General features: G+C 50.6%; 5 protein-coding genes and 4 non-coding genes across 20 annotated transcripts; 6 read left to right on the top strand and 3 right to left on the bottom strand.

The window, feature by feature from the left end:
* The first annotated feature begins 14601 nt into the window (after positions 1–14601).
* LOC115930956 (small nucleolar RNA SNORA11) lies at positions 14602–14729 on the top strand. Its single transcript, XR_004067538.1, has one exon. It is a non-coding gene; the product is annotated as a small nucleolar RNA SNORA11 (small nucleolar RNA).
* A 13775-nt stretch (positions 14730–28504) lies between these two features.
* Positions 28505–28576, bottom strand: TRNAH-GUG (transfer RNA histidin (anticodon GUG)). Its single transcript has one exon. It is a non-coding gene; the product is annotated as a tRNA-His (tRNA).
* Positions 28577–29241: 665 nt separating this feature from the next.
* TRNAH-GUG (transfer RNA histidin (anticodon GUG)) lies at positions 29242–29313 on the top strand. Its single transcript has one exon. It is a non-coding gene; the product is annotated as a tRNA-His (tRNA).
* A 197-nt stretch (positions 29314–29510) lies between these two features.
* SHF (Src homology 2 domain containing F) lies at positions 29511–63395 on the top strand. Of its 10 annotated transcripts, none has more exons than XM_055363601.2 (7): positions 29511–29641; positions 30591–30939; positions 51397–51538; positions 54287–54493; positions 57393–57562; positions 57709–57828; positions 61566–61695. In XM_055363601.2, the coding sequence occupies exons 2-6, from the start codon at positions 30637–30639 to the stop codon at positions 57793–57795; spliced, it is 909 nt and encodes a 302-aa protein (XP_055219576.2). In that variant the 5' UTR covers positions 29511–29641; positions 30591–30636; the 3' UTR covers positions 57796–57828; positions 61566–61695. The 10 variants fall into 10 exon arrangements, with proteins under 10 accessions (XP_055219576.2, XP_055219578.2, XP_055219575.2 ...); XM_019011066.3 differs by lacking the exon at positions 29511–29641 and adding an exon at positions 55995–56135 and having other exon boundaries at positions 30590–30939; positions 57393–57564; positions 61566–63395; XM_055363596.2 differs by lacking the exons at positions 29511–29641; positions 30591–30939 and adding exons at positions 41726–42248; positions 55995–56135 and having other exon boundaries at positions 57393–57564; positions 61566–63395.
* TRNAH-GUG (transfer RNA histidin (anticodon GUG)) lies at positions 31034–31105 on the top strand. Its single transcript has one exon. It is a non-coding gene; the product is annotated as a tRNA-His (tRNA).
* A 720-nt stretch (positions 63396–64115) lies between the features above and the next one.
* DUOX1 (dual oxidase 1) lies at positions 64116–100058 on the bottom strand. Of its 2 annotated transcripts, XM_019011064.4 has the most exons (34): positions 99954–100058; positions 98028–98134; positions 96105–96188; positions 95743–95907; positions 94762–94949; positions 94378–94579; positions 94105–94271; positions 93644–93704; positions 93429–93525; positions 92015–92105; positions 90819–90921; positions 90388–90560; positions 88917–89092; positions 88577–88695; positions 87883–88020; positions 86685–86798; positions 85754–85953; positions 84905–85090; positions 82318–82543; positions 81979–82072; positions 81529–81704; positions 78978–79047; positions 78431–78556; positions 77627–77805; positions 77129–77359; positions 76176–76275; positions 75657–75706; positions 73728–73855; positions 68687–68840; positions 67713–67945; positions 67306–67464; positions 65996–66151; positions 65765–65893; positions 64119–64914 (listed from the first exon to the last, which is right to left on the bottom strand). In XM_019011064.4, exons 2-34 carry the CDS (start codon positions 98083–98085, stop codon positions 64792–64794), a joined length of 4656 nt encoding a protein of 1551 aa, XP_018866609.3. In that variant the 5' UTR covers positions 98086–98134; positions 99954–100058; the 3' UTR covers positions 64119–64791. The 2 variants fall into 2 exon arrangements, with proteins under 2 accessions (XP_055219570.2, XP_018866609.3); XM_055363595.2 differs by lacking the exons at positions 98028–98134; positions 99954–100058 and having other exon boundaries at positions 64116–64914; positions 96105–96440.
* A 394-nt stretch (positions 100059–100452) lies between these two features.
* On the top strand, positions 100453–112664 carry DUOXA1 (dual oxidase maturation factor 1). 2 transcript variants are annotated; one of them, XM_055363609.2, is made up of 9 exons: positions 100530–100592; positions 100713–100820; positions 100918–101034; positions 106991–107166; positions 107795–107852; positions 108815–108949; positions 109230–109443; positions 109715–109932; positions 110670–112664. In XM_055363609.2, the coding sequence occupies exons 4-9, from the start codon at positions 107020–107022 to the stop codon at positions 110927–110929; spliced, it is 1032 nt and encodes a 343-aa protein (XP_055219584.1). In that variant the 5' UTR covers positions 100530–100592; positions 100713–100820; positions 100918–101034; positions 106991–107019; the 3' UTR covers positions 110930–112664. The 2 variants fall into 2 exon arrangements, with proteins under 2 accessions (XP_018866664.1, XP_055219584.1); XM_019011119.3 differs by lacking the exon at positions 100713–100820 and having other exon boundaries at positions 100453–100592.
* DUOXA2 (dual oxidase maturation factor 2) lies at positions 111616–115716 on the bottom strand. The gene is made up of 6 exons (XM_004056118.5): positions 115290–115716; positions 114185–114242; positions 113783–113917; positions 113313–113526; positions 112737–112951; positions 111616–112319 (listed from the first exon to the last, which is right to left on the bottom strand). Exons 1-6 carry the CDS (start codon positions 115434–115436, stop codon positions 112126–112128), a joined length of 963 nt encoding a protein of 320 aa, XP_004056166.1. The 5' UTR covers positions 115437–115716; the 3' UTR covers positions 111616–112125.
* Positions 115717–116613: 897 nt separating this feature from the next.
* DUOX2 (dual oxidase 2) lies at positions 116614–137039 on the top strand. The gene is made up of 33 exons (XM_019011117.3): positions 116614–116694; positions 116961–117046; positions 117315–117479; positions 118079–118266; positions 118449–118650; positions 118757–118923; positions 119324–119384; positions 119510–119606; positions 120055–120145; positions 120409–120511; positions 121083–121246; positions 121813–121988; positions 122572–122690; positions 123065–123202; positions 123393–123506; positions 123707–123909; positions 124206–124391; positions 125664–125889; positions 125976–126069; positions 128043–128239; positions 128757–128826; positions 129193–129276; positions 129803–129981; positions 130139–130369; positions 130549–130648; positions 131676–131725; positions 131993–132120; positions 132343–132496; positions 133673–133905; positions 134138–134296; positions 134641–134796; positions 135041–135169; positions 135460–137039. The coding sequence occupies exons 1-33, from the start codon at positions 116621–116623 to the stop codon at positions 135580–135582; spliced, it is 4647 nt and encodes a 1548-aa protein (XP_018866662.3). The 5' UTR covers positions 116614–116620; the 3' UTR covers positions 135583–137039.
* The last annotated feature ends 1351 nt before the right edge of the window (positions 137040–138390 follow it).

Genomic DNA, 138390 nt, shown 5'->3' with positions numbered 1-138390 from the left:
CTACTATGCCTGGCCTCAGTTTTTATTAATAATATCAGTTAACCTTTATTGAGAGTTTACTAAGTGCCAATCTCTGAGCCAAGGGCCTTCCATGCATTATCTCACTGAATCCTCTCAAACCTCTATGAAGTAGTTACTGCTTTTTAAAAATCCTATTTACAAAAATGGGGCCTTAGAGAGATAGAGCAACTTGCCCAACTGCTGTTGAGTAGAAATCTTAGATGTGAATCCAGACAGTTAGGTATTTTCTCAATTAGGGTCACAATAAAGTAGGTAGGTTCTAGACTTGCCCCAGGCACTCCTAAAACCCCAGAGGACACTGATAGAGGCATTGCAACTGCGGGACTGAGTCAGTCCCAAAGTCACATCTCAAGAGGCTGTTCCAGTTCCTGAAAATGTCTTCCATTAACAGTGCTGCAATGAAGATAAGTGTATTGTAATTCGAAGTTCTCCTGAAATAAGATAACTCTAATAGCAGGGAAGGGCCGCCAGGCTGGCACCAGCTTTGAAGTTACCAAATCCGCCCATGATTCAGTCCACAGGCTGAGTTCTCAAGAACCTTTCCAAGTGGCGGATCTGCTGACTGTGGCATTAAAAACTGGAAGGCGGCCTGCGAGAAGATAGAATGCAATAGTACAGTCACCTCCTTGCTTCACTCTTTTCCCCTCCACCTCAGCAAGCAGTTCCAACCCAATCCTTTCTACGAGAAATCACTGTCCAGAGTGAAGGAGGGAATGGGGCCCAACCTGGTGAAATGGGGGCATGGGAAGGTGGGGCCGTGATAGAGGCAGGCTCTGTCCTGAGGGAGAACAGCACAGATGAATAGGAAGCCAGCAGAGAGCGTCTTCAGAGCCAAATCCCCACCTCTTTTCCCTTGGCTCTCTCCTCCAGTTTTCCTCTCTCCAGCCTGATCAAAACCTATCCTTAAGAAATCTAATTCAAGCCTCACCTGGAGCACCAAAAAATAAAAAAATAAGAATTGAATCGGCTGCCTCACTGTAAACCAAAGTCAGAAAGTAGCCCACGTCGGGGCCAGATGCAGTGGCTCACACCTGTAATCCCAGTACTTTGGGAGGCCAAGGCAGGCGAATCGCCTGAGGTCAGGAGTTCGAGACCAGCCTGGCCAACGTGGTGAAATCCCGTCTCTACTAAAAATACAAAAATTAGCCGGGCATAGTGGTGCGCACCTATAGTCTCAGCTACTCAGGAGGCTGAGATAGGAGAATTGCTTGAACCTGGGAGGCAGAGGTTGCAGTGAGCAGAGATCGTGCCACTGCACTCCAGACTGGACAACAGAGCAAGACTCCTCCATTTAAAAAACAAACAAAAAACAAGAAAAACAAAAAAAAAAACCAGAAAGTAGCCCATGTGGGTCCTGTACTCTGTTAAAAGCAGCAGTCCCCAACCTTTTTGGCACCAGGGATTGGTTTTGTGGAAGACAATTTTTTCCATGGTTTTGGGATGATTCAAGCACATTATATTTATTGTGCACTTTATTTCTATTATTACATTGTCATATATAATGAAATAATTACACAATTCACCATAATGTGGAATCACTGGGGAGCCCTGAGCTTGTTTTCCTGCAACTAAACAATCCCATCTAGGGGTGATGGGAGACAGTGACAGATCATCAGGCATCAGATTCTCATGAGGAGCGCGCGATCTAGATCCCTCTCATGTGCGGTTCACAATAGGATTCATGCTCCTGAGAAAATCTAATGCTGCTGCTGATCTGACCAGAGGCTCAGCTCAGGCGGTAAAGCAAGCAAAAAGGGGTGGCTGTAAATACAGATGTAGCTTCACTCACTCGCCTGCCACTCACCACCTGCTGTGTGGCCAGTTCCTAACCAGTACTGGTCCATGGCCTGGGATTTGGGGACCCCTGTGTTAAAGAACTTTTAAGAATCAGTGAGCAAGTGAAGGGAAATAGAGCATCTTGTTTAGAATTGTTTCCTGACTCCTTAAAATGTGTAAAATAAATAAATTTTGGAGGCCGGCAAGTCAGCCTCAGGACTCTAAAATTGCACCCTCTGTTGGCCCAGACTGTGGGCCAATGGGCCACAGTGAGTTAGACAGAACTTCTGAGCAAAGGGTCTTCATGCGCTGAAAGATTTCAGGCCTGGCCTAGCATGGTGGCTCATACCTATAATCCCAGCACTTTGGGAGGCCAAGGCAGGAGGATTGCTCGAGGCCAGGAGTTCAAGACCAGCTTGGGCAACATAGGGAGCCCCTGTCTGTACCAAAAATTTTAAAAACAGGGCATGGTGGTACACATCTGTGGTCCCAGCTACTTGGAAGCTGAGGTGAGAGGATCACTTGAGTCTGGGAGTTTGAGGCTGGAGTGAGCTGTGATTGTGCCACTGCGCTCCAGCCTGGGCAATGCAGTGAGACCCTGTCTCAAAAAAAAAAAAAAAAAAATTCAGGCCTGTGAGGACTAAGCCCTGATTTTTTATCTTGCCCAAATTCCTACCTAAGGGGTCTAGGGAGTCATGCCCTACAAACCATAAAATATCATCAGATGGGTTTTATTTGACCCTATATATTGTGACTTACTTCTCAGTCTGACTCTGGCATAACATTATGAAACAAGGAAAAGATATTTAACCCCAAAATGTATTTCCTTGCCATACCTTGAAATTGCCCTACAAGGTCTCTTGTGGGAAAAATACACAACCTATGGAGATCCCCTTTCCCCTTTGTTTTTCTTCCTTTCTTTCCAGATCCAGGAGATAATCAGCTAAGAGCCAGGTGCCCTTTTAGGTCTGATAAGAAACATTTTACAAGATACTCTCTCTGTCTCTTTGAAGTCTGCTATCTGACATATTCTTCTGCACAATGAAACTTGGTCTCCACAATTCTTTATGTTAACCTGAAAAATCCTTTCCATTGATCCCAGGTCTTCAGATAAACTCAACCAATTATCAACCAGAAAGTGTTTAAATGTACCTATAGCCTGGAAGCCACCCCCCTTGAGTTGTACTGCCTTTCTGAACCAAACCATTGTATTCTGAAATGTATTTGATTGATGTCTCATGCCTCCCTAAAATATATAAAACCAATCTGTACCCGACCACCTTGAGCACATGTTCTCAGGACCTCCTGAGGGTTGTGTCATGGGCCATGGTCTCCATTTTTGGCTCAGAATAAATATCTTCAAATATTTTACAGAGTTTCACTCTTTTCATCGACACCTGCATGGGCCCTAGGCTATAGAATGTGTGAAGCTAACACTAAACACTATACCATGTTCCCAGGGGCTCCCTCTCTGCCCCTACCAGTGATTTTTTTTTTTTTTTTTTGAGATGGAGTCTTGCTCTGTCACCAGGCTGGAGTGCAGTGGTATGATCTTAGCTCACTGCAACCTCCACCTCCCAAGTTCAAGAGATTCTCCTGCCTCAGCCTCCTGAGTAGCTGGGATTACAGGTGCACACCACCATGCCCGGCTAATTTTTGTATTTTTAGTAGAGATGAGGTTTCACCATGTTGGTCAGGCTGGTCTCGAACTCCTGACCTCATGATCAGCACGCCTCAGCCTCCCAAAGTGCTGGGATTACAGACGTGAGACACCGCGCCCGGCTCCTAGCAGTGATTTATAAGCCTCACTTATAAACCTCCAACCCAGGTCCCAGAACAGTAGATTACTGGCTCCACCAATTGGAAGGCATGATGCACCTTTCTGGGCCACAGAGCAAGAGGTCTAGATTAAGCCTTCCCTGCTGCTGTGGACTGATATGTGTCCCTTTCTCCCAAAAAATTCATATGTTGAAGTCCTAACCCCCTATGTGACTTTATTTGGAGTAAGAAAGTAATTAATGTTACATGAGGTCATAGGATAGAACCCTAATCAGATAGGATTAGTCTCCTTATAAGAAGAAACACCAGAGAGCTTGCTCACTCTAGCGCCCTCTGCCCTTTGAGGACACAGGGAGAAGGTGACAGTCTGCAAGCCAAGATGAGAGCCCTCACCAGAAACTGAATTGGTTGGACCCTTTATCTCGGACTTCCAGCATCCAGAACTGTGAGAAAACAAATGTCTGTTATTTAACTCACCGGGTCTGTGGTATCTTGTTACAGCAGCCCAAGCCGACTAAGTCATCTGCCTTCTCTCTAATGCCTCAACATTTATATATGGAGGGTTCAACTGAACGGATACACCTCTAGGCCCACTCGTACTCACACCACATTTCTTCCTATTATATATCTTTTATTCTACAGAAATGTACGCAACACTGCTTTCTTCCGTATGCCATTGCTCCTTTGCCATGATTTGGATATTATATCACAAATGAGACAGATTCTGTGTGACAAGAATACTTGGAAGATCCAGGTACACCATGGGGCCCCGGAAGCAGCAGAGAATCTTCTTTTGTGACCTGTCTTGGTCTCAGGGTCTCATCATAAAGGAGGTTAGCTTGAGGGAGCTCCATTAAAATGATCATGTTATTTTGGGGTGGAAGGATAATATTTTTTAACACCCTTCTACAAATTAGCAGGTTAGCTGGCTCCCTCTGAGGAGATTTAGATAAAGAGATTATATTTAATGAGGGGAAAGAGGATTCACAAACTCCGGGTAGGAAAGTTTAGGGACCAGAGTTGACCTCAACCCGTGGACTGTGAGGCTGAGATCAACAAACCAGAATGGCTGACTTGACAGTTTTTTCTTTTCGTATCTTCCAGAAGATAGAAAACGACAATGAAATACTTGATGCTGATACAGCACAAGCCTTGGCAAAGGTTAATAAACAATTGTAAAGCAGTTAAGATAAAACCTTAAATTATTAACTGGTTATCTTGGAATTTAAGGAGCAAGGCCCCAGAGATATGACACCTGATTAGTTATGTATGTGTGAGCTGGGGCCAGGGTGGGGAGAGTTGCAGAAAGAAGTGGTCACAGGAAGGTGCCCTATTAGAAATGGTTGGGCAGAAGAGGGTGGGGGTGGGGGGAGTGAGCAGACAAAAGAGGCTGGAGAACTCTGTTGATTGACAAAGGTACCTATATCAGTGTTGTGCCTTGGGGTAGCCACGGTGCTGGACGTTAATCACAAAGATTACTGCCCTTTCCGAACTGGAAAGGAGAGGGGGCTACAAAGAGACCACTGGAAACAAAGGGTCTTTCTTGGAAATTGTTATGAAGTGTTATCAGATTTGTGTTCAGTGTATTATCCAATCTTAACCTTCTGCCTCATTAAAATGTTGAGCCTTTGGAAATGTTTTAGGGTCACCGTATGTTCTGTAGAATTACAAGATGGCTCTGTTGTCTAGTGGCTCCACCTTTATCACCTTGGTGATTTCCAGGAAGGCAGGCCCCCAAATCACTCAGCGTAGTCTCAATGGCTTTTTCTTTAGAGCCCATTGAAAATTGCTGGGGTTTCCTCTGCCAAAAATAGCTATTCATATATATCTGAATAACTTATGACTGTAGTTTATATTTAAAGAAAGCATTTCAATACTTTTTTTTATTATTTTCTAAGAGTCACGAAATCTGCCTTGTGGCTTTCTGAGCCACAGGGCAGCAAGCTAAAGGTAATAGAAGATGACACTGGCAATATGTGCAAGGACAGAGGTTGCAGAAGCCTCTGTTAAAGAATCAGAAATCCCTCCTTGTTTTTGGGCATGTGGTTGTGAGCTGTTGAAGCAGAAATGAGATGCTTGATAGTTAGAGCTGATTTCACCTTCTTGAGCATGGAGCAAAGGCTGGGGCCAGGTTTACAAACACAACACAAAAGAAGAACCTCTTGCCTATGTTGTGGTGCTATGCTGTGAAGAATTTTTCAGTGGTCAGTTGTTGGTTGTCTCTTGTAACCACGTTGTTTAGGGTGACATTATTTATATAACCTTGATTACATGCAGTAAAGATTAAGAGAACTATAAAATGTTTAGAGATTCATCCAATCCAACCCCTTTAATTTACAGATGGGGAAATTGAGGTCCAGAGAAGGATGTGATTTGATGTGCCTGTAGTGGGTTGAATAATGGCCCCCTAAAAGAGATGTCCAAGTTCTAATCCCTGGAACTTTAAACATTATCTTATTTGGAAAAAGTGTCTTAGCAGATATAATTAAGCTGAGGGTTTCATGATAAGATTATCCTCGATTTAGGGCAAACCACATCCAATGGCAGGTGTCCTTGTAAGAGAAAGGCAGAGGGATATTGAACACACAGAGACACAGAAGAGAAAAAGTGATGTGAAGATGGAAGTAGAGATGGAATTAGGTAAGCCGCAAGGCAAGGAATGCCTGGAGCCACCAGAAGCTGAAAGAGGCAAAAAGGAGGGAACCTTTGGAGGGAGTGTGACTCTACCAACACCTTGATATCAGACTTCTAGCTTCCAGAACGATGACAGAACAAATTTCTTTTGTCTTAAGCTACATGTTTATGGCAATTTGTTACAGCCGCCCTAGGAAACTAACACAATGCACAAAAGATAGAACCAGGCTAGAACCCAAATCTCTGGACTCCCTCAGTCTTGTGTTTCCCTGCCTCCATTTCACATGCTCTGAGTTCTGATCTTGTCAAAGATGTAAAAAGCATTCACACTCCTTGCTGTTAAGAACACAACTTCTGAAGTGAAGGCAATGAAGAACATTGCAGATGCTGCTGTTTCCATGAGTTGATGCTTAGCCCATCCAACAACTAAGCTTTCTGAGCTTGGAAGTAATAGATTTGACTGTGGTATTAAGCTTTAGGGAATCATGCCGAGATCTGGAAGAGGGAAACTGATAAAAAATAGCCAGAAAGATTAGCCAATTGACTCCAACAAAATACACAGAAAGCATATAATAATATCTACCTCACAAAGTGTTTATGCAATAAACAAGTATTTATTGAGCACACACTGTTGATGCCAGACATTCATCTAGGCTCCTTGATCTCAGTGGGAATAATGGGATCTCATTTATATGCATTTAGCCTCTGCCACTGGCAGCATATAAATGCCAGACAGTATGGTTATGGTTATGGAAATGGGACACAAGGCCTTTTTGGTAATCAATGGTTTGAGCTGCAGGCATCCTTGTCATTGCCTAATTGCTCATGGTCTCCCCAGAATTGAAACAGTGAGCACCTACAAAGTCCTAATTGAAAAAAAGTCTAGGTCTGGTGAGCAGAAATCTTACTTGAGGCACCACAACAGAGAGTACACTGTGTAACTTTTGTTTCTTTCTCCAGATCCCTTCTCCCTTGTTCTCCATCTTGCTCTGACCTGTGTGGACTGTGTCACTAGGGTGCCTTGCCCTCTCACTTCTGCTTGGGTTTAGCCAATGGGAAGCACTGGCAGGAGGTTGAATGCCTTTCAACCTATTTCCCCAGCTACCCCAGGGCTTGCTTAATGGACTCATAAATAACGTGGCCATGTAGCAGGGTTAGAAGTTATGCATGGGCTCTGCCATAGGGATTTCTCACCAAGGCTAATCTGGCTACTACCACTGGTGATTGCTGAATCTACCAATAGCAAAGGTCAACGATGAGTCCCTCGTATGGCACCCTTTCTCAGCAGCACCAGACAGTCACCTGATGGTAGGTTGATTACACTGCCCCCTAATGGAGGAAGGAGGCAGCAATTCCTCAGTGGACTTGACTCATTCTGGGTATGATGCCTCTTAATACTTCAATGTCCCATATCAAAAAGTAAAGGAAGACTATAGCAAAACAGTTCAATCAGAACCATTAATAGTTCACAAACTTAAGAGTGAAGGTGTAAGTCATGCTGTAAGATAAAAAACATTTAGTTGAAGGGCTGACTGAGGGAATAGGGAATGTGAAATGGATAGGTGAAGAAGGAAATTATTAACACCAACTACTGCCTCATCACCAATTAAGAAATGAGATTTTGGCCAGGCATAGTGGCTCATGCCTGTAATCCCAGCACTTTGGGAGCCCAAGGCAGGCAGATCAGGAGGTCAGGAGTTTGAGACCACACTGGCCAACATGGCAAAACCCTGTCTCTACTAAAAATACAAAAATCAGCCGGGCGTGGTGGCAGGCACCTGTAATCCCAGCTACTCAGGAGGCTGAGGCAGGAGAATTGCTTGAACCCAGGAGGCAGAGGTTGCAGTGAGCTGAGCTGAGATTGTGCTATTGCACTCCAGTCTGGGTGACAAGAGCAGGAGTCCATCTCAAAAAAAAAAAAAAAAAATTTAGTAGCTAAACATATTTTTCCCTTGGTTTGTTTTATATATGTACAACTAATATATAGACTTTCTTCTCCTTCTGTGTCCTCTACTCTTTCATTTAGGGTGAGTTGATGGTAGCTAATCTCATAATTTAGTTTTTAGGTTACAGGATACCAAAGGAAAATTGTGACTGAAAAGGAAAAAGGACCATCATAAAGAGAAGAAAAATGACTGGTAAGACTTTGGGTCTCCCCTTCCAAGGAAGATAGTGAGGGCATCTTCATTTGCATAAGAGATAGTCACAGAACTGAGGTGAAAGCATTATGCTGTCATTCTCATTGTTTGAAAATAAATGTGGGTAAATGGCTATGTATGGATGCTGAGCACCTGAAGCAGTGAACTGCACCAGACTATCCACTAGCAATGCAGGATCTCTCTTCTGTGATCCCCCAAGAGTTAGATACTAAGAGCATTTGTTAGTATCTTTTGCTAACCATTTTCCATGCTAGATGCCATAAATGAGAGGTACTTCTATGGGATTTGGAGAATGGAAGAGAGACAGAGTATTATTATTTTCCCCCCTGTAGCAGTGGACAGATATATACACTTCAGCAGATACAAATGAAACTAGGGGCACAGCTATAAATAAGACAGAGGTTTAAAAGTTAATAAGATAATTCTATCAACAGCATTTAAAAACTTGAATAAAAAGACCAATTTCTAGGAAAGTATCTTACTACATCTGGCTCAAGAAGAAATTGAAAGTCCCCCAAATCCTATTACTGTTAATTAAATTGAAGAAGTCATGAAAAATCTGTCAATAGACTTATGTTTCCACCTGTCAAAAATTAACTTATAATAATTCTCTTTCTGGAAAATTAGAAAACTGGATAAAATATATGAAACAATGGCTTTCAGACATTGGACAACAGGCAACATAAAACTATGATCTCTGAGAGAAAGAGAACAAATGAGGTGAGCCCTGGGACTGGCCAGTTTACAAAGACAGAGAACACCAGAAATCTGCAGAGGAATCTTTCTGAGTCTTTGGCTGAGAAGTAACTTATGTATGCATCCAGTGAAACACCATGAAGCCAGGTAAAGGACCACCAGAATGTAGTAAACTAAACAATTTCTGGAGCTCACACAGGGCTGTGAGTAGTTTGTGTTACTACTGGCCAGAAGGATCATGCTTTGGTTAGTAAGCCCTGAAAGTTTGAAACTAACCCCAAGTAATTTTTTTTTTTTTGAACCAGAGTCTCACTCTGTCACCCAGGTTGGAGTGCAGTGGCATGTCTTGGCTCACTGCAACCTCTGCCTCCGGGTTCAAGCGAGTCTCCTGCCTCAGCCTCCCCAGTGACTGAGATTACAGGTGTGCACCACCATGCCACGCTAATTTTTGTATTTTTAGTAGGGACGGGGTTTCACCATGTTGGCCAGGCTGGTCTCGAACTTCTGACCTCGTGATCCACCTGCCTCAGCCTCCCAAAATGCTGGGATTACAGGCATGAGCCATCATGCCCAGCAACACCAAGTAATTTTAACCACATGCCAGAATAATGTCAACACTCTAAAGAAATACCACAATATCAACACCTAATGATGTAAAACTCATGGAGTCTGGCATACAAGAAAATAATTACCAAATATGTAAAGAAGTAGAAAAATATAACCCATAATCAAAAGGAAAATCAATCAGTATAAATCTCAAAACTATAAGAAGATGGAATTAGTAGACAAGAACCTTAAGACAGCTAACATAAATATTATAAATATTCTTAAGAATGTAAAAGGCGGCTAGACACGGTGGCGTATGCCTGTAATCTCAGCACGTTGGGAGGTCAAGGTAGGAGGAATGCTTGAGCCCAGGAGTTTGAGACTAGCCTGGGCAACTTAATGAGACTCCATTTCTACCAAAAATTTTTAAATTAGCTGGGCACAGTGACATGTGCCTGTAGTCCCAGCTACTTGGGAGACTGAGTGGGGAGGATCAGTTGAGCCCAGGAGGTTGAGGCTGTAGTGAGCCCTGAACACACCATTACTCCCAGCCTGGGTAACAGAGTAAGCCCTTGTGTCAAAAAGAAAAAAAAAAATGTAAAAGAAAACATAAACATAATGAGAGAAACACAATATAAAAAGATATAACTGGAATTTCTAGAGATTAAAAATATAATATCCGATATAAAAAAATTAGACTGGATGGGATTAACTGTGAACTTGAAGATATAGCAATATAAACTATCCAAAACGCAGTGTAGAGAGAAAAAGGAAAATGAATCAAACCTCAACAACCAGCTGGGCACAGCGGCTCATGCCTATAATCCCAGCCCTTTGGGAGGCCAAGGTGGGCGGATCGCTTGAGCCCAGGAATTTGGGACCAGCCTGGACAACATAGTGAGACCTTTTCTCTTATTTTTTAAAAGAAAAAATATTTTAAAACATAAAAAATTAAAAATTAAAAATAAAAACAAATCTTAACAACCTGCAGGACAGCCGGGCATGGTGGCTTATGCCTGTAATCCTAGCACTTTGGGAGGCCGAGGCGGGCGGATCACCTGAGGTCAGGAGTTCAAGACCACCCTGGCCAACATGGCAAAACTCCGTCTCTACTAAAAATACAAAAATTAGCTGGGCATGGTGGTGCAAGCCTGTAGTCCCAGCTACTCTGGAGGCTGAAGCAGGAGAATCGCTTAAACCTGGGAGGCTGAGGTTGCAGTGAGCCAAGATCACGCCACTGCACTCCAGCCTGGATGACAGAGCAAGACTTCATCTAAAAAAAAAAAAAATTACTTGAACAAATAACAGTATACAATTTCCCCCCCACACACAAAGAAAGTCACAGAGGAGGTATATGATCTTGCTTTAGCAAGATCTGCTTTGCATTTAGCTTCCCTGGGCCTCAGTTTTCTGATCTTTAATATAATGCCTATCTGATAAGTGCTTGGAGGATTAGCTTGTGATAGATGTAAAGCTCTTGGTCCAATGCTGAGTACTCAGTTGTTGCACATGAATGGAAGTAATGAATGTAAAATCCCCAACACCAGGCTTGGCAAATAGCAAACACCTCAAAATGTAAATTATTGTTATCATTTCATCCCTTGTTTTCTTTCTTTGGTCTATATAGACAATTTCATTATAAAGATAAAATAGACCTTGAATGATTAAAAAAAAATTATAGTCTGGGCAACATAGCAAAACCCCATTTCTACAAAAAAAAAATATATATATATATATATACACACACACACAAATATATATGTATACACAAAATTTATATATACACAAAAATTAGCTGGGTGTGGTGTCAAGCGCCTGTAGTCCCAGCTACTGGGGAGTTAGGGGGCTGAGGCAGGAGGATCACATGAACCCAGGAGGTTGAGGCTGCAGTGAGCACCACTGCACTCCAGACTGGGTGACAAAGCCAGAACTCGTATCAAAAACAAACAAAACTCAGCTAACCTCAAGCAGAATAAACATAATGAAAACACACAGAAAGGCAATCATAATCAAACTTCAGGAAATAAGTGATTAAAAAGAAAATGTTCAAAACAGCCAGAGGAAAAAAGATAACTACAGCAGACTTCTCATCAGAAACAATGCAAGCAGAAGACAGCAGAGCAACATCTTTTAAAGTATTGAAAGGAAAACCTATCAACCTGGAATTCTAGTGTGTGAGTGTGTGTGTGTGTGTGTGTGAGACAGAGTTTTGCTCTTGTCACCCAAGCTAGAGTGCAGTGGTGCGATCTCAGCTCACTGCAACCCCCGCCTCCCGAGTTTAAGTGATTCTCCTGCCTTAGCCTCTAGAGTAGCTGGAATTATAGCCGCGTGTCACCACGCCCAGCTAATTTTTGTATTTTTAGTAGAGACGGAGTTTTGCCATGTTGGCCAGGCAGGTCTCAAACTCCTGACCTCGTGATCCACCCACCTCGGCCTCCCAAAGTGCTGGGATTACAGACGTGAGCCACCATGCCCAGCCTGGAATTCTATTTACAGGAGAAATATTTTTTAAAAACAAAGGCAAGGCCGGGTATGGTGGCTCATGCCTGTAATCTCAGCACTTTTGAGAGGCCAAGGCAGGCGGATCGCTTGAGCCCAGGAGGTCAAGACACACTGGGACCCCTTCTCCACAAAAACTACAAAAATTAGCTGGGCATGGTGGTGCCTACTTGTAGTCTCAGCCACTCAGGAGGCTGAGATGGGAGGATCACTTGAGCCCAGGAGGTTGAGGCTGCAGTGAGCCATGATGGAGCCACTTCACTCCAGCCTGGGTGACAGACAGAGACCCTGTCTCAAAAAAAAAAAAAAGTACAGATAAAGAAAAAGGACGGAAAAATACATGCCATAAAAACACTAATCAAAAGAAAGCTGGAATGGCTATAAAAATATCAAACAGACTAGGCACAGTGGCCCACACTGGTAATCCCAGCACTTTGGGAGCCTGAGGCAGGTAGATCGCTTGAGCTCAGGAGTTCAAGACCAGCCTGGGCAACATAGCAAGACCTCGTCTTTACAAAAAAATACAAAAATTAGGATGTGCCTATAGTCCCAGCTACTTGGGAGGCTGAGGTGGGAGGATCGCTGGAGCCCAGGAAGTCAAGGCTATAATAGGCCAAGATCGCATCATTGCACTTCAGCCTGGGTGACAAAGCGAGACCTTGTCTTAAAAAAAATGCCGGGTGCAGTGGCTCACCCCTGTAATCCCAGCACTTTGGGAGGCTGAGACAAGTAGATCACCTGAGGTCAGGAGTTCTAGACCAGCCTGGCCAACATGGTGAAACCCCGTCTCTACTAAAAATACAAAAATTAGCCAGGTGTGGTGGTATGCACCACCACAGGTGCATGCACACCAGCTACTCAGGTGGCCGAGGCAGAAGAATCGCTTGAACCTGGGAGGCGGAGGTTGCAGTGAGCTGAGATCGTGCCATCGCACTCCAGCCTGGGGGACAAGAGTGAGACTTCGCTCCCCCACCGCAAAAAAAAAAGAAAAAAAGACTATCAAATAAAGTAGATTTCAGAGCAAGAAATATTTCCAGGGATAAAAATGATAATTTCCTTTTTTTACAGCTTAATGTATTTTAATAGCAAACTTACAGGAACAGCACAGAAGACAGACAACATTAAACACATGTGCTTGCATGTAGGACAACCCAGAAAAGTATAGTGAATGGATAGAATCCACCATATGATAAAAATGCTACCAACACTATTTAGTTGCTGTCAATAAGAAATTTACTTGTTTAAAAAAAATCCAAATGCTGGCATTGTCCAGAAAAATTTAACAGGTTTATTTATAATTATTATAAAGTTGAACCGCTGAAACTTGCTCACGGAAACATTTTAACTTGCATTAATGCTTTACCTCCCTGCATTTATATTAAAAATTCACACACAAACGAAAATGGAAAAACTGCCAATACCTGATTTCTGTCCCCTATTTTTGCACTCGTAATCATATACTTAGGTACCTTTTGACCCCATGGGGGGAAAAAAATCTAATGTTCAGAACTACCAATAACAGGAATAAGATAATTTTTTTTTTTTGAGAATGAAATGTTTCCCATCATAGTGGATTCTTAAGCACGTTCTCCACGTGTGTGGAGTGCTAGCTGGATATCTTTTGGCATAACTGTTACATGCTTGGCATGGATAGCGCACAGGTTGGTGTTTTCAAAAAGGCCAACAAGATAGGCCTTACTTGACTCCTGCAAAGCACCGATAGCTCTGGAAGCACAAATCTGTTTTAAAGTCCTGAGCAATTTCTCTCACCAGATGCCGGAAGGGGAGTTTGTGAATTAGTTCAGTGGACCTCTGATAACGCCTAATTTCACGGAGTGCCACAGTACCAGGCCTATAACGATGAGGTTTCTTCACCCCTCCAGTAGAGGGCGCAGTCTTGCCAGCGGCTTTTGTAGCCAGTTGCTTCCTGGTGCTTTACCACCGTCCAGTTTGCGGGCACTTGGCTTTGTACGAGCCAAGGTATAGAGACTTCCTTACTTACTCCCTTCTCCTTCGACTGGAGCTCGGCGAGGGAGAGGCGGGAGAGGCGGCGCTGGCGTTGGAGCGCGACGGCGGCGCGGCAGCGACGGCGGCTGCAAACACAACTCGATAATTTCTTTTTTCCTTTTTGAGAAGGTGTCTCGCCAGCACAACTCGATAATTTCTTTTTTCTTTTTTGAGATGGTGTCTCGCCCTGTCACCAGGCTGGAGTGCAGTGGCGCGATCGCGGCTCACTGCAACCTCTGCCTCCACCTCCCAGGTTCAAGCGATTCTCCTGCCTCAGCCTCCCAAGTAGCTGGGACTACAGGCGCTCGCCACTACACCCAGGTAATTTTTTTTTTGTAGTAGAGACGGGGTTTCACCATGTGGGCCAGGATGGTCTCGATCTCCTGACCTCATGATCCGCCCGCCTCGGCCTCCCGAAGTGCTGGGATTGCAGGCGTGAGCCACCGCGCCTGGCCTCGATAATTTCTTAATAGTAAAGAGGTCAGGGATGTGCTCAGAGCAGGGGGCCTGAGGAATGGCTCCTCTGTTTACAACACACCCAACAGGAATCTGGGATCATTGTGACAAGAGGTACCAAAACTTGTAGGCTTCCTATGAACAAACTGTACATGTGAAGGGAAAGAATAATAATAAAATAATAATAATAACGTCAATTCATTAGATAATGCGACAGTTTTAAATTGTATACATCTAACATCAGAGCTCCAAAATACATGGAAGCAAAAACTGACAAAGTTGAGAGATAGACAAAACCACCACAATTAGATTTGTCAACATCTCAATCATTGATAGATCAACTAGAAAGAAAATTAGTCAGGATTTAGAAAACTTGAATAACACTATAAAACATCTTGACCTAATTGACATTTATAGACATTTCATCCAACAACAGCAGAATACATATGTTTTTCAAGTCCCCTCAGAACATTTACCAAGATAACCTGTATTCTGAGTCATAAAACAAGTCTGGATAAAAGATTGAGATTATACAATGTTCTCTAATAGCAACAGAATTAATTTAGAAATCAAGAACAGAAAGATATCTGGAAATTATCTAAAACGCCATTTATAGTAGCATAAAAATATTGAACACTTAGGGATAAATTTGGAAAAAGATGTCAAATTAAAGAAGATTCAAGTAAATAGAAAGATGTGCTATTTGCATGGATTGCCAGACTCAATATTGTTGCATGTCAATTCCTCCACACATTGATTTAGTCATGCAATGCCATTCCAATCAAAATCTCAGCAAGTTTTCTTGTAAAAATAGACAAGCTGATTCTAAAATGTGTGTGGAGATTTTTTAAAAGGCCAAATAATTTTTAAAATAAAAAATAAAGTTGGAAAAATAATACTACCTAATTTGATTACCAATATAAACCTACAGAAACTAAGACAATGTTGTTTTGGCTTAAAAATAAACATTTAGATCAATGGAACAAAAAGAGAGTCCAGAAATAGACTCACACATACATAGTCAGTTGATTTTTTTTATTTTTTATTTTTATTTTTTTAAGATGGGGTCTCACTCTGTCACCCAGGCCAGAGTACAGTGGGGTGATCTCGGCTCACTGCAAACTCCACCTCCCCGGCTCAAGCGAACCTCCCACCTCAGCCTCCTGAGTAGCTGGGATGCAGGTACCCACCACCATGCCCCACTAATTTTTTGTACTTTTGGTACAGACAGGGTTTCACCATGTTGCCCAGGCTGGTCTCAAACTCCTGAGATCAAACGATCCTTTCGCCTAGGCCTCTTTTCACCTCGGCCTCTTTTCGCCTCGGCCTCTCAAAGTGCTGAGATTACAGGTGTGAGCCACCGCACCCAGCCAGCAATTGATATTTGACAAAGGTCCCAAGACAATAAAATGGGGAATGAATAATCTTTTCAACAAAGAGTGCTTGAACAATTGAATAGGAGTGTATTTTTTTAAAAACTAAAAGAAAAAAACTTACCTCTTAACTTAAAGAATATACAAAAATTAACTCAAAATGGATCATAGGAGGATCGGGCATGGTGGCTTATGCGTGTAATCCCAGCACTTTGGGAAGCTGAGGTGGGTGGATCACCTGAGGTTGAGAGTTCAAGATCAGCCTAACATGGAGAAACCCCTTCTCTACTAAAAATACAAAATTAGCTAGGCGTGGTGGCACATGCCTGTAATCCCAGCTACTTGGGAGGCTGAAGCAGGAGAATCGCTTGAACCTGGGAGGTGGAGGTTGCAGTGAGCCGAGATCACGCCCATTGCACTCCAGCCTGAGCAACAAGAGCGAAACGCCGTCTCAAAAAAAAAAAAAAAAAAAAAAAAAAAGTCATAGGCTTAAATGAAAGTTATCAAACTCAGATATTTGTTGCCAAAAAGCCTCAGCTCTCTCCACAGGGCTGCTTGAGTGTCCTCACATCATGGCATCTGGCTTTAATGACCCAACAGAGACAGCAAGAAGAAAGGTGCAATGCCTTGTATGACCTCACTTGGAAAGTGACACACTGTCAGATCTGCCATATTCTATTTGTTAGAAAGGTCACTAAATCCAAATGTCTCTCTAATGGGGAGAAATTAAGCTCTACATCTTGAAGAAAATACTCGGAAGAGTATCAAGGAATTTGTGGATATATTTTTAAGCCACCATCAGGCCACAAATCACTTATTTGCAATTCCCTACACAAAATATATTCACCCCTTTCCTAAGGGCCCCAAAAGTCTCTTCTTATTTCAGTATCAGTTCAAAATCCAGAGTCACAGCATATAAATCAGGTCCAGGTGCAGACAATGCTTTTCAGGTGTATTTTCTTAAAGACAGCGTCTTGCAATCTGAACACCTGTGAACTGGAGATTAAATTATCTTCCCCAACATACACACCCACACACCCACACACACCACACAGTGGTGGGATGGGCATACGATAAACACTGTAAACAGTCCTGTGCAAAAAGGGGAAAAATAGGACTGGTCCATAGTGGTTCTGAGACCCAGCTAGGCAAAGCTTGGAGATTCTTTTATTAGGATTCATTCCTACTGAATGAATGGGATTCATCCCATGACTTTTGGCCCCTACCTTGGAGCTCTTGGTTCTGCTAAGTCATCCTTCCTTTTCCATGAGAGAGAACTCATGTTTTTCAGCTGTAGAGTTTTCTCAGTCTGATTACAGCAGGTGAAATTTTGGGAATTCAAAAGTCTCTTCATTCATGTACTATCTTTGTCCCTTTCATGCCAAGCTGTTTCTGCCAACATGATTCTTAAATGTTGTGGGTCTTCTGTGAATCTTACTGTGGTTCATTCCGTAAGTCTTAGATCGCAGCCATAAACCTTTTTGCAATAAGCCCTTCTCAATATTGGGCTTCTGCTGAGGTGCAATGCTGTTTAGCTTTTGAAAAGCCCCACTGTTTAATGGAGAGTATCTATAAAGCATACCCTTAAAATCTTTAGAGGGTCTTTTGTCTTACTGAATGGTACTCTGAGGCTGTACCTTGGATCATTATGACAAAGAATTTTACTTTGTCTTTAGACCATGTTTTCCCAGTAGTGCCCTAGATTTGATCTTTGCTCAGAATTCACTTCTTGGCCAGGCATGATGGCTCATGCCTATAACCCCAGAGCTTCAGGAAGCCAAGGCAGGAGGATTGCTTCAGCCCAGGAGTTTGAGGCTACAGTGAGCTATGATCATTCCACTGCACTCCAGCCTGGACCTCAGAGCGACACCCTGTCTCTAAAAAAACAAAAACAAAAACAAAACCCCCAAAACCTAATCTATCTTTTACATTTAGCCAGTTAGAGAGGCTGAAAATTTTCAAAACCCTCAAATTCTGGTTCCTTCGTGTCCTTCAGGTTTAATAGTTCTTGGCTTATCTATCTCCTCTTGCATTTTACTATGAACAATAAGAAGAAACCAGGAGATGCTTTCAACAGGTTTCCTGGAAAGCTTTTTGCTAGATCATGTGGTTCATTTGGTACATTTTTACTTTCTACATTACCCCAGGTAACAGTGTTGCTAAACTTTTTGCTGCTATATAATAATGACCCCTTTCCTCCAACTGACAACAAGATTTTCCTCACTTTCCTCTTTATGCTCTCACTTACAACCTCCTCAAGGGCCCTGAGGCTTCTTCAAGGTATTCAGACTTTTCACTAACACTTTCCTCCAAGGCTGCCCAATTCCAAAGCCACTTTCACATTTTAGGGTTTTGTTATGGCAGTGCCCCCACTTCTAGGTAACAAAATCTGTATTAGTTACTTATCAGAGTGTAACAAATTACCTGAAAACTTAGCAGCTTTAAAAGCAGACATTGATTATCTCACAATTTTTTTTTTTTTTTTTTTTTTTAAGACAGAGTTTTGCTCTGTCACCCAGGCTGGAGTGCAGTGGTGCGATCTCAGCTCACTGCAACCTCCACTTCCCGGGTTCAAGCAATTCTCCTGCCTCAGCCTCCTGAGTAGCTGGGACTACAGGCATGGGCCACAACACCCAGCTAAATTTTTTTGTATTTTTGTAGAGACAGGGTTTCACCATGTTGGCCAGGCTGGTCTTGAACTCCTGACCTGAAGTGATCCACCCACCTCGCCACAGCCTCCCAAAGTGCTGGGATTACAGTCGTAAGCCACCGCGCCCAGCTAATTATCTCACAATTCCTTTTTTTTTTTTTCCCAAAACGGAGTCTTGCTCTGTTACCCAAGCTGGAGTGCAGTGGTGTGATCTCGGCTCACCACAACCTCCACTTCTTGGGTTCAAGTGATTCTCCTGCCTCAGCCTCCTAAGTAGCTGGGATTACAGGCATATGCCATGACACCTGGCTAATTTTTTTTGTATTTTTAGTAGAGACGGGGTTTCACCATGTTGGTCAAGCTGGTCTCGAACTCCTGATCTCAAGTGATCCGCCCACCTGGGCCTCCCAAAGTGCTGGGATTACAGGCATAAGCCGCCACACCTGGCCATGATTATCTCACAATTTCTTAACTCAGGAATTTGGAAGTGACTTAGCTGAGTGATTCTTGTTCAGGGTCTCCCATGAGGTCGTTGTCAAGATGTTGGCTAAGGCCACAGTCACCTGAAGGTTTGATTTGAGGCCAGACAATCTGCTTCAAAGATGGCTTGCTCACATAACTATTGGCCAAATATCTCATTTCCTTGATGACCATTGGCAGGAGGGCTCAGTTTCTCACCACATGGATCTCAACCCCGTGAGGTCACTTGAGTTTCCTCGTGACCTTGCAGCTGGCTTCCTTCAGAGCTAGTGATCCAAGAGAGAACAAAGAAGAAGCTACAATGCCATTTATAATGTCCTCCCAGACCTGTCAGATGTGACACACCATAACTTCCAAATTATTCTATTCGTTCAAAGAATAATTCATTCAGCCCACCTTCACTTCAGGAAGAGAAATTAAGCTCTACTTCTTTTTTATTTTGTTTTGAGACTGGAGTCTCGCTCTTATCGCCCAGGCTGGAAAGCAATGGTGTGATCTCAGCTCACTGCAACCTCTGCCTCCTGGGTTCAAGCAATTCTCCTGCCTCAGCCTCTGGAGTAGCTAGGATTACAGGTGCTCACCACCATGCCCAGCTAATTTTTGTATTTTTAGTGGAGACAGAGTTTCACCATGGTGGCCAGGCTTGTCTTGAACTCCTGACCTCTGGTCACCCGCCTGCCTCGGCCTCCCAAAGTGCTGGGATTACAGGTGTGAACCACCGTGCATAGCCTCTACTTTTTAAAAAAATTTTTTAGAGATGGGGTCTAGCTATGTTGTCCAGGCTGGAGTGCAGTGGCTATTCATAGGCACAATCATAGTGTACTGTAGCTTCAAACTCCTGGGCTCAGGTGATCCTCCCACTTCAGCCTTCCAAGTGGCTGGACTATAGGCTTGTGCCATCAAGCCTGGCTAAGCTCTACTTCTTGAAGGGAGGAGTATCAGAGAATTTGTGAACATATGAACTTGTGAATCACCTGAGTTTTCTTGAAGCATTTGACCAAAGAGAATTGAAGAAAAAAGAAGTTATTTGCAGCTTTGATTATATGGTTAAAAATATTTTATCTAGACTCAGGACGAGGCCAGTGAACCAGAGTAGTCATGACACAGAAATAGTTTGACTTTTTGAAATTTTTTTATTTTTGAGATGGAGTCTCGCTCTGTTGCCCAGGCTGGAGTGCAATGGTGCAATCTCGGCTCACTGCAACCTCCACCCCCTGGGTTCAAGTGATTCTCCTGCCTCAGCTTCCCGAGTAGCTGGGATTACAGGTACGTGCCACCACACCTGGCTAATTTTTGGGTTTTTGTTTGTTTTTTTGTTTGTTTGTTTGTTTTTGAGATGGAGTCTCACTCTGTCACCCAGGCTGGAGTGCAGTGGCGCGATCTCGGCTCACTGCAAGCTCCGCTTCCCGGGTTCACACCATTCTACTGCCTCAGCCTCCCGAGTAGCTGGGACTACAGGCGCCAGCCACCACGCCTGGCTAATTTTTTTGTATTTTTAGTAGAGATGGGGTTTCACCACATTAGCCAGGATGGTCTCGATCTCCTGACCTTGTGATCCACCCGCCTCAGCCTCCTAAAGTGCTGGGATTACAGGCATGAAACACCGCGGCCAGCATGACTGAAATTTAGAAGAAAGTTTAGAAATAAAAAAAATTCAAGTCAGATTGTTGCAATTTTTGTATGTATCTTTCCGTTTTAACTTAAAATTACATTTGAAATTTGCACATTGTACAATCATGTCAAATGCTCAATGCTAACAATATCAGTACAACATGGATACGTCTCTTTTCATGCTGTTTTGGCTACCCTGACTCTAGAAAACATTATACACTTGATATTAGATCTTCCTCTTTTGATCTGAGAGACCAAAATAGATGCACCATTATCAAGTAAGACAGACCCAAAGCTTAAGGAAAGTAACTTACCTATGGGTCCAAGGTGCCGGCTGGCATAGCAAATTGCTAAATTCCTATGTCTAAGGTCCCTAATAATAGGAGCTATGAGCTCTGATTTACAACCCAGACCCCAAGTCTGATTAGACAGAGGACCAGCCTTACAAATATTCTTTTCTCAGAAGCTATTGCAGACCTTAAGCCAGTTTCAGACAGCTTATAGAGGCTGTGCACAAATTGCCTTGGTGTCCTATAGTTCATCTTTTGATGTGGAGCCAATGCCACCTCATTTCAATGCCAAAACCCTACCCCAAAGTGAACGTGGCATGTATGTTACATACATGTTTACCCATTGCCCATACATAGAGTTCCCCTCATAAATATGTATAGCTTTTCCCCAAATCTGCTGAATGTGTATGACATAAGCTCTGTGAAGCATAAAACCCAACGTGTCCTTCCCCTCCTTGAAGAAAGAGCAGGCCAGGTGAGGTGGCTCACACCTGTAATCCCAGCCCTTTGGGAGGCCGAGGTGGGTGGATCACTTGAGCACAGGAGTTCAAAACCAGACTGGGCAACATGGTGAAACCCTGTCTCTACAAAAAATACAAAAATTAGTTGAGTGTGGTGGTGTGTGCATGTGGTCCCAGCTACTTGGGAGGCTGTGATGGGAGGATGGCTTGAGACCAGGAATTCAAGGCTGCAGTGAGCTATGATCACACCACTGCACTCCAGCCTGGGTGACAGAATGAAATACTGTCTCAAAAAAAAAAAAAAAAAAAAAAAAAAAGAAGAAGAAAGAGCACCATTGGTCCACGTTGGAGACTTTCTCTTCCCAGCTGCAAACTGATATCAGCAATATAGCTCTCCTTTCTACTATCTAGCCATCTTGGTGATCTTCTGGATGACACACTCAAGCCTCATATCCATTTTTTTCATCCAACATGTTCATCCCCTCTACCTCCACGCTAAAGAGAAAACATCTATAGGTGTGATTTGAGGGAAGAGTCCCTCGTCCATCCCTAGATGAATATTAGTCCCCGAGCTCCAACATCAACTACTAGTCCAGGGAGCAGAAATTCTCTTCTGTCTCTCCTGAATGAAGACTTTTATCAGGATATAATTATCCATTTACACCTAACCTTTCTAAAACACAGATATGACTATGTCTCTCTTCTGCTTAAAAATGGGAACTTAAATGCCACTCTCCCCTCAATGCCTGACACAAAGCCTATGGACAGCCTTCAAGAAATTTGTGAATTCCTGATATTTTATCATAGGTGTATTGCTTTGGAGAACAAGGCTGTGGCTGTCAATGGATCCCCAAAGCAATGTTACCACAAAATGTGAAGAAACACCAGCCTCCAGGAAAAAGGCCTGACTCAAGTAAGAGATTCATCAAAATTTGGCTCCAGCCTCTCTCACCCTCCAGTCTCTCCTCCATATCTTTGTTGTTTCTTTGTTTGTTTGTTTTAGGAGGAATTACAGGCATGTGCCATTGCACCCAGCTAATTTTTGTATTTTTAGTAGAGATGGGGTTTCACCATGTTGGCCAGGCTAGTCTCGAACTCCTGGCCTCAAGTGATCCGCCCTCTCCGGCCTCCCTCCCCTTCATATCTAATGTTGTAGCTACAACTTGTCTTTTCCTATGCTATCTGTGCATCATACTTCCTTGCTTTTACTTATGCCTTTCTCTTTGCCTAGAATACCCTTTCCTTTTTTTCTTTTTTGAGACAGAGTCTCATTCTCTCACCCAGGCTGGAGTGCAGTGGAGCAATCTCGGCTCACTACAACCTCTGCCTCTCAGCCTTAAGTGATTCTCCTGCCTCAGCCTCCCAAGTAGAATATCCTTTCCCTTTCTTTTCCAGGAAAAGTACTATGCATGCCTTGGAACTCAGATCAAATGTTGTATCCTGGTAGAATCAACGATCTAAGCTCCAACACACTTTGTATATATGTCTGGCATAGTTCTAATTAGTTCTTCACTCATCTGATTAACCCCGAACTAAAATGATCTCAGAGTAAGAATGGGTCTTATTTAATTCATATCTCCAAGGCCTAGCACAGATCATACTAGGCACTACTGGTTGTTGGGCAGGAGGATAGGTGTCAGCATGGACCATTGCCCAACAGAACAGGAACACATCTCCCTCTGAGTATGCCTCCTCAGACCCGCTACTCACCCAGGACCATTTCTGCTCAGCCTGATGCTTTGGCTCTCTGAACTCTGTAGTGAGCTTTGTATTTGCAGATTTTTCTGACCAGTAACTCAAAACTAATTTTGGAGACCAACATTGCCCATTTAAAACGTTTCCAAGAAAAGATGTTTTTTAAAACCTATCACTGGCTGGGTACAGTGGCTCATGCCTGTAATCTCAACACTTTGGGAGGCCGAGGCAGGTGGATTACCTGAGGTCAGGAGTTCAAGACTAACCTGGCCAACAAGGTGAAACCCCGTCCCTACTAAAAATACAAAAATGAGCTGGGTGTGGCAGCACATGCCTGTAATCCCAGCTACTCAGGAGGCTGAGGCAGGAGAATCGCTTGAACCTGGGAGGCAGAGGTTGCAGTGAGCCAAGAGCAAGACTCCGTCTAAAAAACAAACAAACAAAAACAAAAACAAACAAAAAAAAATCTATCACCTACTTTCTCCATAGTTTTATAAAAGTCACTTTAATACCTCAAAAATAAAAAGGGCATTGTCTCAGCCTAGAGGACAGTCCTTTGGATTAAATGCATTTAGCATTTTAAAAGCTTACCACATTGACCTCATTTTTTCATTCAGTGGTGAAAAGTTTGTCCTAGTTTATCAGTTCTAAAAAGTTTGGAAACCACTGATTTAGACCTTTGCTTCTGCAAGGCAGCTCCTGCATTCTTCCTGACTCAGGAATTAGTTTCAGGTCTCATGCCAGGAATAAAGTCCTGCACGATCTTTCCCTACAGTTTCTTTTTGTGGATATGGAGAGAAGTACCTAGAAACAAGAGACCGACTACAGCATATTGAACAGTCTATGCTGGTCACTTGACTTTGGATGAGGGGCAAATCTCAGTTGACAAACTCAGCTCAAAAATAAACTACTCTAGGCAAGAAGTATCTTATACAGCTTTGCAGCCCCCCATGACTTAAGAACTAAGAGATGCTAGTTTATGGGAAGAATGAATAATGAATGAATGAATGAATGAATGAATGAGTGGATGGATAGATGGATGGATGGATGGATGGATGGATGGATGGATGGATGGATGGATAGATAAGTAGATGGATGAAATCTGAGTCCTCATTATCCAGAGAATCCCTGTGGAACAGGCTCAGTTAAGTCAGAAGTGGTATGTTGCAAATTAAGTGAGTCTTTTCCAGCCTCAGCTTTTCACTACTACTTCTTGGGGCACAGCGCCTTCTAGTGGAAATCCAGATGTGCTGCCTCCTCCCTAGACGGCCCTAAACATGGGCCCTTTGATGACTCCCTCCCAGATCACCATCTTCTCACTGTGAAAACCTCAATGACATCCCCATTGATGAGGCTCAGTAGATTCAGGCAGGTCCCTTCTAGTAACCCAAGTACTCACAAGATGAACAATGAAGGATTCCATTAGAGCTTTAGGCTAGAGCAGCACTTCTCAAACTTTCCTGTGCAGATGAATCACTCGGAGAGGACCTTGTGAAAAACGAAGATTTTCACTGGGTAATTCTGAGTTGTGGATCAAGATTCTGAATTTTGGACAAGCCTTCCAGGACCAGAGCCTGCTGGTCCAGTGGCAGCTGCTCAACACTGCGCCCCTGTGGGGGTTGGCAGCTCCCAGATATACAAGGTATAACCAGGGAGTATAACCAGGAAGCTGTGGGGTTGATGGTTTAAGCAGACAATCTGAAGCTTATAAATTACTGTTGTCCCTTTCAAGGTTTGCCCTTTGAGGTCTACGCACTCCTACCAAAAAAAAAAAAAAATTGTTTTTCTTTTGCTGGAATGTTATTTATAAAACATTTCTGGCATTGTCATTGAAATTTTTGTGCCTTAAAAGACTCAGTGGTGACATTTTTCTCTTTGAAGGTAGCTTTAAAAGCAGTCAAAAGTTATTTCAAAATAGAATGTGATTATAAATATTGAGGTGGATGTACTCATATGGCTTATAAATTAGCCCTGAAAATAATCTCCAAATAAGAATTCCAAAAATATTTTGGGCAGCTGTTTGGAGAAAGTGGAATGCCTGATTTGAAACACAATACTCATTTGGATGTTTATGTTCCAGGGTGCTCATTTTTAGGGAGTTGATTTCATTATGTTATATTCCCATCTACTATATTATTTAAGTAAAACTTCAGTAGGGCTTTGTAAGTGCCAGGCACTATTGCTTTACAAATATTCATTCATTTAATCTTCATAACAATCCTTTTACAGATGAGAAGTCATTTTACAATCATTTTACAGGTGAGAAAACTGAGGCATGGAGACATGTTCCTTCCCCAGGGTCACCTAGTTAGTAAATGGATGAGTTGAGATTCAAATCTTAAACAGCCTACTTTCAGGTGCCAGAGGCTTCATTACTAAGCTATGCTAGCTCCCCCAACAGAGACGAGGTCTCATTATACTGTCTAGTCTGGTCTTGAACTCCTGGGCTCAAGCAATCCTCCCACCTTAGTCTCCCAAAGTGCTGGGATTACAGGCGTGAGCCACCATCCCCAACTTATGCTACCCCTTAATTAGAGTTAGGACTAGTCTAGTACTGTCAACTACTGTACCTCAGGGTCTATCAGATGGAAGGGAAAAAAAGTCAAAGTGACTTAGAGGTTGGAAACCTGCAGAAATTAACAAATCCAACCAAGATGGGAACAACTGGAGCTGGAATGTGTGAACAGGGTGCTCTTAAGTGTAAGCACCCTACCTCTTTCCTGGCACTGAGACCTAGAGAAGAGTTCCAACCTCAAGCTGGAAGTGATAGGAGGAAATATTACATTCCCAGAATCAGAAATCATAAAACAATTTTAAAAGCAAGAGACCAACAGGAAGGGGGTGCTGACTGATTGCTCAGAGAGGGTGTCCCAGGGCAGCAGGGTCTTGATGAGGTCATTCCAGGCCAGGGTCTCCAGGAGCAGGGCTTTGCCAGCCCAGACATTCCATTTTGTCAGTGTACCTAGAGATAAGTAGGCACAAGGGAAATGAATTATGCTAACCAGACTCTTACGAGTCTAAACCAAAACACCCACAGTTAGGAGAACAGTGCCAATAAGCTTGTTCAAAGCATGCTTTTTCCTGTAGGGAAGTCTAATGGGCAAATCATTATCAAAGTCTGTTTTGTAAGGAAAATTGACTGAGTGACCTCAGAAGAGGATGTTATGAAATGTTGAGAGCTGGATGCGCCCATCTCATGGACTACTGTGTAGCTGCCAAAAAGGCCATCAGTCTGAAGTGCAGGAGAGTGCCCTCCCCTCGTGTCACTCTTCCTGCAACTAGGTCACAATACAACACTTTCAGTTCAGCTTTCTTTAGCATTCCTGACCTCAGACATGGATGGCTAGTGGGTTATCTCAGATGGTAAATGTTTGTGATTTTTGTTTTATTGGTTGACGATTTTTTTTTTTTTTTTTTGAGACAGGGTCTTGTTCTGTTGCCCAGGCTGGAGTTCAGTGGCATGATCACGGCTCACTGCAATCTCCCCCTCCCAGGCTCAAGCAATTCTCCCACCTCAGCCTCCTGAATAGCTGGGACTACAGGTACACACCGCCACACCTGGCTAATTTTTGTATTTTTTATAGAGATAGCTTCTCACCATGTTGTCCAGGCTGGTCTCAAACCCCGGAGCTCAAGCAATCCTCCCACCTCAGCCTCCCAAAATGCTGGGATTACAGGCATGAACCACCATGCCCAGCCTCTTGGTTGACACTTTTTCCTTGTAGTACTCTTAGAGAGTGGCTACTCCTGACTTTCTCCTCAGGGTGTGGGAGCAGCTCATTGCCTACTGAAGCACCTGCAGCAGGGCAGTGGGGGCTGGTCTTCAGGGGAAAAGCCAGAGCCTTTCCTGGCATCCCACCCTGACACCTTATTCCAGCCCACAGACTGAAATCTGTCACAGCAGTTATTTGGTGAGGGATTGGAGGAATATAAGTCACCACATTCCTGTTGGCCAGTTCTTTTTTTGTTGTTGGCGATGTTGATTTTCTAGACATACAACTTTTGAATCAGTCATCCAAAGTTTGGCAAGTTCTCAGGCTCACCTTTCCCCATTCTATTTTGCGCAGAACACTCTCGAGGTGTGAGCTGTCCTGTTGTGTGGTTTAAACTCGCCAAATGTAGAGAACTGGGAGACTGGAGACCTGAGGAGATTACAGCCCCCACGCAGTGCCTTGCTTTTTTTTTTTTTTTTTTTTTTTTTTGAGACAGGGTCTTGCTCTGTCGCCCAGGCTGGAATGCAGTGGTGTGATCTCAGCTCACTGCAACCTCTGCCTCTCGGGTTCAAGCAATCCTTCCACCTTAGCCTCCCAGGTAGCCGGGACTACAGGCACGCGCCACCATGCCCTAATTTTTGTATTTTGGGTACAGACAGGGTTTCGCCATGTTGCCCAGGCTGGTCTGGAACTCCTGAGCTCAAGAGATCCGCCCACCTCGGCCTCCCAGAGTGCTGGGATTACAGGCATGAAGCCAGTGCCTAGCTTTTAAGTGCTGTTCATTCTTTACTGATTGATTGTGGGTAGAGGGGGCGCAACCCCATTGCAATGTCTGTCTCTCCCAGGAATGATCTCGGGCTTGCCTTGCCACCCTCAGGACACCTGAGAGGAGCTGGAGAGGCTCATTCCTCAGTCCCCTCTCATTCCCTCCTTGAGAGTGACATAGCCGCCACCAGCTGCCTGAAAGTCAAATCCAAAACTCACTTCCATTTTGCCTAATGCCAAATGACAGACCTGAATTTGTTGAGTTTGGGTTTTTTAGGTCCACATAAAACAAGCAAACAAAATGTGCTTAAACTTGAGGTAGATTAGGGGAAAACCCTCCAGGAGAAAACCCCCTCTCACCTAGGAGACTGTGGAGATGAAGGCCACAAACCTCTCATTAGCACCCCTCATAGTGGCTACTGGAACCAGCACCTCTAGTGCAGTCATATATTTCACTTGTCACGGGATCTGAAGCAAAATGGTTCAGCGTATGGTCTAATCTGCATTCTTCTAACCTTTAATTAATGTTTGCACATTGTTCCTATCACCCCTTTGTCCCAAAGTATTGATGTTTTAGCTAGTGTGAAGGTTTTTAGAGGACCCAATATATGATTCGGTCATTCACAAGGGTAAAATGAGTACCACACAGAAACTACACAAAAATAAAATAATCACATATTGGGGAAGGTGGGGGATGACTGATTCACTAGCAGATGAGAAATTAAAAACAGAAAGGAAAGCCCCAGAGTGTGCACCGAACTTTTTGTGCACACTTCATTGTCCATTATAATTTCAGCCCTGGCCAGGTAACAGCTTTTAGAGTTAGCTTCCCAGAAGAATGTGTGGCTTTCTAAGTCTAAAAAGACGCCCTTGCTGTGCCATTGTTTCCACAATGCCGTGACTCGGATTCGAACCGAGGTTGCTGCGGCCACAACGCAGAGTACTAACCACTATACGATCACGGCGAGCTACCGGGACGCCACGGCAAGCAGTTGACCCAGTGTTGCCCTTCTCGTCTAGATGGCGGCCATTCAGCTTTCCTAAGCTTCCATTATCTACCAGGTTCCTCCCGCACTCACGTTCACCCGCAAGAGCAGCCGGGAGCGCTGTGGACTCCCTAGCCCGAAGTCTCCTCTTGGCTGTACGCACGGACCGCAAAAGAAGGGACATGAAAGTGCTTTGCAACCAAAGGATTCCTATGAGGCCGGGCCTGCAATGATGTGAAGCCCCTGCAGACGCCCGAATGGTGGCCCAAAGTCTCTCTGACGCTCACCATGCCCTGGCTATCATGCTATCTGAACGACTTTGGCTGGGACTGGAGCTCTTAAATTTTTCAAGAAGGAAAATCAGTTCTGACCCACCACCATACAACTTCCTTGAGGCGCGAGGTAAGGGGAACCCCAAGAGCAGCCTCCACGGTGGAGAAATCGGCCACCGTGTCTGGTGCGCAGGCAAGTGTGGACCAAAATCGAGAAAGCAGAGATTAATGCTCTTGCGTGCCCTCAGATGGCTGCGAGGGTGGAGATAGGCGAGAACAAACAGTGACAAATCAATGACATTGCAAGGGGGCGGGGCTTTCAACAGAGAAGAGTTCAGGCGACAAGCCGAGGCCCTGTGTCCCTAGTAGCTCGCCGTGATCGTATAGTGGTTAGTACTCTGCGTTGTGGCCGCAGCAACCTCGGTTCGAATCCGAGTCACGGCATTGTGGAAACAATGGCACGGCAAGGGGAGTTTGTTTTATTGAACCAATCCGTTTTTAATCCTGAGTTCACAACATTGTGGAAAATGGACCCCGATCCCCTTGTGACATTTGAGAGCGACGTTTACGCTGGCTCTGGCTAAATTGGACTTTGGAAAGATATAGGCTTCCGGGTCCTCTGACCCTGGGCGCGTTCTTGAAGACAAAGCACAGACCACTCGCCAGTTTAAAAAGTGTTGCAGTAGACATGCGTACAAATTTCCACAGAAGCACTGGGAGCGGATTCCTAACGACAGGAAAAGAAGACTTAGCAAAGGAAGTGAGGATCAAGGTAGCTCTTAAAGGCACAGTGATAATTTGTCAGGCAGCCAGGATGGTTTCGTGTGCAGAGGCTTGAAGGGAGTCTTGAAAAGGAAAAATCTTTTTTTTTTTTTTTTTTTTTTTTTTGAGATGGAGCCTCGCTCTGTCACCCAGGCTGGAGTGCAGTGGCGCGATCTTGGCTCACTGCAACCTCCGCCTCCTGGGTTCAAGCGATTCTCCTGCCTCAGCTTCCCGAGTAGCTGGGACTACAGGCACCCGCCACCAGGCCCGGCTAGTTTTTTTGTATTTTTAGTAGAGACGAGGTTTCACCGAAAAGGAAAGATCTTAATTCCTCTTTATAAGTCTTCTGTCTTCTTTGTAAGTCCCCACCCCAACAACGCCCAAAGGCTCTGGCCTGACAGGTAGTAAGCGCTTCTCGAGGACGTGTTGAGTTGAATGAGTGCAATTGAGGCATGGGGAACGACACTGAAGGAGGGCCAAGAGATGAGCTGGAAAAGGCAGACGAAGTTCCTGCCGTCTAGGGGTGAGGGTGAGGAGGGTACGAGTGAAAATATTCAAATCGTGTTTAGCAAGATCCCTCCCGCGGCTCTGCATAGGGAGGATTGATGGGAGAGGGTGACATTGGAGAGACAGGTGTTCTCTCTGGAATTCACTTGTTAAATACCAATGGCACCTTCTGAGTTTTAGCAAATAGCCACAGCCTGCTGTGTACTCGGCCCGGTTCTAGGCGCCGTGGGGGCGAGAGCACTGATGGACAATAATTAAAATCGGACATAGTCCCTGCTGCGGCCCCGTGACACAGCCTAGGTGGGCACCTGGCACGGCGGAAGCATTACGGAAGGAGGAGTCAGGAGGAGTCAGGGCTGTCAGGGGAGTATGAGAGGCTGGAAGGAAGTGGGTGTTGGGAAGATGGGGAGATGCGTTTGCTGAATTTTTTTCTACGTGGAACCTGGTTCTAGGGTGTCCACAATCTCCACAGAGGCGGCATTGGGTCACCGATGGAGGATGCAGCAGGAGGGAGGACCCGTGAGGAGCGCCCCCTGTAGGACCGGAACCCTGGAGGGTTCGCGGCAAGGGTCTCCGGGGCATAGGAAACGGGCATCCCCCAAGGGTAGTCTCAGTTCCGCCCAGCCCCATTCCTGGATGCTCACGCCGTCTCCCCTAAACTCCCACTGCGCTCACCGGGAGTCCATCTCGTCATCACCACAGCCCGTGGCTAATGGGTCAAAACAGAAGAAGAAAAGCAACTGGCGGAGTACAACGCGCCTGCGCGTTATCAGACTCAGGGACAGGCTGGAACCCCGCCCCGTAAGTAGGCCATTTAATGACGCGCAAACTGGGAAGACCTATGACTGTTGAAGAGGATAATCAGAAGTCAACTCCTACGGGTCCCCGGTAGCTCGCCGTGATCGTATAGTGGTTAGTACTCTGCGTTGTGGCCGCAGCAACCTCGGTTCGAATCCGAGTCACGGCATTGTGGGAACAATGACACGGCAAGGGGCTCGGTGTTTTTTTCCCCCTTTTTTGTAACATTTTATATAAATCGTAATTCACTTTCTTGAAACGAACCAACGTTTCTCTCCTTTGAAAACTGAGGCACTCCGAGGACCGCCACCTACAGTAACTCTCATGTAATGCTCTGATACAGCTTCAACCCAGCCGTTATAATCCCTTTCTTACCAAATATAGTTGTCTGAATAATTCCACACCAGCAAAACAGCTCCCCCATGACCTTGTGATTTTTTTCTCTTTTCATGTACATTTTTTTATTGAGTCATTTATTTTTATTTTTACTTATTTATTTATTTTTGAGACAGTCTCCCCTGTCACCCAGGCTGGAGTGCAGTGGCGCGATCTTGGTTCACTGCAGCCTCCGCCTCCCGGGTTCAAGCGATTATCCTGCCTCAGCCAACCGAGTAGCTGGTACTACAGGCGTGCACCACCATGCCCGGATAATTTTTGTTTTTTTTGTTTTTTTAATTTTAAAAAAATTGTTTTTGAGACGGAGGCTCTGGGTCATTTATTTTTAAATAGGGAATACATGCACAAAAGTCTAGTAAAAAGTACAGCTCTTTTTCATTTTTCACCCTATCCACCAATTATTTTCAGTTTCCACTATATCTTTCCACAACAGTCCTTGTATGAATATATATTTATATATGCATATACGTATGTGAATCTATTCCTCCTTGCTTTTTGCATAAAACGCAAACATGCTCTCGCTTGCCCGCTCTCTTTTTTTTTTTTCCTGAGGTGATAGAATGTGAACAGAACATGAAGTAATAGGTTTGTATTGGTAGGCAATCTCCCTTTACTGGGAAGAGTTCACATACCCTGAAGGATGTGAATCTCTACCTATTTCTGGTCCTGTTCCTCTTTTACCCAGGCCCTGACTCCAGGCTGGGGAGATGGGGAAACAGTTTGTGTTGGTAAGATAGGGGAAAGGGACTCTTTACTATACCCATATAAACCTTTGGATGGGAGCCTGGGCTCTGTTAGGAAGCAGCCCTATTTTGATTTCAGGTGGGAAGGGCAGGGAAGCATCTTGAATTTGGAGTCAGATAGAAGGACTTGACTTGGCAGGCCATTTGGAGACCCTCCACTCCCGTGTCCCCCTTCTCTTATTATCAGGCTCCAACTTTAAGTCACAAACCACTGCAGTTAGGAAACTCAAAATTCAAGCTCATTGAAGGCAGGACGAGATCTTAACATATGTTTGTCTTCCAAGCACACAGTCTCTCCATAAATATTTGAACAGAGGTTTCTTATGGAGTCCATAAATGAGTGACATGGCCAGGTTTGCTTTTTTTTTTTTTTTTTAGAGACAAGGTCTTGCTCTGTCACCCAGGCTGGTGTGCAGTGGAGCAATTTTGGCTTACTGCAGCCTGGAACTGGCCTCAAGCAATTCTTCTACCTTGACCTCCCAAAGTGCTAGGACTATAGGTTAGAGCTGCTGCATCTCAAATTGTGTCCTTTCAACACAGAATCATGTTTTTTAATATCAAATAGGAATAGTCTGTATTTTCACTAAAAAGAAAAGTGTGTGCTCCTATTTTTCTAGTAATTTGTAGCCCTTTTAGGTCTTTCTTTCTTTCTTTTTTTCCCTTTTACTATCCTTAATAGGGACATGACCTGGAGAAATAGTGCACTTTCCTCTTTTTTTTTTTTTTTTTTTTTGAAATGGAGTCTCGCTCTGTCGCTCAGGCTGGAGTGCAGTGGCACGATCTAGGCTCACTGCAAGCTCCGCCTCCCGGGTTCACGCCATTCTCCTGCCTCAGCCTCCCAAGTAGCTGGGGCTACAGGCGCCCGCCACCACGCCCGGCTAATTTTTTTGTATTTTTAGTAGAGACAGGGTTTCACCGTGTTAGCCAGGATGGTCTGGATCGCCTGACCTCGTGATCTGCCCGCCTCGGCCTCCCAAAGTGCCGGGATTACAGGTGTGAGCCACCACGCCCGGCCTTTCCTCTTAACTTTATAGTAAGGAGGGAAGAAAAACAGAAAGTTGGTAAAAGCAACTGACTTGGGGCTTCGATGAAATGCTAGGAAGGACCTAGGATGGTTTTTGGAGATATGGCCTCATCTGAAACCAGTCAGGCTACTTATCTTCCACCAGTTGTACCAGATGTTCTAATGGGAATATAAGCCTAATGCACCAGATCTTCTGATATTTCAGAGGAAGTCAGCCAGGCACAGTGGCTCATGCCTGTAATCCCAGCACTTCGGGAGGCCGAGGCAGGTGGATCACCTGAGGTCAGGAGTTCGAGACCAGCCTGGCCAACATGGGGAAACCCCGTCTCTACTAAAAATACAAAACTTAGCCAGGTGTGGTGGCACGCCCCTGTAGTCCCTGTAGGGAGGTTGAGGCAGGAGAATCTCTTGAACCCGGGGGGTGGAGGTTGCAGTGAGCTGAGATCAGGCCACTGCACTCCAGCCTAGGTGACAGAGCCAGACTCCATCTCAAAAAAAAAAAAAAAAAAACAGGAAGTCAGCAATCTGGAGTTTTGTGTGAGATGTTATAAATTTTTAAATATCGGCAACTAATTCAATTATTTTTTTAAACACTGGGTTGACCAAAACTATATAGGCAAAACAAAACTTGGCCCAAATGGAGCTCTGTCTTAACATCCAAGATCCCAACAAACAAAGTGCATATGTGAGAACACTAGGATGTGCTTGTCCTCTCAAGGTTATGGACAGAGATGGACCCAAGACAAGGCTGGAGACAAAAGGCAAGGACCAGACTTGGACCGCAAAACTTAGGAAGAATCAGAGTTCAGGACAGAACCGGACACCCAAAGCCAGGCAAACAGGAGTGAAGATGCTGTACTCAGTACCCAGTGAGAAAAGTGAGGGCTAAGGACTTAGCCTTGGAATATGCACAACTTTAGGAGGTTAAGAGGGGAAACAAGAATGTGGCCTGAGGCTGCTCTAGGCACACTGCCTATGGGTTAGCTCTGCTCTTAAAAGGAGCATTATCTCTGGTGCTGTATTAAATTTATTTTAAAAAAATAGACTTTAAATAAAAGAATGTGGCCTGAGAGAAGAGAAAACCAGGAAAGTGTCATTTTAAGAAAGTTTAGAAGAAGTTTTCAAGGACAGGAGTCAACAGACTCAGGTGGTGCAAAGAAGTCAAGGGGAAAAAAAATGAGACAAAATAATTAGGTTTGACATTTAGAAGTCATGGTTGACTTTTAAAACTATCCATGAGAGCAACTGGGCAGTGTGTAGCAAGAGTCAAAAAAGTTTATGCTCTGCCCCAAGATTTCTACTTTTGAGAATCTCACCAAAGGAAATAATGCTAAACTAGGAAAAATTATCTCCATAAAGAGGTGTTTAGAAAAAGGGAGATTGGAAATAGCCTAAGTACTCAACAAATCAGGTAATGTTGAACTAAACTGAGGTATGTTCATTTGGTGATATATTAAATAACCATTTTAAAATTACAGGCCAGGCACAGTGGCTCATGCCTATAATTTCGATACTTTGGGAGGCCGAGGCAGGAGGATCACTTGAACTCAAGAGTTTGAGAGCAGCCTGGGCAACAGAGTGAGACCTCATCTCTGCAAAAAAATCAAAATATTAGCTGGGCATGGTGGTGCATGCCTGTAAGTCCCAGCTATTGGAGCAGCTGAGGTGGGAGGATCGCTTGAATCCAGGAGGTTGAGGCTACAGTGAGCCATGATCACACCATTGTACTCAGCCTGGAAGACAGAGTGACAGCCTGTCTCAAAAATAAAATGAAATTACAAAGTAAAAAGTCAATTTTAAAATACCATTCCCAACTAAAAGGAGTAAGGTTTCTTTCAAGAAATGACTGATTCTAAGTCTGCAGCAGGGGAGGTACAAAGTGATTCTGGAACATCTTGTGTGAGAAAGCACTGAAGAGCTTAAACATTGATGGGACCAAGTCAAAAGGACACAGGAGGCCAGGCGCAGTGGCTCACGCCTGTAATCCCAGCACTTTGGGAGGCTGAGGTGGGTGAATCACCTGAGGTCAGGAGTTTGAGACCACCCTGGCCAACATGGTGAGACCCTGTCTCTACTAAAAATACAAAAATTAGCTGGGTGTGGTGGCAGGGACCTGTAACCTCAGCTACTAAGGAGGCTGAGGCAGGAGAATCGCTGGAACTCGGCAGGTGTAGGTTGCAGTGAGCCAAGATCGCGCCACTGCACTCCAGCCTGGGCGACAGAGCAAGACTCCATCTCAAAAAAACAAAACAAAACAGAAGAAGGACACAGGAGCCTCTTGAAAAGGCTCCCAATAGTCAAATTTTGGGTAATTTGGGCATCAAAAAGAATAATAATATGATAATAATGGATTATATCATGTTGAATTAAAAAAAAAATCACTCCATGATGGAGGTTGGGGGAGAGGTAAGAAAGCTCTCCTTTACAGAAGAATGCCAGCTAGGAACAGTCAAGCTGGGAACTATGTCAGGCAATGCTGCCTACCTTTTTTTTTTTTTTTTTTTTTTGAGACAAACTCTCACTATGCTGCCCAGGCTGGAGTATAGTGGCATGATCTTGGCTCATAGCAACCTCCACCTCCCAGGCTCAAGCAGTCCTCCCACCTCAGCCTCCTGAGTAGCTGTGACTACAGGCTCACACCACCACACCTGGCTAATTTTTTTTTTTTTTTTTTTGGTACAGAAGGGGTTTCGCCATGTTGCCTAGGCTGGTCTCTAATTCCTGAGCACAAGCTCTTGAACTCCTGACCTCTTGGCTTGGAATGACCTTTCACTCATTTGCTTCATCTGTCCAAATCCTACCAGCTCAGGGCTACCTCCTGTCCTGCATGAAGCCTGCATAAGGCCGCTCGCCTCGGCCTCCCAAAGTGCTGGGATTATAGGCATGAGCCACTGCACCTGGCCCCATTTTATTCCTAAATAAGATAGCTACAAAGATTTTAAAAAGCGACATACTTTCCTCCAATTTGCCCACAAGGAATTTCCTTGTGGAACTCAATCATCCCTCTGAGGCTCATGACTGAATATTATATGCATTTGAGACAAATGCATATCTGATTGTTTCCTCTGCCCTATTGTTTCCTCTGCCCTATTGCTTCACTAAACCAGACTAAGGCATAAGTGACTATTCCTCTCCTCTCCTCTCACATGTATATTGTGTATTCAGTGAAAGGCCAATGAGAGACTTAAAAGAATACAACCATTTATCTCTCATCTACCTATGAACTGGAAGCCCCCTCCATGGCCTCCAGTTGTCCCACCTTTCCAGACCAGACCAATGTACATTTTACACATATTGATTGGGCCGTGACCACCTTGGGCACCTGTCCTCAGGACCTCCTGAGGCTGTCATGTGTGCATCCTTAGCCTTGGCAAAATAAACTTTCTAAATTAGTTGAGACCTGTCTCAGATATTTTGAGTTCATAGAATTACAGAATTAGAGAGTCACTATTTTGCAATCCCCAGTGTAATAGCAAATTTAAGTATAGATCATCAATGTGGGGGATAAAACAATGGGGTAAAATGTTGCTTGAAGAAAATAGCTAAAAGGTCTCAGAATATCATTCCACAGCTTTCTTTAAATTGTAAAGTGGAGAGATCCGGTGGACTCCAGCTTAACCAACTGATGAAGCCTAACATCACCAATAAAGGGACAAATGGGCATTATGGGCCTTCTGGTGTAACACACTAGAAAGTCCACAACATCCCCTATGTAGTGCTCCTTTCAGAAATGTGTAACCTGAATCTAATCATGAAGAAACTATGGAAAAGTCCAGAATGTGGGACATCCTACATGACAATTGGCCTGGACATTTCAAAAAGATAAATGTGATGAAAAACAAACTAGCAACAAAAGAATAGGGGACTGTTCAAAATTAAAATAGACTAAAGGAACATAACAAACAAATGAAATGGGGAAACTTAATTAAATCTGGAATCAGGGCCAGGCGCGGTGGCTCACACTTGTAATCCCAGCACTTTGGGAGGCTGAGGCAGGTGGATCACGAGGTCAGGAGTTCGAGACCATCCCAGCTAACACAGTGAAACCCTGTCTCTACTGAAAATACAAAATTAAAATTAGCCGGGCATGGTGGCGGGCGCCTGTAGTCCCAGCTACTCGGCAGACTGAGGTGGGAGAATGGCGTGAACCCAGGAGGCAGAGCTTGCAGTGAGCCCAGATTGCACCACTGCACTCCAGCCTGGATGACAGAGTGAGACTCTGCCTCAAAAAAAAAAAAAAAAAAAAAAAAAATCTGGAATCAGAAAAAAAAAAAAACTGTAGGGAGTTTCTTTGAGCCTACTCTGGCTCAGGAGGCTGCCTGAAGGAAAATTTAAAGATTTTTTAAAAACAAAATAAAAAAAGAAAAAAACTATAAAAGACACTTTCAGGAAAAATCAAAAAATTTAATAAGGATTGTATGACAGACAATATTATTAAATAAATATTAAATTTCCTAAATGTGATAATGAGCTTGTAGCCTGATAGAATTCCTTATTCTTTGGCAATGCCTGCTAAAGTGTGTAAAACCAAAGTGTCATGATATTTGCAACTTGTACCAAATGGGTAAGAAAATGAAAGAAAAAGGGGAGGAATAGGGCAAATATGGCAAAATTTAAAAAGAGGTGAATCTAGCTGAAGGGTAAATAGGTTTACACTACACTTACTTTTTTTTTTTTTTTTTTTTAATAGAGACAGGGTTTCCACCGTGTTGCCCAGCCTGGTTTTGAACATCCGAGTTCAAGTGATCCGCCCACCTCGGCCACCCAAAGTGCTGGAATTACAGGCTTCAACCACTGTGCCCAGCCTCCAGTATACTTTCTTTGGATTTTTCTGTAGGGTTGATAGTTTTCCCCCAAAAAATTTGGAAGAAAATAAACTTACATGACAAAAATGGGGAAATTATCATACAATGTTAAGTTAAAAAAGATATAAAATTATGTGTATACCACAATTATAGCTATATAAAACTAAGAATAAGAAAGAGAAATTGTCTTTATCCATTTCAACGTTTGTTAAACCGATGCCATGTGACAGGCTCTGCACTTGGTGATGGGAGCACCCATGCTTCCTTACAGAATCCTGAATACTATGGCAAACTGCTTAACATGCAAGAATTTGAATCTAAGCTGGGTGCAATGGCTCACACCTGTAATCCCAGCACTTGGGGAGCCCCAAGCGGGAGGATCACTTGAAGCCAGGAGTTTGAGACCAGTCAAAGCAACATAGCAAGAACTTCGTCTCTAGAAAATAAAATACAATAAATTAGCCAGGTATGGTAATGTGCACCTGTAGTACCAGTGCTTTGGGAGGCCGAGGTGGGAGGATTGCTTGAGGCCAGGAGTTCAAGACCAGTCTGAGCAACGTACTGAGGCCCCATCTTTACAAAAAATTAAAAATTAGTTGGGTGAGGCGGATCACACACGGGAGGTTGAGGTAGGAGAATCGTTTGAGCCCAGAAGTTCAAGGCTGCAGTGAGCTATGATTGTGCCACTGCACTCCAGCCTGGGTAAGAGAGTGAGACCCCATTTCTAAAGGAAAGAAAAGGTAAACAGAATTTGGATCTAGAAAATTCCACCCAATTCTCAGAGGACCCTTGCTGTGATGGCCTCACCTCTGTATCCTTGGTTCCTATCAAGCTGCCTGACTCCATGAGGTGCTCAAACTGCCTGCTTTTAGGAGCTCATACTCTGGTAATGGAGGAAAGTACATTAGCAGATCTTTTAAAACAAGAGTAAGTGTATGGTGCACACAAGTTTTTATAATTTTAAAATTATTGTTTAAACCCTACCTTTATGACATCTTCCCTCCTTCCCATCTTATTTTATTCCTACTCTTCCCACCATGAATACTCTCCTTTTTTATGGTGTGCGGGTTCCCACCTCTATGCCTTTGTCTAGCTAATGCCGACCTGCTGTCTTGGAATGACCTTTCACTCCTTTGCTTCATCTGTCCAAATCCTACCCAGCTCAGGTCTACCTCCTGTCCTGCATGAAGCCTGCAGACTTGATTGATTTCATTCCTCTGAGCTGTCAAGCAGTTTAACTCATGTCACACCTTCCACTGTAAGCATTTTACAGTTTTCAAACCTTTTTCATATTCATCACCTCCCTTAATCCTCACACAATGATTATCACGCCCTTTCCAGAGATCATGAAAGCAATTATCAGTAGCATTGAGTACCTTCCCCAAACACCTGGCTACAGCCCACAACTATTGGATTTCTTATTAGTTACTTATCCATGCCCTCACACCTGGTGACTGTGGAGACTCTCTGATATACATTAACTGGACCATTCTTCTCTATTTATCATCTCTATGTCCAGCTTCGTTTTGCACCATTAGTCAATTTAACTGCACATTTAAAAAATATGCACATGTTATTTTCTCTATTATACTTCATAAAACCAAGTTCAACATCAGATTCTCCAGTATCTCCTACAGTCCAGCTACTCAACATGTGGTCTGGGACCAGCAGTATCTGTATCACCTGGGACCGCACCCCAGCTAGACCTAGAGAGTCAGAATCTGTAACTTACCAAGATCCCCAGGAGATTAGTGTCCACATTAAAGTTTGAGAAGCACTGTCCTAAATACAAGCAGCACTGGCTTGACCAGAAGCACTGTCCTAAATACAAGCAGCACTGTCTGACCAGTGGCACAATCATAGCTTGCTGCAGCCTTGAACTTCTGGGCTCAAGCAATTCTCCCACCTCAACCTCCCAGGTACCTGGGACTACAAGCATGAGCCATCTCGCCCAACTAGAATTTGCACAAAGCAGGAACTCAACAAATATTTTGAGACTCGGGGCCCTGGGAATCCCAGGAGACTGACAGTTTTGCCATTACATCCTTCTTTACACCCCCCGCTTTGAACTCCTTTCCTTTGGGGCCTCTTGGCTTTTTGCGCCCTCAAAAGGTAGGTATGGCCAGGTGCCATTGGCTCACACCTGTAATCCCAGCATTTTGGAAGGCCGAGGTGGGTGAATCACTTGAGGTCAGGAGTTCCAGACCAGCCTAGCCAACACGGTGAAACTCCATCTCTACTAAAAATATAAAAAATTAACCAGGTGTGGTGGCGCACGCTTGTAATCCCAGCTACTAGGGAGGCTGAGGCGGGAGCATTGCTTGAACCCGGGAGGTGGAGGTTGCTGTAAGCTGAAATCGTGCCACTGTACTCCAGCGACGGAGTGAGACTCCGTCTCAAAAAAAAAAAAAAAAAAAAGGCAGACATGAACCTAGGAGTGCGGAGACACTGAGGCAGTGGCGGAAAGGGGGTGGGGTAAAGTGAGGTGAGACAGCTGCTTTCCCAGCAGAGCCGAGAGCAAATGTGTTGGTGTTGGCTTCAGGCCTACATTTATGGTGAGGAACTGGCTTTATTTCTTTTCTTTTCTTTTTTTTTTTTTTTTTTTTGAGACGGAGTCTCACTCTGTCACCCTGGCTGGAGTGCAGTCGCGCAATCTCAGCTCAATGCAACCTCTGCCTCCTGGGTTCAAGCGATTCTCCTGCCTCAGCCTCCCGAGTAGCTGGGACTACAGGTGCCCGCCACCACACCCGACTAATTTTTTTGTATTTTTGGTAGAGACGGGGTTTCACCGTGTTAGCCAGGATGGTCTCGATCTCCTGACCTCGTGATCCTCCCGTTTCGGCCTCCCAAAGTGCTGGGATTACAGGCGTGAGCCACCGCGCCCAGCCGGAACTGGCTTTATTTCTAAGACAAAAATGCCTAGCACTTGAGCATCCGAGCCTCAAGAGGATAAGGAGTTTGTGATAGACAACACTGGGACTGTTTCTAGACTTGATTTATTGACTTGTCTGTTTCCATTCTGTTACTAATCTGATTGACAATGAAGCCCGGGATGTGGCTGGAAGGGATTTCTGCGTGCGTGCGCATGCTATCGTCAGGGCCATGTGGGCCCGTTTGCAGCAGGTGCTCCCGTGGGTGGGGGATGTTTGAGCGAGGGCTGTTTGCGTGTGAGAAGGGCGTGTGTGAAAACGACACGGGAGAAGTGGGCGTCTCTAGGGAGTTGTTTGTATGTGATGTGAGATGTGTTTGCCTGGATTGGGAAGTAACGTAGGTTCGGGTATGTGCAGTGCGTACGGTTGGATGGGAGGAGGTTGTGGGGCTCCCAAGGTAGCACGGGAGGAGGAGGCTTACAGACACATCTTACAGAATCTAGCCCCTTTTCTTGCCCGCCTAGATTTTCCTCCTAGATTATAGTCTCCCAGTTGCGAGATCCTGGGAGAGGGAAGAGGAGAGGCGTAAGGCGCCCTAGAGTCAGGAGTCTGGGGGCTACCCTCTTTGCGTCTCGCACGAGCTGGGAGCTGGGGAAAAGAACATATGGGGATGGATGCGCTCCCCACAGGGGACCGCGTGGCGACACGTAAAGGATTCAACCTCAGTCCAGTAGTCGCATCCTCTGCCCCAGGGCTGCCCACTTCACTTCTTGCGTGTGCATACCGGCTGGAAGCCCGCGTACACTCTTCTGAGCTACGGGAGGAGGAAGACCCTGTTAGGGAGCGGAGCCCCGCCTCTCCCTTGTTACTGACGCGCCCCGCCCCCTCCCCGCCCGGCGGAGCCCCGCCCCCTCCCCACCCCCGCCCCCGCCCCCCACCCGCCGCTGCGCTCCCCTCGCTCAGTCTGGCTGGCCCCATGTTACTGAGCGGAGCTCCTCCGGCTGGCTCCCGCCCGGGGCCGCGAGCGCAGGGGAGCGCTGGGGGCGGCCCGGGGGGGTCCCGCCGGGGCGCCGGGGGTGCGGGAGCCGGCCCAGGAGGGGGCGGCAGCGGCGGAGTAGCCAAGTGGCTCCGGGAGCACCTGGGCTTCCGCGGGGGGGGCGGCGGCGGAGGGGGCAGCAAGCCGGCGCCCCCCGAGCCCGACTACCGCCCCCCTGCGCCCTCTCCGGCCGCGCCCCCCGCGCCTCCTCCGGACATCCTGGCCGCCTACAGGCTGCAGCGGGAGCGCGACTTCGAAGACCCCTACTCCGGGGGGTCGTCCGGCTCCGCCGCCCTCGCCACCCCTGTCGCCCCCGGACCCACGCCGCCCCCGCGCCACGGCTCTCCCCCACACCGCCTTATTCGGGTCGAGACCCCGGGGCCCCCGGCGCCGCCTGCTGATGAATGGATCTCCGGACCCCCCGCCAGCAGCGATAGGGTGAGTGCCGCGCCGGGCCGGGATGGCCAGGAGGGAAGGCGGTCAGGGGTCTGGAGGCTGCGAGAGGGACAAAGGTGGCCTGGCCCGGGCCGCTCGGTGTCTCAGCTTCTGGCAGACGCGAGCCCCTGACCCCGGGGCTCCGAGCCTTCACCTACCTTTGTTCAGATTCTCAACCGACTAATCTGAGACGGAAGCCCCAAACTCTGCCCCTCTGCCCTATCCCTTGTAATGGCCCCAGAACTGGTGACCCTCCCCCTCCCGGGCTGGCTCTCCACTTCGTAGCCCCCTCTAGCCTGATCCGTGAGCCTTTCGCTAACGGGAATTGAGGCGCACCTCCCAACCCCCACTGGTTGATGGCCTTTCTGCCCCTCTGGAAGCAGCGGCTCAGTGCCCTTTGATCTCTGACCCTTCCCCCTGGGCATAGCCAGCACAAAGCTCTTCCCTCCTGTTGCCTCTTTGCTTCCTCCTCCTCTTCCTCCTCCTGTTTCTCCAGCCTAAGCATCCTTGCAGGTGCTGAAGCCCCAGAAAGGAGGTGAAGACGGGTTTCTCCTTGCGGACACAGCACGAGCTGGCCTTTGCCCTATAGGCTGTTGTTCTCAGGAGGCGAAGACAAGCAGCTTACAGCTCTTGCCAAGGGGGCTTCGTGGGGTCCAGGCCCACTCCTCCCTCCTTCCCTCGTCCTCTCAGGTATGAGGATAGTCAGTGCTCAGGACCTGTTGCCCACATGGGGCTAAGCAGCTGAGCCCATTCCTCCTCTCCTCCTGGCCTCCCTCTCCCGCTGGTCCATTCTGAGGGAGGCTGGAGCTTTTCCTGGGTCTGCAGGCACGAGGATAGGGAGGAGAACAGGAACTCCACCATGCCTCAGGGCCCTGCCCTGATTCGGGTTGGCCTTATCCCTCCCTGGCAGAGTGAGAGCTGAAAGCCATCCCAGGCCCCTAAATTCTGTGATGATGACTCTGTGGGCTGTCTTGGCTCTGCTGTCCTTCTTCACTCACCCCGAGAGCTCAGTTCTGGGGCCTGCCCCCTTCTCCTCAGCAGAGAAGAACATTTTTATTTGATTGGAGTGCAAAGTTGCTTTCCGAATCCGTTGGCTCCAGGATTGAGGCTTTTTAGCTGAGAGAGCGCCGTTCCGCCAGATTTCCTGGATGAGAGAGATCTGTCAGGGTCAGATCAGAAGCCTCAGGAATGCAAATTATTTTTCCCCTAGTTTTTGCCATGGGGCATGGCTGCCCATCCTGGGCCAGGATACTTATTCTGCAGAGGAAGGTTCAAGGGCACTTCTCCAAGGCTGTGCTCGTCTGCTTCTTGTCCCCTGCTATTGTGTGATGTGATGGAGGTAGTGACAGTGAGACAGAGGAGAGGGATAGGCCCTGTTCTTCCCACTGACCAGTCAGTCTCCTCCTCTCTAACCACTACCTGTTTGGCACAGGCAACATGGGCCTGAGCTGTCTTTGGCCCTTCTCCTCTCTACAGTGGCTTGGATGCCCTAACAGGCTGCCCACCAAGCCATGGGCTCCTCCAGGACACAGACCATGTCTTCTTGTGTCTCCCAAGTGCCTGACACAATGCTTGACATAAAAAAGGGTACATAAATATGTCCTGAATGGTGACTGTCCATTATCAGGGTGGCCTAAGGGTCGGGGACTCCCCTAGCCACAGCTTCCCTTGCACATTTTCCCAGACACCCCCAAGGAAGGGGTGCACCCACACAGTTCTATGCAGAGACTCACAGCCTCTTCTTGCCAAGGGCCTCCATGCCTCAGCTTGGGTCAGCTCTGTGATCTGTGTGCTGTTCAGACTTAGGGGCCAAGAGATGTCTGACTCCTTTGTCAGCTACAGGGACAGGAATGAAATCCAGCAGGCTCTCCCAGGAGCCATACAATCTGTGGTTTCTTTAATGGGTGTGATGAGAAAGACCCAGGATGCCATCTGAGTTGGCCCAGGGCAGGGATGCTATCTCTCTGGGCCCTGACCTGGGGCCTCCCACCATTTAGAGAGAGCAGCTCCCCACCCCTTTAGGAGCAGAGTTTGGGGTCTGAGTCTTCCCCTAGGAAAAGCTCAAACAAGGTACCTGAGTCCCTTACCCTAAACCTAAGAGATGCTGCTCCTGGATGTGAGCTGGCGCATGCCCCTGTGGCCCAGTGGAGCTGGTGTTTATGTACTATGTGGCCGCTTTCTCCCTGTTTTCTGTTCCTCCTTCTCTCAGGCCTTCTGGCTTGCTTTGAGGTCTCCTCCTGACATGAGATGAGGCCTGGGAACAGGGATGTGCTTTGTGCTGGCCTATTCTCTCCTCTGGAGCCCAGTGGCTGGGGCTGGGGGAGTCAGAACCCTCTGAGAAGGGATGGGTCATGAGATTTGATGAAATGGGTGGAGGTGTTTCTATGACAAGCCAGAGGGATTGAGCAGAAACCCAGTTAGTATGGGGGCAGGAGAGAACCAGGTCCTCGACAGTACCCTGAGAGGCCCAGGGGGCTCAGGACCATTAGCCTTCTCCCCATGTGGGGTTCTGGCTGCCAGCCCACCCTGGGACCCACTGCCATAGTTGGCAGGGGTGCAGGGGTGGCCATCTGGGCAGGCCTGGCAGGGCAGGTGTGGGAGCAGCAGGAGCCGCGCCCTGCAACGGGCAGGCAGGGCCTTGCCATCTGGCCAGAGGAAGAGCTTCATGGTGCTGGGCCCTCGTCTGGCCCCCAGGCCATGCTCTGGCAGTGGGGGCTAGAGAGCTGGGCCCCTTGCTTTGCTCCCTTTTCTCAGACCTTTAGCAGGAAAAACCTGGTGTAATTAGGGAAGGGGATGGATATGGGAACAGGGCTCTGATTGGACAAAGCTCTGAGCTGCCTGTGACCATCTGTGCAGTGTGTCCTTTGCCTCCCTCATGCCAAGATACGTGTTTGGGGCTGGGTGGAGAGGTAACATGGACAATAAGACAGTCAGGCACCCTGGATTACAACCAGGGCTCTTCTTAGCTCATGGAGAGGTTCCTGGGCTTCATGAACCGCCAGAAATTGTGTGCAGATATTTCCTATTTTTCTGGGGAAAGGTATAGCTCTTAGATTCTCGTAGGGTTTCACAGGCCCCAAAATATTAAGAACTTTAAAAAATAGATGTACCTCATAGATGATATCCACAGGACTTGGATCCTCCAGGCACAGATTTGGAAAGGAGTAAACAGACAGAGGTAGGAAGAGTAAAGTGAGGGATACAGTCAGGGCATCTAAAGTTGAACAAAATATTCCTGCCCTGAGGTTAGGAGGATTGGTAGGGGCTGCCAGTCAATGTAAGACCATCTCTTAGCCAGTGTTCATTAAGTGTATGTCATTAGGCGCTGAAAGGGACACAGCACCCGGAAGACCTAGTACTTGCCTTTTTGGGGTTTGTTTGCTTGTTTGCTTTAATGTTTCTTCTTAAGACTTCCACAGAGTCTGTAGATCCAGTCTGCTTATGTTGCAGATGGAGATAGAGGGAGGAGGAGAGTCTGGGGAAGGGAGGGAGGAGAAGGTAGGAGTCCAGGTGAAGGAACTTTTGTAGACTAGTTAAATCTCTTAAGCCTCTGTGGCCCAGGCTGGCCATCTGTGCTGCTGTTGCTGCTCTGAGGATGGCTGAGGCCTGCAGCTACTGGGGGATTGGATGGCAGGCCTGTCCACTCTACCCAGTGCTGTCACCCCACATTGCGGCACCAACTCTGTCTGGAAGACATCTGTGCTTCTTACCTTGGCCAGTGAGTGACTCAATGACAACTCAGCTCTGGCACTTTGCCTATTGGGAGCCAGGAACAGCTGGGACCCTGAGGACCATGGATGGGAGCTACTGGCTAGGCTGAACAAGCCCTGGCTGGGGCCCAGGGCTTGGAGGATACCTGCTGCCCACTCCATTAGCCCTCACCACAGAGTCAACATATTATGTGAGAGCAAAAGTGGGGCCCAAACCCTGCATACGGTGGGCCTGTGGGTGCCCCCAGAGCCTGGTACCCAGCCTTAGGGCTTCACAACTTGGAGCTTATTTTGTGTCTATCACTGTGGGCCTCCTCCAGAAGGACTCAGAAATTTGGTCTTTTTGTCTTTAATAATATAGTGGCTAACATTTACTAGGCACCTACCTTGTGCCTGATACCATTTTGAAGCAGCTGACATGTGTTAGACCAACTGATCCTTAAAACAATCCTGTGAGGAAGATTCTACTACTATCCCCAGATTATAAATGGGGAAACCAGAGCACAGGAATGCTGAGTCACACTTGCACGGTTTCTCAGCCAGCAGGTGGTAGAGTGAGCCCAATGCCTGGACCCTCAGCACCTACCAGCAGGTGCCTGGCAGAGAAGAGGTATTCACTAAGCATTTGCTAATGAACAAGAGGAAGCAGACTCTTAGGGAAGGAATGAGGGGTGTGTTCTGTACTGAGTTTACTACTTCCTGAATGCTGGGGACCACCACTTGCTACCCAATCCCAAGGTGACACCAGACACACCCAAGGGTCTTATGAGGGTTGCTAGGATCGACTGCATGTCTGTAATGTTTAACTGTTTTATAAACATGGCATTGTTCTTGTAATTAGAAAAGGGAAAGACATTTGTTTTATGTCAAGGGATTTCTCAGATAAAATAGGAGAAGGACATTCCAATAAGCAGGAACAATGGGTATAAAAAGTTTGATCTCGAGGAAGGTAAGTAATGTACCATTTCCCAAACTGTGACAGGTTAATAGGTTTTCAGTGACAAAGGGCTTCCATGGTTAAATATTTTTGGGAAATTACAGAATTAAATAAAAGTAGACTGATTTCTTTGCTGCAGGACTCCTTAGATTTAAAGTGTATTTTAAATCTACAAATAGAGGAGAGAAGATGCTGCATTTTCCAAATGTTTGAAAAATCTGTGATAACATACTACAAGTCAGGAGGCCAGGGTCCCTATCTTGTCTCTGCTGCTGACAAGCTGCATACCCTGGACAAGCATCTAAACTCTGAGGCCTTAATACCTGAATATAAAAGATTATCCTCAGAGCTAACATTTATTCAGCACTGACTCCATGCCAGCCTCTGGGCTAAGAACTTTTACAAATTCATTTTCCTCTTCCCAACCCTATGATATGGGTACTATTACCATCCTTTTTCTACAGATAAAAAGACAGAGGTCTACACATAAAAAGAGGTTTCCAGACACTCAATGTAAACTAAAGAAACAGAGGAAAGGGGCAGTGGTAGACTTTGGGGAACTTGCAGAGCAAGGCACACATTGTAACGTGTGCCCCTCTCGCTCCTCCTGGATCCACACCCTCTGGAGCCCCGTGGTGGGGGTCAGGAATGTGTTGCGTGGCCCAATTGCAGAGTGGAAGAGGAACCAGATGGCAGGCCTGCTAGCTACCACAGGAGAGGCTTGAGCAGGAAGGAGATTCAAAGTATGACAGCTGCTCTGGGAGGGGTAATGCCCAATTGGAACAGACACAATATAGCAGAGTCCTGGAGGCACCCTGCTGGGTGGCAGGAAGGAGAGGGATGGCATCCTCTGGGTAGTAGCTACTTTACTAGTTTGGAAATCTTTCAGCATTTCAGCAGCATTCTGGCTATATCAGAGAATGTGCCTAAATACCAGCCGTGGTTTTATTTTTTATTTATTTATTTTTAAGTTTTGAAAGTCTTTAATTTCACCCCTCCGCCGTGGTTTTAGGTGTCTTCCCCAAAGGTCCTTTGCGGACAATTCCTCCCTTTGGCCTTTGCGCCAGAGTCTTTGATTTCTATTCAGATGTAGATCTGCTGAGAGCCTGATCCTGCAGCCATTAGAGGTCAAGGTGAATGGGGATCTGAAAGGTGATGTCACTCCAGAGGATGGAGTCTGGAGAGGACGCCTGTTGAGCGTCCCTTAGTATACATTGAGTACCTACTGTGTGCCAGCCCTGAGATTGATGCAGGATACAGTAGTGAGCACATCAGAGTGGGGCAAAGGGACCATAAACAAAATAACAAATTAGGGTAGGTCAAAGGGGTCGGAAGCCTATAGGAGCAGCTTCCTCCACTAAGCAGTCTATCCTGGGGACCTAGAAGCCACAGGAAAGCAGGCCTGGGTTCTGCCCAGGAACTTCTATGCCCAGGGTGGGTGCCTGTCCTGCCATCCTTCCCAACTGGCATCTCTGCTGCTGCTCCCAACTCCCAGCCCTGTGGGCGGCTCCTTTGGGCATCCCAGCCCAGGGCGTGGGGCCGGGGCTTCCTGGAGCTGGGTGTGGAGCCAGGAATGGAACAGAGGAGCCATTGAGCTGCCCACAGAGTTGCCACCTGGGTGCCCACGGGCACTGCAGGCTAGAGCTGAGGAGGCCCACGCCAGCCTGGGAGGGGTCGCAGCTCTGGGCATGGGCCCAGGACTTGGGTAAGAAGGGTGCTGCCTGCAGGCTTGGTGAGGGAGAGGCCAGAGGGGCTCTATGGAGTGGAGGATTAGGGGTGGGGGGACTATCGGGGGCTTGGATCAGGCACCTCTGCTGACCAAGCAGCTTCTAGTGACACAGCTTCACTTGGAAAGACTGTCCCCTCATATGATCCCACCCGATCCAGATTTGTGCTTCCTCTCCTGAATGAACAAGGAAAAGTACTTCCTTTGTCCATTCTTCCTGTTTTATGTGAATGGAGTTAACACTGTCAGGAATTTGAAAGTAAACATGGTTCCTGCCCTCAGGAAGCTCACAGTCTGCAGGAAGACATGGAACAAAACAAACATTTACCATGCAGTGTGATAATAGCCCAGCACAGAGACACCTAACAGGCCTGGGAGGTGTATGGAAAGGCTTTCTGAAGAAATAATCTATAAGAGTTAGCTCTTGAGGAGGAAGGGGAAAGTGATCCAGGCAGAGGGAAAGCCTTTGAAGTAGAAAGAACATGCAGCTTTCTGGTAACAAAGTGATCCAAGGTGAGTAGAGAGAAACTAAAGAGGAAAGTGGAAGCTTTCAAATCTCTTCAACTGCAGACTTTTTCCTGAAGCACTGGAGAGCCATCGCAAGGTTTATGGATAACGTGTTGGTTGATTCAGACACTGTTAAAGCAGCTGCCACAAGAGTGTGATGCTGGCTGCCGACTGACAGAATCACCGAAGGTGGGCTGACCACAGAGCCCCCTTGGTCAAGGGGTGGGGCTGTGGGTGCCAGTTGGCCTGGGAGGAAGCAGCTTGGGCGGGTAGGGGTGAGTGGATTTATTTTCTCTACTTCCTGGCGGAAGGAGGACTAGGGGTGAAGGGCTCCAAGGGGATATAGGCGATGATCAAGGAGAAACATTTGTCTAGTGCCTACTGTATGCCAGGTGCTTACTGGAGCTGGAAAGACAAAAACAACAAAGAGCTCCAGATATGAATAGTCCAGTGGTGGTAATTGGATAATCTGAGATGGTGGTTATCCCACAAGCAGGCAGAGACACAAAGGAGGTTGTAAAGGAGCTGAGGGCATGAATAGAACAAGGTGGGAGCTGAAGACCCCAGATGAGACGGTATGAGCCATTGGGAGGTACCTCAGAGGGAATAGCGGGGTGGAAGGAACATGCAGAAGGGGTCTCCGAGGTGAAGAGGTTCCTTTCTTCATCTCTGCCTTGCTAGGGGTCACCATTCCCAGTTTCTCTAACCCAGAGCAGGCCAGTCACCCCACGGCCTCCCAGCCCAGCTGGCTCCTACAGCCCTGGTCTGGCTCAGAATCAAAGCCTAGACTGAGATTTAGGGAAAGGCAAGGGTGGCCTCTCCCCATGCTGCAGGCCCTGGAGCCACCTCCTGTCATCGCCTGTCAACCCAGTGGTGCAGTGCTCCTGGGGTGCTGGCAGCCCTGGGTGAACCGGGCTCAGTCTCTGCCTCAGCCAGCGCCCCATCAGGAGAAGCCCAAGCCCAGCTTGGAGAAAGGTTCTATTGTCCTCAGCTGCGCCCCGCCCTGAGCACCTTGAGTGCCTCTCCGGAGTGTGTGGTTTGCAGTTCACTGTGCGATGAATGGCAGCAGGCATAGAGGAGTGGCCGTGAGCCACTTGTGTGGGAGAAAGGGGCAGCGTAGGAAGTGAAGGGCCAAAGTGAAGCCTTTCCTGTCCCTGCCCTCCAGGAGCCACAGGGACTTCAGCACAACTTCAGGTATGTCCCAAAGCCGGCTCCAGCATTCTCTCTCCCAGGACAGCCAAGATGCCCCCTGGTGGCAGGTTGGCAGCCTTTTGCACAAAGGGCATGGGTTCCAATCACCTGGTTCTTCCACTTACGTAGAATGGTCCTGGACATGTTCCCTAACTTCCTTGAGCCTCTGACTTCTTAAAATGGGGACAGTAATACCCACATGACAGGGATGTTGTGAGGATCCGTCAGCAGAACTGAAAAAGTGACTACTCAGTCTTCCCTTCCTTGATGCTCAGCAGCTGTTTATTTGTTCACCATCTGGAAGCGCCCTTGTAGGCATGGACCATGCTAATCTCTGAGTTGTCTCACTATTCTTTGCTTGCTCTTTGAACTCTTCCAGCACCTTTGTAACTGTTTCTCTGAAGTAATTCCCTTTGTTGAACCACCTGGTGTAAGCTATGGTCCTGCTTGGACCCTGACTTGAGGCAGGCCCTATGGCCCAGTAGCCTCCTTCTGGCCATTTAGCCTAGGAGATGGCCTAGAGGCACAAAATTAGTGGAAAAGATGTACCACTTGGGGCCGGGCGCGGTGGCTCACGCCTGTAATCCCAGCACTTTGGGAGGCCAAGGCGGGCAGATCACAAGGTCAAGAGATTGAGACCATCCTAGCCAACATGGTGAAACCCCATCTCTACTAAAAACACAAAAATTAGCTGGGCTTGGTGGTGCGTGCCTGTAGTCCCAGCTACTCAGGAGGCTGAGGCAGGAGAATGGTGTGAACCCGGTAGATGGAAGTTGCAGTGAGCCGAGATCACGCCACTGCACTCCAGCCTGGGTGACAGAGTGAGACTGTCTCAAAAAAAAAAAAAAAAAAGAAAGAAGGAAAGAGGTACCACTTGGTTGGCAGCCTAGTAGGGGAGCCCTGCAAAGGAAGAGCCAGAGCTTGTCCCCATCCAAGCTCAGAGCCTTCCCTTGAGTACCTGGGCGTCTGGGTCGAAGGCAGCCTACTTGGGACTCTTGCTCCCATGGACAGAGTACCTTGGGAGAAGCAGAGTTGCCTCTCTGCTCCCTGAAGCCCACTCTCTTCACTCTCCTCCCACAGCTAGCTATCCTAGAAGACTATGCGGACCCGTTTGATGTTCAGGAGACTGACGAAGGCTCAGCAGGAGCTTCAGGAGCCCCAGAGAAGGTCCCTGAAAATGATGGCTACATGGAGCCCTATGAGGCTCAAAAGATGATGGCTGGTGAGTGACAGGGGCAGGGGAGGTGCTCCCTGAGGCCTGGGCTCTGCAGAACAGGCTTTGCGACTGACAAGTCTAAGGACTGATTCTTTGGTCCCTGGAAAATATGGAGAAAGTCTTTTCCAGGTCCTTAGGGAGGATGGTCATTGCCTTTCAGAGTCATTTTGGAGAAGCACCTGTGACCTGTGAGACCTGAAGTGGTACAGGAGGCCACACAACTGAAGTTCAGATAGAAGTATTCAAGATAGGAAGGAAAAGAGTGGCGAGGGCTGGGAGGATCAGTGATCCCAAAAAGAGAACCACTAGCCTTGGGAGGGGGGATGAGTTTGAAATGAAACATCTTCATGGCAGTTGGAGAAAGATGACTAGAAATACAGTTACAGTGGGTGCCATGAGCCTGGGCAAGTAGTCCAAAGAGTGAGGCTAGAGAGAAAAGAGTAAGATCTGGTCTTGGGAACAGAGGCTGAGAGAGAGTCCAGGGGAAAGAGATCAAATAGGGGAGATCAGAGAGGACAGGGTGGGTCTGTCCAAGCCACGGCCCTGAGGCAGGGTGAGAGGAAGTTTGTTCAGGAGCAAATGATGTTAGTGCTGGGTGTGCATGGGAACCTAGATGAGAGAGTCCGAGAGGGGCGGAGCAGTGCTTCATAGGCTGGAATGAGGTATCTGGACTTGCTTCAAAATGGGGAGTGGAGCCATGATGAATTCTTGAGCAAGAAAGGAACAGGATGAAAATGTCAGCTTTATTACTGATAAAGTTGATTAGAGAACATTACTTATGTTCACTGCAATGGGCTTATGTGTCATCACAATGGGCTTCTTAATACTTCACCACAGAATTAAACTTGCCCAATCAGGCTTGGGCAACTCAGTAGGCCTAGCGGGGGAACCCTGCAAAAGAAGAGCCAGAGCTTGTCCCCATCCAAGCTCAGAGCCTGCCCTTGGGTACCTGGGGCTCTGGGTCAAAGACAGCACAGGAGCAGGCCACTGACAGCATGAACCAGAATGTTCTTTCTCTTCAGGAGAAGAGAGAGAGTGTGCATTCACTGACCAATACAATAAACTGCTCTTCCTACTTGGGAGAGGTGGTAAGGGAGGCAGAGAGTGGTCAAGAATATCCCAGGACTATTATTCCATGGAGCCCTTGGAAACACAAGCCTGCAGAATGGAGGTTCACCCTAGCAGTAATCTATATACGGAAAGATGAGGGTGAAGGTCACTGGGTATTGGCAAAGAACAGATGGGATTTGAAGAATGAAGGAGGGCCAGGTCCAAGGAGAACAGTGTAGTAGGCAGAAATGGAGAAAGTGAGAAGCTGACTACCCCATTTAGGTCAGAGGGTGTGGAACCCAGGAAGCCCCCATGAATGCCCTGAAATTATATGTGAAAATATGGGAGCACATTTTTTGGGGGAGTAGCTCCATAGCTTTTATTATATTTTCACTAGGGTCAGTGATCCCAATAAAAGAACTACTAGCTTTGGAGAAGGTGGTCAGTTTGAAACAATAGTATGTCAAAGCGAAAGGTCTTTATGGCAGTGGACCCAAATGACTGGAAATACAGATGCAGCAAGTGCCATGAGGCTGGGCATATAGTTCAAGGAATTAGGATAGGGAAAAATGCGTAAGACCTAGTCTTGGGAAAGAGAGGCCAAGAGAGGATCTAGGGAGAGGCCAAATGGGGGTGATCAGAAAGAAAGTCTTTGCCGGGTCCGTGGGGAGGATGGTCACTGCCTTTCCAATAGTCATTTTGGAGAAGCAGATGTGACTTGTGTGACCTGAAGTGGCACAGGAGGCCACACAACTGAAGGTCAGATATTAGCATTCGAGATAGTCAGGAAGGACAAAATAATGGTGAGGGCTGGGTCAGTGATCCCAAAAAGAGAACCAATTAGCTTTAGAGAAGGTGATGAGTTTGAAACCATGGAATGTCAAAGTGAAAGGTCTTTATGACGATGAATGTAACTTGTCGAAGGGAAAGTTTCAAGGAGCGGGTGGTCCACAGTGTCTGGGCAGCAAAGAATAATTCTGTGATTGTCAAATGATATCACTTGCGGGCTGGGCGTGGTGGCTAATGCCTGTAATCCCAGCACTTTGGAAGGCCGAGGCAGGCAGATCACCTGAGGTCAGGAGTTTGAGACCAGCCTGGCCAACATGGTGAAACCCCCGTCTCTACAAAAATACAAAAATTAGCCGGGCATGATGGCGGATGTCTGTAATCCCAGCTACTCAGGAGGCTGAGGTGGGAGAATCGCTTGAACCGGGGAGGCGGAGGTTGTAGTGAGCCGAGATCGTGCTGCCATTGCACTCCAGCCTGGGTGAGAGAGCAAGATTCCGTCTCAAAAAAAAAAAAAAAAAAAAAGAAAGAGAAAGAAAAAAGGAATGATATCATTTGAGACAGAAGGAAACAAATGGAGCTTGGCATCAGGGAGGGAGTGGACAACGGGAGGGTTGTGCCTCAGTTTCCTAAACTCATAAATTTTAGCTACCCAGCCCTCGCTGGCTGTTGCAGGATCCTTTTCCTGTCTTTTACTCTAGTGCCCACCTGCCCTTGCCTTCATTGGCTCTCTTGCTTTTAGAGACCCAGAAGCGTTTTGAGGGTGAGGAACCCAGGATGTGTGGTTGCTGAGCTCCCCCCAGAGCCAGGGCATCTCCTCTGAAGGAGGCCTGGCTTGTTGCTGAGAAGCATTGGAGGAGGGGAGCCAGAAAGCCAAGGCTGAACCCTCACCTTTCCCTTCCTGCCCTGCTCCGGCAGAGATCCGGGGCTCCAAGGAGACAGCAACTCAGCCCTTGCCTCTGTATGACACACCCTATGAGCCAGAGGAGGATGGGGCCACCCCGGAAGGTGAGGGGGGCCCCTGGCCCCGGGAGTCCCGCCTGCCAGAGGATGATGAGAGGCCCCCTGAGGAGTATGACCAGCCCTGGGAGTGGAAGAAGGAGCGGATTTCCAAAGCCTTTGCAGGTGAGTCCTGGTGGAGAGGGCAGGTCAGCTGGGGCCTCTGAGCAGCTTTCCAGGCTCAAGAGAATGGAAGGAGTGGACCCCAGGAACCCAGAGAGGCCCAGGATCAGGACTCCAGGGAAATGTAGTTGAGTTCTGTACCATAGGGGGTGGGGTTGGCAGTGTGGACACAGCGCTGTGTGCAGGGTCAAGGAATGGGTATAGGAGAAGGATGAAGGCATTCCCCTGCATCACCACCTCTTGGGAGCTAAGAGGCTTAGACTACTTCTCTCTTTTGGGGACTGGGTATATTTAAAAATAAATTCCAAAACAAACTTATGAAACTCGTGACATATGTTAAAATACTTACATTTAACAAAAGAAGGCACTTACTTCAAACAATAAAGACAGCTATGGGTGTAACCTGAATTCTAGGGCTCTGCCTCCCAGTGGTAGGCCCTGGCAGACCAGGGGTGTCTGGCCCCAAGGAGATTTCTGAGGAGCAGAGTGAGGCTGTGAGAAATCTCTTGATTGCCAAATGAAGATCAGGTTTCTTCTGTCCATCCCAAGTCCAAGTCCACCATGGAAAAGCTCATGTTAGTGGTCTGAAGTGGGTGGAGCAAGAGCCTGGAGTAGGGAGAGGGCTTTTGCTCCTGGGTCCTTGATTCAGGGAGAACATAAAGGGCTCAAATGCCATTCGACTTCACTCCTGCCCGCATATGCCCCTCTCCCCTGCTTGGGCAAGGGGCTCACCCTGGAGCTGGACCCAGCCCTCCTCTGCCCTCCCCACCCTGACAGCCAGACTGGAAAACCACAGGATTCTAATATTCTTCCTGTAAAGCACACACCATTGAGGATGGGCCGTTTATCTCCAGAAGTCTCCTTGGAGAATCAATACTGTTTGGATTGCTTAATGGGAAAATCTATGCTCGTCATTAGGAAACCTCGTTAGCAGTCCAGTAGCCGCCAGTGGCATCACTCTTCTCAGGATGGGGGGTGGGGATTAAATTTCAATAAAACATCTGCCCTCAAGTCTGAGTAATCCTGACAACCTGAGGCGAGGCTGGCTCTTGCTTGCTGCCTGCGAGTTCCCAGGCTGTGGGGAAAAGGAGAAAGGGAGGCAAGGCTGTGGGTGCCAGGAGGCTATGGGAACCCAGATGTGGTGTTGGGAGGTGCTGGTCATCTTAGTCCTTCATTTCCTTTGTTCCTGGTACCTTTGGGCCCTGGAGGCTTGTGAGAGGTCAAATGAAGGGGACCCACGGGCTGACAGTGCAAGCCCCTGCATCCTGCTTCTTGCCACCCAAGCCTCCCTCCCTCTGACCAGGCCAGCCTGGTGTGGTCAACGTTGGCTCTGCCCAGCCCTTGAGTGCCTCCCCAAAAGCCGACCTGCCTCTGCCTCTGCCTCTGCCCCTCCTCATTTCTAGGCTGTCCTGTGTCCTGGCTCTGGGTTTTGGTGTCTCAACCTCTACCTCTTTCTGTCTCTGTCACTGTCTGTCTCTCTTCTCACTTCTGCTGCTGGCTCCAGTTGACATTAAGGTCATCAAAGACCTACCTTGGCCTCCACCTGTGGGACAGCTGGACAGCAGCCCCTCCCTGCCTGATGGGGACAGGGACATCTCCGGTCCAGCCTCGCCCCTCCCTGAGCCCAGCCTGGAGGACAGCAGCGGTGGGTCCTGGGGGGCTTCTGGCCAGGGTGACATGTCCTCACCCCTCCAGGCCCTGTGGGTTGGGTTGGAGGAGCTGAGAGGTGGGGCAGGGTTTGGAGACCCCAGGAAGAATCTCATTTGGGAAGAAGGAAGAGACAAAATGCACGTTCCTCCCTTCCCCACAGATGTGGGATGGTGTCTTCTACAGGGAGGCCCCTTTCTAATGTGTTCCTCACCATGCTACAAAAATCCACCATTTTAAATTCACTTTGGGGAGAGCTTTGCTTGACCAGCTCCTTCAGCAATGCAAATACTCCTGAGCTGGGGGTGGGACAGACACAGCAAGTGTGGAACTCCTTGGCGCAGAGGAGCAGATCTGACCTTGCATCTGGTGACTGAAAGAGAGTAAGGGCTTCAAAGTGCTACAAGGAGAGAAAAAGAGCCCAAATGAGGAGAAAGAACGCACTTAATTCTTCCTCTATGTTCAGTTCTGCCCAGAATGGGCACCCAAGGGTGTGTGTGCAGAGGCATGAGCATCTGTTTGTACATTTGTGCCTGAATGTTGTATTTTAAAATATGGGATGAAGGAGGGTGTCTGTCCGTACGTGCACGTGCGCATGTGTGCCTGGGGACCCACGGGGGCTCAGCCTTCCCTTATGGGCTCAACCATCAGGCTCCCCTGGTCTGGCAGGGCAGAGGTGCTGCCTCTGGGCCTCTGTGGGTTGGGGAGGGGAGCCAGTGGGCAGCAACATTGGGGGTGGGGGAGGGACAGGCTGGCTGGCGGCTTTGGGCGGGATTAGCCTGTCAGGATGGCACCAAGGGGAACCAGATAATTGTTCTCAGATCGATAAGTCATTTCTACAGAATGGCTTGGCAGGGTGATTTGGAGAACGGTAATGAACTCTGAGGAGGAGAAAGAAACAATATTATCAGTGCTGAAGCCACCCTGAGAGGATGGACTGGGGGAAGGCAGTCAGCTGCTTTGGAGGGAGAAGCGTGCATGGGTTCTCAGGTTGCTCCTCTGCCCTCTCCTCCCACAATGTGGGGACTGTGAGGCCCTGTGTGGCACAGAAGGCTGGGCCCACCCCCACCAGGGGATAGATCCAGGATTACGTCCCCAGAGCCAGTCAGGCCCTTCAGCATGGGCTGCCCTCCTAGAGCATTCCTTTGATCCTTTCTGGGGCTGGAAGAAGTAGGGGTTGGGCACTGGCTATTCAATAGGGACCTTTGAGGACCTCTAGGGTCCTTAGAGTCCATGATTGATATGTTCCCCACAGCCCAGTTTGAAGGACCGGAGAAGAGCTGCCTGTCACCTGGCCGGGAGGAGAAGGGGCGGCTACCTCCCCGACTCTCTGCAGGGAACCCCAAGTCAGCCAAGCCCCTAAGCATGGAGCCCAGCAGCCCCCTGGGGGAGTGGACAGATCCAGCACTGCCTCTGGAAAACCAGGTGTGAGTGTCTGTGTCCAGCTGGGGACTCCCTCCCCGCTCCTCCCCTCCTGGCACTGGCTTCCCTACAGGGGACACCCACAATGGGTGGGCCTGGACAGCGAGGGACCCAGCAGAGATGCCCCCCTTCCTCTCTCCCATCCTTAGCTGGTATCACGGGGCCATCAGCCGAACCGACGCCGAGAACCTGCTCCGGCTGTGCAAAGAGGCCAGCTACCTGGTGCGCAACAGTGAGACCAGCAAGAATGACTTCTCCCTCTCCCTCAAGTGAGTGGGGACGGTTGTGGTTGCAGGGACAGCCAGCAGGGTGGAAGGGGACTCCAGTATTCCCCTTATGCCCAACCAAGCTGGGGAGGTCCCCATCCCCCATGAACAATCCCCAGGCACTGGGGGTCCTGAGATGTCTGAGACTCAGCCCCTGCTCTCAAGGAGCTCAGAGTCCATTGGGAGAAATAGTTGATCCGCAGCATCCAGCTCAGAAGGGTTCTGTTCTAGTTGTGTGGCCTGGGCCCCCTTAACCTCTCTAGGCCTCAGTTTCCTTACTAATGAAATGGATGGGGGATAATATAGGGAAGGATTAGGTGAAATAATGCATGGGAAGTGCTTAGCATAGTGCTAAGGGCTCAATAAATTATCACTGTCATTATTAATGGAAGCCCAAGATGTTCTAGAAGCATAGGCAAGGAGATAGGAGCTTTGGGTGAGGGAGTCTGTAGGGTGTTGGGGGGGGCTGGTTCCTGGAAGGAGGGCAGGGCAGTGGACACAAAGTATTCCTGTTTACTCTGAGGAAGAGTGTGTGTGTCTGTGTGTGTGTTTGGGGATGGGGGGTGTCTGAGCTTTTGGGTCCTGGAAGACGTAGAGGAGGCAAGGCCCTCCCTCCCCATCAGGCTTTCCTCCCAGGAGCAGCAGATCAGCCTCCCAGACTCCCTGGTAGCATGGCCAGCCCTGCCCTGGGCAACCAGGAGTTCTGCCTGGTAGACCCTGTACCCCGTTAGGAAGCCAGTGGGGTGGTACGTTCATTTGCCTCCCGCCGTCACTAGTAGGACACCTGCACCACTTTCTACCACATTCTCTGGGACCATCAGAGTACGGGTATACCCTCCCATTCAGACAAATCCAATCTATGGGAACTTGGGGCTGCTAAACAAGACATATTTGGGGGATAATTATTCAACTTCCCTAAAAGATAATAGAAAAAGTGGTGGGTGTGTTGGCTCACACCTGTAATCCCAGCACTTTCGAAGGCCGAGGCAGGTGGATCACCTGAAGTCAGGAGTTCGAGACCAACCTGACCAACATGGTGAAACCCTGTCTCTACTAAAAATACAAAAATTAGTTGGGTGTGATGGTGAGCACCGGTAATGCCAGCTACTCGGGAGGCTGAGGCAGGAGAATCGCTTGAACCCAGGAGGCGGAGGTTGCAGTGAGCCGATATTGCGCCATTGCACTCCAGCCCAGGCCAACAACAGCAAGACTCTGTCTCAAAAAAAAAAAAAAAAAAAAAAAAGAAAAAGTGCCGGACTATAGTCAGGTAACCTGAGTTCTATTCTTGGATTTGATAAACTAGCTATGTGATCCTAGGGAAATCACTTAATATCTCTGAGCCTCGGTTTCTGTCTTTGCCAAATGAGTTGATAGATTATCGCTTTTTTTCCAGCTGTCATACTCTAGGAGTCTGAATTGTAAAATCAAAGAAGCATTTCCCAGAAAAGTTTTTGTCAAAAATTTGATTTACATAACCTCAGAAATGTGTATTGCTTTAAAAATTATAAAGTTCATGGAGCATACCAAGCAGCCTGTATACCATTTCTAAACCAACTACTCCCCTGCAAGATAGATCTCTTTTTTATAGACAGAAAATAAATTCAAAGAGGTTTGTTACTTGCCCAAGGCCACCAGGTAATAAAGTCCCCAAACCAGGATCTGAACCCAGCTCTGTCTGACTCCACAAACTATGGTATTCCAGGGCTCCACCAGTGCCATATTATTGTTTGGTACAGGCCAAGGTAAGGGGAGATGCTAGGGGTCTGGCTCCCAGAGTGGAGCCCTGCCAGCCTGCCTTAGCCTGGGAGGTAAAATGGCAAGGCAGGCCTGGAGACCTGCTCCCACCCTGGCTGACCTGGCTCCGCATCTGTCTGCCAGAGCCTCGTTTGCATATAAATGGCTTCTCTGAAATAGAATTATGGTTTCTCTTCTCTCCCTAATGGAAGAGCTTTCACTGGTAATTAAACAACTTCCTCAAAAAGGCTTGCCAGCCTGGTCCTGCAGCCCAGCTGGTCCTAACCCCAGTACCGTGAGGGTCTGGCAAGGGCTTTGCTGTGTCCTAATGGACCCTTGGGACTTTGTCCCAGGAGGTGGGAAAGCACAGCCATCCCCTCTGCAGGAGGTTGGTTATCCAGATGGCGGCTGAGCTCTCTGGCCACTTGTCCTTCTTAGCCAGATCTGTCTTTTGAGAAGATACAGTGTGCAGCTTTTAGGAGAGACAATTCCCCAGGTGGACTAAGGGAGAAGGGGTCAGCCCCAAACTGAGAAGAGGTGAAGGAAAGCAGGGCCCATGCTGCTGCCCACAGCCTTGAGCCTGACAGGGGACACTGCCTCCCCTCTCCACCACCCACAGGGGCTGTTTGCCTCAGGCCCTTGGCTCCTTTCCCCAAGGGCCTGTGCTGTCAGCCCTAGTTATCTCAGACCTACAGATGGCCCCGGCCACCCTGCACCCTGACTCCCAGCCCTGGGGCCTCAGGCCTTTTCCTAGCAGTCTGCTAGGCTCCTGAGGACTCCATGCCTGGGGAGGCAGAGGGATAGAGTTTGGGGCCTCCCTTCTTCCTCCCATCTGTCACCTCCCTTCAGCCTCCCCACTCTGATTTCTCGCTTGTGGGCCTGGTGAAATGGGTCTGGGCAGAGCCTTTGTACCCAGGCAGGGGAGGCGAGTGATAAGGATTGCCAGCCTTACCTCTCCGGGGGGTGGACCTCAGGATGGAGGCAGCTCCCTCACTGGTTCTGCTTTCCACACTAACCTCTAAGCCCCGTCCTTGTCCCCAAGTAGGCTCTGGCCAGCAGTATATAACACTTAGGCTTCAGCGCTCCCCAAAACATTCCTCACCCCTTGCCTGTGCTTGAGTTTCAGACCTGAGGCCTGACAGACCAAGCCTGTGGTGGTTTAGACAAATGTTCTTGGAAGTCTCACTCCCGTGCCCTCTCATGGGCCGAGGGTCCCTGGACATTTAGGAGCTAGCCAGAGCTCTGAGCAGTGGGGTCCTTGTCTTGAGGGCGGGGCCAGGCACTAATGCTGATTTCCTGGTTGTGGCAGGGAGATGGCAGAGGCAGGAGCATGTCTCCTCTGAGCAAGGGAGTGAAGTCATTGTAGGCTGAAGGGCCGGATAAATGAGCTAGGGGCTTGGTCCAAGACCCAGAAAGCAAGAGAGTGAAGGGATATCCCCAGGAGGAGGCAGCTGAGCACTCCCAGATTTTGGGGGGTTTTCCAGATCAGCTTCCCCCTTCCCCCTAGTCATTAGAAGGGAGAGCCCCAACGAAGACTAGCTTGGTTGTCACATCTGTCCACCCTCCTGCCAAGGGCATATGTGGTTCCACATGAGTCACCAGGCGCCCCTCACGGGTGTCCTACCAAAGAGCTCAAGAAAGGTGAGGTTAAATTGGCCCTGGCCACAGAGGCTGGAGGGCCAGGGTGCCTGGACCCCAGGGTTGGCCAGCAGGGGCCGGGGGAGGTGCTGGTCGCTCAGTTTCCACCTGCACACACCCTGTATGCTCCCTATACACACATTCTTGGCACAACCAGTGGCCTTACCACAAAGCCAATGCCCAATGCTACCTACTTACACCACCACCACCCCTGCTTTCTGGACTGACCTCCACATCCCCTAATCACCTGTCATTCTCAGCTGGCTTCGGAACCACATTTGCTGTAGGGTTGGGGAGGGTTACTGGGTGGCTGGATGAGGGGGCTGAGGAGAGCCCCCACTCACCAAAGTCTCCTCTCCTCTTCCCAGGAGCAGCCAGGGATTCATGCACATGAAGCTGTCCCGGACCAAGGAACACAAATATGTGCTGGGCCAGAACAGCCCGCCCTTCAGCAGCGTCCCTGAAATTGTGCACCACTATGCCAGCCGCAAGCTACCCATTAAGGGAGCCGAACACATGTCCCTGCTCTACCCTGTGGCCATCCGGACTCTTTAGATGTGAAGCCAGGGCACTGTGATAGACCTGTACCCAGCCCTGTGCCCATCACCTGGCTGAGGGCTGTGGCTCTTGCCAGGGACATGATCTTTCAAACCTTTCTTCTCCTGGGATCCAGCAGAAGCTGGAGATTCCTTAATTTATTCTAAAGGGAAAGGGCTCCTGGGGCCTTGGAGTAAGGGGTTGTCTGGAGCTGGGGAAAGAAGAATCCCTGGAGAGAAAGGATAGCCCCTGGAGGAAGGGGGTTCCAGAGCTACTGGGATGGTAGGGAGTTTCAGATTGGCAGCTCCGGCTCCTTTCCGACCTTAGGGCAGAGGTGGTGACCTCCACCACCACCACCCTCTCCCCACTGGGTCCGTGCGAGGTAGTGCAGAATTCGGCCCCTTGGGGCGCCTTACCACCTCTCTGCCTCCGTCCCCGACTTCCACCCCAGGCCGTCGGAGGGCTCCGCCCAGAGTCTGGTAAGAGGTTTGGGGAAGACAGGACCCTGGGAAGCAGCCGGCTTTGGGGGGTGGGGAGAGAAGGGGAGGGGCTCGGGCAGAGGGAACTGTGCAGTCCCCAGGCCGCCCCGGCTCCGGGCCAGAGGCAATAAATAAACCCGATCCTGCCGGGCACAGCCGCGCCCGCGCCTCCGGCGCCTTCCCGGGGCTGACGGGGGAGGGAGCGGAGAAGCGAGCGCAGATTCTGCTTATAAATCAGCTCTGGAGCAGACACAGCCCGGCTGTGAAAAGCACTTTCGAAGCATCAAGTTCCTTTCTTTGACGAGATGTCAAAACATCCCCGCCGCCCCCGCCCGGGCTGGGGGCACCCGAGGCCCGCTGGCCGCGCGGCGCCCCCTCCCCGCGGCGCGCGGCTTCCCCGGAGCGCGTCCAATTTCCTGCCAACAGCCATTTGTCTGGGAGGAGGGGAGGCGCGGAGAGACAAAGAGGCAGCGCGCCAGGCCGGGGAGCGGGGCGGCCTGCCACGCGGAAGCCGCGCGCCGGCGGAGGCGGGAAGGCTGGCGGGGCGGGCGCGGGGTCCGCGCTTGTCTCCTTGGCCGAGGAACTGAGGGCCTGCAGCGCCTCCCTCGCGCCCTAACGGAAGGGTTTGTCCCGGGCAGACCCTCGGGCGTGGCCGGCCTGCGAGCCCCTAACCACCGGCCCGCGGCCTAGACCGCACCTCGACCGGCGCCCACCGCTGGAACCCGCCCAGGCCTCTGGGCGGACCCGGGGAGGCCCACTGCGTCGCCAGGCGGAGCGGCTCTCAGGCTGCCCCAGGCCCGCCCCACCCCGCGGGCAGGCTGGTCAGGACCCCTCGGCATGCTGGGCAGGCACCTTCGGGGGACCGCTGAGCCAAAGGGCCGTCTGAGGGCCTCTTCCAGAACCTAAACGTGCAACCTCCAAAGTGTGCTGTGAATCACAGTACTTGAGAGTTTCTAAACCAGTGGCTATTTTCTCGAAATTGAGGATATGTGGTATGCAGGCGTTTTGTGGAAGCAATGGGAAGGATCACTTAAAATTGGGCACTCTTGCCGGGCGCGGTGGCTCACGCCTGTAATCCCAGCACTTTGGGAGGCCGAGGCGGGCAGATCACCTCAGGTCGTGAGTTCGAGACCAGCCTAACCAACATGGAGAAATACCGTCTCTACTAAAAATACAAAATTAGCCGGGCGTGGTGGTGCGTGCCTGTAATCCCAGCTACTCGGGAGGCTGAGGCAGGAGAAATCGCTTGAACCCGGGAGACAGGTTGCGGTGAGCCAAGATCGTGCCATTGCACTCCAGCGTAGGCAACAAGAGCGAAACTCTGTCTAAAAAAAAAGGGGGCGCACTCAGAGAAATTCCCTCAGAGGGTTGTCCTGTCTTTAAGTCGACTTGGAGAGCATCCAGCCATTTTGCAGATGAGAAAACAGGCCCAGAGAGGTTGGGTGATGTGTTCATTTGTCTCCTGCTATCATCTCACTGACTGGAAGAGCCATGTAGGCACAGGTGCTCAACTCTCCCTTTGCTCAGAGAAGGGCTGGGAGTGACTGAGGTCCTGGTAACAAGCCAGGCGGCTCTGGCTCCCTATAGGCTCCAGCTGAGTCTGCCCCTACCGCGTTCTCTTCCCCAGCCAACCTCTTCTGGAAGCTTCCACACCCTCTCTTTCTGCCCCTCCTGAGCAGGCTCACCAGGCCTCACACTAGTGGCTGACAGGCCCTCTGTCAGGAAGGGCACCCCTGGGCCGGGGAAGGGATCTCTAGCTGGGGCACTTTGCCTTGGGCCAGCTCCTTTACTCAGGACACTGGGCAGCTTGAGAGATGTCTGGGCCAGCCTGGTGAGCTGGCTGGGTGAGTGGCTTCCTCTCCCCATGCCCCTTCCGGTCCTAGGGCAGAATAAAGAAACCCTGAAGGCAGAAAAGTGATTTATTTGGAAAGGAGACTACTGGAGCAGGGAGAAGAGGGCTGAGGAGCATTGCATACATAGGTATTGGGCCAGGGTCTGATGAAAGAACGTGCTTAAAACCTTGGGTGAAATTAGTTGTGGTGTTAGACTGGGGTGCCGAGTGGGTTTCTGTAAATGGCTTGCCATGGGTCCAGCCTCTACCTCCTGCAAGGCATTTGCCAGCCCGTCTGACAGTGGGGAGCCCAGAAGAGGAGGAGGTCTGGGAGTAGGGAGGGTTCTAAGATGCCAGCATCCATGTCCCCACTGCATCCTTACACTCACCGCCCCAACACACATACAGACATGCACACACATAGTACTTGTTAGGTCAGCTTGTCTTCTGAGATTTGTTTCTGAAGTCTGGAAGCAGAGGTTTCACTTTGCACCAAGCCAGTAGCTCCCCTACTTCTCACTCTAGTCCCTAGACACTGCCCCCCCACCATTTCTCCAGGCTGAGACACATCCTGGTCCTGGGGGTCCCTGAGCCCACACATGGTGACTGACCATGGCCACCTGGAACAAGGTTGGGAGGTGGGAAATCAGAGAAGGCTGAGGCAGCCAGAAATAGGAAGAACAGAGGTGAGGTGTGGGCTCAAACCTCTGCTCAACTGGGCAGTGGGCAGAACCCCCGGGCAGGGGCCTAGAAGTTCTCATAATGGTGGGAGAAGTGAGTCCGGTCCTGCCTGTTGATGAGCTGACAGGCCTTTTCCACATTCTTGGTCATGCCAGGGGGGCCACAGCTAAACACCCCGATCTTCCGGACCTGTTGCAGGAGGAATAAGTGGAGGCTAACTCTTTGCTCAGAGGCAGGGATAACGCAGTGTTCAGAGGAAGGGGTAGCTCCCTAGTTCAAGACCAGCCTGGGCAACATAGCAACATCCCTGACTCTAATTTGTTTATTTTTAATTAGCCAGGCATAGTGGTGCACTCCCGTAGTCCCAGCTACTTGGGAGGCTGAGGCAGGAGGATTGCTTGCGCCCAGGAGTTGGAGGTTACAGTAAACTGGTATTGCATCACTGCATTACAGCCTGGGCAACAGAGCAATACCCTTTCTTTAAATTAAAAAAAAAAAAAAAAAGCCAGCAGTGCTCCTGATGGTTTGCTTTGTACTATGCATGGTGAGGGCTGGCTCAGTGTTTATAGGTCTAGTGGAATTTTGCTAAGTGCTAGATCAACATTTCTAATAGAGGTTGGGTTCATCAGTGTTCAAGTTGAAGAATAGCTCAGGGTCTCATGGAGGGCTAGACCAGTATTTGTGAGTAGTGACTAGCCCAGTGCTCATGGTAAAGGTTCCCTCAGTGTCCAGGGTGAGGACTGACTCAGTATTGGTGAGGGTAGCCCCGAGTTTTTGGCGAGGACTAGCTCAATGATTGAGCTCTTCCTTCTGGACAATACGTCTTGGCTTCAGAGATGGCAAGTCCCTATTGCCTGCCTCCTCCTTTAGCACCTAAGGGTGACACCCACCTATCCTTTCCGTTCCATTACCCCACCAATCTCCCAGGGGATGGGTTCTCATCAGCAGTCGATTTCTTCCTTGATGGGGAAGGTTTGGGAGCTTTGCTCAGACCCCAAATGATAAAGAGGAAGAGAACCTGGTTATGGGTTGGACTGACCTGGGGGTGGACCTCCTGCAGGGAGTTGAAGAAGGGCTCAAAGGGGGGGCGGCCAAAGTGGGTGATGGAGCGCAGGCCTGTGAATAGACTCCGGTTCAGAACCTTCTGGAAGTGCCGCTCACAGATGTACTATGGTAGGGAAGGGTGGAACAAAGTTCAGCCAGGCACAGCTAGGGTCAATTCCTAGCTCAGACAGTGGCCCGCATACCCTCCTAGTGGGCCCTGACATACCAGCATAGTGGTCCTGAGGTCAAACTTCTCAGCCAGCTGGGTGATGTAGATGTGCACAGACACCAGGTCCTGGTGGTCATTCTCCTCCACCTCTCGGATGATGTCAGCCAGCCACTCAAACTGACGCTGGGTCCGCGTCACCCAGATGAAGTAGATCTAGGGACACAGGGCTGGAGCTCAGGACCCATCTCAGCTCAGCCTCCCTAAACCCCAGGGGTGTCCATACTGATAGAACTCTTCTGACCACAGCTAGCTTGTGCCCTTCCCTAGACAGCCTGGGGAGATGAAGTGTATGGGCCACGGGGCCAGGCTCTGAGGCCAGAGATGGAGTTGGCCCAGGGCATAGAGAGGTGGAAGTGAGAGACCCCAGGGCCATGGGAAAGATCCCTTGGTGATTGGGAGGTGATGGTCTGTGGGGTGGGAAGCAGCTTTCATGCTCAGCCTGTCCTACAGCTCCCTCCAGTGGTCCCTGGTCAGGCTGCCAGGCACCTAGTGGCTAAAGGGCATTTCACAGAGCAGCCTCAGGGAGACCCAGCAGCTGCCTGAGCAGATGGGAATGGGCTCAAAGAGAGACCAGCGGGTGGAAGCTGCCCTGCAGGGAGCCCTCTGCAGCTTCCGAGGGAGGAAAGTGGGGCTGTATAGTTAAGAAGCAGAGGGCAGAGGACAGGAGGGGAGCTGTCACCCTCTGAATGCTGACAGCACATGGGCTGGGCCTCTGCCCACTGCATTCCAGCACCCCTGACTCACCTGCCAGGCCCAGAGAAACGAGCAGGGGCCTGCCACCAGGTCCAGGCTGGTGTGAAAGGACCCGTGTGAGGGCCTGAGGGTTTGAGCTGTGTTCCTGGGGCCAACCTGGCCCACCAGCCCTGCCTTGCCACCACTCCTCCTGTTCCTCTTGAGAGCTGAGCCAGTTTCACTTGTGCTCCACCCAACATGCCCTTCCCTCTCCCAGCCCAATAAGGCTCCAAGTGCTGGGCTCCTTTGTAAGAAGGAATGGGTTTCTTTACCCCTTCCAACCTTGCCTGGAGGAACTCCCAGAAGCAAATCCTATGTGGAGCACCCCTAACTGAGGGAAAGAGTCTTTGTAAACCAGGCAGGATTCTGGAGGCATCCGCAAACCAGTTCTGTCCTAAAGGGTCTAGGGATATCCTGATACCACCCCACTCACCACCCAACCCCAGGTTTCAAACCAACTTGCCCCTGCCCAGTTCAGGGAAGCCAAGAACAAAGGCAGAGGAGAAAGGCACAGATGGGTACCATGACAAGGAAGAAGGGGCCATGGGTTGGTGGGAAGTGGGGGCAGTACTCACCTTCTTACAGAACACTTGGCAGCTGACGGATGACTTGAAGACCAGGTCTTTGAGGATGGAGGCAAAAGGGGTGACCCCAATGCCCCCTCCCACTAGCACTGACACCTCAAACTTATGCCACTCCTGGTGGCCCTCTCCAAATGGTCCATCAAGGTACAGCTGTAGGGAGGGGCGTGGGTTTCAGTTAAGGTTGGCCACCACCATAGATCGGAAGCCAGAAATGAGAGAAAAGGAAAGGTAGATACATATATGGAGTGAGGGGAAGAGGAGGATTTGTGGCATTATCTGGAACAACCAGTCTCTAGATGCAGAGAGGGGAGGCACAGAGCGGGGAGTCTAGTGCTGCCGGGCCAAAGCCTTCAAAGGGGATATGGGCGCATGTGGCACGTCTGGCCTGGGTCTGGTACCTTTGGGTATCTGGCACATCTGTCACCCGTCGGGGCTGAGTAGATCTCCCTGAGGCGAGTGGTCCAGGGCCCTGCTGCCCGGATGTGCAGGCTAAGCGTGTCCTCATGGGGCGCAGAGGTCAGTGTGAAGGGGTGGTACTCGGTGGTCCCCAGAGCCAGGCAAGCGATCCGCACCCACTGCCCTGACTTGTACTCAAAGCCCTGGGGCCGCTGGAACCGCAGGTGGGTCACTCCTGAGGAGGGATGGTGGGTGAGAAGCTGCTGCCCTGAACCCAGCAACAATGTGGCCTCCAGAGAGCTCCCCACCCACAGCCTCAGCTCTGCTTCTGGAATATGACAAGGGAGACCTCCCCCATCAGAAGCTCACCCTGTGGGGGCCCAGGCAGCACTGGGGCTGAGGGTCAGCCAGGCAAGGGGCAGCCTGGCCTGAGCTTCTCTGCTCTCTGTGATGAGAGAGGCTCAGGTCCCCTGGCAAACAGCCCTCCTTTCCTTTCCTTCCTTCCTTCCTTCCTCCCTCCCTCCCTCCTTCTTTTTTTTTTTTTTTTTTTTTTGACACAGTCTCACTCTGTTGCCAGGCTGGAGTGCAGTGGCACGATCTCAGCTCACTGCAACCTCTGCCTACCAGGTTCAACCGATTCTCCTGCCTCAGCCTCCTGAGTAGCTGGGACTACAGGTGCATGCCGCCACACCCAGCTAATTTTTGTATTTTTTTTTTTTGTAGTAGAGACAGGGTTTCACCATGTTGGCCAGGATGGTCTCGATCTCTTGACCTCATGATCCACTTGCCTTGGCCTCCCAAAGTGCTGGGATTACAGGCGTGAGCCACTGCGCCTTGCCCCTACCAGCTCCTTTGTCCCTGCCACCTAAGGCACCTGCCAGCTCCACTGGGCCGACCAGGAGATTGTGCGGTCTAGACTCTGCCTCTGCCCGGTCAGCTCCCTCAGTGTCACCAAGCTGATCTGCCAGGCTGGTACCTGAGGGCAGCAGCTCCGCCTTCACCACGCTGATCTCCACCTTCTTCCGGCTCAGGCTCACCAGCTTGTCGCCCCCATAGATGATTGCTGGGACCAGGAAGAAGATGTGGAAACGGGGCAGCTGGATCAGGGCAAAGCTACCATGGATGATGAGCTGGATGGAGGAAAGAGCTCTGCTCAGACCTAGCGATGCCCATAGCAGAATACGGGGCCAGCTCAGGCCTTAGACCCTCCATACTTCCCCGCTGGTATATCCAGCCCCCACCTCACCACGTACCATGCTCCTTCTAGGTTGCAAAACCTCACCATTCCCAACTCCATCCTCCATAGCATTCCATGAGGAATTAGAGTATTTTCTAGATCCCTGACACCACCCTAGACCAAGTGATGTCACCTGTCACCTGGACTCATGCAGGAGCCTTCCAGTGGAAGTAGGTCTTCTACTGGTCTTGCCTCACTGTAATTCCTGTCTCTTCAAGGCAGCCAGTGTGACTTTTTAAAGTTCACTTTATCCTGTTCATCCCCAGCTTTAAAAGGTTGGTGGCCTTCCCATTGCACTACAAGGCCTCACAAGTACTCTTGACTTCTGCCTGCCAGCCGTTCTCCCCTCCCTGTTCCTCAAACATGGCCAGTCCTTTCTGCTTAAGGATCTTTGCATCTCCTGCCTGGAATGCCCTTCTCCTGGTTCTTCCCATGGCTAGCTCCATCTCATTTTTCAGGTCTCAGTAGAAACACCACCTCCTCAGGCCTCCCCTCAGTCCTCTCTACCACATCTGCCTGTTAACTCTCTTAGTGCATGCGTTGTCATCCACAGTACTTTTGTTTTTTTGGGGTTGGGGGGACAGAGTCTTGTTCTGTCACCCAGGCTGGAGTGCAATGGCATGATCTTAGCTCACTGCAACCTCCGCCTCCCAGGTTCAAGAGATTCTCCTGCCTCAGCCTCCTGAGTAGCTGGGATTACAGGCACCTGCCACCACACCCAGATAATTTTTGTATTTATAGTAGAGATGGGGTTTCACCATGCTGGCCAGGCTGGTCTCGAACTCCTGACCTCGAATGATCTGCCCACCTCAGCCTCCCAAAGTGCTGAGATTACAGGCGTGAGACACCGCGCGCGGCCAACAGTACTTTTGCTTCCTCATTCATTTACATGTTTACTGTTGTTTTCCCCACTGGACTGAAGGGGTAGGGACTGTTTGCCATTATAACCTCCTAGCAGTTTCTGCCTGGCATATGATAGGCACTCAGTAACTGTTGGGGAAAGGCGCTTCCCCAGTTTATCCTCTCCTTTTCCAGGCTAAGAATACCTAACTCGTCTCCCTTTTCCATGTAATAACTGACAAGTATCATCCAGCTCTGGTCCTTTCCCTAATAAGTTTGTCTAACATGGTCAGACACTACTTGGCCACATTCTTCCCACTTGATTGCTCCTGAGTCTGGCTCAGTTTGACTTCTGCCTCCACCTCTCCTTAGGACCTTCCCACTGAGGGCCCAGCAGCCCCACAAATGGGTAAAAGATATCTTTTCAGGCCATGTTGGCTCCTACTCTTAGAAGCCTGAGGCACTAGTGACCACCTCCTTCTCGCCACTTCTGCAACAGTGCTCTACTGGTTCTCCCACTTTGGGCCACTCGCTTTCCATCTCCTCCACTGGCTTCATTCCTTCTGCCACCCCCAGTCATGGGTGTTGCCCAAGCCTGGTTTTGTCACCCTCTGCTCATCTCTTTCCATGCTCCGCCATGTGGCATGGCCTCTCAGCTGAGCCACAGCCCCTCAGTTTCAACTGCAGCTGCCACATGATCACCAGCAGCATGTCCTGCCACCACCTAATGTCCTATGGCCATCCACAGCCAGCCCTGTCCCCTCTGCCTCCTGAATATCCTATCACCATTCCCACCTCTGCCTGTGCTCATGCCCTTCCTTTTACCTGGATTGCTCTTCAGTTTTCACTCTGCCCTGTCAAAGCTTAGCTTACCTCCCCCAGACCCTTGGCCCAAGTCCAGTCTTCTCCTCAAAGTCTTCCCTAGCCAATTTAGCCCAAGTGAAACTCCCTTCAGTGAACTCCTATAACTTACTGTTTGGAACACTCCGCTCAGCAATTAATCCTATATCAAGTGTTCATTTTGATCATTTCATGCATGTGCCACTTTTTGTCACAGCGAATCCTAAGTTCCTAAGGAAGAGATTAGAGTCTCCCCTTCTGCTGCTGGGCCCTACAGAGAGCTAGTACATAATAGACCCTCCACAGATACACAGATAGCTGCTTTTTTTTTGAGATGGGAGTCTCGCTGTTGCCCAGGCTGGAGTGCAGTGGTGTGATCTTGGCTCAATGCAACCTCCACCTCCCTGGTTCAAAAAATTCCCCTGCCTCAGCCTCCCGAGTAGCTGGGATTAGAGGCGCATGCCACCACTCCTGGCTAATTTTTTTGTAGAGACGGGGTTTCACCATGTTGGCCAGACTGGTCTCCAACTCCTGATCTCAGGTAATCCACCCGCCTCAGCCTCCCAAAATGCTGGGATTACAGGTGCGAGCCACCGCACTTGGCCAACAGATAGCTTTTAAACTGAACTCTGGTTCCCCATTCAGGTGTTCCCTTCCCCCAGCTAAGTCTTCCTGGATTCTTGAACCTTTCCCTACAAGACTAACTTAAACCTCTCTGAGCTCTTCTTTGAACTGGCTTTCTTCCCCAAGTTCACTGTTTCATCGTGGAGCCCACACCCACCCCCAAGGCTTTCTGAGCATCCAAACAGGCTGAGTACAATGGCAGGGTGACGTCATGCTGCTCTGTTTCTACACCCTATTTTGTGCTGGCTTTCCTTTTAAACCACAAGGCTGCTGCAGATTCCTTGTTGGCTGGTGGGATGGGGTGGTGGCTCAGCCAGCTCAGCCTCTGATGTGCTAGCCCTGCCCTCTTCTGCCTGGATCAGAAGCCTGGCCATCCTTCCCCAGGGTCTAGTCTATACTGGGGTCCTTTACTTGTAATTTATCTTTCTGCTTGAAGTCAAGTGGTCACGCCTGGGACAAGTGGGAACAAAGAGGGTGCTTTTGCCCTGATCTCCCTGAGATGAGATTGTCCCAAACTGCTGGTGAGGATAGCCTAGCATAGAGGCCTCCACCTTTCTTTTTTCCTTTTTTATTTCTTTTTTTTTTTTTAAACAGGCTCTCCATCTGTTGCCCAGGGTAGAGTGTAATGGCATGATCTCGGCTCACTGCAACCTTCATCTCCTGGATTCAAGCAATTCTCATGCCTCAGCCTCCTGAGTAGCTAGGACTATAGGTGTGCGTCACCACACTCAGCTAATTTTTGTATTTTTAGTAGAGACGAGGTTTCGCCATGTTGACCAGGCTGGTCTTGAGCTCCTGGCCTCAGGTGATCCACCCACCTCGGCATCTCAAAGTGCTGGATTACAGATGTGAGCCACTGCGCCCGGCCACACCTTTTGAACCCCTGACTTTCCTGCTGGCAGGAAGGGTGGCTCGGAATCCTAGTGATGCCTACACCCCAGGACAAATCAGAAAGGGCTCTGGGTCTTAGGGAGCCGGCCTGGCCACTCTTCTGGATCTCTCATCTAGTTCAAAGTAGCTGCTTTATCACCAGGAACAAGAACGTCATTTCCACCCCCAACAGAAGCAGTAGCCGAGAATGCTAGGGCTCCACTCATTATTGGGAAGAGGAGGAGAGAGGGTAAATTAGTCATAGCTTCCAAAGAAAGAGATGTTTCTTAGGAAACGCATATCATCAGTTCTAGGAAACATCCTAAGCCAAGGCTAAGTAGTCATCTTCAGAACTGTGAAATGCTGAGCCACAGGCAAGATGAAACAGACCCTCCTATCTGTCAGTGAGGGCAGAACTGCACCTGAGAGAAGGCAGGTCAGACAGCAGGAGCCAACCTGACCGAGGCCATGGTGCAGTTTCTCTTTGTCTCGGCACAAAGGAGAGCCCTGTATGCAGTTCTGCTGCAGGGAAGAGCTGGAGCCTCGGGATTTGGTTTAGCTTCTAAGTGAGGCCCTCAGAGTACCCTTTAGGGAATTGCCTCTGCTCATGAGGAAGGCAGACAAGCAGAGCCACAACACAGGGACACAGAATCAGCTCGGGAACTAACCAGCTAGGCAGCCGATGAGAAACCCAGGGGAGGGTGAAGGGAACATGAGAAGGGAGGCAAGATGGAGAGAGGGAGGCAGGAGCCAAGGTTAAGGAGAAGGAAAGGGGATAGGTAGAGTCTTAAAAATCTATTTGATTGGCCTGGCGCGGTGGCTCACGCCTGTAATCCCAGCACTTTGGGAGGCCGAGGTGGGTGGATCACAAGGTCAGGAATTCGAGACCAGCCTGGCCAACATGGTGAAACCCTGTCTCTACTAAAGATACAAAAATTAGCCAGGCATGGTGGTGCGTGCCTGTAGTCCCAGCTACTCAGGAGGCTGAGGCAGGAGAATTGCTTGAACCCGGAAGGCGGTGGTTGCTGTGAGTTGAGATCGTGCCATTGCACTCCAGCCTGGGCGACAGGGCGAGACTCTGTCTCAAAAAATAAAAAATAAAAATTCATTAGATCAGCAATCCAACTGAAGTCATTTTGAACAAGCTTATATACTGTACAGGTGGCACTTAGCAGGTGTGACTAATGCCCCAAAAAATAGGATCAGAACAAAAGTGGCAGAACCCATTTAAGATAAGTTTCTTCAAAAAGGGTGATGCTCTCTTGGGTGCAGGTAGTCCACCCAGGAGCCAAAACCAGTCACCCAAAGTGGGGAAAGACTAGCTGGGCAGAAGTGGGGTGGAGGTGTCTGCGAGGAATGGAGATCAGTCTGGCAGGGCTGCTACTGCAAAACCCATGCCAGGGAGCCGAGCTTCCAAGTGCTGCATATTGGGGTCATCCTAATGGAGAGCCCTGTACTATCATCTCCACCTTCAAAGAGGGACGTCGAGAAGTGAAGAGGATGCTTCAAATAGCTTGAAATTGAATAAATGTCCCAGCTCTCCTTGCCTCCCTGGAAATGTCCTGCCCATACCCTCCTGGCCTGACTCACAGCCAAAAGCCCTCACCAGGACATAGAGCAGGATGTAGAGGTGGTGGGTCAGCCAGAAGCCCCGGAAACTGCGGCGGCGGAAGTGGTGGGAGGCAAAGACATACATGATGGCCAGGATCAGGAGCAGCACAACCCCCGTGAGGCCTGCAAAATGAACATAGGGTGGAAGGCAGAAGATCAGTGCCTTAAAAGGGAACTGTTCTGGAGCTTCCAAGGTCCCCTCTCCACTCCACTGCCCAAGTTGGAGTAAGAATGTCCCAGCATTCTCCTCTGGTCCTCTCCCCCAACACCACTGATCACAGGTACCTTTCATTTCAGCAGACATTGTTCACTTTTCATAGCCCTTGTCACCATGATTTTTTTTTTTTTTTTTTGAGATGGAGTCTCGCTCTGTCACCCAGGCTCCCTGGAGTGCATTGGTGCAATCTCGGCTCACTGCAACCTCTGCCTCCCAGGTTCAAATGATTCTTCTGCCTCAGCCTCCTGAGTAGCTGGAACTACAGGCATGCACCATCATGCCCAGCTAATTTTTTTAATTTTTAGTAGAGACAGAGTTCCGCCATGTTGGCCAGGCTGGTCTTGAACTGCTGGCCTCAGGTGATCTGCCCACCTTGGCCTCCCAAAGTGCTGGGAATACAGGCATGAGCCACCACACCCAGCCAATTTTTCACCAATGTCATTATTTGGTTTTTGTCTGTCACTTTCCTGACTCTCGGGTTCTCAAGAACGAGGAACAGGCTAAGCTAGTTTGCCACTGAATCCTAGTGCCTAGTGCAAGGGCCTGGCACACCATGGGCCCTATATAAATGTGTGCTGAATGAATGGATGCAGAGGGTGTCCACTCTGGGCCCTCTGGGCCAAACAATGGAAATGACAGGCCGTACTCTCATCGAGTCAAGGTTTGGTCCTTGTCCCTGCACCACTCTTTGTTGGCTGCCACAGCACACAGCATGAGCACTGGCACTGTTAGTGACTGGCCAGGACCACACTGTCCCTGCTCATCACCAGGGTCCCCAAGTACAACCCAGAGTTGGTGGGAGGCCCCTCCTCTCACAGGGGATCCAGGCCATGGGTATACAGGGGGATAATACTGGAGCCAGGGCAGGGCAGGGAGGACAGAGAATGCTCCCTCAAGTGATCAAGGAGGAGAGAGGCAGAAGTTAAGAAGATTAGAGCCCTGAAGTATAAAAAAGTAAAGGTTAAGAAGGGATCTAACCAAAGCCTGTAAAGTCCTAAAAGGAGAGGAGAGCATAAACACAGCCTTATCCACTAAATCTCCGTGTGCAGGAATTAGCAAGCACCCTCTGAAGTTCAAAGTAGATCATTTTAGGATTTAAAAAAAAAAAAGAAACATGCTGTGTTTCACAGAGAGGAGCCAGTATAGAAATTGTGTTACTCCAAGGAAGGAACAGACTGAAAATATAAATAGGTTCAAGAGAGTTTGAATAGATTCACAGCTAATAGCTCTAAGATGGGTGATTAGAGGGAGTTAGGAATATCCCCCAAACGCTCCTTTCAAGGCATACTGGGTAAGCGCCTTTGTCTGGCTTGACAAAGAGCCTGCTCCCTCCCCCATGCAGCTGGGGCACAGCACTCCTCAAAGCTACTGTTAGGGTATGTGTGTGTATTGGGGGAAGAGGTAGCCAGCCACTCCTATTCCACTGGAACTAGTCCATAGTAGGAGATATTTCTCCTCCTAACCCTACTAGAGGAGGAACTAGCCCAAAGTAGGGGCAGGAACCCAGTTGAGCTCCTGCGAGGAGGACTGGAATGCAGAGTAGTCTAAGTCTCCTGCCCACCCAGTAGTGTCCTCAGGCCAGAGGACAGAGCCTGGGTCACCGGAAGAGCTGAGTGAGTGAACCTGGGTTGCTCTGGGGTGCAGAGAACCCAGAGCCTTGAACTCACAGTCAGGTCCAGAAATTCATGGATCAAGGAGGGTTCTCACCTGGTACGGTCTGGAAGAACCACCAGTAATACTTCTGGGGGAACTCAGACCTGTGTGGAAGGGACAGCAAAGAGACACCCTGATAGGAGATCTCTCTCTCTTTTTTTTTTTTGAGGCAGAGTCTTGCTCTGTCACCCAGGCTGGAGTGCAGTGGCATGATCTTGGCTCACTGCAACCTCCACCTCCTGGTTTCAAGCCATTCTCCTGCCTCAGCCTCCCCAGTAGCTGGGATTACAGGCACGCACCACCATGCCCAGCTAATGAGAGGAGATCTCTGGGAATTCCAGATGGGACCCTTCAGGGGAGGCACCCCAACTCAGACACCAGTCTCTCCTGCTGACTTGGCATTAGGGGCTCAGGCTGGTCACTGTCTGTCCTGTAACCTAGAAGGTGACAGTCTCCTCTGGAGCCAGATAATTTGTTTCTTTCCACCCAAAAGGAATCTTCCCCATTACACACACACACACACACACACACACACACACACACACACACACACACACATTCGCACTTACTCACCCATCATCATGGAAGAGGCCAGGAAAGAGGCAGGAGAGGACGCTGAGGGGGCTGATGGAAAACAGGTACACATTCACCACATGGCCCACACTGTGTAAGACTAAGGAAGAGCAGACCAAGTGGTGAGCTTGGGGCAGCCCAGGGTGGGTGCTCACTCATTCAGCCCAAGATCGAGGACCCTGGCCAGAGTGGGGGTCCCAAAGAAGTACCTTAGGAGTCTCGACTTCTGACCTCTTTTTTTTTTTTTTTTTTTAGATGGAGTCTCACTCTGTCACCCAGGCTGGAGGGCAGTGGTGCAATCTCGGCTCACTGCAACCTCTGCCTCCGAGGTTCAAGCAATTCTCCTGCTTCAGCCTCCTGAGTAGCTGGGATTACCGGCATGTGCCACCACACCCAGCTGATTTTTGTATTTTTAGTAGAGACGGGGTTTCACCATGTTGGCCAGGCTGGTCTCGAACTCCTGACCTCAAGTGATCCGCCCGCCTCAGCTTCCCAAAGTGCTGGGATTAGGGGCATAAGCCGCCGCGCCGGCCTGGACTTCTGACCTCTAAATCACCTGGCCCTACCCAACACCCCACAGACACACCATCCATGTGCGCAACCATGTGAATCTGAAATTACAGCATTAGAAGTTCACTCCTTTGCTTTCTCTCAGAGTCATGCTTTAAAACATAAAAATTGGGAAAATTGACACATTATGCACACTCATTCTGGGGTGTTAGTAACTTGTCAGCTGAGGCTGGTGAGGCGCCCTGGAAATTGTGGGAAGAGGCACTTGGCAGTGACCAGCGACAGGCTCCCGGGTTTACTTCACACCCTGGCCCAGGCCAACTCCATCCTGATGGAGAAGGACATTAAAGGTAAGTGCCAGCAGAGAGGGGGGCTGTCATAGGAGGGGAAGTCAGCGGGGGCGGGGGGCCCTGGAGAGCCTCCCAGGGACACCCAGGCCCTGCCTGTGAGGACGATGGCGGTGGAGGCAATGAGGCGATGGAAGTCCACGGCGGCGTCAAAGGGCACGTAGCGGTTGAGGAAGGTTTCTCGCAGGAAGGTGATGAGGTTGCGGCACATGGTGAGCAAGATGTAGGAGAACATGAAAGAGATGCTGGCTGCTGTGCCCCGCGACAGGATGATTCCCACGCGGGTGGTGTCCGTGATGCCCGTGTGGTGTGCGGCAAAGGCGTAGTCTGTGGAGGGGGCCCAGGCAGGCAAGCGAGGGTCAGTGCAGAGGAGAGAGAGCTGGTTAGGGGTGGTAGGCCCTGGCCGGCTGCCACTCACAACAGGCCTCCCCCGCACAGTCTTCACTCAGACAGGCTCCACTTACCCTACCCAGGGCTGGCACTTATCGCAGGCCCCACCCCAGGGCTGTCCGTCACTCACAGTAGGCCCCACCCCCAGGGCGATCACTCATTGCAAGCCTAGGGACAGGGCTCGTGGTAAGTAAAGTCACTCACAGTAGGCCCTCTCCAGGAAAAGCCCCCCAGCGATGGCGTAGAACACGGCCACGCAGCCGATGTGGCGCCGGTAGTTCTCAATGAAGCGCTTGAACTGTTGCACCGTCTGGTGGAGACGGCTGCGTTGGAACTTCTCTCGGTGCGCCTCAGTGAACAGCAAGGGCTGGAATGACGTTACCCTGGGAGACAGGAAGCCTTAGCCTTTGGCACCCACCATCGGACCCAACGCTAGTGGGGCCCCACTTCACGGAGGTGAGCCGCCCAGAAGTGAGGGAAGCCCACTGCTTCCGAGAAAGAAACCTAGTTACCCTTATGGAAGAAGGGTTGAGACCTCACCGCATCAGGCTATATTGCACTGCATAAGCAAGCTGGCAGTGGAGGGATGGCTTGGAGTGGTCATTTCTTCCCAGGGGATGCACTCCATCTACCTGTGTTCATTCACACTCAGTCCCTCTCCTTCCAGTCTGTAGCTCCCAACTCCCACCCGGCACCCATATTCAGCCTTTACTAGAGACTCAAAGGACACCTCTTCCATGAAGGCATCTCTGACCTCCCTGGCAGAGGTGAGTGCTTCCTTGAGTTCCAAAGCCCTTCGCTCTTACCACTATTAGAACAGTCATCAGTGGGACATTGAAATTATCAGTGTACCAGATTCTCTTCTTAGACTGTGATGTTCTTGGGCAAGGACTATTCACCCTGCCTGTGCCCACAATGTTTAGCACAGTGCCTGGCACCAAGGAAAGGATGTTTATAAGCTGAAGGAATGGATGTACTGCCTGGGCTTAAGGGGAAGAGCAGACATACTTCTTGCCAAACCTCCGCCGAATCTCCTGGGGAGGGTCTGTGTCCATGGGGCACTGCAGTCTCTGAGGTGTCAACTCAGTTTCAATGTCGCTGCGGGAACAGCGGGCACTCACTCTGGGAGAGGGACTAAGACAAGAATGGTAAGAGATAGGATGCTGGCCATCTCAACCACTCGTTCCTCTGCTATCCTGGTCTGCCTCCAAACCCATTCTGCTGAGGAAGGATCAGAGCTGTCAGCAAGGGGACAGCAGGATTCCCACAGTCACCTATAGACAGAGTCTGATCTTGGGGGTCCTCGCTAAGGCTGCTACATATGCCTTTACCCTTCACAAGGGCATCTGGGCCAGGCCGTAAGTGAGAGCGGAAATCCAGCAGGCTTTCTGCTTGCCCTGGCACAGGGCTGTGTCTGCCTAGAGAAAGGGGTGTCCTTTTCCAATTTGTTTGAAGGTGCTGCATGGGCTAGCGGTGGCCCTGATCCCAGCCATTCAGGGGAGAGAAATGGCAACTCCCCAACTCCTCCCCCCGACATTCCCAGATGGGGGCTCACCAGATCATATCCTGGCTGATATAGGAGGCTCGCCGGCAGAGATCCTTGATGACTTCAGGCACCTCTACCCCTGCAAAGCAGAGCCAGGCTAGGGAGCAGCTCAGGGTCCAGAGCCCAGGAAGACCTGGCTCAAACGCACAGCACTCCTACCATCCCATGCTCAGACACAGTAGACAGTCCCAGACCAATGGAGGCCCTGCTTTTGGGTGCTCCAACCTCAGCCCTTGTCCCCAATGGGAGCTGGACCCAGCCATAGGTGGGCAGGGAAAAGGCCTGAAAGAAAGTTGGCCAGGCAGGCTTCCCTAAAGTGTGTCCATCATCAGTCCCACTTCTGGGACTATGGGGTGGATTTTGGGAACTGTATATAACCTGCCTTCTGAGCCCGCTCTGCCATAAAAATTTGGCTTAAGATCCTCTAGCTTAAAACCTCCAAGAGCTAAATGTAGAATCTAGGTGGTAGGTATATGGGAGATCACGCTACAGTTCTTTTTACTTTTCTGTGTTTGAAAATGTTCATAATAAAATATGCAGGAGAAAAGCTCTCCCAGGAGCCACCCCATTGTTCCTGTCTAGGCTGAGCACTGAAGGCAGGGCAGGACTAAGCTGCAAAGCCAAGTTCTTACAGGAGTCCTGGGAATCTCTGGGTTTCTTCCAAGTGCTGAACCAAGCCTGAAGATGACCCTGGTCTATAGTTGAGGTCAAAAGAAGATAAGCTGAACTATATTAAAATTAAATCAGAATGTTTAAAACAAGGCCGGGCGCGGTGGCTCACGCCTGTAATCCCAGCACTTTGGGAGGCCGAGGTGGGCGGATCACGAGATCAGGAGATCGAGACCACGGTGAAACCCCATCTCTACTAAAAATACAAAAAATTAGCCGGGCGCAGTGGCGGGCGCCTGTAGTCCCAGCTACTCGGGAGGCTGAGACAGGAGAATGGCGTGAACCCGGGAGGCGGAGCTTGCAGTGAGCCGAGATTGCACCACTGCACTCCAGCCTGGGCGACAGAGCGAGACTCCGTCTCAAAAAAAAAAAAAGAATGTTTAAAACAAAGTATTAATGCCTGTACTCTCAAATGTTCCACAAACAGCAAATGTGGTAAAATGGTAACAAATAGCATATCTAGGTGAAAAGTGAAGGAACATCTCTTTTTTTGAGACAGAGTCTCTGTCGCCCAGGTTGGAGTGCAGTGGCACAATCTTGGCTCACTACAGCCTCCGCCTCCTGGTTCAAGCGATTCTTGTGCCTTAGCCTCTGGAGTACTTGGGACTACAGGCATGTGCCACCACACCTGGGTAATTTTTGTACTTTTTAAAATAGAGATGGGGTTTCTCTATGTTGGCCAGGCTGGTCTCAAACTCCTGACCTCAAGTGATCCTCCCACTTTGGCCTCCCAAAGTGCTGGGATTACAGGCATGAGCTGTTGCACCTGGCCCTTTGTTCCTTTTCTTTAGTTTTAAAATCTTTTAAAAAAAAAATCTGGATTCAACAACAATTAAAAGAAAACAATACTCAGTGCTAATCTTCCTCAATCCCCAAGCCTGGTTTTACCCTCCACCCCAGGTGTTGGATGTCCCTGGGACTCTGTGGTGTGGGCTCCCTTCCATGCACCTTCTTTGCCCCTGCCCTTAGGCTCAGGTGCCTGCTGCCCTGGCTGCCTGGGAAAGGTAAAAAGCTGCAGAATCAGGAGTGCTGGGTTCCTTCTCTTCCAGCTCTCCTTACCCCCAGGGGGAAGCCCTGACCAGAGGCTCATCTGTGTCTTATCTAACTTGCCCCTCTTCCCTGTGGAGGCTGCTCAGCCTACCCCTTCTCATAATTCTGGGAGGGGCTGGGTTTGGTCTCAACATGCCCCAGTGAGAGTCCTAAGATGCGAAGATACCATAACAGCTCAGAGCAGGCCACAGACAGACCCTCCTGACTGCTGCTTGCCCCTTCCTCACTCTAACTCTAGCCCCCACCCACTTGAATCAGACACTGGTGGGGCAGGAAGTAGGGGGAAGGACAACAGAACTGGGTCTTCATGTATTCAGCAAACATTTACTGAGCACTCAGCCAGGAGATATAGTGGCAAAAAAACCCCCAAGAGATACCACCCCACCCCCACAACCAGACATCCCAGCTGAAGGAAGTATGGCCTGGGTAGGGCTGTAACAGGGAGACAGTCTCCCCCTGCCCTGGGCACCACGCACAGGGGGCTTTGGCAGGGAGCCAGGGGAAGCAGAGTTCCAATCACCATTTCCTACCCTATCCTGATCCTACCCACCCCACCAGCAGAGCTGCATTATGACTTTCCTGGGCCCTAGGCACTTTCACCTTTTTGGGTCCTTTCCTCCATAAAAATAAAAAATAATATTTTAAAATTATATTGTATAATTATGTTGATGTAAAGAAAACTACAATCCAGATTGGATACATTATTACATATTACTACATTCATTTTTTTCTTCTGATTCTAATGGAAATTAAAACATTTCTGTGGACTCCTAAAAGTATGTGGGCATTGTGCCTACTATGCCTAACCAATGAGTCAGTGCTGCCTACCAGGCTGCCCCACCTTTGACACAGAGCTGCGTGAAGCGGAGCTCGCTATTGTGGTCCCGCAGCATGAAGTGAAAATCCTCCCATGTCAGCTCCTCCTTGTCCTGGAATCCCGACTCCCGGAACATGGACTCCACCACCTCAGCCAGCTGGGCCTTGGACAGGCAGTTGTTGGAGATCTCGATGAAGGATCTGGGGTTGGGGGAGAGGAACCATCAGGCCCTGACTGGGGCCTGCGACCCAGACACAGGACACACTGACTCCATCGCGCCAAGTTCTCTGTGCCCATGTGGAGGGGCCCTGACTGGCCACATCCCAAGCCCCCTGCTAGTTGGAACAGCCTCTGGTTACATGGGTAAGGAGGAGGCCTCCTTCCTTGGCCCTTCTGCTCTCTCCTTCAGGTCCCACCTATTTGCCCTGGCATCCCTGCCCTGGCCCATTCTCCTGGCTGTCCCAGAGAACCAACCTCAGCATCCTGATGAACTCATCCTTGGAAATGAGGCCATTCCCATCAAAGTCGTACATGCGGAACATAAGGCGAGACTTTTCCTCAGGAGAGCCTGGGAGAGGGAGGACTCCATAAGGAGAGCCCCCGCCTGCCTGCCTGAACCCCCAGGCTGGCCAAAAGGGGCCTCACACCAGTGTGATGACCCACTTCTGGACACAGCAAGGGTCGCTCTGCTTCCTGACCTCGGCCTGGGCACTTCTGGGCATCTGCCATGGCTGGAGACCTGGTCCCAGGGCTTCCCCACCTCCAACAGATCAGCCCCTGTCCAGCCTCTCCTATCATTCCCTCCTCCCTCACCTTTCATGAAGACCACCAGGATGTCCAGGAACTCTCGGAAGGACAGGTAGCCATTGCCATCCTTGTCAGCCAGAGAGAACATTGACTCCACAAACATGTCCTGGGGCTTGAGGCCCAGGGACTCGGCAAACTCGGCCCTGCTCAGCTCACAGGTCAGGGCCTCCCGCACCTTCTGGGAGGAGTCCAGGGGCAGGGTCCCTGCGTCGGCCTGGTTGATGTCCAGCACCTGCACTTGGGCAGAAGCAGAGGGAGGGAGAGGAGACAAGGCTTCCTTGACTTGAAGTTCAGCTGAGCCCTGTAGGAGCCACCTTTTGAGGTGTCTGCCCAGGACCCCCTCTGCTAGGAGGCCTTATGGTGGTGCCTGAGGCCATGTTTGTTCTACAGAACCCTGACCCTCTGCCTTAGCTGACTGGACAGGGAACTCACTTGGAATTAAGAAGTGTGAGGTCTGTCTTGACTTGAGCACAGGAAAGCTCAGAAAGTGTGGACCACTCTCTTCCTTCAAGTGCTCAGCCACTTAGAGATCAAGTAAGGCAAAGGCAGCCTAGGGGAGGAGTGGCCTCATTGGCTGACAGCTTTCCTTTTCTAGGTCCTTTCAGGCCAGGTTGATGTCCTCCCTTTGGAATTCCTGAGACATCTCTGTATTCTCAGAGTCAAGTGAACCTTTGTCAATGCTGGCTTATTGGGGTTTCTCTTATTTGTATGTAAAAAAAGTTTTAACTAAGACAAGGCTTCAGCTGGGTTGAGGAAAAGCTGGCCTTGAGAAAGCGGAATTCTCATTGTGGCCATCCCCAGCCCACCCAGAGGCTTCCCCAGTATGAGAGAACAGACAGTGAGGAAGCAGGCAGGCCACAGGCCACAGTACCTGTCTTTCCTGCCTGTCAAGTGAGGTGCCTACTCCAAGTCTGGTGATGGTTTCATGAGGTAAACCTTACAGCTTCAAACAAGGTGCTGTAGTGGGAAGAGCCTAGGGCTGGAGGCAAGAGACCTGGGTTCATGTCCCAACTCTGTCACCTGCTTGCTGAATGACCTCAGGCAAGTCTCTTCGGTTGCCTGGAATTCATTTCCTCATCTGCCCTACTTATCTCACAGGTTTATTGCGAGATCAACAAAAGTGGTTGTGTTGAAAATGTTCTGAAAGCTGAAATCACCGTGCAGATATGAGACACTGACAGCCACCCCCAGGATATATCAGCACCCTTCGTGTCTCAGCACAGGGAGTTCCCATAGCCCCGATGGATCCTGAATGAGTGGAGATGCCCAGTCCTGCCTGGGCTCTGGGAAGGAGTCACCCAGCTGAGGGTCCCTCTGTTCTTGTACATATTCAAGTTCAACTTGTTTGTCCTCAAATGACTTTAAATCATGTTCCTGGCACAGAGTAAATGTCTGTTCAATGGATGCTTCTCTCATGAATCCTCTCCCCAACCACATGATCCTGCTCTTTCTACTCAAACATTAATTTTTTTGCTCTTCCATGGAGCCCTCTTTTCAGTCCCTCCTGTTCCTTTCCTCTGAGCCAAAACTTGTCCAACTTTAAGTCCTTGCCAAATATCACCTCCATCATGATCTCACAGCAGGCTGAAGACTCACTGTCTTCTGTGAGCTCCTGGATCGCTGATTTCCTGAATCACTTTTGTAGCCTTCATTCTTTGCCAGTTATCTTCCTTTCTGTGCATGTTCCATCTCCCCAGTGGAAGGATAAGCTTCTTCAGTGGGAGAACCATGCTGTATTTATCTTTTTTTTTTTTTAATTGAGATGGAGTCTTACTCTGTTGCCCAGGCTGGAGTGCAGTGGTGCAATCTCGGCTCACTGCAACCTCTGCCTCCCAGGTTCAAGTGATTCTCCTGCCTCAGCCTCCCAAGTAGCTGGGATTACAGGCACCCACCACCACACCCGGCTAATTTTTGTATTTTTAGTAGAGACGGGGTTTCACCATGTTGGCCAGGCTGGTCTCAAACCCCTGACCTCAAGTGATCCACCTGCCCTGCCTCCCAAAGTGCTAGGATTACAGGTGTGAGCCACCGCACCTGACCATATTTATCTTTATCTACCATGTTTCTCCACTCCACTACCCTGCTCCCAGGCTGCCTCTATTTTTGTGCCAGCTGTGGACTCAAGTCTCTGCATTTTTGTCTTGTTTCCCTATATCCTCCCAGTCTCTCTCAGAAGTCTGCAAGGTGGACATCAATGCCCCATGGAGGGCTCTGGCAGCTGCACTCCCCCAAGAAGGGGTGAACAATATCCCTTGTGGTGCCCACACTGCCTTGGGTCTCTGCAGCCTTTGAGGCAGGCTGAGATGAGTGAGGATGGAAAGTCTGGGCAGCCCTGAGGAGAGCGATAAGCAACACATGCAGAGAAGCCCGTTCCTGGGCATCCCCCGACTGGAGCCTCGTAGTTGGAGGTGGGGTTCAGATGGGGGCAGGGGCAACTCCTTATGATAAAGTCTGGTGATTCATCCAAAATTGCAATAGACTTGATTATTAGCTGAGAACTCTGGGCTTTGACTTCCCCTCGAGTCACCCCATGGCCTCATGCAGGTACGGACACCACCACAGCATAAGGATTGATCTGGTCCCATGTACACACCTGGGAGAAAAGGTGCCTGAAAAAGGTCTCCAGGAGGTGGCTCCGCTGCTCCCGTGTCACAGCTGCTCTCATCAGCTCCTGCTCCCGCAGCTCCCACTCCTGGATGCTCAACCCGCTCTCCTTCAGAGCTCCCCGGAGATTTTCCACCAGCGCCTGCCGCTCTTCCTCCAAGTTAAACAGCAGCACCTAAGGGGGCAGCCCGAGCAAAAGCAACCATTTGCCAAGGCCTCTTGAGGTTAGGCAGTTTATGTGGATTATGTCAGAGGGGCCACTGGGGTGACCTTGAAAAAGAGATATTATATCTCCTTTTACAGAAGAGTAAAGGGGCTCAGTAGGGTTAAGTGACTTGCTCATAGGTGCAGAGTTTGGATTTAAAGGCACATGTACAAAGACATTCTTCCCTCTGTTCCATACTGGAGAAGGGAGAGGAGGGCAGGAAGGCCAGAGGATGGAGGGAGGGGATCATGGGCCAGGCCTCTGATTTAGCTCTCCTCCAAAATCTCTAAAAATTCACTACATCCTGAGATAAGAGGACAGGGAAGAGGGCTTTGCTTCTTCCAAGGACACCCAGCTGGGACCTGACAGGTTGTCCTTAGAAAAGGAGGAGGCAGACTGTGGTTGCAAGAGTTAGGAGGAAACCATGGAGATTATGTCATCCAGCAGACCCGGAGCAGGATAAACGTGTCCAAGTTTATCTCTCTATCAGGTACTCCACCCGGGAACAAGAAGCCAGACTCCTGCACAGTAACTATCATTTCCTGCCTCCTGACCCCATGCTTCTTCCCCTCCACCTGGCTACCTCCCTGGCCTTGGCTGTGGACAAGGAGCCAGATGCCAGCTGAGCCATACCAGGTCATACTCCTTGGGGATCTTGAGCAGCAGAGTGCGGCGTCCACGGTTGCTGGACAGGACGAGGTTGACCTTCTGTGGAGGCTGCAGCTGGATGGTGCGGAGCATGGTGAGCCTGCCATCTACCACACGGATCTGCCCGGGCTGCAGGTACACGAGCACGGGCCGGCAGGGCTCCTTGTGGCCTTGCCATTCCAAAGCTAGTGGGAGAGAGACAGGGCTTCGTCAGCTGGGACCCATCAGAGGTACATTGGGAGGAAGAGGGCCAGCTCAGGGCTGAAATTAGATCAAGGCCTCCACAGTTCATTGTCCCCTTCTGGGGTACTGAGAGTCATTCCCTCCCTGATAGCCTGGCTGTGCCTCTAGCCCCATGAAAAGAATAGTAACTATCATTTCCTGAATGTTTTCTATGTGCTCAATACTATACCAAGTGCTTTGCATGAATTATTTCATTTAATTATAAACCTGTGAGGTAGGTGCTATTATTATTCCTGTTTTATGGATAAGAAAAAAAAAGGTTTAGAGAGATTCAAAAATCTGCCTAAGGCCCAATAGCCCATAGTGGTGGTGGAACCAAGATTCCAATCCCAGTCTGACTCTGGACCTTCATTAACCACTTCTCTGTTGCCTGGAGTTCCAGCGTGAGATGCTACAAATCAGCAGTTCCCAGGGATTCGTAAGTCATAGTGACTGTAAGATCACTACAGGGTCTTACACTTACTCCCTGTAAGGCAAGGTCCAATGACTGCTGCACATGAGGAACTCTGGAGGCTGCAGGACTCCATGTCCAACTTCTGCTTAATGCCACTGTGGCCTTGCCTACAGTCCTAGAAAAGGGAGGCCTTTTCCTTAGGCTGCTGGGGTGGAGGTGGGTAGCTGTAGCGCTGAGCCATGTCCTCCCTACCACCACCCTGGCCAGCCCTAGACCTACCTTCCATGCCTCCCACGAGCTTCTCAGACACGATGCTCTGGCGGTCCTGGCCCTGGAGCCTCTTGAAATTTCTCATCCGGAGCCGGGCAACAATCCAGGCGCTGAGCAGGCTCACTGGGAGGGCAGAGGCAGAGGTTCAGGGAGACGTGGGGGTCTAGGGGATGGAAGCAGCTCCTTTCTCAGCTCCTTTCCTGGCAATACCACCTATTGTCCCCACCTCCTAGGTCAGCTTGCTCAATTGTTTCAAATTGGGAAGGTCCCTGGGGGAAGCTGCTCTGCATCCCATGGGGAGCTTTGGGTAGCATCTAAGATACCCACCCTTCCTCCTCAGATTCCACCACTCACGTCCCTTCCTGGCCAGAGACTAAGTCCAGAGTCCTTGTGTCAGAGACCAGACTCCACCCCACCAGGCTGCTAGCTGACCCACACACAGCCTTGCCAAAGACTAAGCCCCAAGCCCTCACTCCAGCGACTATGTCTGCCCCAGCCCGCTCTTCCTCCCTCCCTTCCTTCCTTCCTTCCTTCTTTGCTTCCTTCCATTCTCTCTCTCTCTTTCTTTCTTTTTTTGACAGAGTTTCGCTCTTGTTGCCCAGGCTGGAGTGCAATGGCGCGATCTAAGCTCACCGCAACCTCTGCCTCCCAGATTCAATTGATTCTCCTGCCTCAGCCTCCCGAGTAGCTGGGATTACAGGCATGCGCCACCATGCCCGGCTAATTTTGTATTTTTAGTAGAGACACGGTTTCTCCATGTTGATCAGGCTGGTCTCGAACTCCTGACCTCAGGTGGTCCGCCTGCCTTGGCCTCTCAAAGTACTGGGATTACAGGCATGAGCCACCACGCCCCGTCTTAGCCCTTGTTCTTAAACAGGGATTTGCCTCTGACAGTCCTCTAGGCTGTCCTCTGCAAAAAGCTGTGGATTATAGATTCCCCCTGGCTCCTGACCAATGCTGGGCCCTGGGGGGAGTCCCAGGAAAACAGGGAGGCAATTCTTCCTGGAGCTGACTTCTCTGCAGGTCAGACACTTCTCTTGTCCCTTCCTCCTCTAATGTTTCATTCTCCTACCCAAAGGGACCATGCTCTGTGTGGTTTGTGTGGTTTGTTGTCATTAGTGGTGTCATTAGTGGTGTCATTAGTGCACCCAAACTGCATCCCCTAGCTTGCATCTCTCACCCCACCCCACTCTATCCATCATTTTACCCAAAGGGAAGCAGCAGAGGGTCCCGATGGTGACCCCGAAGCCAAATCCACTGCCCTCAAAATAGTCACGAACAACAGAGGGAGCACATGCTGGCAGGCCTTCAGTGCTGAGCTGTCTCGGCTGCGGACAGGGGTCTCCTGGGAAGGCAGAGGAAGCCAGCGTCCTGGGTGCTGGGCCACAGGTGCTGGCACAGGATCACTGAGGAGGTTAGGGTGGCAGAAAGGGGGTGGGGGTACTCTGGGTAGCTGAGGGGAAGGGGCTGCCTTGGGTAACAAGTGGGGTAAAAAATGAATCCCAACCTCCATCTCTCCCTCACACACAGAAGTGTACACACACACACACACACACACACGCTTCCCTCACTGCTGTAGGGTTGGGATATCCTCACTGCACTGAGCCCTCCTAATATTATACCTAGCCCCAACTCCATCTCAGCCGAATGTGAACCTCCTCACCAGCTCTCTCTGAGTCTCAGTTCTGCCCTCACTCAGCACTTCCTGGAGTTCTGCAGAGGGGACCCTACACAGCTGCAAGTGGTGGCCCTGGCACCTGGAGTTCCCAAGGGCAGAACCACAGCTCACTCCCCTCTTGGAGCACAGAGATTGACGTTCAGCCACAATGAGCCAAGCCCAGAGCTGAAGAGGGACGAGGCTCCAGACCCAGCACTCCTCCAGCCACCCCTTGGCCACTCACCTTTATGCCAGACAAAGACATTGGGCTGCAGAGCACTGGGGTCAATGTTGATAACAGCGACCAGCACGTCCTGCAGGGTGGTATTTCGGATTTCTTCAATCTCCTTCTTGGAGAACAGCCTAAGTTGGAGTAAGTAGAAGTCACTGGGATGGGAAGGGGATGCAGGCCTCCAGCAACCCCAGGCCCAAGGACCCAGGTGAGAAAAGAGACCCAGAGGTGTTGGGAAGGGGGTGGTGGGCTGGCTTGGAATCAAGGGCTCATGGGGGCTGCCTAAGGCCAGAAAGAGGGTCTGGGGCCCAGGCCGAGGTAGAGCCTGAGGTGGAGGCCCAGCACGCCTTACCCATTCCTGGTGTTCTCAAACCAGTAGCGGTCACCATCCCGTAGCCGCACAAATTGTTCAAGGACGATGGTGCTGAACAGAGGTCCAGGGTCCCGGTGGCTCTCCAGGAGTCCCCCAGGGAGCAGCTCTAGCCAGGATAAGTCCTGGTTGTACAGGGCAGCTGTGGCCTCCAGTACCTGGAACCAAGAAGGGGCAGAAGTAAGAGAAAGGACACGGCACCCACCCTAAGGCAAAGAGGTGGCTCCCAGGGATTAGCCCCAGGGATGATAATAATAAATGACAGTAACAGTAACTCACTCCTATACAGTGCTTATTATGCCCCAGGCACTTCTCTGAGTGTTTTACATAAGTGAACTCCATTTATGGGAACCCTCTCACACATTCAGCTGCCTATTTTATAAAGTAATAAAACAGCCAGCCAATCCTCATTCATAACTTGTTCTTGAAAAGGTATGAAAGTTGAAGGGACAAAATCAGAATGTGCAAAAGTTGAACGGCAGAATGATGTGTTATAAAAGGTTTCTATTCTTTAGAACTAAAATATTTTTTAATCAAATGCCTGATTATATATTGCCTTTTGGAGACAGTTTTCAAAAACATATCACCAGCATTTTCTACCTGACCTTTATTTTAGTTTTCTTTTCTCCACAGTGTAAATAGCACTTGACAAGCTTAATTCCACTGAGGCCCATTTGAAGCTAAAGATTTGCTACTTTTGGTATGCCTGGTGGTTCCTATCTATATATTGATTTTATAAAGTTTACGAGCCCCCATGCTCATATCACTTCTTTATTGGCCTTTCAAATCTCCACTTTCCAATAATTTTGTAAAATAGTAAGGGCAAAATGCAATAGAATAGGCACACAACTGTAGAAACACTGCTGTGTCAAGATGGTAAGGTATCCCAATCTGGTCTCTTGGCTAGCAGCTGAACAGGACCCCTGTTCAGCACCATCATCCTTGACCAATTTGTGAGGCTGCGGGATGGTGACCACTACTGGTTTGAGAACACCAGGAATGGGTAAGGCATGCTGGGCCTCCGCCTCAGGCTCTACCTTGGCCTGGGCCTCCAGTCCAGGTGGTAGCTCAGGGTGTAACAGCTGACTCCTGAAAGATGGCTTAAACATCAGTGCAAGAAAGCACAGATTGTTCCTAAGTCAAGGACCTTCTATACCCACTCAGGAGGGTGGAGAGAACAGTAAATAAGATAGTGCCTATTAAGTGCCTAGCAAACAATAGATGCTTAATACATGCTTGCTGGATCTGAACAATCCGAGTGCAAAGCCAAATCTTGCTGGTCTGGTAATCTTCATCCTGATATGTAATATTGGGAAAAGTGATCTGGGTAAGCCCTGCCCCTCCCATTAGGTGCTTGTCTCTTGTGCTCAAGTTTCACTGCCTATCTTCCATGTCTCAGGCCCACGTGCCTTGTCCCTCCCACCCTACCCTCTGGGTCCTGACCCCTCCTCACAGTGTCATTGCTCCGGGAGAGTGCAGGGTTGATGTCCTGCCAGCGGGTAATGGGAGACAAGCCCAGTGCTGCCCTGGCCTTGGTGTAAGAGGGCAGGCCCAGATCCCGGCCCCGCTGCAGGCAGCTGGCCAGGTGGTCTGTGCGGGAAAACTTCAGTGGCCCAGGCCAGAAATCTGGAGACGAGATACCAGACAGTCTGAGGGAGCTCAGGGCCACCACAGCAGTCTCCAGTCCAGGCCCCAGGCTCCAACCAGCCCCAGGAGACTTGAGCCAGAAGGAGCCATGGTCAGCATGTCAGAAGCTCTTTCATCAGTGAGTGCAGTGCAGGCTCCCAGCCCCAGGCACCCCCTCATACCTGGTTCTGGAAGTCCAGCTGAGCCTCTTCCCAGAGGCCAGGAGTTCACAACCTGCAGGGACAGCCTCAGACTCACCCCGCACATCTTCAACCAACACATGGTCCTCTCGCTCTGCGATCTGGGAGGCCATGCCCAGCAGCAGTGCATCCACATCTTCAGCACTTTGTAGGCTTGGGTGCTTTATAGGTTGGGGGTGGGGAGGAGAGGGGTGTGGTTAATGGGGTCAGAGGTTAGACAGCCAGGCTCCCTCCACACCATCATCCTTATCCCTGAGCCCACCCAGTCCTGCTGTTTGCTCCCAAACCGGTGGGACATTCCTCTTCTGCAGGTTGATTCCCCACTCAGGGTGAGGGGTGTCCCCATCCAAAGTCAGTGCTGCCTGACAGAGGTCTATACAAGCACAAGGGATCTTAAAATTTTACTTTGACCTTGGGATACTTGAGTGTGTGTTGTATGGTTGGCATACATACAACCATGTGTGTATTGGCAAAGTCACTAGAAGATCTAGGTCTTAGTCCTCTGTTACTAACCAGCTGTATGACCTTGGGCAAGTCACAGGCCCTCTCTGAACTCAGTTTCCTTCCCTTAATAAAAAGGGACTCTGATGAGGGGGACACTGAGGCCTCTTTCAACTCAGCTCCAGGGCTCTGATTCTATGGCTTCTTTTTTCTTCCTCCCCACTCCCTTCCCCTTAGTAAACACTTTACACAAAGTATCTCATTTTGCTTTAAATTCACAATCAATGTTCTTCACCCATGCTGGCCTGATTTGGACGGATGGACAATCCCCAATAATCTCTAAGAACCCCTGCTTCCTCCCCACCCCGCTCACACATACGCATTCACACACTGCCCGGGATGTGTGTCTAATGGGATGTTTCCTTGGGGCAAGTGAGACTAGTTGGGGTACTCCAAGGCCTACAGGACGCCCAAAGCTGTCGAAGGAGAGGGAAAACGTGAGAGGGAGCAACGAAGGTGGAACCATACCTGCACAGGTCCCACTGGCTCTCCCACAGCCCTGAGGTTGGGGTGGTGGGTTGGCTTTTGGCCATGTTCAGCTACCTGGTCACCTCAGACTTTGTAGGGGAGATGCCTGAGGTCCTCCAGGCTGCCTCCTTCACCCCAGCCTATCCCAGCTACCTGCGTCAGCCTTACTGCCCACTTTCACCATGCACTCACACACACACACACACACATACACACACACATACACACACACACATAAGCATGCACACACACACATCCACCACATATGTGGCCCCCAGCTCGGACCTCACGGCTCCAGTAGCTGTTGCAGACCCGGAGAGCTCTGGAGACACTTGAGTTCCGATTGATGACCCCCTGGAAGTGGCAGCTGGCATTTCTGAAATGCAAGGAGCAGGGAGATGGTGACTGAGATAATGGGGTTATAATGTCAGGCATCAGTTCTGGTCTCTGAGGCGGTATCCAGGGACCCCAGGCCATCGTCTTTCCGAGGTGGTGTGTGGTTCGGACCTTAGCACATCCTGGAGGATCTGACTTTTGGAAGGTCCCATCTACAACATCAGACCAAATATCTAAGCTCATAGCTTAGATATGAGCTTATCTAAGCAAATATCATAGCTCATTAACACACACACTCTCTCTCTGACTCTCTCTCAATATATGTATATACACACACATATAAAATATATATATACACAGTTATATGTACAATATATGTGTACATATATGCCTATTTAAAGGATTCAAAAATTGTTCTTTTGAAACTACTTGTCTATGAATAACTCAATTGTCTATTTCTCAGACATCATCAGGCATACCCCAGAGATTATTCCAGAGTAAATCTAATCTATGAATTGTTTTAAATTATAAAGCAATTGTAAAAATATAAATGGACATGCTTTGTTTCATATACATATACATACATATACATTATTTAAATATGTGTCTTTTTTTTTTTTTTTTTTTTGAGATGGAGTTTCACTCTTGTTGTCCAGGCCGGAGTGCAATGACACGATCTTGGCTCACTGCAACCTCCGCCTTCCGGGTTCAAGCGATTCTTCTGCCTCAGCCTCCCGAGTAGCTGGGATTACAGGCATGCACCACCATGCCTGGCTAATTTTTTTTTTTTTTTTTTTTTTTTTAGTAGAGACGAGGCTTCTGCATGTTGGTCAGGCTGGTCTCTAACTCCCGACCTCAGGTGAACCACCCACCTCTGCCTCCCAAAGCGCTGGGGTTACAGGCGTCAGCCACTGCTCCCGGCCTATGTCTTTTTAAAGTTCCCTTTTCATTATTTTGAAGCCAATATTTTCCTTCCGATTGCACACATTTTAGAACCCTCTGCCCCCAAAAGGTTGCAGGCCCTGGGCTCTGTGATTATAGCTAAAAATGTCCCCAGTGTAGTGTCAAGACATGAGGTTTAGACCAGTGGACTTTGTGACACCCTCTGAACCTTTATTACTCTATATTTAATGGTGGGGGGGAGGGTAATATCTACACCAGCAGCAGGAGAATGGAAGTAAAAATACTTAAAAACCACAGTGATGTATCTTTTAAAACAATTGTTTTCTTCCCCTCTCTATCGGTCTTTCCCTTGGGGACACTTCAGACTGATAATCCTGTACAGAGGGCTCCTGAGGGCAGATTTTCCTCAGTTGACAGCCCCATCCCTCCCAGCACACACACCTTTGAGCCCCTCCCTCACCTCATGTAGACGCCAGGGGGCACCATGGTGGACAGGAACTGCTCAGAGGCCGCCACGAACTCTGAGGAGATGCTGGGGTCCAGAAATGGCCGGTATCCTGGGGAAATAGGACAAGAGAGGACAGAAGAATTTAGCCCTAAAATCCCCAACGTAGTCCCCACCCCACCCCGCAAGACACATGCAAGCCCTCCCATCCTCCTTCCCCGCTCCCTCACCTGTATACTCCGGGAGTGTTTTCTGCAGGAAGCTGGGCAGCCACTCATACACAGCGATGTTCTGAGGGGCAGAGAGGGGCGAGGGGAGGCACGAGTTGGATGGCGCGGGCCTGGAAGGGTCTGAGCCCAAGGACGGCTTCCGTGTGGAGATGAGGACCAGCCAAGGTCAGTCATGGGAGAAGCAACTCAGACAGGAGCAGTGTGAGGCCTGTCCCCACAAGGAACCAGGGGATTTGAGGGAGTGGGGGGTGGGGAGGTGATAAATAATCATCGCCAGCCAGATTTCTCCTATAAACAGCGCGTGCCTCCCTATCATTTACAGGGGCTTCCCTAGACCTCGGCTGTCTGGGGAGGGGTTTCTGGGTGGCGGTTGTCCACAGATGGGGAGCGCCGTGGGGCAGCGGAGTCTCCCGTGGGCTTGCACGCGGAAGGGAGGACGTCGCGGGGCGCGGACGGCTGACCTGGTAAGTGGCGATGACCCTCTTGCGTGCGTGCTGGAACAGCTCCTCGTCCTCCCAGTCTGGGTGCTGGCGGGCCAGCCTCTGCGCCCACAGGTTGTGGTAGCGGAACCAGAGCAGGCCCAGAGCCTGCAGGAAGGGTTCCCGGTTCCCTCTCTCTGCCCCGAAGGCTGCATCCGACGTGGGGGCGCAGGGGAGGAGATGAGCGGTAGCGTGATCGGGGGAGCCCACACTCGCAGACCCCCAGCCGGCCCCGTCCCGCCCCTGTGGCCTCACCGTACAGCCCCCGGGGCCCGTTCTGCCCGGTGGCGGGGTCGGGCGCCGCCCACATGAGCAGGGGGTTCTGCGAGTGTCGGGGAAAAGCGGGGTCGGGCCCCGACGCCAGCTGTCCCCTGGAGAAGCTCCGCAGCGCGTCGCTCCAGGAATGCGAGGAACCATAGATGGCGCTGCCGTCCAGCCAGCCCGTCACCTGGTTGGCCTGCAGGGCACGCGGTGGGTGAGCCCGGGTCGATGGGCGGCGGCGAGCTAGGGAAGGCCGGGGCCCGGCGGGTGTCCGCGGCTGGGGAGTGGGCGCCTCTCCCCTCCAGGCCCTGCCAGGCCCGCAGCCCAGGCCCCACCTGGTTGGGGTGCGGTCCCTTCCTGCCGCCTTCCCCGCCTCACCGGGTCCCGGGGATTGCTGGGACTCCGTCCGGTCTCGGGGTCCCAGCGGCTTCTCTGGAAGGGCAGCACCATGTCCCCGCGCTGGTCGGGGTCGAACATGGGGTCTCCGGGCGGGATGCGAATGTTGAGGAACTCGGCGGGGCAGCCGGGAGTTTCCACGCTCACCAGGTCTGAGAGCACGTGATAGCCTGCGGGCAGTGCAGGAGGGGGTGCTAGGGCAAGCAGAGGGCCACTTTCCTTCTTACCCTAGGTATCCAGTTTCCTTCCCTCCCCTGAAGCTTCAAAAGACTCAGCAGCCATTATGGGCAAGTCCAAGCCTTGACCTTAGGCACTCCCTCCCAGTTGTTTGTCTCTTCTGTCCCTCTGTGCCTACACCTGATCCAAGCTGTTGTCGTTGACAGTTTGGCTTTCTCCTTGGTAACTGGGAGGTGCCCTGTGAGTGTGCCTAGGCAAACGGGCTGGCAGCACCAGCTCCAAAATGCAGCAGGAGCCAGGCATTCCTGATGGACCAGCCACCAATCCTGTCACTGGGGTCAAGCCATCCTAGCACCCCCACTTGACTTCCCCTCAGTCCACTCTGCCAGAATCAGAACCCTGCCCTGAGCCTGTCCTAGAAGCCATGGGGCAATGCCTAAGAACAGGGTCCCACAGAGAGGCCCTCCCAGATTATTTTCATGTTTCTGCCTCTACCAGCCCCTTACCCCCACCAACAACCCAACGAGGAGGGATGCCCCTTTTCCCTAACCCCACCCCTCATCTCTCTGTGTGGGGCAGATTTCTGCCTCCCCAACCAGAGTTCACTTCAGCATGGATCCTCTCTCCACCTGCTCCTACCCCTACCATACCCCACTGCCTCCTCCACCTCTCACCCTCATCCCTCAGGCCCTCCACCACTTCTCTCTCATCCTCTGACCCCTCTTCACACGCAGAGGTGTCCAGCTGACCCCACCGGCTTCCTTCCCCAGAGGTTGAAGTTCTCACCAAAGAAGACCCCCAACACTGTGCGGTTTCTCAGGGAGGCCAGCCCTGCAGGGCCCCTTGAGATGGTGTTGCTAAGGTCTCGGGGGTTGGGCAGATGGGGTTCTCCCAAGGGCTGGTACACGCCATCTGCATAGCTGGCTGGGACCAGGCGCTGCAGCCGGGAGCCTGGGGTAGGAGGGGTAAGGATAAGGATGAATCTTCAGGGGGCATTCTTGACCCCCTCTCTCCCAGGCTTTCCTCCATGTCACAGATCCTAAAACCTTGGAAATGGATGGCCTTTGCTGGTACTTGCCAGCTCTTGCCCCGCAGCACTCAGTACCCCCCTGGCCCTGGGGTTCTATCCCCACTTGGCTCTCACTTACCTTTGCTGCCCCATCTGTGCTCCATGAGGTTGTTGTACCACCCATCAAATCGCTGCACCTCCCACGAAATGGGGTTCTGAGCTCCTGTGTGAGAATGGAGGGAAGGGGCAGCTGGGCAAGTCAGTGCGTGAGAGGACAGGCAGGCCTGCCGGATATGGGTGCTGTGAGCCTGGCACTTGGAGCAGCAGAAAGTGGATACCTGAAGTGGATGTGAGAGGTAGGGTGCAGAGGGAAAAACCAGGGCAAAGTAGTGTCCAAACTCAAGCCAGATCTTTAAGCTGCTCAGTGGGGGAGACATGGCAGGGAGCCAAAAAGCAGTGGAGCAGGGAGCAGTGTGTGCTGACAGATGGCCTCAGAGAGGGAGAGGGGGCTGGAGGAGAGCAGTGGCGATGGGGAATAGGATGCAGGGGACTTTACTCCCCTTAAACTTCAGCTCCCTGAGGGGACACAACAGGACAGAATCCATCCCCAGCCCTAAGACACCACACAGAGCAAGAGCCAGCCTCACTCCATACCGGAGAAGGACATGTCATTCTGTGACCCATCCCTGGGCAGGGTCAGTGTGGTGAGGGGACTAGTCATCTCTGGCTGAGCAGAGCCCAGGGCAAGGGTGTGGTGTTGCTACTGCTTTTTTCCCCAGTTTCTTGGGTAGGACCAGGGACTGGACTGGCGATGTGGATGACTTTGCCCCTTTTCTGGGGCATCTTGTCCCCCATACAATTCCTCCTCTTGATCCTGTTGTACTCTCCAAAATGAGGGTCCAGGAGGGAGCACTCAGCTGCTGGGGAAAGAACTGAGGAATGAGGGACAGAGGGAAGATCCAGAATGGATAATGGAATCAGGGATGGAGCAGGGATCTTTCTGATCAGTAGAGCAGATAGTTGGCCTGATTCTTTACCCCAAACTAGGAGTCTATAGGCCTGGGGCTTCTTCTCTGCTCACTTCAGAGAACAGACACACACATTCACACTCACTCAGCAGAGAGTCAGGGGGGAAAATGACTCAGGGCTTGATGTTTGAGCAAAGAACCCAGCTAAGGGTTCAAGACTTTGGGCAGGGCCACACATGTGATCTCTAAAATAAAATGAACCTGTGGCACATAAAGGAGAGAGCCTTTGCAGGACAGTACAGGGAAAGCGCCTCCTGGGGATAAGAGGTGAGAGCTGAGGGAAAAAAGGAAAATCCAAAGCTAAGGAAAGAAGAGGGCTGGAAGGAACGTGGATGTGAGCAGCTCTGGCAAGGGAGAAGTTGTAGGGAAGGTGTCACCATCCTGTCACCTCCAGCCAGGACAGATCCTTCTACAGGTTTTCTCTGCTTTCTGCTTTTGCATCTCCCATCCCCAGTGATCAGGGACTTGATCTTTTAACTTTAACTGTGGCACTGTAGGCCCACTCCCTCCACAGAGATCCGGACTGCAGAGAGCAGCCTCAGATTCCAGCAAGAAACTGTCTACTGAAGGCAGCAACATGAAACTCTTATGGAAGATATTGCTTTTGTTTTTCATCATAATGTTTAAACATATTGATGACTCCCCTTCAGCTTTGGGTCCAATCTGACCCCAAGATCCTTTATTGTCTTATGTGTCTAATCAATCTTTTCCTATTTTGAGTCAGAGGCCCTCACTTTATGGAAAACAAGAGAAGAGAGAGGAGAGAGAAAGGGCCCCCAAACTGTAAGAATAAAAGAGAAAGTGCTGACAGCAGCTGAAGGCTCCCTAATTCTGTGTATTTGGGAATAATTTTCATTCCATTAACCATCTATTTCTTCAACAGCTAGAATTGAGCAACTCTCATGTGCAGGGCACTGTGTCAGCTAGAGACTAAAGATACAGATGAATATCAAATGGATCCTGTCCTTGGGGGAGCCCAGAGGATGCTGGGTTCCTCTGCTCCTAACCATGCTTCTCCTCCAATCTGTACTCACCCAGAGGGGTCCATGCCCCAACCAGAAGTGTCCATGCTAGAGCCAGGCAGAAGCCCATGATGAAAATAATAGGGGCTCAGGGATTAGAATGTCCCAAAATGGAGACCCTAGAAAAAGACAGGACAGAGAATGAGCCCCAGCTACTCAGAAGAATCAGATGAAAGACTCTGCAGGCCTCTGTGAATCAAGGCCTGGGGCTGGGCCAAGGTCACAGTAGGTAGCAAAGTTCAAGAGACTCACTCTTTCCGAAAATTCTTTAATTGATTCGGCAAATACTTCATGAGCACCACTACATACCAGCCACTGACATAGACACTGGAGATTAAGTGACGAACGAAACAAACAGAAATCCCTGGTACATACCTTCATGGACTTTACCTTCTAAGATTAGTTGGAAAACCCTGCTTTGGCCCAGCACTCTGCAGAGTGTGTTCCTTAGGCAGGGCCCTGCTTGGGGATCAGGAGACTAGGCTGAGGTCTCAGTGCTGCTCCCAGTCCACTGTGGGATCTTAGATAAATCACTTCTCCAATCTGATCCTTGTTTTCTTCTTCCAGCTATGGGAGCAAATATGCCTGAACTGTTTACTTCTAAGCATGGTTGCCAGAATCAGATGTGAGAATGAGGTTTAATTCAAAGCAAGTGACAGGTGTTGTGCAAATGTGATATAGAGAGGGTAGGCGGGAGCTTGTCTCCTCTGGTTGGATCCAGAAGGGATGCACTACCAGGTGCTCATGTATTTAGTGCAAGCTTCCTGCTCTCTCTCTCTCCACCCAGAGTCAACAGGGAAACGGAGGCAGCAGAGGACTCAGGCTGGGACTCCTGAGTGGGAGTAAGGAGTACCTAAAGCCAGTGAAGACCTCCTGAAGGCAACCTGGAGATTGGGGTTAGGATAGAGGAAGAAAGGAGCTCAGGGAAAGCCTCATCCCCAGCCAAACATCAGGGTTCCTGGATGGGTTGTCTAGAGGAGAGAACCCAGGCAGTGACCTCATCCCTACTCCATCTCCTATTAAATGAAAAAACCTAGGCCCTGCCATAACTGGAAAGCTCAGTATCACCTGCTGCATTTCACAGAGTCTGTCCAGGTGCTGGCCTTTAATAGTGCATGAAGAGCTGGGCTCTGGATGGTTGAAGCTGTAAAGCTGCATATACTGAAGTAGCCACAGCGGTCCTTCCCTGATCCCAAGATGTCCTTCCCCTCCCCCGCCACCACCATGTCTTCAGGATCCTGGGCCTGAAATCTAATGTACCACTCAGCCCCTAAGGGCATGAAATGGGCTTTCAGACCAGGCTGTGTGGGGTGACCTGAAGAGGAAGGTGGACATGCTTAATAACCACTCCTTGTGGGTGGGTTGCCCTTAATGATTTACACAACGATGGGGCAGTAACTTCTCAACAACCTTGACAGGAAGGTTGCCCAGGACAGGGCAGTGAAGCCCCAGGCAGAGCCAGCGGCAGAACCAGAGAGAGAACACAGGCCTGCCTGTTCTTGCCCCACATGGCTGCTTTTCCATCCTGAAGCCCTAGAGTGGTGACCCTGGTGGCCCTGAGGTGGGAGGAAGATGGGTCAAGGCCATCTTGGTCCTGAGGGAGGGCTGAGGGGGAAAGCTTGGATCCTAAAGCTCAAAGCTCCCTCCCTGGTATGTTGTGCTGGTGCCAGGAGAAGAACCCGCAGGCCCAGGCAAACTAGGCCACCCAACATTCCCAGGTCCCAAAGAATCCAGTCTCTCAAAACCTTGATTGGGCAGAGGACAGGCCCTAACAGGACCGGTTTTAGCCTTAGGATAAGATCGGAGGCGCAGGGGGCTAGCATTCCCCTTTCTTCCATAACGTGGAGGAGCTGCGGCTCCCCCGCCACCCTGCCCTTGGAGCTCCCTCCCCCGGAGCGCCCAGGCCCGCGGGCCGGGAAAAGCCCTCCCAAATCTGACCTGCGGCCACGGCGTCACCAGAGCCCGGGACTGCAACTTGTCTCCGGCCTGGCTGCCAGCTGGGCCCGCGGAGCCCTCTCTCGTCCGGTGCCTCTGCAGCTCTGCGCCGGGACGGGCGGGGCTGGGGGTGAGGAGGGGACGGCGCGGCCCGGCTCGGCTCAGCCACGGGGCGGGGCGCAGTGGGGCGGGATGGAAGCTGGCTCCTGGGGAGCCGCGGAGGTGCTTCCAGCGGACCGCAGCGCGCGAGGTGAGACGGCGATGGCTCCCGGGGCGCAGGTAGAGATGTTCCGTCGGTGCCGAAGGCCCGGCTAGTGCGGTTGTGTGGACGGCGAAAAAAGCAAGTCCGCCTTCACAAGTCCCATGGGGCTGGGGAGAGGGTGGGAGGCGGAGAGGGTATGGGGAGGGGAGACTCTCCTCAGATCCTCTCGACACCGTCGGGTCTGGGCTCCAAGTCCAAGGCCATCGATCACCTGCCGCCCACAGACCAGGCCAGGCGTCAAAGCAAGTCACCCAAACGACCTAAACCCCTCTGAGACCCTGGGGTCACGTCTCCCTCCGGGGATCCTCGTGAGGTCTCGGGGGTCCCACCGCCCTGCGAGCCGCGCCCGCGCCCCGCCAGACCCGGAACTGCGTCGCTAGGTTTGCGCTGGAGCTGCTGGGATTGCTGGGCATGGGTGGGGGGGCGCAGAGGAGGAGGTGGGATTGGAGGGACCACTGCGGAGCTGGCAGACCCCGGTACTACTGTCCTGGCGCACCCAGCCCTTCTCTGTACCAGGCCGGGAGAGGGAGGCGGCGCCGCAGAGCTTCGGGTGCAGTCTGAGAAGTTTGGGAGTGACTTGAAGAGTGACTGGAAGCACCCCAGACCCGGTTTGTCCGGTCACAGCCGGGTCCTTACGTGAGTTAGGAGAGGAGTGGGGGTCGGACGGGAGCCCCACTGAGAGTAAGGGCGCGCGTTTGTTCACAGAACGTCGGGACCTGGTTCCCTCTTTAATCACACCCCCGGGGGCGCTTCTTGTGAGGTTCCACGCGGGAAGGCGAGAGGCGCAGGCTGCCACACACGCACTGTTTGGAAGAGGGGAAGGTAGGGAACAGTGGTCCGGGTGTGGGTGGTGGGGGATGCGGCTGCTTAGATCTGTGCGGTCCAGGTGATTTTGGAGGGGGTCTTGAAGTGCTTGCTCCCGCCCTGGCACCTAGGGCTACACTTCCTGCTTTCATCCAGACCAAGTTCGGATCAAGTGGGAGTTCTTCAAAGAGAGAGTTTGGTAAGAAACTGGGGAGACAAGGAAAACCTCTTAAGGCCATAAATGCCACAAGGTTTATAGACATCGAATCGCCATCCCAGTTTAACTCGAGTCTGGATACTTTGGCTTGCATGATTCTGCACCCTTGAATTCCTTATCCACATCAGCCCTTACTGGGGAATCCTGCCTCCAATCCACTTTTCAGATCTTGTTCAATTTCTCCACTTAACTCCTACTTTTGTGCAACAACACACATATACATTCATACACAGATACACACATACACACAGACCCCTTCCGTGAAGAGGAAAGTCTAGGACAGGAGTTCCTGACAGGGTCCCCTTAGCTAGCCACAGCTGTAAACGTTTAATGGGGTCTACCCCAATCAGAGAAAAAAGCATCACATTGCAGTAGCTGTGCATTACCAATCAGAGGTCTTGGCAACTCCAGCCATGTCACCCACTCCCCACTTGTGGAGAATTAGTGGCCCTTACTCTATAGTTTCCAGCAGATGGGGGAGGTGGGCAAGGGGGAAGACTTCAGGAAAAAAGTCCTGTCAGGCTACAAGAGAGGCCACAGGACATTAGCACATAACTTTCAATGATGAAGGCTGGAGGTTGTTCTAGGCTGAATTTTCTTAAAGATTGTAACTTTATGTTTTACCCACCTCTCATACACACATAGGAACTCCACTTCAACCTGTGGTAGGTAAGGATTGGGTAATTGTGTCTGTAATAAGATTGAGCATAAGGGAAGTCTTCAGTACATAAGGGAGCCTGGAAAGGGAGGATGCTGCCTCCTCCTCCCTAGGCCAGGTGAGAAAGGAGGACCCTAAAGTGTGGGAAACTCCCCCCACCCCATGAGAAAGCATCCCAATTTTGTCACAGGGCCTGGGATGAAGTCTATATTACTGAGAATGACAGTCTGGGTGGTTCTTGCGTCTGTGTCTCTGTTTATCTAAATTTGTAGGTGCATATTTGACTGTATCTTGTGTCTGCTTATTTATATCAATGTACACTGTGCATACATCCTAGTCATGGTGATGAGGTAGGGGAGGAGTGGGTCAAGTTAATACTGATATGAGATTTTCTCACATTAAAACTAATTTTACTGTCAGATGTTACTTGACGAGCCAGGAAGAAAGATGTTCCCCAGGGAAACACAAGCGTTGTAGGAAAAGCAGGACTGCGGGGTGTGGGGTCTTCTCATTTCTGTCTCACCTCTTCATGCATGAGCCCTGTTAGCTTAATAATGAAAACAAAATTAGGGTCAGGGTCATGAAAAATTAACTTTAAATTAGGCAATGCAAATAAAGGAAGACCTAAGTTATGAAATGGAACAAGAAGAAATTAAGAAAGGCAAATTTCATTTACCAACTGTTTTTTTGCTTCTGTCATCTTTAATAAATATGACATTTTGGAGAACTGGAAATAAGTTAACATTGTTCTATACTTAAAATACGAGAAGCCTTTTGTTAGTGTTTCTTTTAAGCACATGTTAATAGAGATGAAACATTCTTGTAAATTTTTTATAACCTCCCTTTAAAATAAATGCAGGAATAATATTTAACCCTGACCAAAATACATTATATTATCTCTTATTCACATATATTAAAAATACTCCTTTTTGAACTCCAGCGTATCACATGTGTTCTTGCGGTTAGCCTCGCTTTATCTTCTATCTTATTAGCCAAGATATTTTACATTTTATAGACCTTCCTCCTATGAACTTTTATTTAAAAATATAATAGCTTCAGTCTACATGTCATAAATAAAGAATTCTTACGTCAGTAAACATCTGCTTTAAAATAAATACCACTATCACATATTTTATAAAATAATTTAATTCACGAATTCTTAATTACTCATTTCAGCTAAGATTGAGATGTATGTTTCTGATTCAATTAAACATGAAAATTCATGTTTGGGTCTTTGTTAGTCTTGGAGACTCTAACTGTTGGAAGAGGATTTCTGAAAATTTTGAGAAATTACTAAAAGTTGACAGGGTTAGTCAAATCCCTTTGTGCCCAGTCCTTAGCTCTGTATTGGTGATACTCAGTTAATATTGAATTATTAGCACAGGGCAATAAGGGAGCATAGCTCCCCCTTGTGTGCAAAATCAGAAGCCACCTGTGGGGAGAGGAACTCATTCATATTTATTCATTTGATCCAGAGCCTGATTAGTATACTCTACATGCAGGGGATGCAAAGATGGAAAGAGGAAATCTCTGCCCTCAAGGAGATTACAGTCTAATTGGGAGACAGATGTTCAGACAATTAGAGTACAATGTAATCATTGTTATCATGAAGGTATGTTCAAAATGCAATCAGAATGTTCAGAGTGGGAACCTCTACATTGGCCCAGTGGCATCAGAGGAAACTTCACAGAGGAGGGAACACAAACTGAGACTTGAAGGGTGAAAAGGCATTTGCCAAGAGAGTGAGCGCATTCCAGGCAGAGGAAATAGCATATCCAAAGGTACTGAAGGCTTGAAAGAGCATGTCAGATTCAGGGAGAGGCCAGTCATTCAGTATGGCTATAGACTAGGCTGGGCAAAAGATGGAGACAGTATAGGTGGAACCGGGTTATAAAGCACTTTATATGGGAAAGTAAGAAGATGAGATTTTAGCCAGAGTAGAGAAGTGAAATGATTATATTGGCTTACTAGAAAAAAAATTATTTTGGAACCAGGTAAGAGAGGATGAGCTTGGGTTAGGGCAGAGGCAGTACAGAAGGAAATGCATGGATAGTTTCAAGAAATATTTAGGAGGTAAGATGGTCCAGGTGTCTGGCTTATTTGATTGACCAGTGGTGATGTTGCCAAACATACAAAGACAATAGAATAAAAAGCAGGGCAGAGACAATGAATTCCATTTGAGGGGCTGTTAAAATTTCAGGCATCAAGGGAACATCTGAGTGAAAATGTCCACAGGGTGGTTGGCCCTTTTGAGTTTGGAGCTCAGGTAGGAGGACTACCTGAAGACATTTGAGAACCATCAGCCATGGGAATGGATGAGATTGCCCAGGGAATCTGGAATACTGCTAAAAGAGGAGAGCCACCACAGATTCCTGGAGAGCATCAACATTTAACAGCGAGGAAAAAGAACTAGTAGAGGAGCCACAAAGAGATGACCAAAAGCAGGAGCCCCTGGAGAACATGGTGTGATGGAAGTGCAAGGAGGTAAAGTTTGAGGAAAGGAGGCATGGTCTGCAGTGTTAAATACCACAGAGAGGTCAAGGAGCATGAAAAGTGAAAACTGCCCTTTGGATTTAACACTTAGTGACCTAATGGAGAAGACAGGGATGAGGAAAAGTCAGATTGTGGTAGGTTGAAGAGATAAGGCAATGGAAATGCCAATATACACTGTTTTTTCAAAAGCCTGGCTGTGACAGGAATAGAGTAAAATAGGATGGTAGCTGGAGGGGACCAAGAAGATCAAGGGAGAAGGTTCTTTTTCTGTGTGTTCTTAAGGTGGGAAAAATTTCAGTATACCCTTGAGAGAAGGAGCCAGCAGAGAAAAAGAAGCTGGGACGCTATGATGGGAAGGGGGACAACTGATGATAAAGGTGGTGGAGAAGGCAGGCATGAATGGCTAGAGCCCAGGAGGATGGATTCACAGAATAGGAGAGAAGAGAGACGCCTGTTCCTCAGGGATGGGAGAAAAAGCAAAAAAGTTCATGTTAAAACTGACACTCAGGGATTAGGTGACTTGCCCAAAAGACAGGATTAGAAGTTAAAACTGTCTGTCTTTCTGTCTCTTTGCCTGACACCATGCTACTCTCACAGACAACACAAGAAGGTGGCCAGCTTAGAAGGAGAGAGGAAGGCTGGGAGCTAGGGCATATTAGGAGGATCCCAGCATTAGAACTAAAAGGGACCTGGGGATTATGAAATCCATTTACAGATGAAGAAACCAAGGACTCAAGAGGTTGTCGCTTACCTGTCCAATATGACAATATTAGTAAAGAACAGAAACTAGTCCCAGAATGGATTCCAGCTCAGGGTTCTCTTCAAAAAAGATTGGAGAGGCCGGGCACGGTGGTTTATGCCTGTAATCCCAGCACTTTGGGAGGTCAAGGATGGTGGATTGCTTGAGATCAGGAGCTCAAGACCAGCCTGGCCAACATGGCGAAACCCCATCTCTGCTAAAAAAAACTTAAAAATTAGCTGGGTGTGATGACCTGCACTTGTAATCCCAGCTACTCAGGTGGCTGAGGCATGAGAATTGCTTGATTCTGGGAGGCGGAGGTTGCAGTGAACCAAGATGGTGCCACTGCACTCCAGCCTGGGTGACAGAGCAAGACTCTGTCTCAAACAAACAAACAAACAAAATAATGGAACATAAGAACTTAATAAAAAATTTAAATGTACTCCATTTTTTATTTACTTAAAATAAAAAAAGAAAGATTGAAGAAAGAGATAAATGGAGTAACAAAATGCCCCCTCTTTCCCAACTTGATAGCTTATTTGTTTCCAGTACTATTCTTAGCACTTTATATACACAATCTCATTTCATGCTCACAATGATGCTTACAAGATAGACATTACTATCTCAAATTTTTAATAAAACTGGATGTCTGTAGAGGTCAAGTAACTTGCAAGAGGCAGAAGCAGAATTCAAACCCTTTGGAGCTACTTGACTCCCAAGCTTATTCTTTCATTATAACGCTTAATAAGACAGTGTGTGGTCAGACTAAATTATGGAGCCTTCTGGGCAAACTGAAACCCCAGTACAGATCACACTGCAGGAAATGAGGAAACCTGGGATCATTGACTCTAAGATGCATTTTTTTTTCACATTCTGACATCTCTGAAATTAGGTACATCTCACCAGCAATGGTGGCCATGGTTTAATTGGCAAGACTTTTTTTCCCCTTTATTTGTGCTAAAATAGTAGTGTGTCATGCAATCCATTCTGTCTGAGATTTAACTAAACACATTAAGTTCAGGTACCGTTTTCCCAATATCCTGTCTGCAAAAGAACAAATAAGAGTCAAACAAGTTCTCAGATCAGGTGATGGGCAGAGAAGACCACAGCTAGCGTTTGAGCTGAAACTTGGCCTGGGAATTTGAATCAAAGAGAAGGGCCATTGTTGGTAATGTGTGGAATAGAAGGACATCTGGCCCCAGCACTGCCTGATAGAGGGCAGGTGCCCCTTCAGTGCTTATTTAGGTGAACTCAGTGAAGCTCAACTGTTCTGCAGTTACCAGAACAAGAGCCAGGGTGCTTGAGAAAGCTGGACAGACCTGTGTGGGCAGTGCTAGGTCTGGAATTCAGTCCTCTGATGATGTGGCTGGATTATATACTTAGCAGAGAGTTGCCTGGCCTTTGTTCCTTTGGGGACTGAGGAAGAAAGCCAATCTTTTTGTAATCTGTACCATCTTTCACCTTATGCCTTCACCTGATAATATAGCTCCTTTTATGTTCTGTGATCTATCTGTGCTAGGGGCCTGAAGGAGAGAGAAGAGAATTTTATTTCTTGAGACAGTCCCAGAAGAAACAGAGAAGCCCCCAGGGTGGTGGTAGCACTGACTTATGGAACCTGGAGGTTAAGAGAGGAGAATGGGGCAACAGAGATTGATGGCAAAGACCCTCATTCTGTCACCTAAAAGATGGGGAGATGGATGGCTGAGGGGCAGTGGAACGGTGGTAATAGCAGAGTCTGATGATGCACAAAATGTGAGCTCCAGAGAAGAGGAACCTAGTCTGGCTCATTTTGTGCTGTATCTCCAGCACTAAAAACAGTGCCAGGTACATTGAGGGCATGGAATAAATGTCTATTGTTGTTGTACAGCATTGCCCCCCCTGCACCACCTCACCAAGATGGCTACTTTGGGACACACATTCCCCTTCTATGCTGGCCCCAAGCCAACCTTCCCGATGGACACCACTTTGGCCAGCATCATCATGATCTTTCTGACTGCACTGGCCACGTTCATCGTCATCCTGCCTGGCATTCGGGGAAAGACGGTGAGAAACCCAGTCCTGGAGACCCCAGCCCAGAGAGACCTCAGCCTCAGGCTGAGGGGTTCAGAGTCTCTGACTACAACCAGACTAAGGAAGGAGACCGCAGTGCGGAGAAAAGATAGCCACGACCCCAGGCAGAAAGCTCCCCATTCATTGATTCAGCAGTTCACTATTGAGCGCTGGTGGGGCATGGTGGCTCATGCCTGCAATCCCAGAACTTTGGGAGGCTGACGTGGGAGGATTGCTTGAGCCCAGGAGTTTGAGGCCAGCCTGGGTTTATAGTATAGACCTCATCTCTTAAAAAAAAACTTAGCTGGGCATCGTGGTGTGTGTGCATCTGTAGTTCCAGCTACTTGGGAGGCTGAGGTGGGAGGATCACTTGAGTGGCTGCAGTGATATAAGATCGCATCACTGCCCTCCAGCCTGGGCAAGAGAGTGAGATCCTGTCTCTAATAAATAAATAAATGCATACATAAATACATAAGCACTTATTATGTGCCAGACACTCTGATTTCAATTGACCAAGTGATCTCAGCTTTAGAATTCCCGCCCCTCCCCCAAGTCTGGAAACAGGAAGGGTAGATGTGGAAGGAAGGCACTCTTTACTTAACCCACCCACCTTATGACTCAGAGGCTGTTCTGGCTGCTTCGGGTGGTGACCAGCTTATTCATCGGGGCTGCAATCCTGGGTGAGTGCGAAGTGCAGCTGACTTGGGCCGCTGCCTCCATCCCTTCAACTCCCTCAGCAGCCTGCCTCTCCTCTCCTTGTTTCCCCACAGCGGTGGGCCCTTGCTTCAGGGTGGCTTCCAGACCCTGCCCATATGCTTCTCTCACCATGGCCTTATCTCTCCACTCTTACCCTTGCCTGGAGAGGTGTCACCCTGGAAAACAAGCTGGATGCATCTCCTCAACCTTCCTAACACTTTTATTCGGGGGAAAGGAGGTCAAAATGAATGTCTGTGGGGAGAGGGCCCCAGAAAGGAAGGGAACAAATGGGAAAGGGCTGTTTGCTTTGGTTTGGTGATGAGGCAAATAGGAGAGATGAAAGTCTCCGTGAGGCCGGGCACAGTGGCTCATGCCTGGAATCCCAGCACTTTGGGAGGCTGAGGCGGGTAGATCACCTGAGATCAGGAGTTCGAGATCAGCCTGACCAACATGGGGGAAACCCCGTCTCTACTAAAAATACGAAAATTAGCTGGGCATGATGGCAGACACCTGTAATCCCAGCTACTCGGGAGGCTGAGGCAGGAGAATTGCTTGAAACCGGGAGGCGGAGGTTGCAGTGAGCCAAGATCATGCCATTACACTCCAGCCTGGAAGACAGAGCAAGACTCCATCTCAAAGAAAGTTTTTGTTGAAGCTATCTGCGTTTGCCTTGCCTGGCATGGTTTTGGTTCATGTTTCCTTCTCAGCTCCCTGAGTGACTCTCCCTAAAGCAGGGAGAAAGGGAGGGAAGAGGTAAACAGAATGTGGCCAAGGGAAATCCCACACATGTGGTTGGCAGACTTACTATGAGCCAGACCCTGGCTAGTTAACGGGTATCCAATTATGACCAAAACAGACATGGACCCCTTGTAGTTCTCCTTCTGACTCTAACCTTGTAATGCCCAGACATCTCTGAGTTCCCATATGTCCAACTCCCCAACCACAGCTGTGAATTTCAGTTCTGAGTGGTCTGTGGGCCAGGTCAGCACCAACACATCATACAAGGCCTTCAGTTCTGAGTGGATCAGCGCTGATATTGGGCTGCAGGTCGGGCTGGGTGGAGTCAACATCACACTCACAGGTGAGGAAGGGCTCTTACCTGTGGTGGGGGGAAGGCTCTGCCATCTTTGGGATCTATGTTTGGTGTGGTCAAAGAGCTATAGGATGCCTGGCACAGGGGCTGGGAGGATGTGTGAGGTGGGCGGTCAGAAGCATGGTAGGAAGGGAAATTCAGGGCCTTGGAAGCTACCTTCTCTCAGTTGAGACCACTTCCTGTCCCTCTGCCCAGTGTGGGTGAGTCCCTACCTAGGCCCCACTCTGGCCCTTGGGTTCCTGCTGAGCACAGCTGCCTTGTGCCCTAGGGACCCCCGTGCAGCAGCTGAATGAGACCATCAATTACAACGAGGAGTTCACCTGGCGCCTGGGTGAGAACTATGCTGAGGAGTATGCAAAGGCTCTGGAGAAGGGGCTGCCAGACCCTGTGCTGTACCTAGCTGAGAAGTTCACTCCAAGAAGCCCATGTGGCCTATACCGCCAGTACCGCCTGGCGGGACACTACACCTCAGCCATGCTATGGTGAGGATGGGAAGGAGACGGGGTGGAGGCCCTGGTAGCCTAGATTCAGGAACAGGGTTTCTACCCATCTCTCCTCCACTCATGTGGGTATCTCAGGTGGGGTGGCCTGGCACCAGTCCCCATGGTGCTGGCTTGGGAAGTCCATGGGAAGGAATCCCTACCTCATATCTTTGGGTCACTCTTGGGTCCCTGAACCTCCGCCTGGGCCCGTCCAAATTCACCAGCAGGTAGAAGTACCCGGGCCAGTCCTCACTGGGTCCTGGCTCTCCAGGGTGGCATTCCTCTGCTGGCTGCTGGCCAATGTGATGCTCTCCATGCCTGTGCTGGTATATGGTGGCTACATGCTATTGGCCACGGGCATCTTCCAGCTGTTGGCTCTGCTCTTCTTCTCCATGGCCACATCACTCACCTCACCCTGTCCCCTGCACCTGGGCGCTTCTGTGCTGCATACTCACCATGGGCCTGCCTTCTGGATCACATTGACCACAGGTAAGACCCAGCCCTAAAGACAAGCACTAGAAGGCTCAAGGCCAGGGAGGGAGGGCCTGGGGGCATCATGTCGGTAGAGTTGAGGGTCTGTTCCTGGGGGCCAGGATGGCTTTGCCCTCTTTAAAGTCCCACCCTCTTGTATCTCTTACCTCCTGATTTTCTCTCCCCAGTGCCACTTCCCCTCCCTCCTCAGAGATGCCCACTCCCTTGTATCTTCTCTGTCTCTGTCATCCCCTAACTGTCTTCACCCAGCTGCTTCTAAAATCTTCCAACCCCCTGTCCCCTCTTGCTTCCTCCAAATACCCTTCTCTGGGTCCCCATTCTTAAACCCTTCCCTGTCCTGCCTTACACATCCCTAAATTGTCCTGCAGTCTTATTCTCCTCTCCTGTCCCGCTGTCTACTCCCTCATGTGCCTCCTCATGCCTCCTCTGTGCCCTGCCCTTCCCCAGGGTTTTTTTCTTTTCTCTCCCTATTTTCAGAGTTCTCCCTCTCCCCCTTTCTCTCTCTCTCTCTCCTGGGATATAACAGAAGGAGCACTGGGCTTGGAGTCTGGAAACTCAGGACAACAGAGCCACACCAGCCACATGCCCCTCAGCCAGTCACCTCTCTGAGCCCAAGTTGCCCTGAAGCAGGGGCTCTAGGCTTCCCTTAGAGTTGTTCTGACACTCCCAGGGGAAGATGTCCTTGGCAGGTGTTACTAGCACTAAGGTGGGACAATTGTTGCCCTCGTCTCCAGGACTGCTGTGTGTGCTGCTGAGCCTGGCTATGGCGGTGGCCCACAGGATGCAGCCTCACAGGCTGAAGGCTTTCTTCAACCAGAGTGTGGATGAAGACCCCATGCTGGAGTGGAGTCCTGAGGAAGGTGGACTCCTGAGCCCCCGCTACCGGTCCATGGCTGACAGTCCCAAGTCCCAGGACATTCCCCTGTCAGAGGCTTCCTCCACCAAGGCATACTGTAAGGAGGCACACCCCAAAGATCCTGACTGTGCTTTATAACATTCCTCCCCGTGGAGGCCACCTGGACTTCCAGTCTGGCTCCAAACCTCATTGGTGCCCCATAAAACCAGCAGAACTGCCCTCAGGGTAGCTGGTACCAGACCCCCAGCACCAATCTACAGACGGAGTAGAAAAAGGAGGCTCTACATACTGATGTTAAAAAACAAAACAAAACAAAAAGCCCTAAGGGGCTGAAGAGATGCTGGGCCTGTCCATAAAGCCTGTTGCCATGATAAGGCCAAGCAGGGGCTAGCTTATCTCTGCACAGCAACCCAGCCTTTCCGTGCTGCCTTGCCTCTTCAAGATGCTATTCACTGAAACCTAACTTCACCCCCATAACACCGGCAGGGTGGGGGTTACATATGATTCTCCTATGGTTTCCTCTCATCCCTCAGCACCTCTTGTTTTCCTTTTTCCTGGGTTCCTTTTGTTCTTCCTTTACTTCCCCAGCTTGTGTGGCCTTTTGGTACAATGAAAGACAGCACTGGAAAGGAGGGGAAACCGAACTTCTCATCCTAGGTCTAACATTAACCAACTATGCCACATTCTCTTTGAGCTTCAGTTCCCAAATTTGCTAAATAAGATTGCAAGACTTGCCAAGAATCTCGGGATTTATCTTTCTATGCCTTGCTGACACCTACCTTGGCCCTCAAACACCACCTCACAAGAAGCCAGGTGGGAAGTTAGGGAATCAACTCCAAAACGCTATTCCTTCCCACCCCACTCGGCTGGGCTAGCTGAGTGGCATCCAGGACGGGAGTGGGTGACCTGCCTCATCACTGCCACCTAACGTCCCCCTGGGGTGGTTCAGAAAGATGCTAGCTCTGGTAGGGTCCCTCCGGCCTCACTAGAGGGCGCCCCTATTACTCTGGAGTCGACGCAGAGAATCAGGTTTCACAGCACAGCGGAGAGTGTACTAGGCTGTCTCCAGCCCAGCGAAGCTCATGAGGACATGCGACCCCGGCGCGGAGAAGCCATGAAAATTAATGGGAAAAACAGTTTTTAAAAAACAAAAGAAAAAAAAGTTTATTTACAGCTCTCCCCAGGAGACTTTCCCTGGTGCCTGCGGATGTCCGAGGCCTCGCGCCAGCAGCGCTCAGTGCCCTTCCTGGAGCTCTCCTGGCCCAGGCCTGGCGGGCACAGCTTCCCGGCCTGCGATGTCCCAAGGCGGGGAAGGAGTCCAGATTGGGTCCCCCTCACAGGTTAGTGGTGATACATTTTAAGTCCGGGAGAGCGGCCTGCTTGTGCAGTGGATCGCCAAGGATAAGAGGTGAGCCCCCTCTCTCCTGGCTGCAGTCCTTGGCGCTTTGGTCCAGAAGGGTGCGAAGAGCGCTGGGCCGAACATAGTGGAGACTCACCACGGCCCCTCCGAGGAAGAGGCACAGGACGCCTGTGGCGGTGGGGATCGAAAGAAAGGAGGGCATGTGGAGTCAGGGCTATGTTGCCCAGGCTGGTCTCGAACTCTGGCCTCAAACGACCTTCCTGCCTCGACCTCCCAAAGTGCTGGGATTACAGGCGTGATGCCCGGGCCTTCTTCCATCTTCTGGAGCCTACCCCTTGTGTTACCTCCCCCGGCCCCCCACACACCTCTAATCTGGATTACATGAAACACGGCAAGACACCAAACCCTTCTGAGCCCCCCACTTTTCATCTGTAAAATGGTCATAACAGTGCCTGTTTCTGCGAACTATTGAGAGGGGCAAATAGGGTAATAGATGTGAATTCATTCTGTAAACTGGAAAGTGCACACCCGGTGTGAATCCTGTCTCCGCCCTTAGCCCCCGGGGCCCATTCTCTCGGTCCTCACCGGTTGCCAGCGTGACCCAGAAGGCGGCGCCGTACTGAGTGGTGAGCGCGGAGGAGCCTAGGCGGAGCGGGCAGAGCGGCACGCTGGAGATGGAGGCCAAGGCGAAGACCCCGAAGAGCGCGAAGGCTCCGGTGGTCAGCAGTGCCAGGCCTCCGTAGAGCGGGGCCGGCGTGGAGAGCAGCACGTTGGAGAGGAGCCAGAAGCAGAACGCCACCCTGCCGGGGAGTGGGGGGACCCGCTGTAAGCGGGCTTCTCCCAGCCCACCGGGGTTCCCACAGCCTCGCTCTTCTTTATCCCTACCCCAGCGCCAAAGCCAGGGGCTGGGATGGCAGCGGCTCAGGGGAATTCCCCGGGGGAGAAGCGGGCTCCTGAGGTCCAGGCGGTGGCTGGAGTCTCTCCGGATTCCGTCTGTGCAGATCTCGTGGATCTTCTAACCCGCGAGGCTGTCATGCACACCCTGAGCGCGTCGGGTCTGGTTGCAGCTGCTCAGCGCCTCCGAGGCCTGCATCCTCCCGCTCATACGGCCCAGCTCCCGGCACACACACACGTGCACACAGCCTTCCCTCCAGCGCTTACCATAGTGTGGCCGAGGCGTAGTGTCCCGCCAGGTGGTACTGGTGGTACAGGCCGCAAGGGCTACTCGGTGTGAACTTCTCCGCCAGGTAGAGCACTGGGTCCGGCAGCCCCTTCTCCAGTGCGTTCGCGTACTCCGCGGCGTAATTCTCTTTCAGACGCCAGGTGAACTGCTCGTTGTAGTCAATGGTCTCGTTCAGCTGATGCACTGGGGTCCCTGCGGGGTGAGGCAGGCTCATGGGGCTGCCCGTGGTCGGAGACCTCGCAACTAAGCGGATTCAGACAGGAAAGTGGGGATGTGGTGCTCTCGGCGGGAGAAATGGGTTCGGTGGTGGTTGGAGAAAACGCAAATCCACGAGGCCACAAGCTATTTGAGCTTGTGGGATGTGAGAGGCCCTCCAGCTATCCTTGACACACTCACCTAACCGGGGATCTCCCAGCCCCAGGAGTTCATTTAGCCCCAGCCCCCTCACCTGTGAGTGTAATATTAATGCCCTCCAGGCCCACGAGCAGACCGACACGTGCTGTAACGCGCGCTGCGCTGAAGGCTTTGTAGGATGTGTTGGTGTTCACTCTACCCACGAACCATTCTGCACTGAAGTGCACAGCTGTAGGGAAAGGCACACGGTGGGGGTGGGATGAGGGTGGGAAAATGGAATTAGAGAGTGGTATGGGAGGTGGGACACTGCAGAGAGATGGGGACTTAGAGGTCCAATGTGGTTGCATGGTAAGGGCCAAAAAGTGGGCCCTAGAAGGAGCTGGAGAGTGGGAAGAGGGAGCAGAAAACCAGCCCCAGTTCCCTATTGTCCCAGGTGCCCTCTGCCCACCTCCTTCCTCACCCCGTCCTCTCCCCATGGGCTGCACCACACACTCACCCACAATTTCTGCGCCTATGAACAGACTGAGAAGAACTCTCACCAACCAAAACCAGCGCTGCAGGAATAGGCACCCGGGTCAGGCCTGAGCCCTGCCAAACCAGAGTCCCCAAGACCACCCTTGACCCCACTTCACCTGGATCTTTAGTTACATCCAGACCTTTGAGACTAATGTTAGGCACGCTTTTCCTGCAAGTCCCTCTGGGCTACTGGCATTTCTGATATTTTGTGACCATGCACTTTCACCTCCCTAGCCCTATTTCCCATCTACCCTAACAGCACCTCCCCTCCACCCCTACTTCCTGGCACTCTTCCACCACCTTCACTCCCCTAGCTGTCTGGCGCCTGGTCCTGGTTCTGCCTCCTGGTCCACTCACTGCTTGGTGAGGCTCAGTGAGTCCAGAAGTGCTAGGCACGCAGGGGTCACCTCCCTCAGAAGAGGGAGGCCCCAGGGCCTGATCTCCGAGGGGAGGAGGTGGGAATGCAGATACTCCTAGGTGCACCAGTTCCAGGGAAAGCAACACAGATTAACATGCAGAAAAGCTGGGTCCTCCCAGAACTGAAAAATGCACAACCTAGGTTCTGGGAGAGGGGGAAAGTCTAAGACAATGCACCCAGTTGGCTCCAACTTCTAATCCAACGTGGGAGTCTCAGTCCTGAGGATGAGGCACCCATACACATGTGTCTCAACCCAGTGCAAAGGGGAACACTGCAGTCTGAGCTGCTGGCATCTGTCCTTTTGGCCTGAAGGTCATCACCCACCGGATGGGATGAGAGTGCAGCTTTAGTCCTGGGAGAGGTGGGAGGCCCTCCAGCACATGAAGCCTAGACTCTGCCTCAGGATTACTGGACTGGGCGCCCATTCTCTGCAGCAGCCTTCCCAAGGACCCAGCTGGGGTCCTTCACCAGGATATCCTGGATGGGGAGCTCTCCCTATCCTTGGAAAGGGGTGCTTGCTGCACCAGACTCCTGACTTCACTCCACCTGAGCCTCAATTCACTATTCATGGAGGCTCTTGTACAGTCTTACCTGTCCTGGGTCCCTCAGGAGACAACCTGCCCATGAGCCTTCCCCCACTCTACCTGCACTATGAGGACACCCTTACCGAGTGGCCACGGATCCCCGGCAAGATGAGCAGGAAGCTTGCTGCTAGAGCCAAAAACACTAGAATAACGATGAGCAGTGGAACGCTGAAGCCTGCAGCATGCCGGGGCTGGGGGTAAAAAGGCAGTACGCCGTTCCACAGGGTCATGCTGCACCCCGGCCGAGTGCTGCACGCAGGCGGGCAGGCAAGCCAGCAAGCTGGGGCTGCCTGGACGCGGGAGAGCGCGTCCTTGGCGTCTCTTTGCGTACAAGGCTGGGACCGAGTGGGCTGGTGAAGTCTGAGTCCTGCACCTCTCCGTTAAGGAAGCGTGGAGGTGGGCTGCTCTCAACGCTCTAGGGTTGGTACCGACAGAGTTTTTCTAGCCGGCGAGCGAAACTATTTCTCACTGTCTGTAGCCGTTACTTTCCTGGTTCTGCGGGTTCGCGCTGAGTTTGGAAGCCGCGCGGGACCCCTTTTATAGCAGCGTGGGAGACGTGCCACACGGGTGTCCCAGCCCAGGGGCTGGTCTGAGCTGGAAGAGGTTATGCAAATAAGGGCCCCACCTCCACAGCAGGAGGGTGAACCCTAGGTCCAGATGCTCACACTGGCGCAGGTCTGTCCTGAGCCGACACCTGCCCAGTGGCGAGACCAAGGACCCAGAGAGAAAGGTGAGAGTGCAGCCGGGGAGGCTGAGGATCGGCGGAGCTGGAAGAGTGAGGATGAAGGCAAGAAGTAGAGCACAGAAGCAAAGATTTTAAGAGGAAAGAAGACATCTGAACCCAACACCACCCTAAACCACAGGTTAGACCAGAGTTTGGGATCTGACCCTAGCCCTCGCCCATCATGCACAGGCGTTCATTGCAGAAGGGGAGTTTATTGGGGAAGGGGGAATTCATTGCGGAAGGGTGCTGCAGTCCCTCACTCCCAGCTCAGTAACCTTTTTCCCTTCCCTGCCTCCTGGAGGAGAAGCGGAGCCTGACGGATCGGGGGCGGGTGGAGGTGAGACATTGGGCACACCCTGGGAGGCTTGACCAGTCCTGCCCTGGACTGACATGCCCCAGAAGACTCCTGCCCAGTGGGTTCCTATGGTCGGGGGTTAACTCTCTGATGGGGTGGCGGATGGGGAACAGTGTCAATGCCTCCAGAGCTGCCAATTGTCCTGGAAAGAGTGGCGTTTGGATGAAGGTCCTCGGTGATGCTTCTAACAGCTACCTTCCAGAAGTGGAAACAGATGGCGCTCCTCCTCCAGTACTAGCTGTAGGAACAAGAGGGGAGGCATAGAGGACGCCCTAACAGTGGCTTTCGCATACCACCTACCACCCCCACCCTCACCCGCAGGCTGCAGGGTTGGCATGCTCCGTGCAAGACCAGAGGCACTGATGCTCCTGGGAGCTCTTCTGACTGGATCCCTGGATCCATCGGGCAAGTATCAGGCTCCTTTAGCGGCGGGGTGTTCCCCAGGATCCCCTGGGAGGTGGGGCGGTGAGAGGTGCGGCAAGCGGCTCCCTGAGACTGGAAGGTCATTTCGCCGTGCAGCTCAGCGGGATGGGAAACTTCCCAGTGCGGCCCGACACTTGGGTCCGGTTAGGGGCGCTCCGCGAGCTGGGGAAGGACTGGCCAAGGCCTTCGTTGCTCGGGAGGGGTAGCTGGGAGCGTAGTGCTGAGGAGGCCCTTCTCTGTGCCCACAGGCAGTCAGGACGCACTCTCACTGCCCTGGGAAGTGCAGCGCTATGACGGCTGGTTTAACAACCTGAGGCACCACGAGCGTGGTGCTGTTGGTGCGTTCTGGGGGCCCGGGCGTGCTGGGGCCGTGGCTTGCGAAGGGCCGGGGCGCGAAAGGCCCTGAGCGGGGAATCTGCGGGGAACACGCGCCCAGCAGCTCCGCTGCCTACACAGCGCAATCTTATGCGCTCCCGGGGTCAAGAGACCCTTGAGGGGAGGTTCTGTCAGTGAAGTGGGATGGGGGTTGAGGGAGGCTTAGGGCGAGGTTTGGGGGATCCTAGGGGATGGAGTGCTTAGACAGAGCCCCGCTCCCTGCCTCCGCAGGCTGCAGGTTGCAGCGCCGCGTACCAGCCAATTACGCCGACGGTGTGTATCAGGCTCTGGAGGAGCCGCAGCTGCCCAACCCGCGCCGGCTCAGCAACGCAGCCACGCGGGGCATAGCCGGCCTGCCGTCGCTCCACAACCGCACCGTACTGGGGGTCTTCTTTGGTGAGGGCAAAGGGGGAGACCAGTGGGGTTGATCTGGCGCTCTGCTCAGCCTGGGGGAGGGGCCAGATCCCGTCTGCGAGTCCACAGGAGACCCATCCAAGACTCCAACCACTTCCTCTCTAAGCAGCACTTCGAGACTGCCTTCATCTTGGAGAGATTTTGGGATGTTGACACAGAGATATTTGCTCTGTATCTAACCTTTCTCTTACGCCTTACTCCAAACTAGGGGTGTCACTGGACCCCCATTATAGCTCTTGGGAACTGAGCTCCCCAGCCACCGCTCTCCTCACCATGTGTTTGTAACCATTTTACCTCCCCCTAGCCCAGAGGGAGGAGGACTGACTTGGGGTACCCCTACATAAATTATATCATTTTGATTCTCACAACAGCTTTATGAATTGAGTAGGAAGGGAACTCACTATAGTCTTACTTTGCAGATTAGAAAATTGAGGCTCCCTGGGGCTAACGTGCAGAGCTGGTGGCGGAGCTGGCACTGGGGCCTCTGTCTTTTGGCTCCTGAGGACACTTGGAGGCCGCCCTGGCCGTGGGGAGGGCGCAATACGGACGGTTTGTCACCTATTTGCGCCCCATGCCCGCAGGCTACCATGTTCTTTCCGACGTGGTGAGCGTGGAAACGCCCGGCTGCCCCGCCGAGTTCCTCAACATTCGCATCCCACCTGGAGACCCCGTGTTCGACCCCGACCAGCGCGGGGACGTGGTGCTGCCCTTCCAGAGAAGCCGCTGGGACCCCGAGACCGGACGGAGTCCCAGCAACCCCCGGGACCTGGTGAGGCGGGGAAGGCGGCGGGAAGGGGCCGCACCCCAGCCAGGTGGGGCCTGGGCTGCGGGCCTGGCAGGGCCTGGAGGGGAGAGGCGCCCACTCCCCAGCCGCGGACACCCGCCGGGCCCCGGCCTTCCCAGGCCCGCCGCCGCCTCTCGACCCGGGCTCACCCACCGCGTGCCCCGCAGGCCAACCAGGTGACGGGCTGGCTGGACGGCAGCGCCATCTATGGTTCCTCGCATTCCTGGAGCGACGCGCTGCGGAGCTTCTCCAGGGGACAGCTGGCGTCGGGGCCCGACCCCGCTTTTCCCCGACACTCGCAGAACCCCCTGCTCATGTGGGCGGCGCCCGACCCCGCCACCGGGCAGAACGGGCCCCGGGGGCTGTACGGTGAGGCCACAGGGGCGGGACGGGGCCGGCTGGGGGTCTGCGAGTGTGGGCTCCCCCGATCACGCTACCGCTCATCTCCTCCCCTGCGCCCCCACGTCGGATGCAGCCTTCGGGGCAGAGAGAGGGAACCGGGAACCCTTCCTGCAGGCTCTGGGCCTGCTCTGGTTCCGCTACCACAACCTGTGGGCGCAGAGGCTGGCCCGCCAGCACCCAGACTGGGAGGACGAGGAGCTGTTCCAGCACGCACGCAAGAGGGTCATCGCCACTTACCAGGTCAGCCGTCCGCGCCCCGCGACGTCCTCCCTTCCGCGTGCAAGCCCACGGGAGACTCCGCTGCCCCACGGCGCTCCCCATCTGTGGACAACCGCCACCCAGAAACCCCTCCCCAGACAGCCGAGGTCTAGGGAAGCCCCTGTAAATGATAGGGAGGCACGCGCTGTTTATAGGAGAAATCTGGCTGGTGATGATTATTTATCACCTCCCCACCCCCCACTTCCTCAAATCCCCTGGTTCCTTGTGGGGACAGGCCTCACACTGCTCCTGTCTGAGTTGCTTCTCCCATGACTGACCTTGGCTGGTCCTCATCTCCACACGGAAGCCGTCCTTGGGCTCAGACCCTTCCAGGCCCGCGCCATCCAACTTGTGCCTCCCCTCGCCCCTCTCTGCCCCTCAGAACATCGCTGTGTATGAGTGGCTGCCCAGCTTCCTGCAGAAAACACTCCCGGAGTATACAGGTGAGGGAGCGGGGAAGGAGGACACCTGTGCGGAGAATCCTGAGGGGAAGGAGACAGGTGCCTGTGATGGGAGGATGTGGAGGCAAGGAGCCTGTCTCCCCATCATCACCGCCTCCTTCCTGCAGGATACCGTCCTTTCCTAGACCCCAGCATCTCCCCGGAATTTGTAGTGGCCTCTGAGCAGTTCTTCTCTACCATGGTGCCCCCTGGTGTCTACATGAGGTGAGGGAGGGGTTGGCAGAGAGGGGGCACCACACTAAGAAAGGTGCAGAATGAGCTGCCTTGGGGGCTGGGGCCTTTCACACTCCTTCGCAGTTTCACTAGAGAAGGGGAAGCAAAAATTTGGGGCCCTGAAACACAACCCTGGGGTAAGATGTGTAGGCTTAGTAGGGAAATCTCCCCAGCTCTCATAAGGGCTGAAATTTGGTGGCTGGGTGTAGGATTTGTCCAGCAGCTGGGTCGTTCCCTTCCCTCCTCTCCCCACCCTACCTGGACTAGGAGCGCACTCTATCTTCAGTAAACGCACATCGACAAATCTCTGCCATGTTCAAGGAAGTTCCTGGGCCACTGCTCAATCCTAGTGAACCCCCACTGAGTCCCTCAGCCCACTCAACCCCATCTTTGATTCTTCTCCAAATTCCCTCACCACATCCTTTGTTCTCAATTTCAGAAATGCCAGCTGTCATTTCCGGAAGGTCCTGAACAAGGGTTTTCAAAGCTCCCAAGCTCTCAGGGTCTGCAACAACTACTGGATTCGGGAGGTCAGACTGGGGTCAGGGTCAGGGGAAGATGGGTCAAGGTCAGTCTCTTCACACAGGCTGGGAAAAGCAACAATCCCAGTTCTTGGGTGTTGCTGCCCCAGGTTCATGGGAGATGAAGGGTAGAGGAAATTATCCGGGGACAACAGCTCAAGAGAGTCTGGGACTGGCCAAGGGCCCTTTGTCCTGGGGTACTAAAGTGGTCCAGGCTGAGAGAGACCGACTTTTGGGTAGAGGCCTATCTTGAGTGCATTGTTTACTTCCAGAACCCCAATCTGAACAGTACCCAGGAGGTGAATGAGCTGCTGCTGGGAATGGCCTCCCAGATTTCGGAGCTGGAGGACAACATAGTGGTTGAAGATCTGAGGGGTGAGCTCAGAGCCAGAAGGGGTGGATGGTAAGGGACCAGGAAGCCTGAGGATCCCTCTGGGTTCATCAACAGCAGACCTAGGGCACTCACGATGCAGGAACACAGATAGAAACACAGACTTCAAGGAGCCATAAGAAGAAAATGAACTTTGAACTTTTTTTTTTTTTTTGCTTAATTTACACTTTTGTGTTGCTTTTATTTTAAATTAACTATCTCTGAGTATTGGGGAGGGGTGGTACCACAATCTCTTTGGTGCTTAGTTAGGTCTCTAAAGGTTTTCATTCAGCCCTGTCTTGAAACTAGGGAGGCATAGGACAGGGAATTTACTGCTTGGTGACTAGAACAGTCTTGAGTCTTAGAGGAAGGGTCTTACTGGAAAAACTGGCTCTGATCACACATGGTGACATTGGCCTTGCAGCAAGGCAAGGTCAGCATGGGCACAGATCTCATGTGGATCACTGGGGGTAGCCAGGAGGGAAGAACCATAGTGCCAATAGTCAGATACAAGGCTGCAGGGCAAAAAAGGATGGAGAGGACAAAGCCCATAGTCTAGTCTTCTCTCCTCTTCAGATTACTGGCCTGGCCCTGGCAAATTCTCCCGTACAGACTATGTGGCCAGCAGCATCCAACGTGGCCGAGATATGGGGCTGCCCAGCTATAGCCAGGCCCTGCTGGCCTTTGGGCTGGACATCCCAAGGAACTGGAGTGATCTCAACCCTAATGTGGACCCCCAGGTCAGGAATAGTAATGATAATAATGGCAGCTAAAGCTTTCCTATGGCAATACTGTTCCAAACCCTTTACATATGTTGACTCATTTAATCTACATAATAATATTGTAAGATATATAATCATTTTCCCCATTTTACTGATGACATAGTTGGTAAATCATAGAGGAGGGACTTAAATTCAGCCATCTGATTCCAGAATATATTCCTAACCACTGCATTGTACCATTCCTGCAGGGTGGCTTCTGGGTTGGGTGCCATTGTCCTGTTGCTGCAGGGTCCCATCCCAAGGGCTGTGTGCCCCTGAAGCTGCTAATCATTGAGGTCAGGCAGGCTGGTGATGGTCACAGGATATGGTCCTAGGGCACCCTGACCGTGGTCTTACCGTGGGTAGGGACACACTGATCCTTCCACCAGACTTGTCCTGCCTGAGGGGGCTTGCCTAAGAAGAGGAAATCAGGCCTGAGCAGCAAGCCAGGCAGCGGCTGGGGTCCTGTGTCCGAGGGATGGGGCAACAGTGGCTGCCCTCCCCAGCAAACATACGCTCACCCCTTATCTCCTGTGGTGCCCCAGGTGCTGGAGGCCACAGCTGCCCTGTACAACCAGGACCTAGCCCAGCTAGAGCTGCTCCTTGGGGGGCTCCTGGAGAGCCATGGGGACCCTGGACCCCTGTTCAGTGCCATTGTCCTCGACCAGTTTGTACGGCTGCGGGATGGTGACCGCTACTGGTTTGAGAACACCAGGAATGGGTAAGGCTTGCCTGGGCCCCCACCTCAGACTGCTCCTCAGCCTGAGCCCCAGACCCTCTGTCTGGCCCTAGACAGCCCCTATGAGCCCTTGATTCCCAGTCAGCCCACCACACCCTTCCCAACCCCTGTGGGTCTCTCTTTTTTTCTTCTCTTTTCTTTTCTTTTTCTTTTTCTTTTTTTTTTTTTTTTTTTTTTTGAGGCAGAGTCTAGCTTTGTCACCCAGGCTGGAGTGCAGTGGTGTGATCTTGGCCCAATGCACCCTCTACCTCCCAGGTTCAAGTGATTCTCCTGCATCAGCCTCCCGAGTAGCTGGGATTACAGGCATGCACCAACATGCCCGGCTAATTTTTTTAAAAAATATTTTTAGTAGAGATGGGGTTTCACCATGCTGGTCAGGCTGGTCTCAAACTCCTGACCTCAAGTGATCCACTCGCCTTGGCCTCCCAAAGTGTTGGGATTACAGGCATGAGCCACTGCACCCGGCCCCTCTGGGTCTCTTTTCTCACCTGGGTCCTTGGGCCTGGGGTTGCTGGAGGCCTGCGTCCCCTTCCCATCCCAGTGACTTCTACTTCCTCCAACTTAGGCTGTTCTCCAAGAAGGAGATTGAAGACATCCGAAATACCACCCTGCGGGACGTGCTGGTCGCTGTTATCAACATTGACCCCAGTGCCCTGCAGCCCAATGTCTTTGTCTGGCATAAAGGTGAGTGCCCTGGGAGAACACAAGTGAGTGACAGTGGCCAGAGAAGGATCAAGATTGAGGGTGCGGGGGAATCACTTGGTGCTGTCCAGGAGCCAGGCACCTTCTGTGTTGGGCTAGGAGGCCTGCATTTGGCTGGCTCCCACAGCAGGGACCTCAACTAGCACACAAGCTATACCCTACAGTCAAGAAGGGGTGGATGGGGTAGATGCCAAGAGACAGGAAATGAATGGGGACTTTTTGAGGGAGACAGTTTCAGGGAGGTGGGCCTGGGGAAGACAGATGATACCTTGGTCCTTTATAGGATAGAGGGGAAAGAGGTCTGGCCACATAGGGGGATCCTCAGACTTTGAGGTCTTCCCTGCCCTCTCCCTCAGGTGCACCCTGCCCTCAACCTAAGCAGCTCACAACTGACGGCCTGCCCCAGTGCGCACCCCTGACCGTGCTTGACTTCTTTGAAGGCAGCAGCCCTGGTTTTGCCATCACCATCATTGCTCTCTGCTGCCTTCCCTTAGGTGAGCTCTTAGGCAGCCTATCTGCAGACTGGCCCTGCCCCTCATTTCCTGCTGGCCTGAGGGGCTGGCTATTTGGTACTGTTTGAGACCAGGTTCAAGGAACCTCTGGAAGGGAGGGGCCATAGCCTAAGCCACAGTGAAGCTCTAGGCGAGGGGCTCCCTCCTCACTGCTCCTTCTGATCCGCTTCAGTGAGTCTGCTTCTCTCTGGAGTGGTGGCCTATTTCCGAGGCCGAGAACGCAAGAAGCTACAAAAGAAAGTCAAAGAGAGCGTGAAGAAGGAAGCAGCCAAAGATGGAGTGCCAGGTGAGAAGGGGCTGGGCAGAGGAGGGAGGAGGGACAGAGGAGGGGAGAGACAGGAGTCTGGGAGAAAGAACCAAGTTACAGAGTGAGAGGAAAGCCAAGGCACCTTTAGGGCGCCTGCTCAGACTCACAGAGGAATTGACCTGAAGGCGGGGACCTGGGGACATCTGCTGAACTACCCGGCCCAATTATCCCTTCCCCAGCGATGGAGTGGCCAGGCCCCAAGGAGAGGAGCAGTCCCATCATCATCCAGCTGCTGTCAGACAGGTGTCTGCAGGTCCTGAACAGGCGTCTCACTGTGCTCCGTGTGGTCCAGCTGCAGCCTCTGCAGCAGGTCAACCTCATCCTGTCCAACAACCGAGGATGCCACACCCTGCTGCTCAAGATCCCTAAGGAGTATGACCTGGTATGGCTCGTCCTGCCTCCCCGGCCTGGGCTGCCCTCACACGACTCCATTATCACAAGCGAGGCCACCCTATCCTCAGCTACAGAGCTCACCTATGACAGCTGATGCTGGGGAGAGGGGCTCCTTTCAGAGGCCCCCAGACACAACCTGACCCCCTTCGTCCACACACCTGGCCCCAGCCTGGATGGATGGGGAGGAGTTTTCTCTCCTCCCCTCAACCCAAGATCCATTGAGGGGAGGCTGAAGCAGAAGGTCCAGCGAGCTCCCTGTGTCAGTGCCGACTTCCTCCCACCCAGGTGCTGCTGTTTAGTTCTGAAGAGGAACGGGGCGCCTTTGTGCAGCAGCTACGGGACTTCTGCGTGCGCTGGGCTCTGGGCCTCCATGTGGCTGAGATGAGCGAGAAGGAGCTATTTAGGAAGGCTGTGACAAAGCAGCAGCGGGAACGCATCCTGGAGATCTTCTTCAGACACCTTTTTGCTCAGGTGCCATGATCTGTGCCTTTTGGAGATGGGTCCAGCCCCAGAAATGGAGGAAACCTGGGCTGCATAGAACCCCCCGTGGGTGAACTAAGCTTCCACTCTATGGCCTGGAAATAGCCTTGTTTGAATCCTGGCATTGCCACTTTACTTAGCTCTGTGACCTTAGGCAAGTCACATTATCACTGTTCTGTATCTCTGTTTCCTCATCTATAAAACAGTGATGAAAACTGTATCCATCCCATTGCATTGTTGTGAGGATTCGGTGAGATTGTCTACATGAGTGGTACACAGAGGTTGGCCTCTGGACCCGAGAGCATCAGCCTCACCTGGGAACATGTTAGAAATGCACCTACCCAGTCAGACTGAACCAGGAACTCTGTGGGTGGGGCCTGGCAATCTGTGTTTTAACAAGCTCCCCAGATGATTCGGATACACTCTAATGTTTGAAAAACATTGTTTTATGTACAGTGCTTATTGGCCCAAGTGCCAGGTATGTTGCAGGCATTTAACAAACGGTTGTGGCCAGGCGCAGTGGCTCATGCCTATAATCCCAGCACTTTGGGAGGCTGAGGCGGGCAGATCACCTAAGGTCAGGAGTTCGAGACTAGCATGGCCAACATGGTGAAACCCCATCTCTACTAAAAATACAAAAATTAGCTGGACATGGTGGCTCACACCTGTAATCCCAGCTACTTGGGAGGCTGAGGCAGGAGAATCGCTTGAACCCGGGTGGCGGAGGTTGCAGTGAGCCAAGATCATGCCACTGCACTCCAGCCTGGGTGACAGAGCAAGACTCCATCTCAAAAAAACAAACAAAAAACAATAAATGGTTGTTACATGTGACTTTTAAACTTTTTGTGCAATGGGCAAATCATAGGCACATGGCAGCCTTATCTGAATTGGCAAGAGAGCACAGCCCCAGCCCCTTCCTGCCTGTCTACCATCATGTCTCTACATCTTCTGTCCCCAGTATAGGCTCTCTCACTTTCCATTCCCCTTAACTTTGCCCTTCCCCTTCCCTACCCCAGCACCATGCCCACTGCATTAAGTTCCCGGTTCTTGGGCCCAGGGAGAAATGGGCAGGCTGCTAGAGATTTGATTCCCCCGTCTATAGGACAACAGAGGCCCCAGTCAGTATATCTAAGGAGCAGGAGAACCATCAGAGTTTAGCCTTTCTGATTTGGACTTCAGGGGGATATGAAGTGTCACTGAACTGCTTCCAGCATAGGCTTCACCTCCTTCTCTTTCCCTCCCTCTGCTGCTGCCCGAGTGCAGGTGCTGGACATCAACCAGGCTGATGCAGGGACCCTGCCCCTGGACTCCTGCCAGAAGGTGCGGGAGGCCCTGACCTGCGAGCTGAGCAGGGCCGAGTTTGCCGAGTCCCTGGGCCTCAAGCCCCAGGACATGTTTGTGGAGTCCATGTTCTCTCTGGCTGACAAGGATGGCAATGGCTACCTGTCCTTCCGAGAGTTCCTGGACATCCTGGTGGTCTTCATGAAAGGTAGGGGGCTGGGAGGTGGTAGGCTATCCAAGAATCCAGGGGTCTTTCAGCAAGGAGATGACCTGCATTCCCCTTTTTCTTCCCAGGCTCCCCAGAGGATAAGTCCCGTCTAATGTTTACCATGTATGACCTGGATGAGAATGGCTTCCTCTCCAAGGACGAATTCTTCACCATGATGCGGTATGGGGTGTGCCTTTCTAATCCTGAGACTTCCTGGTGTGTTTCAAACAGGAAAACAGGTCCAGTCAGAGGAGGGCTGGCAAAGAGGCTATGCGGTCATCTGTGCTGAGAGGTGGCCTAAACACTACATCCTAAACTCTCAGAGCATCCACCTTCAAATATTTACCTGACTGGCTCCTGCCTCTGGGAGAGTCTCTGTCTGGACTGTCAACACCAGCCAGAAAAGCCTCCCTAGTTAAAAAACGAAAAAAAAACCCAACACCAATATGGCCAATGACAAAAATCCACTAATCCCTTTTGTATGCCCTTGGATCTTTGCGAACTATTTTACGGCATGCCCAACACCGTGCTCTACCCAGTGAAACAGTGAATGGATGACCTTGGTTGCTGCTCCGATATTCATCACCATGATAGTCAGGAAGAGAAACGTGGAAGGCTTCTCCATATTCCAACCATTCTTTCTTCCTGCATCTTAAGCCCTTTCTGGTTTTGTTGTGCCGGTAAAGAAAAACAGCTTTGTGCTTCTCATTCCTGAAGACAATGAATGCATCAGTAACGCAGCTCCCCTCCATGCCATAAGGGCAGGGCTTGTTCCCTGTTAAATCCAGCTTCTCTACACTGTGATTGGCACAGGGCAGGCATTTCATACATAACTAACTGAGTAAGACAAAATGAAATAAGTGAGCAAATGAATACAAAGTATAGATGTAACAGCCCACATTATTTTAATTTTTCTATCCTGTTAAGACTTAACATTGCTTTAAGCATTCCCCTTAACTGCTACATTCCTCATATGGTCCAGATACCCCAACTGGACAAGGGCTTCTGAAAGGGCAAAGCTATTGCAGTCTGTACCTCACTGGGTATGTCATTGCAGGCCCAGCCCCAGGTGAGGCTCAAGGGAATCTAGGAGAGGGTCCCTGCCTCCAAGGGCTGAGTTCCCACCTTCTTTTTTTGGTTTGTTTGTTTGTTTGTTTTGAGACGGAGTCACTCTGTCACCCAGGCTGGAGTGCAGTGCCACGATCTCGGCTCACTGCAACCTCCACCGCCCAGGTTCAAGTGATTCTCCTGCCTCAGCCTCCCAAGTAGCTGGAATTACAGGCATGTGCCAACACGTCCAGCTAATTTTTGTATTTTTAGTAGAGATGGGGTTTCACCATGTTGGCCAGGCTAGTCTCGAACTCCTGACCTCAGGGGATCAGCCCGCCTCAGCCTCCCAAAGTGCTGCTGGGGTTACAGGCGTGAGCCACCACATCTGGTGAATTCCCACCTTCTTGTCCTGTAACTCAGTGTGTATCTTGCTTACTGTCGGTGGGACGATGTTTTTAATGTGATGGCTGTGCTTGCTGTGTTTTATGGGCCCAGCATGGCACAGCATTGCTGCCGGACCTACACAAACTTGCATAGTGTGTCTTTTCTGTCCCGAGGCACAACCTATGAATAGAGCTTGGCTACTGCAGGTGCCACTGTGGGTGCTATCAGGTTGGGCATGGAGACGCTCCCGCCTGTGCCCCGGGGTGTTGGCACAAGGAAGCAGCAGCATTGCAGCTAGTTCCCCTCCCTGGCACCTGGCTGCCTGGTGCCCCCACCGGACTATGAAAGGGGGAACCCAGGGGTGATGTGGGAGGCATCAACAGAAGAGAGTGGACAGAGAGCCTGCCACGAGAGAGGGCCATGCACACCCTGGACACACCCCTGCACTCAGTGGACTATCTTCCCAGTTGTAGATGCCCCCTGTTTGAGGGCTGCTTTCTCTGATTGGTCAAGGTCACTTTCAATTCTGTTCTGCCTTTTGAGTCCATGGCTACCCCACCCAGCTTAGTGTCAGCTGCAGGCTGGATGAGCACCTTCTCAGTGCCATTTCCCGGGTCACTGGTAACCACATTAGATAATCTGGGTCCTGCCCCACCCTGCACCTACCCAAGCCTGACCTTGCTGGGTGACAGGCTGCTGTGTCTCTGGTCTGCCTCCAGATCCTTCATCGAGATCTCCAACAACTGCCTGTCCAAGGCCCAGCTGGCCGAGGTGGTGGAGTCCATGTTCCGGGAGTCAGGATTCCAGGACAAGGAGGAGCTGACATGGGAGGATTTTCACTTCATGCTGCGGGACCATGACAGCGAGCTCCGCTTCACGCAGCTCTGTGTCAAAGGTGGAGGTGGAAGTGGAAGTGGTGAGTGTGTGAGGAATGGTTGGTGTCAGGGAGGGGGGCATGTCCTCAAAATGAGAGTTCCCTGTGGGCAGGACCCAGGTCTTACTCTTTTCTGAGTCCTTGGTACCTAGTATAGAACCAAGCACATGTAATTGGGATGGCACACGTAGGTGTGCAAGTTGTCTAATGCACAATGATACCCACTGAGGTCAAGGAGCAGGTTGAAATCTATCCTACACACTGCTCAAAGCCACCGGCATTGGTCTAAGATATATCTGGCCAGAGGAAGAGGCATTGTTTCTTTTATACAAAGGACCTGCAGGGTTGCATCCACCTAAGAGGATGTCCCCTTTCTTGTGCAAAGTTGCCACATTGTCTGCCCTGTGTATAGTGAGTGCTTAGTCTGGGGAATGAGGGAAACAGGACTTGAGTCAGAGATCTGGACGTGACTTTCCCAGAAGGGAGGAGGGCACAGTCTCCCATCCTACCCCACTGCCCTTGTGGGGAAGCCAGTCCTGCCTCTTGTTCTCTTCTCTAGGTATTAGAGATATCTTTAAACAAAACATCAGCTGTCGAGTCTCGTTCATCACTCGGACACCTGGGGAGCGGTGAGCAGGAATGGGGCTCTGGCAGGTTGGCCTGGCTGAGAACCCTGCAGAGAAATGAAGGGAGTAGGACTGGCTGATCAGCCCCTGGTAAAATCAGGCATTTGCCCTTTGAAAGTAGCTCTTGGTAGCACAAACATTCCAGCTGCCTCTCTTACCCTATGCTGCTCAGATGCTTGGCTCTCTCCCTGCTGCTCCAGGCCAGAATCATTCTACAAAACAAATCATGAGATCCTATTAATTCATTTTGCGCCTTGCCCCCTGCCTGGTACCAGGAGCCACTCCCTACCTCTACCCCATGCTCTGCCCAGGAATTTGTTCTCCTGGCTGCAAAGACAAGGGGAGAACAGCCCCATTTCTTTTTCTCAGCTCCCACCCCCAGGGACTGGGGCCCCATGCCCCAGAAGCCCCAGAGCTGGGAGGCCCTGGACTGAAGAAGAGGTTTGGCAAAAAGTGAGTGTCTCCCAAATCCCTGGGCCCAAAGAGACATGGAGAGAAGTCTTAGGGTCCCTAGGCCCCACCCACATATCCTTGACATATAAGCGACCATCCTGAGTCTCATTCCATTTGTTCCTGACCTGACTGAGGGGTTATAGTGTTGAATGACTTTTCATCCTCTTCCAACTTCTGCACCCCATTCTTCAGGCAAGGGTCCTGGCTCAACAGGATGATAGTAAGGGGTCTTTTGGCTCCTGCCTGCTTTGGGCACAGCCTTGAGGCCTGTGCTGGGATCAGGAAGAAAGAAGGATAAAACAGACAGGAGGAGGGGGAGTAGCAGGGAGACAGTGAGTGGGTGGATGGAGCAAAGACGGAAGTAAAGGGTTGGAGGAGGAAGAAACCCCCAGATTGCTTTTTTCCCTTCATCTGTTGTGGCCCATCCTGATGCCTGCCAGATCCCCAGGTCACCTTTCATGGAGTGGCATTAAGGGAAGGCCAGAGGGCCCTTACCACACTGCTGCCCTGCCTCCCCTTGCTATAGGGCAGCAGTGCCCACTCCCCGGCTATACACAGAGGCGCTGCAAGAGAAGATGCAGCGAGGCTTCCTAGCCCAAAAGCTGCAGCAGTACAAGCGCTTCGTGGAGAACTACCGGAGGCACATCGTGTGTGTGGCAATCTTCTCGGCCATCTGTGTTGGCGTGTTTGCAGATCGTGCTTACTGTAAGAGTTCCAGGCTGTGGGCAGTGGGTAGGGAGCAGGCTCTGACCCTTGGAGAGGAGTGGAAAGCCCTCTGATCCTAAGAGTCTGCATGGGAGAGCCCAGGGCTCGGGACCCTGGCCACCTGTGCCAAGCTGATGTAACCTCACTCCGGCCCCAGACTATGGCTTTGCCTCGCCACCCTCGGACATTGCACAGACCACCCTCGTGGGCATCATCCTGTCACGAGGCACGGCAGCTAGCGTCTCCTTCATGTTCTCTTATATCTTGCTCACCATGTGCCGCAACCTCATAACCTTCCTGCGAGAGACTTTCCTCAACCGCTATGTGCCTTTTGATGCCGCGGTGGACTTCCACCGCTGGATCGCCATGGCTGCTGTTGTCCTGGCCAGTACGTGACTCCCAGGCTTCTTCCTCTTTGCTGCAGCACCCTGGGTCTAGTTGGGGGAAACAGTGGGGAGACGGAACTCCTTATACCTCCATCTCTCCTCCCCATGCCTCCTCTCTCCCTCAGGATCGGAGGTAGAGTCTGTCCTGGTTGGCATCTCTAACAGGGTCTGTCTCTTCCAGTTTTGCACAGTGCTGGCCACGCAGTCAATGTCTACATCTTCTCAGTCAGCCCACTCAGCCTGCTGGCCTGCATATTCCCCAACGTCTTTGTGAATGATGGGTCAGTTCTGGGGAAGGTTTCTCCTCGGACTCATAGGGTGGGCCCAAGGGTATAACAGAAAAAGAAATAGGCAGGGCACAATGGCTCACACCTGTAAGCCCAACACTTTGGAAGTCTGAGGCAGGAGGATTGCTTGAGGCCAGGAGTTCCAGACAAGCCTGAACAACAAAGTGAGACTCCATCTGTACAAAAAGTAAAAAGATTAGCAGGGCATTGTGGTACACATCTGTAGTCCCGGCTATTCAGGAGGCTGAGGCAGGAGGATTGCTTGAGCCCAGGAGTTTTAGGTTGCAGTGAGCCATAATCAGTACCACTGCATTCCAGCCTGGGCGACAGAGCAAGACTCTGTCTTGAAAAAAAAAAAAAGAAAAGAAAAAGAAAAAAGAAATAGACAGTCCCAGACACTCAGCAAGAAGCTCAGTGCTAAGCTAGTCCCCTGGGGGAAGCTGAAAGGTAAATTTCTTGCCCTCAGGAAGGAAGCTGGCTGTGATTGGCCAGGAAAAGTGTTTGGGAGATGAAGTCAGAGACTCTTTCTCATAGATACCTGACACACAGCTTGCCATCTCTGCCTTCTATCCATTCACTGGACAGACATTCATGCAGCATGTCCCATGTGTCTACCCAGATGCCAGAGTAGGGATGTCAAGATACATGCAGTCATTCAACAACTACTTACCGAGATTTGCTGTGTGCCTTGTATTGTTCTAAGCCTAGGGATAGAGCAGTGAATGAAACAAAAATCCCTGCCCTCATGGAGCTTACAGAATAATGAACCAGGGACTCAAGGAAGCAGGGGTCAACCACAGTAAGAGAGTTCAGGATAACACAGAAGGAAAAATTGCTGAGTGCAGAGGGTGGAACCATGGAAGGCTGGGTGCCGAGTTCCTTGGAGGGATGCCTGGCCAACTGGGTGGAGGCCCCATACCCTCAGCAGTCAGGGCCAGCAGGAAAGGAGTCATGCTGTGTTGTGACAGTGCTGGAGCCCCTCCTGCCCCAGCCAGAGGCTCAAGGTGCCTTTGCCCCCCAGGTCCAAACTTCCCCAGAAGTTCTATTGGTGGTTCTTCCAGACCGTCCCAGGTAGGAAATGTGGGACCTGGAGGTTCTGTCTGAGGACTTCTGCTTTTGTCTCCATCTCTCTGTGAATACTCACTTGTCTATACTGGCCATGGGGTCTGTTTCTAGCCTTCAGGACAAGCCCCAGCTCCAATCCCTCCAGGCAGGCTTTTCTGGGGGCCCTGGAGGGATGAGAGAGGAAGGAGGGAAGGATAGGGGAATGTGCTGTTGTCTTTTCAGCCCAAGCTGAAGTCCTGAGACTACTCACTGGCCCTGTCCTCCTCCCCCCAGGTATGACAGGTGTGCTTCTGCTCCTGGTCCTGGCCATCATGTATGTCTTCGCCTCCCACCACTTCCGCCGCCGCAGCTTCCGGGGCTTCTGGCTTACCCACCACCTCTACATCCTGCTCTATGCCCTGGTGAGGGACTTCCCTGGGCCAGCCCATGGAGCAGGGAGCTCAGGATGGGACAGGAAGGTGAAAGAGGGAGAATTGGATCCAAGATCTCAGAATGAGACTTTGAGATTTAAGACCCCAGACCTCAGCCCTATCTCCCCGGCACAGGCCTAGTGCCTGGGCAAGAGGGGATGCCGGGCAGGGGCCTGGCTGGGCCTGAGTTGTACTAACTGGCCATGTCTCCAGCTCATCATCCACGGCAGCTATGCTCTGATCCAGCTGCCCACTTTCCACATCTACTTCCTGGTCCCGGCAATCATCTATGGAGGTGACAAGCTAGTGAGCCTGAGCCGGAAGAAGGTGGAGATCAGCGTGGTGAAGGCGGAGCTGCTGCCCTCAGGTATCAGGCCCAGCCTGACCTGGGTCGGGAGCGACAGAGGCCAAATCTTCAGACATGGGGAGACAGCTCACCAGGCCTCCTGACCCCATCACTGCCTCTGACTCTGTCTCCAAAAACGACAACAACAAAAAGCCACTCTCTGGGGTTCCTGAAAGTTTCCTGATAGAAGTAGACCCAGAAAGGGCTGTGCTTAGCTCCCAGGAGACTTGCAGATGGTGAGAAGTGACCCTGAGAAGAGGTGGCTGAACGTGCATACGGAGGGGTTTGAGGATGGGAAAGGGCCCCACATGTGTGGCCTGGGTGCAGGGGAAGTGCAGGGCAGGAAGCCACATATGCCTGTCCCATTCCTTCTCTCAGAGACAGGCAAATGCCCAGATTGCCAGTCTGTTGTTGAGAGTCAGTGTTGGCCAAAGTTGGGATTGGTATCATCATAGAGGGTGGCAAAAGATGATTTTATGTATCGCAGGACTGTCTAACCTTCAGGACTCATGTTGTAAAAAAATTAATCTCATTGCAATGTTATTTTAATTGAGATTACTTAAGGACAAAATCTCAGAGTGGCGTTAGTATGCCTTTCTACTCTCCAGCACTTGCTGATCTCCTTTTTCAACGCAGAGATCAGGCCTGAGGCTCAGCTATGGTACAAACAGTATCCAGCTAAAATTTGGTAACAAAATATATTATCTTCTATGTAGGACACATGATACTGGTTTTCCACTTACCTTAGCAATAAAGTTCCCTGCCAAGATAAATTGAATTGGAAACGTTAGTCAATTTAAAGAAAAGTGTTAGATAAATGATAGTGCAGGAGGTGTGTAGAAAGGTAACCCTCAAATGGAGGTCTGGTAGCCACTGAGATGGTCCCTGGTGAGCCTGAGTCCCTTTACCCAGCAGGTTGGTATTCAAGGCAGTGGTATGAGGCCTGGGCCTTCCATGGGAAGAGGGAGTAGAGAGGAGGAGAGGGGCTGGAACAGGGGAGCAGAGAAACCCAGCTCTTGCATTACCTGGGAAACAGAGAAGGGGACCCTCCTACTCCCAGCCCCAAGAGTCCCGCTTGCTTAAACCATGTGACTACTCCCCAGGCCTCAGGGGTGTGAAGAGGACAGGTGCCTGTCAGTCCTCAGGTACCAGGAGCAGGCCTTCTCATCTGTGCTTTTCCCTGTCTGTGACCTCCAGGAGTGACCTACCTACAATTCCAGAGGCCCCAAGGCTTTGAGTACAAGTCAGGACAGTGGGTGCGGATCGCCTGCCTGGCTCTGGGGACCACCGAGTACCACCCCTTCACACTGACCTCCGCGCCCCATGAGGACACACTCAGCCTGCACATCCGGGCAGTGGGGCCCTGGACCACTCGCCTCAGGGAGATCTACTCATCCCCAAAGGGCAATGGCTGTGCTGGATACCCAAAGGTGCCCGTCACTGGGAACCCTGCTTCCGGGCCTCTGGCACTGGCAGAGGATCTCTGCCCTTCCCTATCCTGAGACTAGAAGCTCCAGCCGTCCCAAAGCCAGCCTGGGAGAGGACTGGGGTGCCTCAGAAAAGACTAGAATGTTCTGTATCCTCCCTCTGCCTGTGTCTCCGTTTCTGGTCTCAGAGCTGTGGCAGGGCCAGGCTCATTTCATCTCCCTCCTCTCTTGGCAGCTGTACCTTGATGGACCATTTGGAGAGGGCCATCAGGAGTGGCATAAATTTGAGGTGTCAGTGTTGGTGGGAGGGGGCATTGGGGTCACCCCCTTTGCCTCCATCCTCAAAGACCTGGTCTTCAAGTCATCCTTGGGCAGCCAAATGCTGTGTAAGAAGGTGAGCATCCCTCCCTCATTCATCAAATGGGGCATAGGTGGCCGAATTGTGACCCGCATCAAGTGGTGGAGCATGAGAGAAAGCTCCTGGCTCCAGGAACTGAGTCTGAAGGGGTCATTCTTACCCAGGGGTTGAGATGCCAAACTTGGAGGGAGGTTGGTGGTGTAGCCAGAAGGGCCTCTGCTGGGACCTGTCAGTTGGAAGCCTGGGATCAGGCTGGTGGGTCCTGCCACAGCTTTGGTGCCTGCAGGTGGTCTGGGGCTTCCCAGCCTCTCAGGTGAAGGCACCTGGGATCTAGGGAGGCTGAACTGAGCTGGGTCTTATCTCCAGCCCTGTGTCCCCAGATCTACTTCATCTGGGTGACACGGACCCAGCGTCAGTTTGAGTGGCTGGCTGACATCATCCGAGAGGTGGAGGAGAATGACCACCAGGACCTGGTGTCTGTGCACATTTATGTCACCCAGCTGGCTGAGAAGTTCGACCTCAGGACCACCATGCTAGTATGTCAGGGCCCGCCAGACACGGCAACTTGGCGGGCAGATGGATTGGCAGCGTAAGGCAGGATGGCCAGGGCAGGTGGGTGGATGGCCAGGCTGAGCTGGCAGGAGGCACAGAGCTGATGGCCTGATCCTCAGCCTCCAGCTCCCTCCCCTCCCCAGTCTCTGTCTCCTGGGCTATGTGGGCTGGCTCGGGCTGAGTGCTGGCCCTGACTGTCTTTGGTCTGACCTGCCCCTGTGCCCCCAGTACATCTGCGAGCGGCACTTCCAGAAAGTGCTGAACCGGAGTCTCTTCACGGGCCTGCGCTCCATCACCCACTTTGGCCGTCCCCCCTTCGAGCCCTTCTTCAACTCCCTGCAGGAGGTCCACCCACAGGTCAGTCCCACTCCCTCCCACCCTGGGACTCTGGCCTTCTCCTGCCAGGACATCCTGTCCCTGAAGCACCCTGCCGCTCTGTTCTGAGCAGAGAACTCCACCCGCTTGCCTGGCCCTAGGATGAGGTCAGGTGTTAAAGGGGGACTTCCACCCCCTCCACGTTAAGCCTCCTCCTCAAGGCCTGGGCTTGAAGCCCTAGTCATTCCAGCCAGGCTCAGGAAGCAGCTTTTCCCAAGGAGAGTGAGCACCTTTAGGCTGCAGGCCCCTCTCTCTCTCCAATCTCCTGACAGGTGCGCAAGATCGGGGTGTTCAGCTGCGGCCCTCCAGGAATGACCAAGAATGTAGAGAAGGCCTGTCAGCTCGTCAACAGGCAGGACCGAGCCCACTTCATGCACCACTATGAGAACTTCTGAGCCTGTCCTCCCTGGCTGCTGCTTCCAGTATCCTGCCTTCCCTTCTGTGCACCTAAGTTGCCCAGCCCTGCTGGCAATCTCTCCGTCAGAATCCACCTTGGGCCTCAGCTGGAGGGCTGCAGAGCCCCTCCCAATGTTGGGAGAATGTTGACCCAGACAATTATACAAATGAGAAAAGGCAGGAGACTATGTTCTACAATTGCAGTGCATGATGATTATAAGTCCACCTATTTATCAACAGCACCATTCCTGCAGCCCTCCAGCCTTCCTGCCTTTAGCAAGTGCGCAACCAGTCAGGATCTCCCAGAGAAGATAAAGACCACTCCTCACCCCAGCTCAAGCCATGGCAGGCGTGGCAAGAAAAGTGGGGAGGGGACAGTCCCTGCTTGTGACAAGTGTGGAGGTGAAGAGGTACAATAGTGCTTGTCTCCAATAGCTCCCCACATCTCTAATTGACTTCCACATAATCGATGCATTGCTTTGGTATTTGCTTGGCCTGACATTTGAGGGAGGAGGAGGCCGGGATCCTCTGGCTGAGAATCTCCTCAGAGCCCAGTGCAGAAGCTGTGATGCTTAGAACCTGGACAGCCCAACTGCCTCGACTCTGTCTCCAGGTCTATTCCCTCCGGCTCCAAAAGGAGCAGCCCTCCTTCTACCCCTTCCCATCCCCAAAGTGTCAGCAACTTTGAGGAGGGCACCAGGAAACAAAGATGCCTCCCCAACCCTGATATTCTTGATGTCACCAGTGATACCCACTGCCCTGACCCCTGGGCAGGCCCCTCTCTGCATCTACTGGAGTGGTCCCTGGGCTCTGGGGCTGAAGGATTCCAGCCTCTCTGCCAGATATTCAGAACTCACTCTCAATTCCCCTCTTCCACAAGAGTTGGGTGACCAGCTGTCCTAGTTTGCCCAGGACTCTCCCTGTTTTAGCACTGAAAGTCTCTTGCCCCAGGAAACCCCATCAGTCCCAGGCAGATTGGGACAGCTGGTCACCTTATGCAATAGCCAGCCTGAAACATCCTCTCCATACTCAGCTCTTTAACTTTTCTTTTTTTTTCATAAGGCTCTTTCCTAAAAAGCTGAGCTGTAAAATATTTTACATCGAGGTATAATAAATAATCATGTACATGTTTTACCACCACCCAGGTCAAGACATAGAACATTTCAACATTTCCATCATCCCAGAAACTCCCCTTGTACCCCCTTCCAGTTAGTCTCCCCTAGCTCCTAGAAGCAACCACTGATGTGATTTCTACCAAATCCAGTTTTGGTCCTACTAAATGTACTCTTTTGAGACTGGCCTCTTTCACTCACCATAATGCCTTTGTAATTCATCCATGCTGTTGTGTGTATCAGCAGTTTGTTCCTTTTCATTGCTGAGTAGTATTCCATTGTAGAAATGTACCACAGTTTGTTTATTCTTCTGTTGATGGACGTTTGGGTTGTTTCTAATTTTGAATGATTATAAATAAAAATTCTGTGAGTGTTCTTGTACCTATCTTTTGGGGGCCATCATGCACTCATTTCTCTTGAGTATGTATCTATGAGTGGAATTGCTGGGTCATACAGTTCTCCAGCCAGTAGGACCTGTGGAGGGAGAGTTTCAGACCAGGTTTGTCTTCTCACTGGCCCCACCCTACCTCTTCAGCCAGGCCAAATGCCTCTGGTTCCCAACCCCCTATGTTGAAGGTGTCTCTCTGACAAGGCTGGAAGAGCACCAATCAGAAGTCAAGAGACCTGGATTCTAGTGCCCACTTTATCTGCAAATAGCTATGGAGGGAAATCCCTTAACTCCTCTGGGCCTCTTCCTCATTTATTCAAATGTCTGTGAGAGTATTGGGAAGTCAAATAACAATATTGGCCCAGACAATTATACAGATGAGAAAAGGCAGGAGACTATGTTCCACAGTTGCAATGCGTGATGATTATGAGTCCACCTATTTATCAACAGCATCATTCCTGCAGCCCTCCAGCCTTCCTGCCCTTAGTAAGTGCACAACCAGTCAGTAATCCTGAACTCCAGCCCCTTCAGTCTCAGCCTTAGCTTTACTCCCAAATCTGACCCTGCAATTCCTCCCTATGCCTTTCTAAAAACTGTGCAAAATATTTATTCATTCCATCCTAATTCACCCATCCTTGCTAGACTGGAGAATGGCATTAACATGGCTATCATGATTATCCATAAAACTCTCTGCTTAGCCCTGACTTCCCTGCCATGCTGGGGCCTAAGTGAGGATCTCCCAAAGGCTTTGTCATCACCAAAGATGTATCCCCAGCCAACTCTTGCCCAAACCCCAGGCAATGCCAAGTGTATGTCCAGCTGGATAGAGGGACATGCTGCCATTATCTTGAGTCACTTCAGATGGCACTCAGCCTGCCTGGCCTCAGTCCTGACTCCACACGCCAGTCAGGCTGTAGATGTCAGCCCTAAGCATGTATTCATGTGATCTGGCTGCTCTGTCTAACCCTGCACAGACTCCCAGAAAGCCACTGAATGGGAGAGATAAAAGTCAAGGACTTGCAGAGAGGTTAAAAGTGTCTTCAGCCTCAACACTTGCCTGGATACTAACCTGGTCCTACCCTTCCTGGGGCTTTATGACCAACTCTTTGAGAAGTGGGCTAGAAGGCAGGATCAGGCAGCTATTGGGTGATACCTTGGGTTGAGAAAGCGAGGTCATTACATAAGTGAGTGTCGGGGAGGGATTAGACTGAAAAATGTGTAAACAAGGGAGGCTACAAAAATGTCCCAGAGAAAGATGGAAGATGACTCAGAGGGAATTCGTGGAAATGATCACATAAACCGTGTAA

This window comes from Gorilla gorilla, chromosome 16 (genome assembly GCF_029281585.2).
Source record: "Gorilla gorilla gorilla isolate KB3781 chromosome 16, NHGRI_mGorGor1-v2.1_pri, whole genome shotgun sequence".
NCBI lineage: Eukaryota > Metazoa > Chordata > Mammalia > Primates > Hominidae > Gorilla > Gorilla gorilla.
This window is presented reverse-complemented; position numbering and strand designations above follow the sequence as displayed.

What these genes read in the sequence shown, in the direction of transcription:
- SHF (XM_055363596.2), top strand. Translation starts at nt 41,751, where the DNA reads ATGTTACTGAGCGGAGCTCCTCCGGCTGGCTCCCGCCCGGGGCCGCGA. An exon ending in CAGCCTGGAGGACAGCAGCG is followed by an intron (nt 56,136 to 57,392) that starts GTGGGTCCTGGG and finishes TGTTCCCCACAG; the next exon opens with CCCAGTTTGAAGGACCGGAG. An exon ending in CTGCCTCTGGAAAACCAGGT is followed by an intron (nt 57,565 to 57,708) that starts GTGAGTGTCTGT and finishes TCCCATCCTTAG; the next exon opens with CTGGTATCACGGGGCCATCA.
- DUOX1 (XM_055363595.2), bottom strand. Translation starts at nt 96,402, where the DNA reads ATGTCTCCCCCACTGAGCAGCTTAAAGATCTGGCTTGAGTTTGGACAC. An exon ending in GGGTCATCGCCACTTACCAG is followed by an intron (nt 93,705 to 94,104) that starts GTCAGCCGTCCG and finishes TCTGCCCCTCAG; the next exon opens with AACATCGCTGTGTATGAGTG. An exon ending in GTTCTTCCAGACCGTACCAG is followed by an intron (nt 73,856 to 75,656) that starts GTGAGAACCCTC and finishes TTCATTTTGCAG; the next exon opens with GCCTCACGGGGGTTGTGCTG.
- DUOXA1 (XM_019011119.3), top strand. Translation starts at nt 107,020, where the DNA reads ATGGCTACTTTGGGACACACATTCCCCTTCTATGCTGGCCCCAAGCCA. An exon ending in CTGGCATTCGGGGAAAGACG is followed by an intron (nt 107,167 to 107,794) that starts GTGAGAAACCCA and finishes CTTATGACTCAG; the next exon opens with AGGCTGTTCTGGCTGCTTCG. An exon ending in TACACCTCAGCCATGCTATG is followed by an intron (nt 109,444 to 109,714) that starts GTGAGGATGGGA and finishes CTGGCTCTCCAG; the next exon opens with GGTGGCATTCCTCTGCTGGC.
- DUOXA2 (XM_004056118.5), bottom strand. Translation starts at nt 115,436, where the DNA reads ATGACCCTGTGGAACGGCGTACTGCCTTTTTACCCCCAGCCCCGGCAT. An exon ending in TACGCCTCGGCCACACTATG is followed by an intron (nt 112,952 to 113,312) that starts GTAAGCGCTGGA and finishes ACTCCCCGGCAG; the next exon opens with GGTGGCGTTCTGCTTCTGGC. An exon ending in CTGGGTCACGCTGGCAACCG is followed by an intron (nt 112,320 to 112,736) that starts GTGAGGACCGAG and finishes CCACCGCCACAG; the next exon opens with GCGTCCTGTGCCTCTTCCTC.
- DUOX2 (XM_019011117.3), top strand. Translation starts at nt 116,621, where the DNA reads ATGCTCCGTGCAAGACCAGAGGCACTGATGCTCCTGGGAGCTCTTCTG. An exon ending in TCCCTAAGGAGTATGACCTG is followed by an intron (nt 123,910 to 124,205) that starts GTATGGCTCGTC and finishes CCTCCCACCCAG; the next exon opens with GTGCTGCTGTTTAGTTCTGA. An exon ending in GCTGTGCTGGATACCCAAAG is followed by an intron (nt 133,906 to 134,137) that starts GTGCCCGTCACT and finishes CTCTCTTGGCAG; the next exon opens with CTGTACCTTGATGGACCATT.